The sequence below is a fragment of the Schistocerca serialis genome, chromosome 5 (genome assembly GCF_023864345.2).
Source record: "Schistocerca serialis cubense isolate TAMUIC-IGC-003099 chromosome 5, iqSchSeri2.2, whole genome shotgun sequence".
Taxonomy (NCBI): Eukaryota; Metazoa; Arthropoda; class Insecta; order Orthoptera; family Acrididae; genus Schistocerca; species Schistocerca serialis.
The window spans coordinates 716,046,322-716,161,026 of NC_064642.1; the positions used below are offsets into that span (position 1 = coordinate 716,046,322).

Below are 114,705 nucleotides of genomic sequence, written 5' to 3' on the forward strand. Positions count from 1 at the left end.
TTACTGATGAAAGGTCATTGATATACACAAGAAAAAGTAAGGGCCCCAAAATGGAACCTTGTGGGACCCCACATGTAATTAGTTCCCAGTTGGATGATGCCTGATAGCTTGATACATGTCTCTTTCCTAATAACACCCTTTGTTTCCTGCCAGAGATATAAGATTTGAACCATTTTGCAGCATTTCCTGTTACACTATAATATTCTAGTTTACTTAAAAGGATATTGTGATTTACACAGTCAAATGCCTTTGACAGATCACAAAATATACCAGTTGCCTGCAATTTTTTGTCTAATGAATTAAGTACATTTTCACTGTAAGTGTAGATAGCCTTCTCAATATCAGAACCTTTTAGAAATCCAAACTGTGACTTTGACAGTATGTTATTTGAGATAAGATGGTTATAAAGACGACTGTACATTACTTTTTCGAAAATTTTTGAGAATGCTGGCAACAGTGAAATTGGACGGAAATTTGATGCTATTTCTTTATCTCCCTTCTTAAACAGTGGCTTAACTTCAGCATATTTCAGCCATTCTGGAAATATTCCACTGATAAACGACTGGTTACACAGATAGCTTAATATGTTACTTAGCTCAGAATCACATTCTTTAATTAACTTTGTTGATATTTCATCATACCCACTAGATGTTTTTGATTTTAAAGATTTTATGATGGACATTATTTCTGTTGGGGTAGTGAGGGTCAAATTCATATTATGGAAGTTACTTGAAATGTCTGGTCTAAGGTAATCCATAGCAGCATCTACCGAACCTGACAACCCCATCTTTTCAGTAACAGTTATAAAATGTTTGTTAAAAAGTTCTGCAACACTATACACATCTGTCACCAATGCATCATTTACTCTTAATGCTATTTGTTCCTCTTCATGTCTGGTTCTACCGGTCTCCTCCTTCACTATATCCCATATTGTCTTTATTTTGTTATCTGATATGACTATCTTTTCCTTGTAATATATTTGCTTTGACATCCGTATTACAGTCTTTAATATTTTGCAGTATTTCTTATAATGTGCTATAGCATCAACATTGGAAATGTTTCGGATTGACAGATACAGTTTTCTTTTTGTTTTACAAGATACCCCTATTCCTCGAGTAATCCATGGCTTCTTTGTAGACTTTGCTCTAACCTTGGTAAGCAAAACAAAAACCCCAGATAATGTGTTAATACAACGGAATCAAACTGTACTAGCGACTACCACAAGAGATCAAAGAGAAAATCTTAGAAAAGTGTTTTTGTACCATAAAAGGTTATCTAAAATTATGTGTAAATTTTGTTGACAATTATGCTAATAATTAATTACTGCAATTAAGAGGCATTTTATAATATGTTCTATTGAACAGTGAAATAGAATGTCCAAATGGGTAACTCAGTAAAGCAAGAAATGTACGTATCTATGTATGTGTGTAATCGTATACGTTTATATATCTGTGTGTACGTATTTTATGTATTTGTGTGCTGACAACAACCACACAATTTACATTGTCTACAGATGGATAAATAAATAAACATAATTAAGTCAGACCAAATAATTTATAATCGATTGTGATACTGTACAGACAGCCACTAAAAATTCTACATGTTTTCATTAACACTTACTCAATGTTTATTTCTGGTTTCTCTGCTGGATGTGATCAAGATATTATAGAAAAATATAAACAGCTGTTTCTGACAATTTGAAATCTGGATTTCCATATTTCACCTGAATAAGTCATTCAACAAAATCTTTAGAAACTGCAATACATCATTATTATAATTTATTGTAGTCATATAATTGGCATGTGACAAGTTTCTGCATGTCACAATGTTCTAATATCAGTTTCATGGGGACCATTACATGAAGAAAACTTGTACATATTTCACCTACAGCACATGCAACACCTCACTGAAGACAGTGCTGAGCAGCAGGAACTTTCCCACTGGTGAAATACCAGTCATGCTGTGCTTCTGTCTGATGAAGTCTCATTTACAGGATGATAATAACTGATAGCTGCATGACAACCAACATAGTACAAATAAAAGTAAATTGTGAGAACATATTACAGAATATGATTGCCACAACATACTTTCAGCATGAGGGAACCTCTCCACATTCTACCACACGTGACACACAGTAAACATACTTCTTTTTTAATTGGTGGACTTGTCACAAAAGTACCTCAATCTGGCCACCAACTTGTTTTCTCCACTTGTCACACACACCTAAAGTCTCCATTAGGATGTCAGGAACGAACTATACATGATGTGAACAGTTAAGCTGCTTCATAAAACCTGCTGCCAACAAAAAGGAACAAAGAGGTGCACTGATAAGAAGGAACCATAAAAGAACACAGAGATTTACTGAGACCAACACACAACACACACCCCTGAGAGTATGAAAGTGCACGTAAATGGTGGACTTTATTGTGAACTGTCTGATTGTGATCAGTTGCAAATTTATTTTGGACTGCCAAAACATTATTGTGAACTGTTGTAAATGTATTATAAGCTGTTGTAAATTTGCAACCTGACAAACAAATAACAGCAGCTAAGACATTAAAAAAAATACCACAATAAAACCATTTCATTGTGATAACGATTTAAAAGTATTTATCATGGCAACCATTCAAAACTGAGCATATGTATTTTTACTGTAATCCTGAGCCATCATATTGTCAAAATCCAAGTTGTGCAGTGTAGTAACATATGTTCACCTTCATTTGTGAAAGTAACAGCCTAGGCATTATCACTATCTTCACTGCTGGAGTGTTCCCCAGTCCCACAAAAGGTTTCCGAATCTTTCAACATGAATCTATGTGATAAAGGTGTTGACTGCAACCCAAATGGAGAAGAAAGTCCAACCTTAAACACACCGATGTCATGCACATTATAATTTTCTGAGTATTTAATGTTACTGTCAGTTTTTCCGTTTTCTGAACCTACTATTTTTCTATGATTAAGATCCCTGTCGGCCCCTTCACTTGTGAATGAGGAATTGTCTTCATAACAAACTCCACCATTAGCTTGCTGACATTCTTCAAATACAGGGTCAGACACACACACATCCTTGACCCCTTCTTCAACTGGCCTGCTCTGGTCAACAGAAGTTTCAGTTTTTAAAGCCATTGTATCTGCTAACTCAGCCTCTTCCACTGGTCTGTTCTGACTATCAGAAATTTCAGTCTTTAAAGCCACTGTATCTGCTAACTCAGTCTCTTTAACAACAATTTCTGCTTCACATATGCCCTCTCTAGCTCTTTTATTTTTGAGAGCCTTTTCCTCTCGTTCTTTCCACTCTTTTGCTTTGTCAACAAGGATACTTTTTAGTTCATCTAACATCAGTTTTGAGCAATTCTTCTGTTGTTGTTTTTCAGTTCTGCTACATTCAGTACTGTCATATAAGTCCATTTCATCATCAAAATAGTCTGCAGTGCTTACGGCTTCAAACACTTCATCTTCTACATCAGGATCTAGGTCTGTTTTTCCAACATGTATTTGTTTAATATTTTCATTCCCACTGTGGCTTCTAGCAGGCCAATCCTCCTCTTCTTCCAAATTTTTTGGCAGTTCTGGATTGTTTAAAGTGTTCAGAAATGATATTCCTCGCTCACAACAACTCCTGCACATATCGAGCTCTTTTAGGATATCATTCAATGCAGTCTGCAAATCTGGTGTTGACAATTCACTGTTTAAGTCATCAAGATTTTCCCTAGTTTCCAGATATTCTTCAACAACATGAGTTCGATACAGAATGTTTTGTAGATGTAATGTGGTGCTGTGAACCGAAACAAATAAAGCATCATATTTTAGCTTTTTTGGTGGACTACTGGCAGGTGGTTCACTACTTGGTGATCTTCTGGGCACACCATATGTGCTGAAAATTCGATATTCTGTATTGAGTTGTTTGGTAAGTGTTGATATGTCTTCTAAGAGCTCATACAGAATCTTTGGGTTGACACGTGATGGTTCAGCTCTCAATTCAGGATGGAAAGTAAGAACGAGGCGGCGAAGGAACTCTGACTGCAGTAAAAGATAGCAATTCTGCAGAACCTGTGGAACAGATACCTCATTAATTTGATGTTTGAAATACATTTTCTCACACACAGCACAATAGCAAAAGCATAAGAGATACCAAACTATTATAGAGCCCTACACAATGCAACACTATTTAACAATTTAAGATAATTATGAAAAAAAAAAGCACAGGCAGGTAAAAGGGAGGACACAGTACAGAAGGATCTTACCTGCAGCCACATGTATAGTGCAAACATTAACAGATATGAGTGCTATCTGTAAAAACACATGGGCAAATTTGTGTCACTCTGTTCTCACATGAACACCTGCACAAAGCCAACAACTTCAGTAAACCCGATAAGTATTATCTGGCATTTAAGGAAACTGAAGACCTGGCCAGCATGGCTGAACCACTGTGCTTACAAGAAACATGGATGGGAGTTACTGGTAGCATACACTCCAGTGTTCTTACGAGTGGAGTGCTGCTACTTGCTACATGCCATGGTGTGTATAGCAAAAAACTGACTGACACTTCTGTTGAAAAATACTTCTTGCACATTTTGACAACACAATAGTTATTTTTTTTGAATAAACCACTGTCCACTTTAGCTCTGATGTTTCATTTTTTTGTAAAAATATAACGTAGTTTACAATTTGGTTTTTAAAACTATACTGACTCGTTCACATGTAATGGTTTGTTTATTCTGGCAACTTTTAAACCAAATCCTACATACAGAACACAACTAGTTTCAGAATTTCCTTGCCAGCCTTGAAGTCTAGTTGTGTGTGACAACAGCAACTTTTGCAAAGCTGATATTCTTTGTATTTTTCACAATCTGCAGAAATTGCTCCCTAAGAATGCCTTTATTCATATTGTCAACAAGATATTTACAGTGTGTACTTTTCTTCTTTTTCTTTAGACAGATATTTGAATCCTACCCCACTCAGCATTGTGTCCCTTTAACCATAATTTGCACACCATGTATGAGACTAATCTGGAAATTAAGGTTATAAGATTTTTTTGAAGTACAAAAAATGAATTTATTTTAATAAAAATTACATGCATTGTAGTATAGGTCTTGCATTATTTTTTTACATAATCACCATTTACCTCAATACATTTTGTCATCCGTGGGATGAGTTTCATGATTCCTGTGTCAAAGACGTCTCCTGCCACCTTTTTCAGCCAGTTCTTCACTTCGATTCTCACCTCATCGTCATCGGAAAAGTGTTTTCCATGAAGGAGTTCCTTCAATTTAGTGAACAGATGATAGTCACTGGGTGTGGGATTGGGGCTGCAGGGGGGTGGCTTAAAATATACCAACCGAACAGAGTCAACAACTCTTGTGTTGCATGAGCGGTGTGTGGATGTGCATTTTCATGAATCAGACAGACTCCCGTTGTCAGCATTCCACAACGTTTGTTTTGTATGGCTCTGTGAAGTTTCTTCATGGGCTCACAATATCTTCCACCATTTATTGTTTCACCTCTTTCAAAACAATCAATGAGCAGAACCCTTTTCTGACCCAAAAGAACTGACACCATGATTTTCCTCACTGTTTGCTGAGTTTTGAATTTTTTGGCTGAAGGAGAATGAGTATGTCACCAATGCACTTATTGTCTTTGCTCTGTGGAGTACGTGGTAAGCCCAAGTTTCATTTCCTGTCACTACAGAGTTGAGAAAATCCTCGCCTTCAGTCAACAAAATGGTCAAGAAATTTGCAAGCAGCACTGACTGCTCATTCCACCTACTTCAGTAAGCATCTTGACACCCATCACACAAACCTGCAATAATTTAGTCGATCAGTTATGATCTCATGAACAACAGTTCATGAAATGTTTGGACAAACTGCATGCTGGTCTTCAATTGTTGAACAGTGATCAGAGAGAAAATGTTCTTCAATTTTCTGCACCACATCATCAGTCACAACACAAGGCCTTCCACTTCTGCCTTCATCGTAAATTTCCGTCCTTTCAAAATTGAAATTCTGTACCCATTTCATCACATGCTGCCTTGACATTACATCCTCTCCATAAGTTGAAGCAATTTTGCAATGAATCACAGTGAAGTTCATGCCCTTAGCATTTAGGTAGCGAATTACAGTGCACACTTCGCACTTGGCAGGAGCTGAAATGAGAGCTCTCATCTCTAACCATCACCACAACAATAACTGATCAGCTACTGGTTGTTGGGAATGCTCATTCCTTCTGCTGGCTTCTTGCTACATGGCAGTGGTACCAACTTCCTCCACAGACATTCCATGCTAAATCTACTTGCCTTGTTAACTTGGTTAACTGCAATGTGACCAAGTTAGTTCCCCTAAGGCCAGGTCTACAATTTGCTTTGGTGAGTAATACTTATGAACATAGTTCACACATGTACAGCTGCTGTCCATTTTTCATTACCTTACTCAGCAGTTGTGTTGTTAAGGGTGTCAGATAGCCAGCCAATCCAAATTAATTTTCTACATTTAAATAAAACAGTAATTTGGGGAAAAATGCATTATCTCATTTACTCTTTCATAAAGAAATTAATTATTCCGTAACACATATCTGCTCATAATAGGTGTGCCTCACTTATGCTAAGAATGCCAGGATGGCAACCACCATCTGTAATTATAAATGCAAATGTTGCTACTGGTGCAGCTATCTGTAGTACAGCTGTGATATAGGCATTATAATTAAAATTAATTTAATGTTAGACTGTCTCTGTAGCTGAATGGTTAGTGTCACTGTCTTCAGTGCAGAAGGACTCTAGTTCAATCCCGGAACCACCTCAGATTTCTTCTGACATAGGAGGTCAGGTGCAGGGTCCACTCGCCCTTGTGACGTCAAATGAGGAGTTGCTTGAATAAAGAAGCAACAGCATCATCTGCTTTCATCTACTGGCAATAAAGGCTGGAGGTATTTCCAACAACCTGACTACATGCCCAGGATTATGGATCCCTCCTCATACTGCCATTTAGGTAGCAGTCAGCCAGTTGAAATAGGCTTAAGGCCTAATCTGTAGTGTTGACTTACTTTACCTCTAAATTTGAAGTTCCTCTTCAGTTGCCATATTTTATTGCAATGAAATATGCTATGCTGTGCGTTTTTCATATCATTAATCAGTCCAAAAACTACTGAAACATGTCTACGGATGTAAACTCCTGAAACATGAATGTTTTTATGGTATTTAAAAGCAGAACTTTGATCTTTTCTGAAAATTTTTATATCATTGCTCATTGTTTTAGCTCTAATTGCAATACACATTACCAACCATAGGCTTTGTAAGGCTTTATCAGATAGGAACAGTCCATTTAATATTTTCGATCAAATTCTGACAAGACGTTCAGTGTTGTCATCAAGATCATAATGTTGGTTCATCTCTGTTACATCTTATCAGCCAGCACATTTCCAGTTACCAGTTTAGCTTTAAACTATCATAACTGAATGATGATTAGCCGTGTGTGTGTGTGTGTGTTTATATATATATATATATATATATATATATATATATATATATATATATATATATATATATATATATATATATATATATATATTATTTCTATTATGTTTTGCTTACTTTTATTTGATATTTGTGTTTTCTATAAACCATTTTTTTCCTTCCTTACTGCTAAGTCATGCAGCATGATGTGTGCATTTTCCAAAATTTTCACTTGGGGAGTAATGAAACAGGTGAAAGCTGAACATCCTTTATACGAAGGCCTATTTAATGTTCCAGATTCTTCAGTTCCTTGCAGTGTTACACTATGAAAGCACTGCTACAAATCTTATGGTTATAAAGCACTGATTGAGAAGTCAGTGGGGCAATATACAGTGACAATTTCTCAAATAAAAAGTCTACATAAAATTATTTTTGTATGCACAATAGAACAAGCATTACAACAGATTTATCCATATGGTGCTCTTACCTTTAGCACATCAATTTTGACCTCTTGTGAGATGCTGCCGTCTTCTTCACAGGTAGCACCAATGGTGTTGAGAAAATCGGCCTCTTGAAATGCTAGGTAGAACTGCTGCCTGTCCAGCTGCCCTCTGCAACAGTCACCACATGCTCACTATGCCTCTCTCAATTAATGAAAAGTTGTTTATCTACTTCTCAGGCTCTGCAGTCAAATCTTCTAAGAATGACTCACAACATACAGATAACATAATATGACTAAATTGTTGGATTCCGAGGATGGTCTTCCCCCATATGAGGTATCTCAAACAGAATAACCACCTCCATGTGAAACAGGTTTCTGAAGATGTCATGTGAAACCCAACTCAATTTTCTCACATGACTTGCTGAAAGCTGTGGATTAAGCCAGTCAGGCAGATGCAGTATTTCTTGACTTATCAAAAAACAGTTTGACTCTGTATCCCACCTACACTTATTATTGAATGTATGATTGACTGCGGTATCAAGCAAAATGTGAGACACTAGAATTAGGAGGAAGGACACAGCGTGTCATCATGGATGGTGAGAAGTGTATTGGGAGCCTTGATGTTCATGTTGTATATAAATGATTTTTCAGGCAATATTAATCACAAGCTCAGAATTTCACAGATGATGCAGTTGCCTATAATGAAGGACAGTCTGAAAAAAGCTGCACAAATATTCTGTGTAATCTTGATATTGATAAAATTTGAAAGTGGTGCAAAGATTGGCAAAAATTTTTAAATCTTCAAAACGTAAAATGGAGCACTTAACAAAACAAAAAAGAAAAAAAAATCATAGTAACCTATGGCTACAATGTCAACAAATCACAACTGGAATTGGTCAACTCTCACAATACCCAGGTTTAACAGTTTGCAGAGATATGAAATGGAATAATCATTTAGTCTCAGTAATTTGTGAAGCAGATGGGAGACCAGTTCATTGACAGAATACTAGGGAAATGTAAACCGTTTATAAAGGAGACTGCTCACAAAACGCTTGTGCAATCCATTCTCGAATACACGTTTTCAGAAATAACTGCAGCCAGTTGCCATTTGGATGACTCAATTTTTATTGTGCCTTGACTAATACCAAGCAACTTAGTGACTCATCATGAGATGGTACACACATTTAATAACTGACTGTAGCATTATGGGGCTCATTGTGTAACTGTGGTAAGATGGAAAAACAAAACAAGTAAGTACTTAATGTGGCGAGGTCTCAAGAATTATTTACATAATAAGGTCAACTTGAAGTCTGTACTTACAATAATCAGCATTTACAAGTTTAATCCTTGTTACAAATCACTGTGGAAAACATAATGGTACAACCAGTTAATGTACCATCTGATGATAAGTCCCTAGGAGACTTCATCCCAGTCAAGTGTCCTTCATTCACATTGGATAAAAGATCTATTCTAGAATATTTTTCAAGTGTGTGGAACCCATAGCAAGGACTACCAAGAGATATTGAACTCATACAGAGAAGGGCAGTATGAATGGTCACAGGTCTGTCTGGCCCATGAGAGAGTGTCATGTAGATGCTGCAGAAATACAACTGGCTGATGTCCGAAGTTAGACATAAACTATCATGAGAAAGACTACTTACAAATTTTAAGAGCTGGATTTAAATAATGACTATACGACTATATTACAAGCTCCTACGTAGGAATTGTGAGGATAAGATCAGATTAGTTACAGTGCACGCGTAAGTCTTTAACAATCGTTCTTTCCATGCTTAAATGATATGTCTAGGAATGTGCTACAATCCCTCACAAATCACTCCTGTGAAGGTCATGAGGACAAGGTTATACTAAATACAGTGCAAATAAAGGTGTTTAAACAATCATTCTTCCTTCACTCCATATGTGAATGGAATGGGGAATGGTAAGGAATATCAACAAAAATGGTAATCGCTTTTATGTGTGTGAGGCACTTGCGTGGTTCAACGACATGTTACTGACAGAAGTACTTTCTTCGATTTAACAAAAGCATTTGATTGTGGGGATCATACAATATTTTTGCACAAGTTGTAAAATTATGGAAATTTTTCATGGTAAGTTCTGTGGGACCAAACTGCTGAGGCCATAGGTCCCTAGGTTTACACACTACTTATTCTAACTTAAACTAACCTACGCTAAGGACAACACACACACCCATGCTCGAGGGAGGACTAGAACCTTCGATGGGGAAAGCTGCGCGAACTGTGGGAAGACCCCACAGACTGAGCGCCGACTCCACACGGCACAAAATTATGGGATTAGAGGGAAATCTCAGCAATGGTTCACTTCATATCTGGGAACTAGGGAGCAGAGATTGACCTCCAGGATCAACACACTGGAAAGAGGCTTGAATCTGATTGGGATCATGTAATGTGTGAAGTTGCACAAGATTCTGTTCTGGGTCTACTGCTTTTCTTTGTGTTTATCAATGATTTGTCACCAGACATGACAGATGACATAAAAATTGTTCTCTTCACACATGACAAACATGTTGCTGTGAAAGATATGGAACGTTATATAAAGGATACCAGAGTAGTCAGTAAAAAGAGCACATAGCTCTCTGAGAACTGATTATGCTTTACTTGCACAAAAAATAATTTATACAGTTTCTGACATGGAACTATTGTAAAAGCAAAATTTTATTGTTCGAAGATGACCAAATGGTCAGTGAAGCCAATCATTTTAAATTTGCAGGACTGGGTGTAGCTGGATGGCCTTCTTGGAAGTATCATGTTGAAGAACTCGTGCAGAAACTGAATGCTGCTTTCTCACATTATAAGAATGATGTCCAATGTCTCTGAGACTGAAACACAAAAGTTTGTTTACTTTGCTTACTTCCACTCCATAATACCACATAATATTACATTTTGGGACAACTCTGTGCCCTCACCAAGAATACTCTTAGCCCAGAAACAAGTGGTCAGGCGGAACTGTGGCGTCAGTTTGTGAATTTTCTGTATGTCATTGTTCAGATATCTCGGAATTCTAACTCTGCCATCCCAGCACATACATTCGATCATGTGATTTGTTGCTGACAGTATGGACTCGTTTAGAAGAAACTGCAACATTCGTTCAGTGAACATTAGGTGGAGAAATGGTTGACACTTCCTTAAGCATGCATTTTTAATATGCTTCCAGTGGGTGGGGGGGTGGGGGGGGGAATCGATAAACCTCAAATATTCAGATCCAAAACGAAGGTTTCCTAGTAGCACCCTCCTCCTGTTCTTCACAGGAGTTCCTTGCAGTGCTTGAGAAATTCTCTCTGTTCTATTCATATACTTTTTCTTTCTTTATAAACTATCAAAGAAGAGCTCAAAAAATGAGGTGGATAGGAGTTTCAAGTACCTAGGGGAATGGATTAAATGTAACAACCTTGAAGGGAAAGCAATGGAAGCACAAAGGAGCAAAATGGAACTAGCTTTTCAGAAACAAAAAACATATACAATAATAAAGTCCTCTCTTGGAACACCAAAATAAGGCATTATAACACAGTAATTAAGCTAGAAGCACTCTATGCAGCAGAGACACTATAGTTCAATTCTTTTATCTTGGCAGTTCGCGTATGCCCGCCCAGACGCGGGAGATTGCTGCGTTGCCAGTTGCTCGCGCCAAGAGAAGCAAGGCCATAGTATAGTTTGCAAACTTACGTTTAGGGGGAAGTGCGCAGTTTATGAAGTAAAGCCACCACGGCCGCATTAACCCTGCTGCTACAGAGACGAGCTCCCCGCATTCCACACTGTGCCCGATTTTGTCGTCACTGCATTGCTCACCTGTGCAGACGCATGGTGTTTCGACTGCTTTGATACACTTGATCATTCGATTTCATAAAAACTATTTGGCCCAATAATTTGAGTTTTACACCTTCTTGACTGATACCTTCCCCCCATAAATGACTTAATTTAGTTTCGATGTTCAATGCAGTTATTGTGCAGCATTAGATGTAGTAAACCATAGCACGAAATTTTGAAGAGTTTGCAGAGGTAAAAGTCCATAGCGTATACTTTCCGCATGGTCGATTTTAGTTGTCACTAGAAATTTCAAAAAATTACTTTCAAACGAATAAAATTCATGAAGTAAGACACTTTGATATTGTTTTTAAATAAAGAAAATATTTAGCACTGAACAAGGTTTGAACTCAGAACCTTTCGCTTAGTAGCCAAACACTTTAACCATTACGCTAACTCAGCTCGTCATTCAAAAGATCTTCCAAAGGACTTTAAAATAGCATGCAAAATACTGACTAATACTGTTGGTATGACTATGAATTACTCACGTTTCGTCGACGTACAATACGAAAGAAACAATTACCGCTGTTCTTCATTGCGAAAAAGCGGTTAGTGAGAATGATACAAACACCTTTCCTTGCTATTGCCTGAATTACGAGGCTTATTGCTTGTTTGGTTTAATTAATTAATAGAATATGAAGCAATTGGTATAAAGAATGCTTTTTCCAAACTTTCTAAAAATAAAGTCTGCTATCAGGACATTGCTTTTGTTCAATTACTTTATTTATGACTGAACATTTCTAAAACTGAAGACACTTGTTCGTGCTCTGCACTGCAGTCAAGCTTTGGCAACGTCGTTCTCTGTTCATTGGCTGTGTTTTGTGACTTCAGATGCGCAGAACGAACCTAAACTCGGCCGCCGTCATAAATGACCCACACTTTAGTCATGGGTAGGAAAGGGCAAATGGAGAAATTGGAAATCAAGGAGAGGAAAATGTTGAGGTAGATCATGGGTCCCAAATTCCAAAATAACAAACAAGTTTTGTATAGAAATGAAGCCCTCTATGCAAAGTCGGAGAGACTCTCAGAAACCATGAGGAAAAGGAGGATTGATTTCTATGGGCACATACTCTGAATGAATCCCAACAGACTAACTAAACAAATCTTTGACTTCTTTTTTTTTTAAAAAAAAAAAAAAAAAAAGAAAAAAAAGAGAGAGAGAGAGAGAGAGAGAGAGAGAGAGAGAGAGAGAGAGAGAGAGACTAAACGCAATTGGTTTAAGGAAGTGGAAAAGGATTTGAGGGAACTCCATGTGGGGCGGCAGGTGGAATAATTGTTAATGTTCCTATTATTTATTTAATGCTGTTGTTTGCCGTTCTCAACACTGGGTCTCTAACTACAATATTGGCAACCAGAAAGTGAGTAGCAAAACGTGAAGCCTGTAATTAGAATTCCTAGTGCCCACTTCATCTGAGAAATACATTTATAGCTACAGCTTATAGCTCTGAGGAATTAGGGGATTGTCTGGGATTCATAATCAAAAACCATCCTCTCTAAAATGTTCACTATATTCTGAAAGTCACAGACCAAAAAGAATCCACACAATCCAACTACCAGAGCAGTTGAAAGTCTAATGCGCTGATGCAACTATAACTGTTCAAATTAAATGTTTAAGTGAATGCTCGCCATAATTTGATGACAATGTTCATCAAACGCCACGCTAAATAATGGTAGAATGTCTGTCCCGCGGCGGCACGTGAAAATACGACATACACAAACTGAAGATAGATCATTAAAGTCATCCCAAAATTAACACTTCACTCAAAAACAATTTCATGGTTATGCGTATCCCAAGTAACTTATTACGGCATCTGAGGCTGTTTATAGCAATGATACCGACGCGACGCGACTCCCGGCACAGGTGGTGCGCTAATCAGCATCTGGAGAGAACGGGGGCCTTTCTCTTCTCGCGCAGTGTTCTTACATATAAAACCGCGGTGCGGACGGCTAAGGGAACGCCTGAACAAATCTGCTCTCCCGACTAGCCGCTAGGCTAGTAATGCACCACTTTAAGTTATCGAGTAAATCATTGCTTCCTTTGCTGATGGCCGATGAAGCTCTAAATTTAAATGTGCAATCAGCACACAGGTAAGTAATCATAATAAAAGTCTGACGTGGCTAAGTCAAATATTTTGGGCAAGAGAATTAATTTAATTACACTACACGCAGTAGACGAGCTCTGAACTTGCTCTTTGGAGATACGCTATAGCTATAGTTTTATAGTTGTTCTGTTGAAACTTCTCACACCTTTATGATTATAGCGGATCTCCCTTCTACTTAAACTTAAACATCCTAGCCTTATTTATTCGCCTACTTAATCTCTCTTGCTTCCTTAATTTTTAAGACAAAAACCAGAAAATCATGAATTTCAACTAAAATTTTAATTTGTGAGATCCAGAATACTCTTTCTACTAAATTATTATGCAAAAGGAATCTAAATATAAATTTTTAAGTTTCTAGCTCATTTCTGTTGCGCCAATGATTTTTACAGAAAAACGTCCAAATTTCGAAAATGGTTAAAGTTATTGAACTGATATTCAACACACATTGATTTACTTGATTTTTAAAGTATTGCGCAACATTTATGACGTCAGAGCTAGTTACAGCGGACTGGCTGGCACACAATGGAAAGACTGATGTGAATTTTATAAGGCGTGAGTATGCTGCTTCCCTACATCCAGATTACCCAAGTCACGTTAAAGAATAGTATAGCCAAGACCGTGACCAAAGACAAAACTAAGAGGTTCCAAGTTAAGATCAACACCAGGAAACCGATTCAGATATCAGAGGAGGAAAGAAAAAAGGGATCAGATAGAATGAAGAACTATTGGGTGAAAAAGAGAGCACAAGCACCTAAGGAGGGATTGATCTGACATGCCCCAAAGATGGGTGATTCGAAGTGGGGGGGAGGGGGGGAGGGGGGAAAAAAAAAAAGAAAAAAAAAAAAAAAAAAAAAAAAAACTTTCTATTCTGGCTCATTCCATGACCAAGTAGCTTTGGTTCGCATGGTCTCATTCTGATAAATAAATAAATAACTTGGAGAAGCTCCAATAACTTGTATAATGGCAAGTACACTCTGCCATGCACTTCACAGTGGTTTACAGAGAATGGATGCAGATGTAGATAAATGACGTGTGATCAAAAAGCAATGGGAATTTTTGTTTTTCTTAAATAATCTTTATTTATTCAGCAACATCAACTTTGTCCCCTGCAAAACAATCCCCCTCAGATATAATAAACTAGTGCCAGCACTATTTCCAATCTTGGAAGCATTTCTGAAAATCACTTTTTGTAATGGGGTTCAGCTCCTTCAGTGATTTTATTTTTGTCACATCACTGATGGCAAAACAACTTCCTTTTATGGTTCTCTTCTATCTTGGGAATAAAAAGAAGTGGCAAGAGGCCATGTCTGGCGAATATAGTGGCTGATGCAATGTAACGGTTTTATTTCTTGCAAAAAAATCCACAAACAAGCTTTGAGGTGTGAGTGGAAACATTATCATGGTGCTATTTCTGTGAGGTTTTTTACCACAATTCTGGTTGTTTTCTTTGGATTGCTTCATGCAAATGCTACAATACTTCCAGGTAGTATTCCTTATTGACTGTAGTACCATAAGACAGAAACTCATGACGCACTATCGCACTGTAATTGAAGAAAACAGTGAGAAGAACCTTTACAACATGTGATCAAACATGTCAACCTTTTTGGTCTTTGCTTTTCAGGCTGTTTCCATTGGGATGATTGGGCCTTAGTTTCGATGTTATACCCATATCCCCATGTTTCCTTACCTTCTAAAAAAGTTCTGGACCATTACAGGATTCATTCAGCAATTACTGAGTGATATCTAGGCAATGTTTTGGGTCACAATTCAACAATTTCATAGAAAACTTTGCTGCTACATGTTTCATGCCCAAAACATCTAAAAAAAATGGTTTAGCATGGGCCAAAGGATATGCTGACGTAACCAGCAACCTCTCTGATAGTCCTTTGGCAATTTTCCCGAACAATTTTCTTTACTTCTTTCACACTGTAGCTGGTAATTGATGAGCTAAGGTGTCCAGGGATGTCTTCGTCTTCAACATCTTCTCGATCCTCTTTGAAACATTTATACCACGTGTAAACTCTTGTCTTACTCATAGTAGTTTCGCCAATACCCACAGTCAACATTTCAAACGCAGTGCTTCACTTTATTCCATTTTTCAAGCAAAATTTAATGCAAATCCTTCAACCCATATTTTTCAAAAGTAAAAAATTCGCTGAGCACTTGAAAACACACAGAACCAATTCAACAGTCAACAATAAAACAACTATTCAAAACAAATGAAAATGCAAACATACATCAAGAACATGTGTATGAAAACCATGAAAAAATGTTTGAAAATTGGATATATAAAGCCTACAAAATCAAAAAAAAATTAGATTACTTTTTGAACACACTTCTTGTACTGTTTTATTTTGTTAAAAAGGTGATAACTTGTGTCACATTCTAGTATATCACTGGACACTTCAAAATGGTGTGCCTGTGGATAACAGTAGGCCAATAGTAGGCTAGTGGAATGACTGGTAGGCAACAGCTTGAAGAGCTCATGGAAAATACAGTGCCACTTGCACAGAAATGTAACCTTTTCATGAGCACTGGGTGATTTCACCCTATTGTTCTGAAGGGGCAGCCACTTCACTTCACTGTCGCCCACCAGTCTGCAAACTTCAAGCATTCTCATTACTCTCTCTCTCTCTCTCTCTCTCTCTCTCTCTCTCTCTCTCTCTGTCACATAGCAAGGCTTTGCAGTCTTCATGTAGCACAGCTGCAGAGGAAGCCCTTTATAGCAGGTGCAATTATAAGCAATACCATTAAATTTTTGCTGAAACACACAGACAAGGAAGCAAGAACCTCATTAAAAGCGGTGTTTGTGTAGGTTGCAGGAAACACTGCACATTAAATTAGGAGGGGGAACATATCTTACGTACTTCCCACTGTATCAGAAAGATGTGGAAGGAGGGGAAAATTTTATTTTTTATGTAATATTCCTGAACAGCTTGTCAGGTGGCTGACATGTAATTTTCACATCACATGCATTCTTTATCATACATGATCATTATCAAAGTAAGTGATGTAGTCCACTACGCTATATTTTTTAGGTGTATTTTACTTTATGAGATTGCTTTTTAGAAGTCCTGGTCAATATCCTTTATTTGTGAGACTATTATTTTTCTGTACTTTAGTGAGGAACTATTTACTTTAACATCTATGAGTTTCATTCAAATGAAACCTGGTCTGTATGTCTACCTTTGCCTTACACGTAAGGTTGCACCATGTAACTGCGGGTATGGTGGCACCACCTATTGGTAGAGAGACTGTCGCATGCGCACTGTTTGATGTTGCGTAGCGCCAGTGTGGTTTCATACCGAAGAGAAGGTGGTCACACAAGTTATCATCCACTACAAAACATGCAGGCGAGTAAGTAGGAACAACGAGGAGTGAGTTGATTTTTGGCAGTGGAGGGAGTTGGGAGGACATGAAATGTATCGACGGATGAAGGCCATGTATGGTGGGTACAGTCTGAGTCGTTCAAGTGTTGTGGAATGGCACAAACAATTCGTTGAGGGGTGTGAGTCACTGGAAGATGATGCTCGTCCTGGACAGGCTCATCATGCCATCACACTGGAAATGGTTATGGAAGTGAATGCTTTAGTTTTGGACAACCGCAGAATCACTGTGGATGAGATCCATCAGTTACTGGGTATTAGTGTGATAGTCGCCATGATAATACATCAACACTGGAACTTCCAAAAAATCTGTACGCAGCGGGTTGCCCACCAACTGACCCCAAACAGCGCAATACTCGACTGGCACTGTCTTTGAATCATCTGCAATGTTATAATGAGGAGGCAACAAAACATGGTGTCACCATTTTGTACTGGAAAACAAGCATCAGAGCACGCAGTGGAAACATGCGACTTCACCACCTCCAAAGAATCAAAGGCTGTGCACACCAGTACTGGTAAGGTCATGATGTCCTCCTTTTTTTACCACAAGAGCCCACTGCTTGTCAAGTTCCTGGAACGGGGAACCACCATCAATGCCCAGCTTTATCAATCCACTTTACAGAACTTTAGTTGAGCCATCAAGCCGAAATGCCGAGGCATGTTGTCCAATGGCGTTATCCTCCTGCACGATAATGCCTGCCCAAACATGGCCAATGCAGTGAAGATGACATTGCAGCAGTTTTGATGGGAAATGCTGGAACATCCACCATGCAGTCCCAACCTTTCACCGCATGACTTTCATGTGTTTGGACCCCTAAAACAAAGCTACACGAGGACATTGATTCGCAACGGACGATGAAGTGTGTGACTGGGTCCAGGACTGGATCTGACAACAGCCTCCTAGCTACTTCAAGGATGGAATTGACCAGCTAGTGTCGCAATGGGATAAATGTGCCAATAGTTTTGGCGACTATTTTTGAGTATGTGTACTGGGTATAATACATTTTTGATTTAGTAAAATCGTTACCATTACTTTACATTAGTGACCAGGTTTCATTTGAATGCCCCCTTATATAACTGTCAAATTATTGGCTGTACTGACAGAATCTGTTAAAATGACCATTTTCAGACTAACAAGTTGTAGCTTACTACACAAGATGTGTGTTTATGCAAAGGCTTCAGCTGTCAGGCTGCTACTCCCATATCATGTGGTCATTCACAACAGAGCCTCCACCACAAGTGTTGTCCTCTTCCCCTTCTCTACTGCACCATCTTTGTGGATGTAGACCCAAGTTATATCGATTGCCTTCTACCCAGCGGCAGTACTTTCCTGTAGCCAGATATTCATGCCACATGAAAGTTCTCATGTGACCACTTTTTTATACAGCTGAAATCCAGGTCTTATGGACTGCTAACTGGTGAACACATACAATCCCCTCTCCCCCAAACCTGCTGGAATGGGACCACAATTAGTAGCCATCCTACCTGTTCGTGATATTGGGGCATATAATTGTTTCAATATGCCTCCCTTGTTTTCCACTGTTGCACTTACGGTCTTCAAGCAAGAAAACAGGCTTCTTGAAAACTGATATACTGATCACATTCCAGGTGATGTTTGACTGTTACTGATTTGTTAGGTTACCCCAATCATAAGTAATGTACATGCTCTGATATCTCGGTGTTAATTCATCTCCTGGTTTTGCCAATATGAATGTTGCCACATTCATATCAAAGTTCGTAAATGCCTGCAGAGCGAAGAGTGTCTAGGAAATCCTTCAACAGGCATCTCAACTCTGACAGTTCAATGACATATTTGAACGTAGCATAATTTGTCACTCAATAACTGAAATGAGACGGTATACATAGCGAAGATTATCTCCAGAAGCTACCAGTTTAGTTGTTCTAAAATGATCCACTGGAAGACAGTTAAAACTTTGGCTTTATAATTGTTTACTGTTTCATTACGATGTGGGCTAACATCCAATAAGATTTTATTCATACATGTCATATCATAAAAAATGGAAAAAACAGATGCTCAGTAGTATGTGTATCTAAGTAATGCAATACCACAAAAGTCTCTAATATACTGAGAAAAAATCTATACGAAACAAAATGATTGTGCCACAACAAAAGACTTTCAGCTTGGATATGAAAGTCTGGAAATTATCAGCCACATTTTCCACTTGTGTTGGAAGCTTGTTGAGAACAGAATCTACATAATAGCGTGCAAAAAGTACAATGGTTAAGTATTATCCAAGCACAAATCTTTTTCTGATCTTGCATTCACAGCATGAATCCTGTTGCCCATTTTGAGATTCTGCAGTAATGATGACAAATACCATAAGGGAATACTTGTATAGGGATGACTAGAACACCTAGGCAAGAGACCAAGGTGTCTTCTCAGGAAGATTCTGAATCAAATGACATTGCAATTAAAATGAATTGACATCTGTTTGAATTGCCGCATTACTAGATCTTGTCAGGGTTGCTTTGAATAGGTATATTTATTCTCTCTCACTCTGAGACATACTTCAGACAATATTAAGTTAGTTTAAACACTTCCACTGGGCAATTACCATCACCGAGCAGCAGATGTGGTGACTGTCTCCAGCAAGCATGCAATGGTGGAAGACTGGGGAAGACTCTGCCACATTCAGGAATATTAGGGATTGTAAAATGATAATGAATGTTCTCACTGCTCTTCTTGTCGTTCCCTACTGGAGTATTAATTATCTAATCATGAAGGTAATCACTGTTGCTTCCACCAAAGATCGACTCGTGAATCCTCACATGCATCTGCACAGATAAAAAAACTGAATAAAGGTAAGAAAAACCACTGGTTTTAGGGCCTTCTAATGCATGGTTCGATTTTAAATTGTTGGCTGTATCACCATGCAGGGATTAACCAATGCATCCGTCACATTAACCTTAAATAAAATCAGTCATGTTTAAAATATGAAGGCAAGTAAAATAATGTTCACTTCACACACTGTTTCAAATTTTTAAGAAACTGAGCTTATTGTAGAAAACTAAAATATCCCTTCACGCTGCTCACAACAGTTTCAGATTAGAATATACCTGTCTGCGTGATGGCCTCAATAAGCTGACTAGCACCATTGTTTACTCTTTATTCAAGAAGAAAGCACCTTTATACAGCGATGAATTCTTACATTGTACTTAAAACATGTTGGAACAGATGTAGTCTGTCTTGTTAAATATACCTGTTCTACCAAATCTATGTCAACATTTCTTGTCTGCCACATCAAGAGGACACAACAGATTGGTGCAGTTGGTGAAAGGTTTTGTGGCTCTTGTGCAACCTCTACAATCATTTCCCATGTCCTTTGATAATCAAGTATTTGTTAAACTACACTTCTACCCATTTCTTGCACCCACATTGGATGCTTTCTTGTGTGTTTCTTTCACCCTGCCATCCCCATCACTCCACCAAGTTCTGCCCTCACCGGCCTGCACTGTTGCGGTTTACTTCTCAACACACAGCACCTGCACCATTGTCCACATTGATCATTCCTTATCATTCTTCCTCTAACTGTTCCCAGAACACCTCTATCATTAAACCTCCTCTCCCCCACCTGGCTCAGCCCCTACCTACTCCACGTATGCACTTTTGGCTCTTTTCAGTGCTTCTCTTCCCATGCCTCATTCACACACTCAATATCCAAATGTAACCTACATGCTTTCACACAACCAAAATTTATGCCAAGTGCTTTTGCACAACAACAGTCTATTCTCAGCACTTCTGCATAACCTATTTCTCTCCCAGGTGGTTCCACACAACAAATTTTTATCCAAAGTGCTTCCACACGACACTATTTTGTCCAAAGTGTTTCCACACAACAAATCTAATCCCTCATGCTTTTGCACAATACTTTTGAATCTCAAGGGCTACTGCACAACCAATTATAATCTTGAGTGCTTTCACAAGAAGAATTTTCCTCACCAGTGCTTCCACACACTGATACTTCCATCTTCTTCTCTGCATTTCCTCCCCGAGTTTTCTACTCTCTATGTCCAGTCTGTCATGGCATATGGTCTCCTTACAAACTGGCTACAGGCAGCCTGTTCTTTGGTCCTGCCATTCTGGGTCCACCCACACCAACTTCATGGTCACAGCCAGTGGACATCCCAGATGCAGTTGGACGGTCGCTGTTCCCATCTGTGGCCAACCACATGGGCAAACTCTCAGCAGCTTTACACACCATCTGCTGGGATCCAGCCTTCTCCACAGTTGTCGAAGGACAGGCCTTGCACCTACACAGCCAGCAACCAACATTAAATCTGAGGGAAGTGGTCGTATAATTCATAAATTCAACCTTCCCACAGACAGACACAACCCTGCCACAACCTGCCTGACCACCACACAGCATCCCAGGCAGTGATGAGGTCGCTGGTCCCATGGACCTATTCTCTTCCACAGGACACTTGACTGAAAGTATCATGGTGCCCAGACTGTATTTAGGTTGGAACTCGGGGCATGGCAAACAGTTCACTCTGATTCCTCAGCCAGGTGCCAAATGTAGACACATTCCATCAATCAAGAACTCACTTTGGAGCTGCCCCAAAGAAGATGCCATGTTTTGTATCACTGATCAGTTAATGTACTTGCAAGAGTTCTTGTCTTTGTTTCTATCCCAGACTTGACTGAGTTTCATCATGTTAGAGACTTGAAACCGGACTGACACATACTGAGTCTAAGTGTACAATATTTTATCTGTGGAATGTACCACCAGGACTTGAACCTTTGCTAGTATAGTGTATTGCGTATTTACCAATCAGTGATATTGTCAACCAGTGTTGTTTTCTTCCTAAAGATCTTGAGCATTAGTCCATTTTTATTTTTATTTGTTCTTCCACATGAAATGACTTTTTTGTTCAGGCCTTCGACCTTCCCATAAGTACTGTTGTTATTTCAATACTTGATAAGAGACTTTCTTTTCAGTACTGTTTATTCTTTATTCAAGAAGAAATTGCCTTTCGAAACTGATTAGATTCTTACATTGTACATAATACACATTTGAATAGATGTACTCTTTTTCCTTTTGTTCTATTGAGTGAATGTGAACATTTTTTGTCTGGCAAACCAGGGGGACAAAGCACAGAGGATGAAAGAGGCATTGTAACTGGAAGAGGAAGGATAAAGGCTATAAAATATGTGGACAATGAAGCAGTACTGATGGACTCACAACAAGAGGAGCTACAGAAGATGTTGAAGAGTACTGCATATAGGGCAAGGAGTATGGAATGAAGATAAATGTAAGAAAGACAAAAGTGATCAGAATAAACAAGGAGGAAGCTCCAGTTATACTCCTAAATGGAAAAAAAGATAGAACAATCTTTAATTATGTGGAATGGAAGCTGTGCAGAAGAAATAAGGAGAAGGATATTTATGTGAAACAGAGCATTTGAAAAGATGAACCAGTTACTAACATCTAGAAGAACTACAATGGAACTACGGAAAAGATTTCCTAAATGTTATGTCTAGAACGTAGTGTTTTACAGTAGTGAACCATGGACACACAAAAAGAAGAAAGATATTTAGAAACTTTGGAAATGTGGCTATAGAGAAGAATGCTAAAGAGGCAGTACACTGACAGACTTAAGAAGTAATGAAGAAAATAGGGGAACAAGGAAGATTATTGGAAGTGATTAAAAAGAGGAAAGAATCTACACTGGGGCATATACTGTGCAGGGACTGCCTGCAACAAAGAATTATAGAGGGAATGGGGGAGGTATGAGGGGGAGAGGTAGGAAGAGAATTGGAATGATGAATGACATTAGAAGATGACAAACATAAAAACAGATGAAGGAAGATACTCAGAACATCCTCTGGTTAAAGCCTGTCATAATATATGTACACTGAAGAAAAAACAACAAAAATAGACACTGACAGTTGAGAGGATCTAGATGACTCAGTAACAGTGAAATGAAAATCAATATAGGTATTAGTTCAGCTTGTTGAAGGAGTGGTAATGAATCCAACAAGCAATTTGCTGAAAGAGTATTCAAAATGAAAAATACACAGGATTCACCCATTTCCCAACAATATAGAGTAGAAGCTATGTTCCATTCTTTGTATACACTGAAGGTATATCCAAAACACCACACAATTCCGAGCATAATGTTGCCACACAATTCCGAGAATAATGTTGCCCGATTGCACTCCTTAAGAGAAGGCAAAGTAATTCATGAGTTTACACCTGGAGTTAAGGATATTACTATCACTATACGCAAAAAGTGTGAAAGCTGCATGAAGACTGAGTTTGTATCAGGACAGGGGGTGACCAGTGTTGGCATTTGGAAGGCAATATCCCTCAATTATTTGTGGTTACTGAGCTCCTGATACAAAAAGAGATAATGAACTTGCAGAGGAAGTAATTCAGAGGTAGTGCTGTTCATGTACACGTTATTATCAAAAAGGATTCAAGAAATTAAAAGTTAAATATTTTCCAACTCTGTCAGTTAAAATTACTTTTGCTGGTCAGAAACTTGTGGTGGCTATATCTTCTCCTTCTTTTCCTTCAGCATTTGTCCCGCGTGTCTGTGGGGTCCGTTACATGAGTCTGTTGTCTCCATTTCGCTCTATCACAGGCTGCATCTGGATGGATGTTCATGCATTTAAGGTCTTTGTGAACTATATCAGCCCAATGTTACTTAGGTCGTCCTTTGGGTCTACTGACGATGACTACAAGTGTGTATCCTGCCTTGGCAATAGGGTCATCACCGCCCCGTAAAACATGCCCAAACCATCAAAGGCGACTCTCGCGCATCTTGTCTTGGATCGGTGCAACAACAAACTGTTTCCTAATGCTGTCATTAGAAACGTGATCTAACTTAGTGAGGCCCGCTGTCCACCTTAGCATCTTCATTTCCAATACACTTGTGGTGGCTGTACGCATTATGTGTATGAGGTGCACTGTAGATACCTCTGTTACAATGTCATACTATGCCAAAGCAGTGTCACAGCCATATATGATTTGCAAAATGTGTCAGCCTGCACAAAATACCCGAATTCACTTTTGAAAGAGTTAGTCACTGTAAAATTTCATCTGTAGCCTAAACTTTCTGTTACTAGAAAGGAGGTTAGTAATGTTTATGAACAGAGGTGTTATCACACTGAGGATGGCGAGTGTGGAACCAGAATAGGAACCGGCTCTCATCATCTTTGCTGTTTTAACATTTGTACCTTCGAAGCACCTTATCAGAAAGAACTAGAATACTGGAATATGCTAACGATTTATGTAATTATGGTGCTGATGAATCATTGAAGGAGGTTAAAAATAACTTGGATGAAACAATACATGACTTCCAGCACGGGCTAGAGCTGGAAGATTTTGTGACAATGGCTGTTAAGTCAGCAGTAAGCATCGATTGGTTGGTTGGTTGATTTGGGGAAGGAGACCAGACAGCGTGGTCATCGGTCTCATCGGATTAGGGAAGGATTGGGAAGGAAGTCGGCCGTGCCCTTTCAGAGGAACCATCCCGGCATTTGCCTGGAGTGATTTAGGGAAATCACGGAAAACCTAAATCAGGATGGCTGGACGCGGGATTGAACCGCCGTCCTCCCGAATGCGAGTCCAGTGTCTAACCACTGCGCCACCCCGCTCGGTAGTAAGCATCGACCTATGACGCAAAACCACATCGAGTGAATCTGTTAACACTTGGTTGCCTACTAAGTAACCTACAGAGGGTGAGTTAAATATCTAGGACCTTATACAGACAAGTTTAGATGGTCACAGCATGTAAATTATATTAAATCTAGGTGTGAAAGCACTCTGTACATATTCTGCGCTCCAACGGGAAACACACAGAAAGGAAGAAGGAAGATTAGAGCATAGTGATCCACTGACAGCAAGGTCATTAGAGACAGGCCACAAGCTCAAACTACAAAAGGATGGGGAAGGAAATCAGCTGTGCCCTTTACAAAGGAACCATGCTGGCACTTGCCTGCAGCAATTCAGGAATGTCATGGAAAACCTAAATTTGGATAGCCAGATGGGAATTCGTACCATTGTCCTCCTGAATGAGAGTCCAGCATGTCAACCAGTGCAACATCCTGCTCAGTGAAACTCAGAGGGCATGGACTCTGCCATAGCTTTTCTATGCATCACAAACTGCTGTGACCTCTACTACATTACAACTGCATGTGTTTCGAGGGTGATCTGGGTGAGGAAGAGGAAGAAAGTGCTACATACAAATATCTGCAGCCTTGAAAGAACACAGGGAAAGAGAAGCAGAGACAGAGTTATGTTTCACATTATGAGCTGGTGTATCCAAAAGAAGGTTGAGGTTGTTAATAATTAAAGGTATTAAGTGTGAGGGAAGAATATAGATCTGTAATCAGAAACTTCTGCAGTTCAGTAGAAACTAGCTCAAGTAATAAGGATCCAGTTCTCACAAGAAGGAGCAAGGAAGGTGACGAGCAGCCAGAAACTCCAAACGTGTCTTAGGCCTTAGTTGCACAATATTTTACTGTGACATAATATATGTTGCAGATCATGTAATAAAGAAACTACATTAACTGTAAGGTGCATGCACTGAGGAAGGAACAGTCAAAGTTAAGGGGAAAAAGGGGACAATGGGTGAAAATGCATAGAAGACAGAATTTAAGCCAATTAGTAGCCAATAGGTCAGCTAAATGAATGTCTTAAATAAAAAAAAGTGAGAGGGTACAGCTGTTTCACATTAACTAGTTCAAAGTGTATTTTATGACTCACTGTTGACCTTCCTCTTCTGTTCAACAACATTCACCTGATTCATGATGATCTCACCACCTCTACCCAACACAACACCTAGTTGTGTCACAGCACCATGATACTGTAAGCCATGTGTATAAGAGTTTAGCTGTGTTGCATGCTCTGAAGGAGACCATAAATCCATAACCTGTGATATTGGCTTCCTCACACACTCCACCAGAATGGTGGTTACACACAGTCCATCTAGGCTGCAGGCTAAAGGCGTGGACCAAAAAAATTTAAAATAATTTTGTTTTTTTGTTTCAAAGGTATGATGGAGGCCTCTTCTAATCACAGTAGACACAGGCATAATTTCGTTGTATGGAACTGCTTGGCAGAAATTTTCAGTGGACAGCTGATATGAATTAAGCCACCACATCTCTTGAACCTCACGCTCCCTCACAACAAATTCCTAGTAATGTTTCAGCTGCCAAAAGTCACTGACTTTAAAAAGAATGGTTAAGAGATTTTGGTAGTTTTAAATGAGCTAAATTTTAAGTATATTTTTTCTGTACCTCAATTCATCCATACTGTAGCCCATAAGAGATATGGATTCTTGAGCTCTTGAAACTGGTGAAAGCCATTTCAGAAAATTAGATATGTTAATGAGATACTGTGGGGGAACGTGGAAGATGTCATAAAATCAACAGCATCTCACAGACAGCTCTCTGACTGTTGATGTCATAACAACCATGCAATCATTGTGGGATTTTTCACCCGAAATTAAAAAGCCCAATAATAATAATAATAATAATAATAATAATAATAATATTGAGGAGACATTGAGTTGCAGATGGGCACAACATAAAGACTATTATACAAAGTACATTGAGGGGAAGGGATAGGGGAAGGTGCAATGCTGCTTGTGAGAGCAGGCAGGAATATGGTGGGGACAGATAGGGCTGCTAGGTGCAGTAAGGACATTGGGAGGAGGAGGGGGGGAGAGCAGGAAGGGACAGAAGTAGAGGAATGGAAAAAGTGTGGTGCGCGCACTGGTGGAACAAAGGCTGTGTTGTGCTGGAGTGGGAGGAGGGAAGCAGATAGCTGGGTGATGGACAGGGAGTACCAAAGGTGCTATGCTGCCTGTAAGAGCAGGCAGGGACGTGGTGGGGACAGGGTAGGTGCAGTCAGGACATTGGGTGGAGGAGGGGGGTGGGAGGGGGGAAGAGCAGGAAGGTACAGAAGTAGAGTAGAAAAAGAGTAGTGGGTGCACTGGTGGAACATAGGTTGTATAGTGCTGGAGTGGGAGCAGGGAAGGAGAACTTGGGTGATGGACAGGGTCTAGCAAAGGTGGTGGCCGAGGGAGAGGGAGAGGGGAAGGTAATGGGAATGTAGTATATATTGCAAGAAGAATTCCTACCTGTGCACTTAAGAAAAGCTGGTGTTGGTAAGACGGATCCAGGTAGCACACGTTGTGGAACAGGTCATGCTCACATAGAAAGCAGCACAGTGGTTGCAGCTTAGTTTGTGTATCACGACTGCTTTCACATGTAGCCTTACCTTTGATGGGATAGGCGATGCCTGTGACCGGACTGCATAGGTGATGGTGGAGGAATGTATCCTGCATCAAGGTGTGTTACAGGGATGTGAGCCATGATGCAAGCAGTTGGGAGCAGGGATGGAGTAATGATGCAGAAGAATATTGTGTAGATTCAGTGGACAGTGGAATAGCACTGTGGGAAGGGTGTGAAGGATGTTCTGCATTTCGGGGCATGATGAGAGTTAGTAGAAACCCTGGCAGTTGCTCCAGTCCTGGGTCAAACTGAGTCACAAGGGGAGTGCTCCTTTGTGGCTATGCAGTGAAAATGCGGGAGGTGGTAGGTGACTGGAGGGACAAGGCATGAGAGATCTGTTTCGGTAGTGTAATTTCAGCCTGTGAAGGCTACAGTGGGACCCTTGGCATATTAGGAAAGGGACTGCTCATCACTACAGATACGATGGCGATGGAAGGGACTTCTTGGTATGGAATAGGAGGCACAGCTGTCGAAATGGAGGTACTTATCATGTTTGGTAGGTTTGAGATGGACAGACATACTGATGTATCAGTTTTTGAGATGGAGGTCTACATCAAGGAAGTTAGCTTGTTGGGTTGAGGAGGACAAGGTGAAGCAAGTGAGGAGAAAGTGTGAGGTTCTAGAAGAATGAGAATGTGTGTGTCCCAACCAGTGGCATCTCATGAATGAATCGAGTGAGTGTGCCAAACTGAGGAGCAGGAGGGGGGACAAGCACACAGACTTTCACGGGAAATGCGGTGCTGAGGGGGAGAGTACTGAAAATGTGTTTTGTTTGTGACAGTCATCTGCTATGGTCAAAACTTTCACAGGGAAGAATACATTTTGCTCAGTGATCACCTACCATAGCGAGTACAGCAAACTGTAATAAACGTACTAGCTTAACAAACGACGTGCTGGACAATAAGTCTTTTTTTTGTATATTTTGCACTTTTTAACGACCATTTAAAGAACCACCACCTGATCTATATCAGCCTGTGTGGCTATTGTGAATGGACAGTAGCCACAGGTTCTACTGTAACCTATTGTTTTGTACATCAGAAACTCTGAAGATGTAGTATTCAGCTGTTCTTGCCACGATGCCCCTCACACTGTAGTTGACTCCTGTCACACTGCTGCAGACTCTGCAAAGATGTGGTGAATTCTTAGCAACAATACTGCTACTTCTCCTTGCTCCTGCAATGCCTGTTACTTCATTGCCTTGTTGTAAATGGTTTAGTAATTTCACTTCTGATCTGTTGTCGTTAACTAATACGTTCCTATTTTTTGTGTTAGAAGTAACATTGACAAAAATGATTTTACAAGAAAATCTAATATTAGCTTCTTTTCTGAAATTTATTACTCACACTCTGTGATTAAATTGTATAGCAAGCTTCCTTTTAAATATGTTTTCTGAACTGCAAAAGAATTTTCAGTTCATTTAGTCAATAAGAATACTGAAACAACACCATTTTGAAAAGAAGTTACAAAACACACACTTTGAGAACTGGCATCTACTTTTAAAAGTAGTGATTTATACATCCCAAGTAGCAATTTGTTGCAATAACATTTCCACAAAAGTGTTTAAACATTTGACAGTATTTTCCACATCTGTAAAAATATAAAGAGAAATGAAAATTGGGTAAAAACATGTTAGTGATTTATGTTGACAAAATCACATTTTTTAGAAGCAATTACAACCTTTTGAACACTGATGTAGTGGTTTGCAGAGTTTTTTTTTTTTTTTTTTTTTTTTTTGAATGTTTGAGAGCTAAAGAATGACTTTCCTGGAAATTACAAACACTGAAAACATTACAGTCTTAGACCCTTCTAATTTTGGCACCATTTAGGCAGCCTTGTTAGTACCTTTCAGACTTGTTGGAGGTAACAAGCTGGTCTCCAGAGCAGGGTCAGTTACACTTACATCTATATTACCGGGATGGTCACAGACAATGGCTGATTTTGAACAATATCATTACTGAGGAAGCCATACATAATGTAGAATGATACACAAGTTGTTAATCATAATGCAGATTTGCTCTTCAGACTGATACAGGTTTGCTTGTAAGTAGACTTAAGTCATTCAGTATTTCCTGTGACTGCAGGGTTCCCACAAATTTCCCCAAATGAAATTCCCTAATATTTCCCCAATTTCCAGTTTTAGCATTTTTTCCATGACAAATTTTGAGATCTCAAGAGTAAATTAAGACGATAGTTGACAACCTGCCTTTGCAGCTACAGTACAAGAAACAATAGTGCAAATGAGGACATACCTATAAACAAAAATAAAAAAACTTGCAAGCAGATGGCGTTTCCTGATGTGAGAAAAAATCTTAAGTGCTAACATCATCTTTTGTAAATGAACTGGTTTTAGATGGAGAAAGCAAGCCAAATGGTATATATGTTTCATTAAGACCATTAATGTTATTTTATTTCAACAAAACAAAAATTTCGTGACAAAAATTCGCATTTCTTTGGAGCTGCAAGACATATTTAACATACCTTCACTGATTTCAAAATAGATCGCTTGAAAGAAGTGTATAAGGTGGGGAAGAATTGTGTAAAGCAACACTGTAGGTGACTGCCAATAAAATGATGGTTCTAATATATTCGTTATTGTCAGTTATTACCCACTGAGTTATTACGACACATTTAAACAGACCCAGCCTGCGGGCAAATTGGTATGAGCAGATCGGACAGGCAGAGCCTGCACATTAGTGGAACCGAATGGCTTCAGATCAGCAGGCCTGATCCATTACAGATATCTGCAGAAATGATATGAGGAAGTCCACTCATGTGGCCAGCTATTCACAAGTCACAGATAGCATGTTGATGAAATGAGACCACAGTGATGAATTCAAGAAACAGATAACTTGTTCAAATACTCTGAGAATCAAGAGTAATCATGGCAGCTACCAGCTCAGTGTAAAGATGATTGCTGAGCCACAGACACGCATGTAGAAAAGACAATCACACTCTCACAACAAAATTTTCAGCCATAGCTTTTGTCAGAAAACAAGAGCACACACACATTCACAACTCATGCACCCATGACCACCATCTCCAGCTTCTGCGTCTACAGTCTCTGAGAATCAGATCCAAACAAACCACTCTTCATGCCTCCCTGCCTCTCATCGGCAGCTGCTAGGCTAGTGGCAAAAAGTGGTGACAGCACTAACTACAAACTGAGGGGATGGTGGGACGGGGAGAAGCAGTAGTAATGAGGGAGTAGGGAAGTGGCACATGTACTCAGCTGCACCCAGCCAGCAACGATGCATGGCACCTCAGTAAACAAACCATTTCCTCTACTGAGACAAAAATGAGATTTTACCAGTTTTTTCTTTTTTTTCCAAATTTCTCTGATATTTCTCTGATTTCCCTGACATTGAAATTCCCTGATTCCCAGAATCTGTGGCAACTCTGGACTGTGTGTTTCTTAGATTTATTGTTTTAAATGCTGAGGAAGGGTTTTCCACTGAAGACTTATATCATGGAATTGTCAAAATCAAATATGATAATTTACATACTTCACTGAACCCTGAAAAAGGGCTGTTTTTACTAATACTAATGGAAGTACCTCATACTCATTCTTTGAAAAGAACTTGGGTGAACAGTACAGTACAATAAGGTCCTCTTTCAAAGCAATATTATCTAAGAATGGTCCACAAATTGACAACAGTTCACATAAAAGTTGATCAAGAAATTTTAGCTTGTAAATTTCATAATTCTGAGAGTAAAGCAGGAGAAAAATCCCATATTATTGAAGAAAGAGAACCTTTGGTCTATCTCACAACTGTGATCAATTGTTTCAAAATATAGACAATGATAAATGCCCATTTCTGAGTCATTTGAATGCAATCTCTTCACTCTGTTTTTACAAATTGTATCAGGATTTTGAGTCACAGATTTCCAAAAAAATATCAAAAATGTGTTTCCTGCCAAATTGCAAATGTTCTAAAATCCTCTCAATCTTCTTGCTGCAATACACAACATCATAGTTTTTCATGTGTGGTATGTTATACAACACATATGTGTAACTGAACAGCTTTCAAAATATTTTCAGCAAGAAGACTGACTGGAAATTGTGCAGAAAAACCAAAATACACAAACACGTCACCACTGCATCACTGTCCCAGTTATCACTGTTATTCGGAACTCTGTCAAAGAATTGTAGGGATTTGACTTGTGTTCTTCAATAGTGTAGACCAATCGGGATGAGAAGTACCATCTAACAAGTGAGTGATGGAAACTTTCCCTGAACAAGTTCCTGTAATGTGCAACTTCTTTCACAACACAGAATAAATGAAGAAATACCATTCATAACTTGCAAAAATATTTTACATTCTTTAATGTTAAAGATGCTTTATTGCGAAACCAAATTCAATACAGGGGCATATATCTTGACAAAACCTTACTCTGCAGGCTCTTACTCAGTACTGAAGCTCCACTAAATGTCTGGTTAACCAACGTCTCTGCAATGGCAAATTCATCAACTGTGTGTTCATCTTGAGCAAACAAATCATTAGTGGCTCTGCCTGCTCTATCATCAGTAAAACTAAAGAATTTTTCATTCACACTATCTTTATGAACATAACGCAGAATTATTGACAACTGCAATTTACACAATATGTCAGAAGTTTCGCCAAGCATTATGGCTACAAAGACTGCCAATTTTATTTCTTGTTTCAGTGATTCCTTAACTACCTCAGAAATAGCTTCAATAATTTCATTTTGTATGGTTGTGAAAGTTCCTTGAAATACTGTAGATATACTCTAGTGTGCCTCTAACAAGGGTCATAGTTTTTCAAAATACTTAGTAATTCCATGTAATTTACTTTGTTAGTAGTAGCATCCAACTCATGTCCTCAAAATGGGAGCTCTTATTTTGTTATATAACACACTGCATCAATTAGTCTTTTCAAATTTTCCCTGTTCCTTTTAACTTGTTTGATGTGCTGCCTAATATCACTTCAGTGCTGCTCATTTAGCAAGATGTCAACTCTGTCCTTCCCAAACATTTTTAAATGCAAAAGTGACAGAGATTTTGGGATTTCGAATGCCTTTGTCGCCCAACTGACAGTTGATTTACATCTGAAAACCCATATTTATTCATCGCCAATATTGCTCTGGAAAACAGCAAACATGGCCAACAGAAAAGTTTATTTGAATCGGGATAACCCGTCAAACAATCAACACTTTCATACTGTGAAATAGAAAAATGTCTAGTGTAATGTTCTTGTTTGCCCTTATGCTCAGAAACTACTTTAGGTAATTGTGGCTTCAGCCTACCTTTTGTAACTCCTTCCAATTATTCTTAAACAGTTCTCATGTAAAATGGTTTCCTAGCAAGTGTTTCTTAGTTACATTTACCTCAATTGTCAGTTCTGAACTTGGAACAAAACCCCTAAAAAACATCACAAAGTTGGAAACAAAATCCTACACCATATTTTAGGTTATTACAAACATCTACAGTTAAAGAAATAAAAAATGAAAACAACATTGGGAACGTTTCTGAACACACAACACTGATGTGTGAAAGCATCATCACTAGTAGAGGTGAGCAGCGTGGTGCCTTCCCCACACATCAGTGACAAGTTGCAGCCCCCTCCTGAAAACTAAGTGGGCACACTCCCTCCCATCCCTCCCCTCCTGCCCACAATTCCTAAACAATGTGTGCAGCCATACCACAGAATGCTTCCCCCTCCACAAAGCTCAGCTTAGCTGCTGGTGGACAACATTCCCTCAGTTCCCCAAGTCAGATCAGAAGAGGGCTGTCACCCAGCAGCACACAGAGCACGTGTCTGAGCTCATTTTCTGTCACAGACTGGGGCAGTCAAACTCATGTTCAGTAACAGCAGAATGCATTGCTGTTTGTTCCATCTTCCTCTTCTAAATACTTTCCACGGATTTCAAGAATAGAAGTATTCGTAATATGGGAAAACTTTGAAAAGGCTTGCAGTGCACAGCTAGCGCATATTGAATAAACACCCGTGGTCCTCACCCTCAATCCATGTATGAACGTGTCATCAATGAATCTGAATCAGGTAAGGGCTGTGGGATTCTGAGTGGTTATGAAGGATACCTCTAGACGGGCCAAGAATAGGTTAGCACAGGATGGTGCCATTTGGTTGCCCATCACTGAACCGCTGATCTGTTTCTAAATTATGCATTCAAATCTGAAGTAATTGACGGTTGGTCATGGTGACAAGGATGGAGGTTGTGGTTCTGGAGGTAGTCGAGTGTTGGGAAAGGTACTGTTCAATAGCAGCATGACCATCGGCATTAGGGATGTTAGTGAAGAGGGAGGTTGGCATCAATAGTGATGAGCAGGGCACTCTGTGGTAAAGGAATTGGAACTGGAACTGTGTACAGTCAGTAAAAGAATTGGTTGATACCTTTTATATAGGAGGGTACATTATGGGTATTCATTCCGAGGCTTGTCTTTGTTTTGAAAGCAATATGGAAGAACTAAAGGTGGATGGAAAAAGACCTAGTGGGCATCCAAGAACATGGTGGAACACGAGAGTGAGAATATCTGTGCAAAGGAGAGGTGTGACCTGGCAGCAAATGGAGGAAGAAAAGTGATGGGCGGACCGAGCCAAATGGAGAAGACTCGTCAGCATCCAGACCCGGCAGTAGCTGGAGCAGGATCCAGATACAACAACAACATTATGGGTAATAGGCTTAAGGTGTTAGCCCAGAAGGGCAGAGATTCTTAAGTGTAGGAGGGAGAGGGGGCTGCATAGTTACCAACCACAATGAGGCTTCCTGGGAGGTTGGGTATATGGACTTCAGGAAACATACAGAAGGTAGGAGTGGAGGGTGTGGTATGTGTGAGGATAGAGAGATACTCTGAGGAGAGGTTCTGAGATGGCTCTATGGATTTGATGAGTGAGACTGGAGGTCCTGTTGGATATCTGAAATGGGGTCACTGTGGCAGGGTTTGTAGGTGGACAAATCTGACAGCTGGTGGAGTCCCTCCACCTGGCAATACCTATGGTTCAAACCCACAGTTGTGGAGCCCTTGTTGGCAGGTAGAATTATAAAGTCACAGGCATCACTCATCCCATCAAAGGCACAGCTACTGGTGAAAGCAGTCATATGACCTACAAACTAAGCTGCAGCCACTGTGCTGCTTTCTATTTGATCATGACAATCAACAAGTTGTCTGTCCACATGATTGCTCACCAACAAACAGTGGCCAAGAGGCAGTTGGACCACCCGTTGCTGAAAAAGCTGCCAAACATAACACACTTTGCTTCAATGGCTGCTTCACAGACTTTACTGCTTGGAACCTTCCTATCAACACCAGCTTTGCCAAATTGCACAGGTGGGAATCCTCCATGCAATATTTCCTACATTCCTGTAATCCCCCTGACCTCAACCTTTGCTAGTTCCTGTCCTTTGCCCACCTATCCCCTTCCCTGCTCCCACTCCTGCACAATACAGCCTTCTGTTCCACCAACACATCTACTATTCTTTTTCTCCTCCTATACTTCTCTCCTTTACCACTCTCCTCCCCCCCCCCCCTTTCCATCCGACCCCTCAAACATCACGACAGCACCTAGCAGCCCTACCCTGTTCCCCCTATGCCCCTGCCTGATCTTGCAAGCAGCACTATGCTTTCCTCCACCCCTACCCTGCTATCTCTTCCCCTCCCCATCCCAGCTTTCACATAACTCCCACCATCTGCAGTTGCTGTACAAGGCCCGGCCACAGTGGCCAGAGACAACGGTCTTGGGTGTGTGATTTGTGCTTGTGTGAATGTGCGAGTGTTTGTCAAAATAGTTCACAGATGAACAAACCGTTTCTGGGATAATGCAATAAAAGAAGCAATATAGATAAAAATATGTGACACCACTCTTAATAAGTATGGCAGCTAACGGATTAACAAGTCTAGGACCCAGCCATCAGATATAGCAGGTGCGCATTGAAAATATTACCTCTCATGGAAATGGACTAAGCATGATTGACAACACAGGCAATGGCTTGGCTGTAATGGAATCAGCAACTATATGACAGTCACCAGTTGACAATGGCCAAGGAGTACTCCTCAGAATGCTCATGGATATTTAACCACATGACGTGGCTGGAAGCTCAAGAAAATTTTGTGTTTGCTTATAGTTACAATAGTTTATTTTTGTAATTGAAATACTGATTTATCCATGGACATGTTCTCAACTTCTGCACTTTGTTTAAAAAAAAGTGTAGTTAACCATAGAGATGTTAATAAGTTGTCCTGAATACTTTGATGATTTAGTGTTTCAATTTTTTTTTAATTTTATCAACTACTTGAATCATAAATTTTGTTCAGTTTAATAATAAAGCTTAAATGCTGTGTTGCAGGTTAGTTTAAAATATGTATGCTTAAAGGGTCACATTAATAACAGACAATAACTATACAAAATCTACAATCAACTACTGGCAAATGCGCCATGATGAGTAAAATTATTTATTTTATTTAGGAGATTGTTTTGCTTGAGGCCACAAAGAAGCATCCTGGACAGTCTCTTCAAATTGTGCAACATATTACTAATCACCATTCATTCTGTTTTCAAGACAATATACTCTACTAACCTCAAAGGGTATCGCTCTACAAGAACTCGTGTCGCTTCAGTAAGGCTCTGCACAGCTGCAGTTAAGGCAGACAACAGGCCTTCACGAAGACCAGGTAGTGTGTGCCATCGTCGTGTCAGGCTTGGTAGAGATGAATTTTCTAGTCGTTCAACAGAACTACCTGTTACAGAGCTGCAACAAAATAAAAACTGAGAATTTCAAAGTAATTTTCTTCTTACTGCTACTGAAAGAAAGATAAACACTAAAAATTGTTTTCTAAGAGGAAACAAATGTGTGAGTTGCTTTTAAAATATTCTCTTTGAAAAATGATTTGTAGCCTGCCAGTATTAGATTGAGGAATGAGGTAGTAAGTCATTTGATTCTTCAACACAGCAGTTGTGCAACTCAAAATTGTGTTGCTCAACCTCTCTGACAAATTATTTATGCATGCTGAAAATATTAATGGTACTATTACACTCCCTCGGGGCACACTCACTATTACATTTGATTCTATGGAACATTTGTCGTCCTGTATGACAAACTGGATTCTATTAGTCGAATATTCCTTGAGCCATTCACGTACTTGTGATGATATTCTGTATGATTTGATCTTGGTTAGCAGTCAACAATGTGGCACAGGATCAACCATATTACGGAAATAAAGGAAGTCACAATTTACCTGGTCACCTGTATCTGTTTTTTGCAAGATCTTGTGTGTGAATACTGTGTTTCACGCAAATGTTTTTCTACTTAATTTATATTGATTCTTTGAGAAGAGCTTGTTTCTTCCATAAATGTCTTAATGTTTGACCTTAGAATATGCTCTAAGAGCCTGATACATACAAATAATGTAATTTGTTGGGGTGTAACATGTTTATGCTATGAAATAACACATTCTACTTTCATCTACTTAGGTTGACAAAAATGTTTATGGAAACTGAAAATGTAGTTTAGGTAGTTATTAAGTCTGGAACATCCCACGGTGCACGTCCTTGTGTCATATATGTGCAGATGGATGCAAAAGGAAGTCACCTCAACAAGGGCTGATGGCGAATGTGTGCTTATGCTTTGGCAGGTATGGCTTGTGGTTTCCGTACTAGGGAATGCTGCAATTAACCTAGACCTAGGGCTACACTAAAGATTAGTCTGTCGCCACAACCAAGCATGCAGGAGTGGACGAGGGGGGGGGGGGGGGTGTTCGGGGGGGGCAATATCGCGCACTAGCCAAACGTTTAGATAATACTGCATCTTGTTTCCATTTCATAATCAACTACGAACTAACATCAAGATAAAGTCCCTATGCCTAGGATACATGGAGCTTATTCATCCTCCTCCGTCACATTTCCCAACAGTTTACCACCACAAATAGTATTAAAAGATGTGTTCTGAAGAGATCTTTAATACAGCGTATGTTAGCTTTGTTGCAAGCTTAATATTTTTGGTATTTTTATTTCTAAACTTCACAGATTTTATGATTTGTACACTCGAACCATAGTGTTTGAGTTTGCATGACAAATCATTGACTTTTCCATGATGTCACAGGCCTTATGCTGTGATTGACTGACATGAGAAACCGAGCAACTGCCATGGTAATTTACACGCCATATCTACACTTATGTATTACTAAAACTAAACTCCAGCCAAACAGGTCTTGCAAGGCCCAACGGTACTGACCAGCCGCCATGTCATTCTCAGCCCACAGGTGTCACTGGATGCGGATATGGAGGGGCATGTGGTCAGGACATCACTCTCCAGGCCATATGTCTGTTTACAAGACCGAAGCTGCTACTTCTCAATCAAGTAGATCCTCAGTTTGCCTCACAAGGGCTGAGTGCACCCTGCTTGCCAACAGCTCTTGGCAGACAGGATGGTCACACACCCAAGTGCTAGCCCAGCTCGACAGCGTTTAACTTCGGTGATCTGACGGGAACTGGTGTTACCATAGCGGCCAGGTCGTTGGCTATGTATTACACAAATATGAATCTTAAGTGATACAATGCACACAACCACCCATCTGCATCATACATTGCTCTGTTAAAATTGTGTGTACACCCTGTCTGGATTTACACGTTTCTGTTCTTGATTCAAGTTTACATCGGGTCTGGGTAGACCAAATTCCTTCACTTTCATACTAACCATATGTTCCATAATTTTACCTAATAAACTGCATTCTGAATTCATACTGTGTTGTGTTTGAACTTGTGACATGTTGCTGTTATTTCCAAGAACATAAAACTCACTAAATTCATGTGTAACACACTCACAAAAAGAAAATTGCTAGTAATGCATGTTACTGCAGTCAGCAAGCTAGGAAACTAAAGTAAAACAGGGAATTTTCACATACGGGGTATATTTCATGTAAAATTTTTGAAAACATTATCAGCAATCTTTCAAATTAAAATTTCAAGATTAAAAACAGTCTTGATCACAACTTTTTATTTTTATTGGAGTGACTGGTTTCAATTCTATTTAAAAACCATCTTCAGACTCCAGAATGGTGGGTGGACTTCATGGGGCAAGTTGCGCCAACCCTTGATGGGTGGAATAAGTTATTCCACCCACCGTTCTGGAGTCTGAAGATGGTTCTTAAATAGAATTGAAACTGGTCACCCCAATAAAAGTAAAAAGTTGCAATCAAGACTGTTTTTAATCTTTAAATTATAATTCATGAGCTTCTCCTCAAATCATTCATGAGGGTGGGTGGGTGGGTGGGGGTGGGGGGTCTAAAACTGTGCACGTTGGAAGGACACCCTTAGGCTGAATCACCAGTCTTCAGGATGCCCATAAGAGCTGTACTCTGAGGAAGCCATGCCCCAAACCTGTCTCCTGTAGAGAGCTAGCGGCAATTCCAGGTGCAGCTTTAAGACTGGCTACTACCTGTTCGAAAAACATTGCTTGATTTCACATATCAACAGTTCCAAAAACATATTATTTAAGCCTGTCTGCAAATTATGGGAAACGCGTTCTAAAACTTTAAATTCTGTAATAAGTTATTTATTTTTATACATATTTAGGGGTGACTCCACCTCAGAACCTCTAATTATGAGCCGCACCAGTGCTTTGGTGTAACGACTTGGCGATGCCTTACAATTCGAGGAGAAAAGTGGTGCTGGCAAGAAAGTGAATGATGGAAGAAGTGAAGACTCGTGATGAGAACTGTCATTCATGCTCTAATCCCAAAGTATTACATACATACTATGATCTACTGTGAATTACAAGTTATGAACCATCTCCATTGCCTGAAATTGTAAAGTAAATATACAGCAGAAACTTTGCCGTTATAATACAGAAGAGTTACTGCAAACTGAATTATGTCAGTTCAGTAACTGAAATAGATCAGAGCTCTCTTTCAACATCTGCCCCAACTTCAAAAGGAGAAGTCACAAGGCACAGTTTAATGGCACTGTGTAGCAGGTCCTCTCAAGCAATTAAGTCCAAGAAAGGCAACCACAAATTACTTGTAAGGTAAAGTTGGCACACTCATGCCATCAGGTGAGAGATCAAACATGGAGTACACCCAAAAATGCATGGAACATTCTATGATCTATAATTCTGTGCAACCAATACATTACCTTTTTGCAAACTGGACCGATCTGTGCTGCTTTGCCAGTCATAAGAGAGTATTTGCTGTGGGACTGGATCTTAGTAAATATGAGCTAAGAAAGAAGCTAGGTCCGTGGCGTTGTTGCTGCTGTTGTTTTTGTTTTTGTTGTTGTTGTTGTTGTTGTCATCGTCTTAGTCATCTTCAGTTTGAAGAATGGTTTGATGCACATCTCCACACTAGCCCATCCTGTGAAAGTTTTCTCATCTCTGCATAACTAATGCAACCTGCAACCATTTGAACCTGCTTACTACATTCAAGCCTTGGTCTCCCTCCACAATTTTTAGCTGCTTCATTTCCTTCAATCATTAAGTTGAGGTTTCCTTGATGCCTCATAATGCATTTTATCAAGCAAACCCTTTTTTAATGAAGTTTTGCCAAAAATTTCTTTTTTGCTTTATCCAATACAGTTATTATTTGAGCTAGTCATCTAATCTTCAACATTAACACTGTAAAGAAAAGATAGATTACTACTTACCATAAAAAGGATCTGTTAAGTTGCAGACAGGGACAATTAAAAGACAGTTACACGTCAGCTTTCAGACACAGCCTTTGTCAGAAAGAGACACATGTGCACATTCATTCACACAAGCAAGTACACCTCACACACACACGGCTGCCAGCCTGGACCAGAATGACAAGGTGTGGAGATGGCGATCATTGCTTGTGTGAATGAATGTGTGTGTGTTTCTTTTTCTGGTAAAGGCTGTGGCCCAAAGGTAATGTGTAAGTGTCTTAACTGTACCTGTTAGCAACCTCACATGTCATCTTCATGGTATAAAGCAATCTATCTTTTCCTTACATTGTTAATATTCCAACCTGGAGTTTCCACTGTTTAATCTTCAACAGCTCTCTGTAGCACCACATTTCAAAAGTATCTATTCACTTCTTGTCTGTACTGCTTATTGTCCATGTTCACTTTTGTATAAGACTACACTTCACAGAAATATCTCCAGCAAAAACTTCCTAAAACTTAAATTTACATTCAGTTTTACTAACTTTCTCTTTTTCATAAAAACTATTCTTGCAATTGTCAATCAGCATTTTATATCCTCTCTACTTTGGCATTGTCAGTTATTTTGCTGCCCAAATAACAAGACTCATCTACTATTTTCATGGTGTGTTCAATGTAAAATCCAACTGCAATTCCATCAGGCCCTGGTAGATTTAGTTGTTTTTCAATACCGGAGGGGTTAACATTGAAATCACTCATCTGTACGTCTGTGCAGTGATCAAACATTGGTGAAGTACCATCATCTTGAATGAAGACATATTCAAATGCAGAATTTAAAATTTCTGCTTTCTGTCCACTCTCTTCAGTTTAGATACCAGAGGGATCCACGAGAGTGAGTGAAAGGTTTGAATCCATTCACTGACTTTATGTATGATCAGAACTTCCTAGGATTTTCTGATAAATCATCATTATCAACTTTTCTGCTTCTTCATCCTTGCAATCTCTCTTATTATGAGACTGTAATACAATCTGATTTTCTAATATTCTATAAAGAATACAATTAAACCAGGATGGATCTTTGCTTTCTTTTGTTACTTTTCTTGCAAAGTACTTATGCATACCATGATTTATAGCATCTTTCAACTTAAACCCCAATTTTACTGCATTTCCCAGATCTGACTCAAATATTTTTAGTTCTTAGTTGACAGTGTCTTTCTATCAGTTCAATCAAACATTAGTACTATCTGAGCTTTCTTGATGATCTTTTTGCAATTGGTGACAACTGTTCCTGTAACAGGATCATGGTCACTTTACTGCTACCACTCTCAAAAAGTTTGGATAGGTTCATAATTAGGTGGTCTAGAATATATGTTTTGCATGCCCATATTATATGCTGGTCGGCAATTTTATAACAAAGCCCCAATGTGATTCTCTGTGAGCCAGAATTTTCATCTCTTGGAATCTTATTCAATGATCATTTTACAATCTACTCTCCACCGTCACAGGCTGGCTAATTCATTCTGCATTAAATAGCATTTTTGCTCTGCGTGGCATTCAGCTAAAACTGATTGATCTGGTCAATACAGTTATCATCATATTTGGTGGGATGTGGCATACAGTAAATGTCCTGAAACCAAGGTCACCCTGCAGTGGTGACTGTGTATGTCTGATCTCTGTTGGCAGTCAGTACATCAGCTTCAGACTATGACTTTGCAACCAGCACCTGATTCTACTGGTTTTGGTGCTACAGTACTGCAGGATTGCAGAAGGTTTTCTGGTCTCCCCATGCATATCACTGATCCTCATTTGTTTCACGTACAAAATGTGGATCAAAAATCAATCTTACTAAAGCTGTGTTTTCTAAACTTGTACTTAAGCGGTTCTTATTTTGATTGCAAATGATTATTATTGAAAATCCACCGCTGGGAAAAAAATTGGTACACCTGGAAAGATGACGTAAATTTTGATTCTATTATGGCATATGCCACCTAGGGTATAGTAGATGTACTGATAATAGTTTCAGCATTGTCCATCAACAGACAGCATGGTGGCATAGCTACCAGAGTGCCACCTGTATTTACTCTTTAAGAAGGAATGCTCACAGCTAGAAGACTCAGTGTGGTGCAAACATGTGAAGCAAACTGGAAAACATGCCACAGAGATGCACATGTTTCCTAAAGCCAGCTGAGCAAGTTTAAAAGGGTCACATTGTGGTCTTACAAGTGACACAACAGTCCTTTTACAGAGTTAGTACACAAGTTAGAGATGATGTATCAGTTGTGCAATGACGCTGGTATCAGTGGTCAACGAACATTCTCACACCCATAGACGAGGATCTGGACCTCTATGCAGCACAGACACCTGCCAAGATCTTTATACTGTAAGGGCAGCAGTGGTAGATTGCGCAGCTACCACACACATAAGAAGGCTTGCGAGCCCAGAAGTGTCAACACGAATTGTTACAAACCAGTTATTAGCAGTTGGACTATGGGCACGCATGTGTCTAGCCAGCTTTCCACTCAAACCAGGGCAGCGACTTCCATGGTTTGACTGGTGCCATCAGAGGATCACTTGGAAGATGGTCTGATGCATCACTGTCTTCAGTGATGAGAGAAGATTCTGCCAGCACGCAAGTGATGGTCATCTGCGCTTATGATGTAGACCTGGTGAGCTTTGTCTCACAGAGTGCGTCCGTGCCATACCAGGCCTTATGGTCTGGACTGCCATAAACTACAACCCTTATTCACCTTTGGTGTTTCTGGAGGGGATACTAACCAGTGCTTGGTATGTGCAGAATGTTTTTAAACCCGTTCTTTTGCCATTTTTGCAACAGGAAGGTGATGGGTTGTTGCAACAGGGTAATGATCACCCACGCACAGCCTGTAAAACCCAAATGCTCTGCATGACACGCAGCAATTTCCCTGGCCAGCACAATCTCTGGACTTGTCTCCAATCGTGCAGGTGTGGGATATGATGGGACGAGATGTGACTTGTGCAACTCATTAACCAACAACTCTTACAGAACTATGTGAACAGGTCGAGCAGGCATGGCAAAATGTATCCCAGGACAGTATTTGCCATCTGTACAATCAACTGTATGCCAGAGTCAGCACTTGTCCTAATATTGGTGTTTCCATATGAGTCGATACCAAGTACTTCAGAACCAATTGTACTATTGATCTGTAAATGTAATCATTTCATGTACTCCATATCCATTGTTGCAACAATAAATCTCGAGTGAAGTGAAAACCTCCAAAAGAGTGTACAATTTTTTTCCATCATTGTAGCTCCTACTTTGTAAGATATCATGTTAAGATAGCTTTCTTCATGCTACATGAACAAAACGTCTCATTTAGCACATGTCCACACGCACAGGTTTCCAAGACTAAGTCTGCTGCCTGCTCTTTGTGTCATGTCCTAAAAGTGTAGTTTACTGTCTCTCTCTACCTCCGCAGTAAATTTGATGTTTACAAGATTGCCAAAAATTCATACGGACATGATAGCCACTGACAGCATGAGCCCTCTGCTCACAACCTATTGGCTGACAAAAAACTGGAGGTAACTTTGGGTTTGAAAGTTGGACTCTGTGCAAACCAAGTTCTTAACTCCACTGACAATACTGATGGCAGGAAAAAGGTTGTACCATAACTACCTTGCTTGTACAAAATTGTTATTTAGGATGCCAGCACATGTTGTTTCCACCACACATATCTGGAATATACACCCACGAGACAGAAGTCATGGGATACCTCCTAATATCGTTTTGGACCTCCTTTTGCCTAGAGTAGCCCAACAATTTCACGTGGCATGGACTCAACAAGTTGTTGGAAGTCACCTGCACAAATACTGAGCCATGTTGCCTCTATAGCTGAGCATAATTGCAAAAGTGTTGCCAGTGCAGGATTTTGGGCACGAACTGACCTCTCCATTATGTCCCATAAATGTTCGATGTGATTCATGTGGGGTGATTTGGGTGGCCAAATCATTCACTCAAATTGTCTAGAACATTCTTCAAATTACTCGAGAACTGTGACTCAATGACATGGTGCAACCATAAAAATTTCATCACTGAATGGCTACAAATGGTATCCAAGGAGTCAAACATAACCATTTCCTGTCAATGATTGGTTCAGTTGGATCCCAGAACCCAGTCCATTCCATGTAAGTACAGCTCACACCATTCTGGAGTCACCAGCAACTTCCATGGTACGCTGTTGACAATCTGGGACCATGGCTTTGTGGGGTCTGCATGACACTTGAACTCTACCACATCAGCTCTTACCAACTGAAATTGGGATTCATCTAACCAGGCCATGATTTTCCAGTTATCTAAGAGTCCCACATACATGGTCACGAGCCCAGGAGAGGCACTGTAGATGATAACGTACTATTAGCAAAGGTACTCGTGTTGATCGTCTGCTGCCATAGTCCATTAACGCCACACTGTCCTCACAGATATGTTCGACGTTCATTCTACATTGATTTCCGTAATTATTTCACGCAGTGTCAGTTGTCTGTTAGCACCAGCAGCAAACACCACTGCTCTCGGTCATAAAGAGCAGGCTGTTGACACTGTGTTGTCTGTGGTGAGAGGTAATGCCGGAAATACGGTATTCTCAGCAATTTCTTGACATTGTGGATATTGGAATACTGAATTCCCTAACAATTTTCAAAACAGAATGTCTCATGTGTCTATCCCCACTTATCATTCTGCATTCAAAGTCTCTGTTAATTCCAGTCGTGCAGCCACAGTCACATTGGAAACCTTTTCACATGAATCACTGGAGTATAGGTGACAGCTGCACTAATGCACTGGCCTTTTATACCTTGCACAGATGATACTACTACCATCTGTATATGTGCATGTCATTATCCCTCAAATTGTGTCATCTCAGTGCATGAGGGTACATGTTTACAATGTTTTGCAGTGATGCAAGTAACATAAGTGCATATATTTTCATGTGTGTATATTTCTGATTTTATTTCTTACTTGTTCTTGAAGCTGTTGTAAATGTTGGTATTGTTTTTATCACCAGGTACCTTAATAATGCTCAAGCAGGTGAAATTAGCTAACAGTTAAATCATGAAATACAGTGATTATTTCAAAAATAATACAGCCTATGCAGGAAAATGACTTCCCTCAAGAAAACAGATGATAGGCTCCAATGATGTAGCTGTTAATCCAAGTAGAGCCATTGGAATTCTGCCACTATATAACATCATGTACTTCTTACAAAGCATTGTCAGATGACAAACAGTACTCCAATGAGTTTTCCGCTGTCACTTGCAGGGGCAAATATATTTATGGGACATTTCAAAGATTTGGCACTAATGTTGACAGAATGCTTTCACTGGTGCATCAACATTTTATTAACGTGGCCTCATGGTGCTTATAACTGACTTGACTTGTACCCAAATGTGTGAAGTTATCTTCAGGTAATGCAAAAAAGGGCTGCCTAAACAGAACAGGACTGCCTAAACACATGCACTTACATAGAAAGAGTTATTTATGACACTAACCATTTGGAACCGTGATTAGAATGCCTAAAGCATGTGTTTAGAAAAAACAGCCATGGTAAGTGAGACACCTAGATCTGCATTCAAGTATAAATAAAGGAATAGCTCTGACATGCCCGGGATAGCCAAAAAACTGTCTGCAATTCTGGCTATTGTGATAACATGTCCAGCAAATTAAGGTGCACACTGCAACAGCAGTGGCTGGAACCATTACTCTTGGTGCCAAAGGAGACTGAACATACATGACTACTGGTAAAAGACAACCACTGACTCATAACACTCGGAGTACACCAAACCTCATGTAAGAAGTAACTGAATGCTGTGTGCAACACAAGTGCCACTTAAAACAGAGAGATTTAGATAGTTGGGTGTCGTGCAGATTGGTGGTGGCATGGAGGCTAGTGGCCATATCTCTGTTATTCCTGTTCTGACTGGTCAGACAGTGTGTGTGGTTGTGTGTGGTGCTATCTTCAGACTGCCAAGTCAACCCTTAAAACACCCGAGAAGTTTCTCATGTTGTCCTTATATACAGGGAATGCCAAAACATCCTTGCAATCATTTTTTGTTTCCCTGACAACCAGGGATTAATTTCAGCTGGAACATACCGGAATGGTGTTGCAGCAGCTTCCAGGGAACTTTCTTTTTTTTAACTAAATGTAACAAGGCAGCACTGGAGATTTAAAATAGTACACGTGTATTAAATTGCAACATAACTACAATTTGTTGCTGAGCCAGCACCAGTGAGCGTGACAAAGTGTGACCAATGTGATGTGATAGGCAGAGGCATGGGGTGAGGTTGTGTGTGTGTGTGTGTGTGTGTGTGTGTGTGTGTGTGTGTGTGTGTGTAATATACCCAAAATAAGTTGAGCTGTGTAACTTGGCAGTCTCAGAATTATGTACAAGCTAATGACATAGTGTTACCACACACGCAGAGCCTGTTATGACACAAGCTGTGACCGTCATTGGTGCCTCTTCTGCTAGCACCATCTCGCGACGCGGCCTGTAGTGTAAGAGCAGAGCCGGAATTGCGGTAGTACCTAGCTTGCCCTTCTGTGTGATGGAGACACTTAACGTTTATAATGTCATCTCTCTTGGGTGCCTATGTGCTTCCTATGACAATTTTGTAAGGCCTGCATGTTATAGGCAACTATTAATATCACCATTGTCTGCCTTGATGTTGTAACCTGTATGTGTCCTTAGGTATGTACCTAAATTTATATGTATGCGTGTTATATAAGTGGAATCCAAGCCCACTTTTATACTGTTTTCTGTCCTCCCTAGATCTGATGATAGCGGTTTTAGTTTCACCGAAACCGGTAATCATGGAATAAAAAGAATTCCTGCGATCTTGGCTACCAGTTTATTGTTTTCAAACTCGTGTGTTTTCCACCAGCAACAAGCAGGACAGCTGTAGTCCCTGGGACTCTTTTCCCATGATGTAATCATGGCGGAAGGATCCAGAATGAAATTTCACTCTGCAGCAGAGTGTGCACTGACATGAAACTTTCTGGCAGGCAAATGCTCTACTGACTGAGCAAAGGCAAAGATCCCATGTTTGAGTCCCAGTCGAGACTTCAGGGTTAACCCTTTAACTGCTCTGGACGTGTTATCGCTCGCACCTTTGTACCTGTCTCTGTGTGCTCTGAACATATTTACGCGCTCCACCTGGTACTCTGAATGTGTCTATACATAGACATGTTCAGAGTACCAGGTAGAAGCCAGCCTGGAAGTTTCAAGAAGCATGTGCATTTCACTCTCACAGAGTCTGTCTTGTCCTGTCTTTTCAAGTGAGCGGCTCATGTGCAGTGGTCTTTTCTTAAAAAGTTTGCATTTTATTATTTCTGTATTTTCCCTTCACAGACAGATGAAGTACACATTGTAAGTGTTACTGAGTATTTTTTGTGGTCAGGTACAGGTACTCAGATTTTAGAGCCTAATAGCATCTGCAGTAGGTATTCTGTGAATTTTGTGCCTAATAATAACTGATGGATTATTGCTACATTTTAATTTTTGAGTTCCTGATCTCTGATGCAGTTTGTAAAGTTTTCATACTGTGTGCTGTGTAAACAGGTGATGGAATAATAAACAAAAATATATAAATTGAATGCTTACATTTTCTTTCAGTTTATGCTGCTTTATTGTATTGTTGGCCTCAAATTCTCTAAGCTGAAAAGTGAGACCTCTTATTGTGAGGTATGTTTTTCTTACCTCAGCCTTTTAAACATATGCCATAAAACTAAATAATCCATTTAATGGAGCTGTTACTTACAACATGAAACCTCGTGCAATCAGCTCATTCTCCTGCAAACGTCTTAGTGCCTTCTTGGAAGTGGTCTGCAGTTCCTGCAATGCTCCAACAAGAGCCGCCACGGACCGCAAGCAGCGTCTGTGATACCGTTCGCCTGCCAAGCGCACTGCAGCATACAGTAGTAGTGTAGGGATGCCTATTATAAGCAGTGGGCTCTTCAGTGTCCATGTAACTGCACCTACAAGCCCACCTAAAGGCAGCACATGCCAACTGCAACAATGCATATAGTTAAAAATTTAATTTTATCAGCAGAAAAAATAAACAGAACTTATCTGTGGAGGATGTTTTTTGCTGCTCATTTTTATCTGTGACCTATATTCCCAAGACATAAGCAAAGTAAATCAACCAATTTCATTTATAATTTATTTTATGAAGTTGGTACCGTCCAGATGTACACATACAGTACACATACAAAACACAATTGAATTACCTGAAATTCCATTTTTTCAACATACTAGTTACAAAACATCATACTCCTAAGCTAAAAGTGTTGCTGAGCAGGGGAAGAGGCTGTGGGATATGTATGGGGCAATAAAGTGCAAAAACAGGAACAGAGACTTATCAACACACATGTCCTGCACTCATATGCCACACAAAGTAATTAAAAAAAGGAACATAGCATCTTTAATGCATTGTTCCTTTTAATAAAGATGAAATATGCAGGAATGCACCAAAGTTTCCCAAACGTCTTTGCCCAAAAGTAGATATTTTATTGGTGCTTTGAACATTAGTACTCTTCTCACGGCTGTAAAACTGAAGCAAATAACATAGCAATGCAGAAACTAAGCATCCAAGATACAGAAATATTTGAAAAGAGATACATCAGCGAAAATCACTTTGAATAAGGGAACTATAGAATATCCAAAGAAAAACCAGTGATTTCTGACCTTAAGAAACAACTACAGTTTGGTGTCAGATTTCCAGTCAGGAGAAATATCGTAACTTCAATAAGGAACTTGACATCTCCTCCTGAAATAATTTCTTTGTTGGCTGTCAAACACAGAAACAAAGTCTCAGTGTAAAAATAGGCACAGAAAAGAAACACAGAAATACTGCTGGATTATACCCTCCTCACAAATGAACCAACAGAGATAGTTATACATTAACTGGTTTCTATTATACCTTTTATTTAAAATTGATGTCAACCTATTTTCTGGCGTGTTCCCACAAGAGAAAAACAGGAAATGCCCAAGTATTCATTTAGGACAGTTTAAATTACAACATGTGGGGAAAAAATAATGAGGAGAATATTAGATTTTGATCATCAAGCATCGTTAGTTTGTTACTAAAAGTGACATTACAATCAAACAGATCCAAACCACAAATGAACTAAATCCCACCAACTTCTCCAACATTTCTGGCACTTTCTTTGTAATTGTCCACAGTCAAAATCCTTCCAACTGGCTGTAACTAAACACATATTCTTGAAAGCAGCTTAGTAGCAAAGTAGCAGACAAAATGAACTAACGCCAGGACAACGAAAATGGCTACATTTCCATACCGCAAACACTACAATGAAGAGATAGGCACTTGGTGCAGGGAGTGGCAACTGACCCTTAACATAGACAAATGTAATGTATTGTGAATACATAGAAAGAAGGATCCTTTATTGTATCATTATATGATAGCGGAACAAACACTGGTAGCAGTTACTTCTGTAAAATATCGGGGAGTATGCGTACGGAACAATTTGACGTGGACTGATCATATAAAATCAATTGTTGGTAAGGCGGGTGCCAGGCTGAGATTCATTGGGAGAGTCCTTAGAAAATGTAGTCCATCAACAAAGGAGGTGGCTTACAAAACGCTCGTTCGACCTATACTTGAGTATTGCTTCCTCCTACTTATACCTCCCGAGGAGATCACGAATGTAAAATTAGAGAGATTCGGCACACACGGAGGCTTTCCAGCAGTCGTTCTTCCCGCAAACCATACGCGACTGGAACAGGAAAGGGAGGTAATGACAGTGGCACGTCAAGTGCCCTCCGCCACACACCACTGGGTGGCTTGCGGAGTATAAATGTAGATGTAGATTCAGCAGAGCTTCAAGATGTTACAAAAACTGCTGATCAAGAAAGCAAGGCTGCTCAGGAGCCTCACCTTCTTGCAACAAAATTAAGTCTACAGTGTGCCATTTTGAGCTTGATACGGGAGCCCATCTGTGTTAGCAGACTAGAACTTCCAAAACTGCACCTTGCCTCAAGTATCTCAGCCTACACTCAGAAGTAAGTGGATGGAAGCACCTTCACAGACCTCTGCAAGTGGAGATCTACAGCAAAACAGTACAAGTTTCATCAGCGACCAGTTGCTAGCTGCAGAACACCAGCAATAGTAATTTGAGACCCATCATCAATCTGAGCAGGAAGCCATTGCATGAGGCAACAATGTCTGTGTTGCCAAAAGATCTGAATTTAGCACCAGTTGCAAGAACGTTAAACACGTGATCAGCAGCAGCACCGAGCAAACCATCTGTGGGCTCCCCTCTGATACTGCTGAAGAAGTGAGAAGGAAGACCTGCACAGTCCTCGACAAGGCCAAAACGCCGAAGATCGACATCTCGGTGGCAGAATGCTGGGTAATACAGGCCCTCTGAGAGGACGACAATGTAATGGCCCTACCAGCAGACAAAGGCAATGTGACAATGTTGTTAATGTCAAATGATCAGTGCCAGAACATTGACACATTGCCAAAGGATCACATATAACCAAATCGAGTAGAATCCACAACATGTGATGCAGAAGACTACCTCACTCTTCAAGAGCTCAGGTCCAGACAACAATACTGTCAGAATGCTTTACCCCTAGCACCTGCATCACAGTGGCTGTATGACCTTCCAAAAACACACAACAAGGGAATCCCACTAGATATGAAAGCAAACACAATAAATCTGCCAATGTATGGCATAGCCAAACATCTGCCACAACTGTTGAAACTTGTGGGTCATTGTTCATATTGAGTCAAGAACTAGACAGCAATCAAACAACAGAAAATCCAGGATGGAAGGAATGTAACAATATTATGAAAAAGAAAGTTACTACTCACCATATAGTGGAGATGGTGAGTCACAGATAGGCACAACAAAAATACTCTCACAATTATAGCTTTTGACCATTAGGGCCTTCGTCAACAATTAAAAATAAAATAAAATAAAAAAAAGACGACCCCCCCCCCCCCCCACACACACACACAATACACACCTGCAGTCCCAGGCAACTGAAACCACACTACGAGCAGCAGCACCAGTGCATGATGGGAGTGGCGACTGGGTGGGGGTAAGGAGGAGGCTGGAGCGGGAAGGGGGAGGGATAGTATGGTGGGGGTGGCAGACAAATTTGCTTGACAAAACAGCGATCTTGCTGTGACATCATGGATCCTGTGCTGTGATTGGCTGACATGCACAACCAGAGCAGACCACCATGGTAGTTTACACACCATATTTGTCGTATTTATACTTGTGTATTACAAAAATATGCCTTTTAAGTGATAAACTACACTCATCCACTCAGCTGCATTTTGTGCATTTTTCTGTTAAAATTGCTTGTATACCCTTGACTGTTTTTGTTCTTGAGTCATGTTTACACTGGTCTGTGAGCACCAACTTCCTTCACTTTCATCTTAACCACATGTTTCAAAATTTTACCCAATAAATTGCACAATGAAATCACAATGTGTTGGTTTCAAATTCGTGTATGCTGCTGTTATTCACAAGAAAGCAAAACTAACTGAAGTCACGCATAGCACACTCAGAAAAAGAAACGTGCTAATAATGCATGTTACCTGCAGTCTGCAAGCAAGGAAACTAAAGTAATAGAATACATTTCGCACAGAGCTTATATTTCTTGCTGTTTTTCCTCAAATCATTAGTGACATTCTCACTAGGTGATGATACTTATGTTACTCATGTTACCGTGCAGTCTGGCGGGACATTTGCAAACTTATTCCAAAGGTAGATAGACCAGCCAACAGGAAAAAAAAAAAAACCTGGAATGAGATTTTCACTCTGCAGCGGAGTGTGCGCTGATATGAAACTTCCTCCGCAGATTAAAACTGTGTGCCCGACTGAGATTCGATCTCGGGACCTTCGCCTTCCGCGGGCAAGTGCTCTACCATCTGAGCTACCGAAGCACGACTCACACCCAGTCCCCACAGCTTTACTTCTGACAGTATCTCATCTCCTACCTTCCAAACTTTACAGAAGCTCTCCCGCGAACCTGCAGAACTAGCACTCCTAAAAGAAAGGATATTGCGGAGGTCCCGAGTTCGAGTCATGGTTGGGCACACAGTTTTAATCTGCCAGGAAGTTTCATATCAGCGCACACTCCGCTGCAGAGTGAAAATCTCATTCTGGAAACATCCCCCAGGCTGTGGCTAAGCCATGTCTCCGCAATATCCTTTCTTTCAGGAGTGCTAGTTCTGCGGGTTCGCAGGAGAGCTTCTGCAAAGTTTGGAAGGTAGGAGACGAGATACTGGCAGAAGTAAAGCTGTGAGGACCGGGCGTAAGTCGTGCTTCGGTAGCTCAGATGGTAGAGCACTTGCCCGCGAAAGGCAAAGGTCCCGAGTTCGAGTCTCGGTCGGGCACACAGTTTTAATCTGCCAGGAAGTTTAAAAAAAAACCTGTCTAAAACAGTATCGAAACATTAACACTAAACATCGATTAATGACACATCAAAGCATAACAGATAGATACAGAGACAGCGATTTGATAGGGAATTTTCAGCAACTCTGTTCATTCCCTTTTGACGTAAGCAGTGGAACATGAAAATTGTGTGCAGGTTGGCAGGACGCCCTTAGGCTGAAACACCAGAGCATTTGGGACACCTATAAGATCCATATTCCAAGGAAGCCATGCCCCTAAACCACTGCTACACAGAGCTAAGTGGCTTTCAAGGCATAGCCTTAAGACTAGCTACTACCCGTTTGACAATCATCATTTGGTATCACATATCAACAGTTCCAAAATGATAACCAGCATTATTTAAATTTGCGTGGGAATATGCGAAATGCAGTCTGATAATTTAAATTTGGTACAACATTCTACATCTACATCCATACTCCGCAAGCCACCTGACAGTGTGTGGCGGAGGGTACTTTCAGTACCTCTATCGGTTCTCCCTTCTATTCCAGTCTCGTATTGTTCATGGAAAGAAAGATTGTCGGTATGCCTCTTTGTGGGCTCTAAACTCTCTGATTTTATCCTCATGGTCTCTTCGCGAGATATACGTAGGAGGGAGCAATATACTGCTTGACCCCTCGGTGAAGCTACGTTCTCGAAACTTCAACAAAAGCCCGTACCGAGCCTCTCTCCTGCAGACTCTTCCACTGGAGTTTATCTACCACCTCCGTAACGCTTTTGTGATTACTAAATGATCCTGTAACGGAGCGCGGTGCACTCCGTTGGGTCTTCTCTATCTCTTCTATCAAACCTATCTGGTACAGATCCCACACTGGTGAGCAGTATTCAAGCAGTGGGCAAAAAAGTGTACTGTAACCTACTTACTTTTTTTTTCGGATTGCATTTCCTTATGATTCTTCCAATGAATCTCAGTCTGGCATCTGCTTTACCGACGATCAACTTTATATGATAATTCCATTTTAAATCACTCCTAATGCCTACTCCCAGATAATTTATGGAATTAACTGCTACCAGTTGCTGACCTGCTATATTGTAGCTAAATGATAAAGGATCTTTCTTTCTATGTATTCACAGCACATTACACTTGGCTACATTGAGATTCAATTGCCATTCCTTGCACCATGCGTCAATTCATTGCAGATCATCCTGCATTTCAGTACAATTTTCCATTGTTACAACCTCTCGATATACTACAGTATCATCTGCAAAAAGCCTCGGTGAACTTCCGATGTTATCCACAAGGTCATTTATGTATATTGTGAACAGCAACGGACCTACGACACTCCCCTGTGGCACACCTGAAATCACACTTACTTCGGAAGACTTCTCTCCATTGAGAATGACATGCTGCGTTCTGTTATCTAGGAACTCTTCAATCCAATCACACAATTGGTCTGATAGTCCATAAGCTCTTACTTTGTTCACTAAACGACTGTGGGGAACTGTATCGAATGCCCTGCGGAAGTCAAGAAACATTATTTAGGAATTTATTTTAATATGTATTTTGGGGCAGCTCTGTCTCAGAGCCTTTAATTACAAATCATGTCTGGTCCTTACTGACAGCCTCCTTGGCCAAATGATCTAATAGTTTGTTTACAGGGTTATGCCCATAGTTGTGGGTATGGTGGACTCAAAGACTTTGATGGTCAGAAATAAGGTCTTGAATGTCTCAGGGATGGCAGTGAGTTATGGTGTGCTCAGAGTCACTTCTGTAAGTATCACGTGAGCATGTGTGATTATATAAAAAAGCTCATCTTCAGAATAAAAGCCCAGATAAATATTCTCAGCTATTCTTTTATGGAGGTGGAAGGTGGGAGGGTAACTTTCAGATGCTGTGGTTTAGGCAAAGTGTGTTGCTAGTTTTTGCAACAATGATGAGTCAGGCTAAGTGACATTATCCTAACAGATGCCTAGGTTACTAGAGGAAGCTGTTGTCCACAAATATTGCATACTTTGTCCATATTTGAGAGGAGGTGGTGACAGTCCCTACAGTGGTTACAAATATTACCCAATATTCTTTCTTGTGGATTAAAAATAGAGTGTTGGTATGGACTCAAAGACTTTTCAAGGTGATAAGTGTATCTCTCAAATGTTGCTCATGTTGCTGGAGAGCCTGTCTATGATTTTTAATGCTGATGGCTATTTCATGGTTTCATTAGAGTATAGGTTTCTTGCAGTGAAATCCTGAAGAAAGAGAGGTTTCTGCTTTTGTCAGCTGTGATATCACAGTATTTGTCTGTCAGAGGATATCTTCACTTCACCCTTGGGAGGCAAGACCAGGATTTAAGGAAAAGTCATTGGCATTCTTTAAATTCAAGATTGGTGAGCATTTTTGATGGGTTTCAGTATGGCAGAGAGAGAACCATAGAACCATCAGAAACTGGCCACTGTTGCATACATCGGCAAGCACCTTCCAAAAGGTTGGTGGGAGAAAGCCAATCTTACAGATAAATATTGATAGCCGAGACAGAGCCATATGCAAAGTTAAAGTGGAAGACCTAGAGTTTGAGATACAGAGATTATAATTTTAAAAACACTTTTTCTAGTAGACCACACCACTGGGAAATTTTGAAACTGTCCTATAAACTCTTGTGGGCATTAACATCACCCACAATGAGGAGCGGTGGAGATAGCAGAAAGATCAAATCTATAATCATCCAATACATGATCTCCCGACCTGGACGTATGTAAATATTACAAAATGTAAAATCTATGTTTGTTTATATATGTTCAGCTATCACTCTCATAGAAGTACTTAGTATAATCTGTTAACTAAAACTAGTTTTCTGGCCTCAAATCATTTCCCTTCTGGAGTCAGCTTGGGTTCTGTAATAGGCTTTGTAATGTCAGAGAGTATAAGACTACTGTAAAATTTAAACTTTCACAGCCAGAAAGGTTAAAATTACTGAAATTCTCCAGGCTGTTAGGTGTTTTCTTCCAGGGCACATTAATTAACATGTGCTGGCGTAAGCTGGCACCAGCACACTGTGTGGCACAGTGGTCACAAGAAGATCGATTGAGGCCAACGACAGACAGACGTGCTACCAACACCCTCTCGGCTGCCAGTATTTAGGATCGCCGCAGTGGACTGGTGAGCCAGTTAGTTAGTTTGTCCCAGTTAGTTCAATTAAGTTTGAGCCTGTTGCACCTAGTGCGTTCCACAGTGTCACCAAGTCGGAGCTGCAGACTTAACCTCTAGCACAGAGACAGGCAGCATATAGCAACCTTATAGTAAACATTGCAGACTTCTACTTCACTAGCAGTGAGGCTAAGGTGAACTACACAGAGAGCTTGTACCACAGCACATGTCAGCTTAAGTTAAGTAGCTCTTTGTTTATGTTAATAAAGAACCTAGTTAATAATTGCATGCAGTTCGTGTTAGAGAATGAGGATACCAGCCACCAACCAACATACTGCCTTGCTTCCCATGGTACAGCTCTACAGAGAGAATTAAATGACATAAAAGCGGCTAACGAGGATCCAACATAACAGATCTGAGACGACCACAGCATAACAGACTGGAGGATTTTAGTAATGTTACTAGCAGAGTAGTCTGTTGGGAATCGGATTTCCTCCACAGCTACACCAACTTTCTTCAGGTGAAGGAAATATCTGTTGCTCTTCCATGGGATAATTTTCTATTTTTATTAGGGGGGATACAGAGTGAAAGAGGTGAACATTTCTACCACAGTCTATCTACATCTACATCTACATCCATACTCCGCAAGCCACCTGACGGTGTGTGGTGGAGGGTACCGTGAGTACCTCTATGGGTTCTCCCTTCTATTCCAGTCTCGTATTGTTCGTGGAAAGAAGGCTTGTCAGTATGCTTCTGTGTGGGCTCTAATCTCTCTGATTTTATCCTCATGGTCTCTTTGCGAGATATACGTAGGAGGGAGCAATATACTGCTTGACTCCTCGGTGAAGGTATGTTCTCGAAACTTTAACAAAAGCCCGTACCGAGCTACTGAGCGTCTCTCCTGCAGAGTCTTCCAATGGAGTTTATCTATCATCTCCGTAACACTTTCGCGATTACTAAATGATCCTGTACTGAAGCACGTTGCTCTCCGTTGGATCTTCTCTATCTCTTCTATCAATCCTATCTGGTACGGATCCCACACTGCTGGGCAGTATTCAAGCAGTGGGCGAACAAGCGCACTGTAACCTACTTCCTTTGTTTTTGGATTGCATTTCCTTGGGATTCTTCCAATGAATCTGTCTGGCATCTGCTTTACCGACGATTAATTTTATATGATCATTCCATTTTAAATCACTCCTAATGCGTACTCCCAGATAATTTATGGAATTAACTGCTTCCAGTTGCTGACCTGCTATTTTGTAGCTAAATGATAAGGGATCTATCTTTCTATGTATTCGCAGCACATTACACTTGTCTACATTGAGATTCAATTGCCATTCCCTGCACCATGCGTCAATTCGCTGCAGATCCTCTTGCATTTCAGTACAATTTTCCATTGTTACAACCTCTCGATACACCACAGCATCATCTGCAAAAAGCCTCAGTGAACTTCCGATGTCATCCACAAGGTCATTTATGTATATTGTGAATAGCAACGGTCCTATGACACTCCCCTGCGGCACACCTGAAATCACTCTTACTTCGGAAGACTTCTCTCCATTGAGAATGACATACTGCGTTGTGTTATCTAGGAACTCTTCAATCCAATCACACAACTGGTCTGATAGTCCATATGCTCTTACTTTGTTCATTAAAAGACTGTGGGGAACTGTACTGAACGCTTTGCTGAAGTCAAGAAACACGGCATCTACCTATGAACCCGTGTCTATGGCCCTCTGAGTCTCATGGACGAATAGCGTGAGCTGGGTTTCACACGACCTTCCTTTTCGAAACCCATGCTGATTCCCACAGAGTAGATTTCTAGACTCCAGAAAAGTCATTATACTCTAACATAATATGTGTTCCAAAATTCTACAACTGATCGACGTTAGAGATATAGGTCTATAGTTCTGCACATCTGTTCGACGTCCCTTCTTGAAAACGGGGATGACCTGTGCCCTTTTCCAATCCTTTGGACTGCTATGCTCTTCTAGAGACCTACGGTACACCGCTGTAAGAAGGGGGCAAGTTCCTTCGCGTACTCTGTGTAAAATCGAACTGGTACCCATCAGGTGTATGCTGCTGTTATTCACAAGAAAGTAAAACTAACTGAAGTCACGCATAGCACACTCAGAAAAAGAAACTTGCTAATAATGCATGTTACCTGCAGTCTGCAAGCAAGGAAACTAAAGTAATAGAATACATTTCGCACAGAGCTTATATTTCTTGCTGTTTTTCCTCAAATCATTAGTGACATTCTCACTAGGTGATGATACTTATGTTACTCATGTTACCGTGCAGTCTGGCGGGAAATTTGCAAACTTATTCCAAAGGCAGATAGACCAGCCAACCAGGAGGGGGGGGGGGGGGGGGTACTATCTAAAACAGTATCGAAACATTAACACTAAACATTGATTAATGACACATCAAAGCATAACAGGTAGATACAGAGACAGGGATTTGATAGGGAATTTTCAGCAACTCTGTTCATTCCCTTTTGACGTAAGCAGTGGAACATGAAAATTGTGTGCAGGTTGGTAGGACACCATTAGGCTGAAACACCAGAGCATTCAGGACACCTATTAAGATCCGTATTCCAAGGAAGCCATGCCCCTAAACCACTGCTACACAGAGCTAAGTGGCTTTCAAGGCACAGCCTTAAGACTAGCTACTACCTGTTTGAGAATCATCATTTGGTATCACATATCAACAGTTCCAAAATGATGACCTGCATTATTGAAATTTGAGTGGGAATATGCGAAATGCAATCTGATAATTTAAATTTGGTACAACATTCTACATCTACATCCATACTCCGCAAGCCACCTGATGGTGTGTGGCGGAGGGTACTTTGAGTACCTCTATCGGCCTTTCCTCTTTTGAGCGATTTTAATTGTTTCTCTATCCCTCTGTTGTCTATTTCAATATCTACCATTTTGTCATCTGTGCGACAATCTAGAGAAGGAACTACAGTGCAGTCTTCCTCTGCGAAACAGCTTTGGAAAAAGACATTTCAGTTAGTTCGAGTAAGTTTGAGCCTGTTGCACCTTTCCCTTTGATTTCTTCTTTTTCTTCTGGTTATAGTTCCAGTTGGGTAATTTCTCAGTGGGTTTCTGAAACTGGAGATGAACCACCCACTGCCATTGCCGGGGTCTATCACACACACATATACCACGTGAATGGGATGACTTGCATCTTTGTTGCAACATGTGCAGGTGGAGGGTAAAACCTGCGAATGTGGGATGTCCTTGATTAGCCAGTAATAGCAATAAGATGTAAGTGCAAGAGATGGAAGAAGGACCAAAATCGAAAACCCTGGGCAAGCACACTCTACATCAAAGATGTAAACACCGTGTATGGGCTGGAGGGTAAGACTGCGTTCACAGTGTGCCTCAGGCGGGGATGGCATGTACCGGACCAGCCCGTGCCTACCCAGCTCAAGTTGCCATCCTGGAGGTTCACACTGCATGTCGGGCTGTAAAGACAAGAAATGGGGAAATCCATTTCCTGATTTTTCTTATTGTAAAAGCTCTTGGCACTGTATAAGACTATGCCACATCATTTTATGAACTTACTTTTTACTTAAAAGCTTTACTTTCCTCACAAAACAAGAAAGCACCTACTTTTCATTTCGCGTGATTTTTTTTCGTTCCATAATGTTTCTCAATTGATTTGGAAAAAAATATGCAGTTAAAAAAATTCTGATTTTTGTACACATGGTAGTGTAGCATCTCAACTTTTTAAGAACACATTTACCTTTTCATAATTCGTAACAGTCATTGTAAAATGACACTATTTGTCTTGCAGTGAAAAAGTTTGATAGGACGAAGCTTATACATTAGTGTGAGTGAAATGTAGCTAAGAGTACAAAAAATTTTTTAAATGGTAGTGACACTGATGTCTCTTCATTCACAAGACAACGCTAATTACTGATTGGTGTCAATGCTGCAATCGCAAGCCTACAGAGTTCACATGAGTTTAGTATGGTTTAGTGTAGTGTCAAACACTGCAGGGTAGAAGAAACGAACAATCAGTGCAGGCCTAGTGTCAACCCTATGTGTTATTTTAATACTCGATGTCTAGAAAAATCCAAATGTATATGAATTTTTATCTCGGCGGCATCTGATTTTACAGGACTATCATCTGCTATGGTTCTACAATGCACCACATTTTAAACTGCAAAAGGCAAACAGTTATTTACTGTGTCTCATCCTACAATGAGTAGAACGTACATTTCATCTTTGGAAGCAGAAGAGAAGAATAAATTAATTTAACTGTAGGTGGACTGTAATAACAGCTTGCAACATTCTACTTAATTTCTTTCTAGCTGGAGATGAAAAACAGCAGATGTTAAAAACATAATTACATTTACAGGTGTTTCTATGTCTAAGGTTGACTTATATGCAAGATGTTCAGTTTTGATACTTTTGCTTTTGTAGTTTTTGGAAATTGTAAATAATTACGTGCTTTAGATTGACCCTGTCTCCATTTTCAGGCCTCTTGAAAGAAGTGTATAAGGCAGGGAAGAGTTGTGTAAACCAACACTATAGGTGACCACCAATAAAATGTTGGTTCTACTATGTTCATTATTAATCAGTTATTAGCCACTGTGTTATGTCTATTATTTTACACGTATTGTGTGATTTTTCTTTCGAAAAATATATGAGTATATAGTGTATAAACCGCCAGCAACTGTCACAATTTTCTTCTTTTCATTGGCCATATTTTCTAACACACAAATTATTTTTGAAGTGCCAAAATGTACTAGAATAGGTAAAATGTCTATAAAACGATGCACTGTACAATGTACTTGCAGTGAGATAGTTGTAATTCCTGAAATCCATCGTCCGTGGCCACTGGCCTGCCAAGGAGCATCACTGTCCTGTATCCTCCTCAGATAAACCATGAAAATCCACCACATTATACCACATACAAACAGATCCAGCCTGCAGGCAGGTCGGTGAGACTAGATCTGATGGGCAGAGCCTGCACATTAGAGGGAAACAATGGGCTTGAGATCGGCAGGCCCAGTCTGTTAGAGATATCTGCAGAAATGGCCTGCGGATTTGGCTCCTTGTGGATGTCCATTCATGTGGCCAGCTAATCAAGTGTCCCAGACACAATGTTGATGAAATGAGACCGCAGTGATCAATCCATGCAACAGATAACTTGCACAAATACTCTGAGAATCAATACTAATGAGTATAGGTAGCAATGCACCATAAAGATGATCTCTGAGCTGCAGACAGGCACGTAGAAAAGACGATAACACTCTCACAACTAAATTTTCGGCCATAGCCTTTGTCAGAAAACAACAGCACGCACGCACGCATGCACGCACGCGCACACACACACACACACACACACACACACACACACACACACACACACACACAGTGTCTCTCAGTCAGCTCTCACACATGACCACTATCTCCGGCCGCTGCATTAGCAATCTCTGTGAATGAGATCGAAACACTCCTCACGCCTCCCTGCTTCTCCTCGGCAGCTGCCAGGTTAGGGGCAAGAAATGGTGGCAGCATTTACTACAAGCTGAGAGGAATGGTAGGAAGAGGAGAAGCAGTAAAAATGAGGGAGAAGGGGAGCAGTGCACATACTCAGTTGCGCCCAGATAGCGATGATGCATGACATCTCAGTAAATAAACCATTTCATCTACCGAAACAAAAATGAGATTTTTCCATTTTTTTTTTTAATTTCCCTAATTCCTCTGACACATTTGAAATTCACTGATTTCCAGAACTTGTAGCAACCCTGGAATAGTATTCATTTTAGAAGATTAAAGTAATGAAACCAAGGTTAAATTGATCTGTGTTTCAATAAACATTTTTCTGGCTCAATCAATGACAAAATTATTGAGGTTTCCTTGTCTCTAAGGTGCTTCCATTTCAATACTTCTACTTTAACTGAATAAAAATATGTGGATTTAGCACAGCCCCATAACATGGCAGGACAGGTTAATGTGAACTGCTACTGATTGATGCATTGGATCCTCATGGAGTTCAAACCAGTTTAAAGGACGAGACGTGTGTGTCACTGTCTGTTTCTTTTACTGTTTAGTTTTCCCCTCCTTGGTGGGCTTATCTCCTGTAGCAAGGGATCCTCACTCTTTAGCAGCTGAAGGTCAAAGATGACAAAGGTGTAGCCAAAAGTGTTTCACCACTATCAATTTAGTGCCATCTTATGTAATAATGCTTTCAATGCTCTGCTGGTTTTGTTTTCACATTATCGTGACTTGTCAAATTTTGAAGCACATAAGAAATATGGTGTTAATGGACTCACCCCATGAATATCAAGTGACATTCAGAAGACATTTTCCTTACATCATTGTGCTTAACAAGTGCTATAGCACACAAAGGGAGAAGTAATTTTGTTTATACGTCGGTTGGAACTTAAATAGAGACACTATGAAATGGAATCTACTAGTGTCACTGATAACATACGTTGTTGACATACCTACCTTACCTCCGAGCAAATGTACTCGCCCACCCCCATGTGCACAGTCAAGGGAAACACAGTCACTTGTGAGCGAGTGGTCTAATGTAACGGTGTCATTATGTTTTTGAAACAGGAACAATGGAGTTGGATCAAGATTGAATGTGCCAGAGGTCATACAGCACAACAGTGTCATCAAGGTCTTCAAGAGGAATGCAGAGAATCAGCATGGCCGTACAGAACAGTGGCATGTTGGGTAAAAGCCTTCAACAAAGGTCGGCAAACTGTGGCAGACATGCATCGGGCAGGTCGTCCTAGCATCTCTGAAGAAGAAGTGCATGCTATTGCCATGTTAGTGGGCAGTAAGCGACACCATACGATTTGTGGGCTCGCTCAAGAAACTGGATTAGCGCATACGACTGTGCTTCACATCCTGAAGGAACGCCTGGACATGCGAAAAATTGCATCACAATGGGTTCTGCATGACTTGACGGAAATGAAAAAGTGGATGCATTACGACACTGGTCAGACGCACTTGGAGCACTATGAGCGTGAAGGAGAGGCTTTCTTACACCGTATCGTAACACTGGATGACACAAGAGCCACATCGTACGAGCTAAAACCAAAACGTCAATCCAACGAATGGCGTCATTATGGGTCGCCGCGAAAGTCAAAAGTGCATCAGAGCCCCAGTATGGTGAAAGGTATGGTGATTCTCATGTACGACTGTGATGGTCTTATCCTAACACATTACGTTCCTCCATGGAAGACCGTCAATGCACAGTATTACTGTTCGTTTTTGGAGCATCACCTGCGACCAGCTTTGTGAAAGAAGCAGCGACGCTTTTTGTGCAAGCCACTCATCATTTTGCATGACAATCTGCAGGCGCATACAGCCCAAGCTGTGGCTGCTCTGTTTGGTTGATGGGACTGGGAAGTACTATACCATCCACGGAAGTCCTTGTGACTTTGATTTGATTCCAAAGATGAAGGAACCACTTCGTGGCAATCGCTTCAGAACTGTTCCAGAGATTCGACAGGCAGCAGACCACACCATTTGCACCATCAACAGAACAGGGTCTGCTAACGGTATACTACGCCTTCCACTTCGCTGGCAACAGGTTGTACAAAATGCTGGTGACTACTTTGAAGGACAACAACAGGTGCAAACATGCAACTCTTTTGTATCAGTTGTGAATAAATAGTTGCCAGTATTTAACTCAGCCCTCGTAAATTATACTTGCAATTGTTCTGCCACTGAGATGTTAAGGAATTTGTCCTTTAATTAAAAGAAAATGACAAAAAGAATATAAAAGTGTTTTTCATTCCAAATAAGAGTACTGTCCAACGGGGTGATTTTGGACACTGGGGCGAATTCGGACAGTATGGCTTATTTGCTCTTTGCAACCGCATAGAAACAAGGAGTTACTTATTTTAACGTCCGTGCACCAGTTATTTTAAGCGCAAGATTGCATTTATCAATTTCCACAACTTTTGTTTTGCATCAATTGTTTCCCTAGGTGAATAATTGACGAACAGTGTCAGTGTTAAAAATCCATGCATTATCGTAATGTGGAAACTTTCTATTGTTGCTCCGAGCGGGAAGTTATTGTAGCTGTAATTGTCGATGCGCTCAGTAGCTAACAGCATTGAGACAATTTCTGTAAAAGTTTGTCGAGTTTCTTGTGCAAGATTATAAAATAACGACAGTTTTTGTAAAACTGTGTACTGTGTGGGGTGATTTCGGACAATGCCAAGAACATACAAGTGCAGGAGAGGTGCTACAGTACGGTGTAATTATGAGCTAGAACTTTTAGATAAAGCTGTTCGTAATATTCAGAGTGGTAAATTATCATAGAGAAAAGAGTGAGATTTCTTTGGTATACCTAAATCAATCCTACAAAATAAAGTGCAGAAAGCACATTTGGGAAAAAAGAAAAAATTGGGAGGACAGCCAGTGCTAAATAAATAATAATAAGAAGAAGAAGAAATGTTGAAGCAAGGTATCTTGAGGGCTGCACTTTGGGGATTTCCCTTCATTAAATTGGATACTGGATATTTAGTTAAAAGCCGAAAGGAGAAGACATTTCATAATAATTTGCCAGGAGAAGAATGGGTGCATTTAATCCTCGAACGACAGTCAGAAGATCTTTCTGTTCGCTTAGGCGAAAATATTAAACGAGCTTGTGCAGAACTTATCTGTAACAAATAAAATTCATTATATCTTTACGTATCACTTATTCGTAACAAAGAGCTACCTTAAAATGTGTAAATTGTCACCAAAACCAAATAAAAAGCATGTAGAATTTTTAAAAAGGCAGTAACTGTCCGAATTCGCCCTCTATACACTGTAACTTCGGACAGAGATTTAAAAAACACATATGTCCGAAATCACCCCAATCCATTGGGTGACTTCGGGGACTTTATTTAACTGTCTCAGATAAATACACCTACACACACACTTTCTGGTTCTGGGATATTTTATTCACTACACATATACCCTACCACTTCCATAACAATCAATTTAATCTAACAATATATACGAAAGTTACAATCAAAATAAAGACAAAACCGTCCAAAATCACCCCGTTTGATGGTAATTGACAGAAGCAGTACAGTGACACAAGCAGTGGTTGCCAGCAAGCACCAGGAATATTGAACATTCTGGACATTGCCAGCATGGCATGAGCCAGCTCTCACTGTGCCAGAGCATGGTCCGGCTGCCAGTATGAACACCACACTGCAAAACAATGGGTTCGATGTCCGGGTGCAGCACGGCCCAGCACAGCTTGGCTCAGTCCAGTGCAGCGCACAGGGTGAACACACTCTAGCCCAAGAAGAGGAACTCCAGTATGGGGTAAGAACTACCACAATAGCATTGTGCTCATCACACGTGTGTTCACGAAAGATCCATATGCCCCTTGAAGAGAGGAATGCATTATTGCTAGATGATTGCAAGTAAATGGTGATAAGCACTCTGAACTTGTTTATCGAAAAACAGCTCTCTTTAAACATTAGAAAATGCAAGAGAATGTCCACAAAAAAAGACACAGAAAGAATCTGATATAACAATGAAAATGAACAGTTTTTGACAATATAACATAAGTAGATAGATAAAAAAATCTACTCACCAAACAGCGGCAGGAGAACACACATATAAAAAAAGGTTTTATGTATGCAAGCTTTTAGAGTCATTGACTCCTTGTTCTGGCTGAAGCGGAAGGAAGAGGGGTGAAGTAAAAGGACTGGAGAGGTTTAGGGAAAGAGGTAAAGCTCAGAAAAGTCACCCAGAACCTGGGACCCTTCTCCTCATCCCGTCCAGTAAGCCTCCTCTGACCTGGGGTTCTGGGTGACTTTTCCAAACTCTACCCTTTTTTCTAAAAATCTCAAGTCCTTTGCCTTCAACCCTCTTCCTTCCTCTTCAACCCTTCTACCACTAGATGGAGCTCCTGGTTCCGAAAGCTTGCATATGTCAAACTTTTTATATGTGTGTTCTCCTGCCGCCACTTGGTGAGTAGATTTTTTATCTATTCAGTTATATTGTCAATACAACAATGAAACAAACAATTTTTGACACAAAAATGTAATTGGATAGATGACCAAAAGGAGTACGTTAGTGGAGGCCTATGCCAGCTGTCTGACACCTACATACAGCGTCTACCATCAAGATCCCATCCCTATAATCCAAACTGACCTGCAGTCGCTCCTTAAAACCTCAGGCTCTCACAAGGAGTAATCCCTCAATCCATAGGGATGAGATCTTTATGGCAGACACTGTATGTAGAGGTGTCAGACAGCTGGTGCAGGCCTTCACTAACATACTTCTTTTGGTTAAGTACCACAGTGGTAGATCCTTTGTCTGCTGGAAGAATAATGGTGGGGACATCAGCTATATGGACTCTTGTCTATGAGAGTCCGCCAAAAGTGCTGACATCAACATCAAATGTAATCGTGTTCTGCATATTGAAATGCAGTCACTTGAAGTTAGAGTAAATGATAAGGTGTGGAAAGAGTCCACCAGTAGCACTGCAAACAAACAGCCGCCGTATTCAAGTGCAGCTAAACAATAGGAGAGCGAATGTCTCAGAACTTCAACAGCAGTCAGCACCACGTGGGGCATGGGAGAACTGAACTGCTGTGGCAGTCAGCCGCACCCAGGGTGAGGCTGACCTGTTAAAATTCCTGTAATCTCTAAATATCTTCTCCCAATTAAATTTCACATGGTCCTATTCCAAATACCATGCCACTTTCCTTGATGTTGATCCTGTCCTCACCAAAGTCCAGCTACACACTTCTGTTCACATGAAACCTACTAAAAAACAACAGTACTTACATTCTGACAGTTGCTATCTTTTCAGTGTCAAACGTTTCCTCCCATACAGTCTTGGCATTTAAGGCAAACATATTTGTTCAGATGCACATTCTTTTCATCAATACATCACAATTCCCGCCTCAGCCTTCGCCGGCTGTAATTACCCCACCAGCCTAGTTCAAAAGCAAATTTCCCAGGCCATCATATCCAATCCTGGTACTGCTGATCCCTCCAAAAAACAACTTCAGAGCACGGCCCTGGTCACTCAGTATTATACTGGTGTGGAATGTACTAACCAGCTAATTTGACAAGGCCATTACTTCCTAAAATCATGCCCTGAAATGAGATCGATTCTGTATGAGATTTTGCCCACCACACCAAGAATAGCTTCTTGTCGCCCTTCCAATCTCCCCAATATTCTTGTCAGACTCTATACTCCTTCTGCATCCATTTCCTTACCCTATGGCTGCTACCCCTGTGACCGTCCCCGCTGCAAGACTTGCCCTATGTACCCTCCTACCACCACCTATACCAGCCCTGTAACTGGCAAAACACACACTATCAAAGGGAGAGCCACTTGTAAAACAACACGTCATATATCAGCTGTTGCGTAAACACTGTTCGGCCTTTTACATCGGCATGACTACCATCAAATTATCAGCTAGGATGAATGGGCATAGGCAGAGGGTGTATGCTGGCTACACGCAATATCCTGTTGCAGAGCATGCTCTACAACATGACAACTGTGACCTCGGTGCCAGTTTCACCGCACACGCCATCTGCATTCTTCCCCCAGACACCAGTTTCTCGGAACTCTGGAGGTGGGAATTAGCGCTTCAACATGACCTTGGTTCTCACCAACCACCTGGCCTTAATTTACATAAATTTATTTTGTCTCAACATTCCTTCACAGCAACTACTCTTTTCTTCACTCTGTTTTAGTTTTGTTCACTTTTCATTTGCTTACCTCATTATTTTTCACTGCCCACCTCTGTTACGAAAAATACACTTAGCTTTTCACTATTATTAACTCATGTGCGATGTTTAAGCAATACTCTACGTCTTGCATATTATCCTGTCTTCCACCTTTAAGCTACCAGGTTTTCAAATCTCATCTGGTGCAGTCCCCAACAATCAGTTTTTCCTTCTCATCCCGTCCAGTATGTCTCCCAAGACCCAAGGTTCTGGGTGACTTTCCTGATATCTACACCTTTTCCTAGACCTCTCCAGTCCTTTTCATTCGACCATCTTCCTTCCCCTTCAACCCTTCTGCCAGAAGAAGGAGCCACTGGCTCCAAAACCTCAACTAATTATAACCTCCTTTTATGTGCGTGTTCTGCCACTGCTTGGTTTATGTATCCAATTACATTATTTTGTCAATTACATTGTCAGAAAGAATCTAATGGTTTACAACTGAGAGATTATACATAAGCTCCTGAAACCTGCCACAGTGTTTAAATACCTAGGAGTTCTCACTTCGAAGCTACATAGCATGGCAGAAACATGTGACATCAGTAGCAGGAACGGCAAATAAACGACTTAAATTTGTTGGGAGAGGTCTGGTTAAGTGTGGGGCATTTGTAAAGAAAGTGGCACAAAAGATGCTGGTGAGACCTATTCTACAATGCCGCTCTAGTGCTTAAAATCTTATCAAGTGGACTTTGGATAAATTCAGTGAAATGCTGATACCTTTATAACAGATCAGCACAACGCATACACACGTGTTATGGGGATGCTCAGGAAAGTTTAATAACAATTCCAGGATTAAAGTAACAAGGTTCATATGAAAACCTGCTGATAAAATTTAGAGACATAATATTACATAAAGGTTGGGAAATAATTCTGCTGTCTTTGTCATAAATTGCACAGAGAGTGTAATCATATTCCTATTTATCATCTTTCTATCTTCTCCAATGAACAGCCTGAAGATAGTAGTGCAGGGCTGATAAGTAGTAGTGATAGGAATGTTGAAGACTTTTTACATCATCACAGAAGCAATGTACACCAACACTGGGGCCAAAAAGGTAAGTGACAAATGTCAGTTATGGTGTCTGCAGTTGTCGCTGTTACAGCTAAGGCAAACACGACATAGTACATATGACAATGCAGTTGAATGACCTTAACATAAACACACAGTACTTCAATCAATGACGACTAAGCTAGCTACAGCCTTTGTGAACACAAGTGGTTCTTTGTTGTCAAAAGTGATCAACATGTGTCTCAGCAACAAACACACATAATAAGATTTTCGAAATAATGCAGCTGGAAAAATGTGAAGATTTTATTCCACAAACAGTTAAAGACCAACCAGCCAAGGACAGTTAGGCTTGAAGAGAGCTTGTAAAAAAATTGACACTGAAACTTGGGGAAGGCCACCCAGTCTATCTCGTATATGCTCCTACTTTTTTTTTGCTCTGTCATTACCTTACCTTCATCTGTCTACTGCTGTTTTGCCTGCTTCTCATATCCAGATACTAATAAATACAAAACATACTGTAATACATGACACAACGCACACGATACACACCTTAGTGTACGCTGATGTTCTTTATCAATGTCCAAACTGGAAATTAAATTAAAATCTTCCTCAGAGAGTAGTCTGCTTTGTGTGATGATGTCTATGACTTCATGAATTGTGGTAAAATCCTAAAAACAACAGAAATGACAGTAACAATACTAACATTTATCATAACAACAACATAACTTGAACGCTGATAAATGTGCAACAGATAACATACTTAAAGCTAACTGGCATAGGCTCAGCACAAAGCTTCACTATCACACTGGAAGCCTTGGACCTTCGAGTACCTTAACACATATGAAATTGGAAGGACGACTGAGTAAATCTCCCATCAATGAGTGTCAATAATGATGGACAGTGCTGGTCACAGCAAAAGTTCCACAGGCAGAAGTTTCATATTATTTCAGCCTGGTTGGAAAGAATGTGTGGGAAGTTCAAGGATGTGGAACAAGCTGACTACCTCCTGTTTCCATCAAGTTTCTAATACGTTTAGATACAAAAGTCAGTAGACATACAAAAATCTGTAGACAATGTCAAGTTTGTGAGTGTGTTCAGTGGGATTATAAATGTGGAGAAGAAGAAAACTGTCTAAAATCTGCTGGCATCTTTTAAATGCATGGGAATAAAATATCCAAATTCATTTTAGGGAATTGTGTTAGAGAATTGTGCCTGAATTTTAAATGAGTAATGTCAGTTTTGATGCGGAAAGCAGGAAAAAATACATTGAGAACAATGAAACATGTTTTTCTATGGAGGAGAGGGGAAGGGGGGAGGGGGAGGGGGAGGGGGAGGGGAGAGAGAGAGAGAGAGAGAGAGAGAGAGAGAGAGAGAGAGAGGTAATAACTAGTGACTCTGGCCAATAGTATGAAAAGAAAACTTTTTACTGTCATTAAACTTACAGTGACTCATAAATATCCCAAAATTATAGTTTGACTATTTCTGTTGTCCTGGTGTGGCTAACACAGAAGAGACACAAGTTTGATTTGCCTGAATATGGCTACACAAGTAAAATTGCACAATAGTGACGGCCATAAGATAAAAAGATAAATATAGAAGTCGAGCAGTCAGCAACTTGAAATCACTGCTGAACATGAAGGTTGTGATAATTAACAGAAAAATGCTAGGAAGAACTGTGGATCAATACCCAGACTTCAGATTTGCAGTTGGCACTAACCCACTGAGCTATCTGGGGACACCATTCTATACAATGAAACATAATTTACTTCTGCATTAGAAATGTAATAGTATTCTCAGAGAAAATCATTATCTATATGGCACTGTACACCACACCATACTGCACCAAACAATATGAATGCACATCCTCTCTTTATTGTCAAATAAGTACATCCATTTTTTTCTTCACAGTTTTCTGTGTTTTCTCTGATTAGCCAGCCTCCGAGTTGCTCATTGCTTCTTACAGCAGTAACAGAGATCACCTGTGGGAGCACATTAGTTGGAAATTCCGAATTACTCACCAGTCCACCTGATCTACTGATCAGCTCTAGAGATGGTATATAGATTTGCATTGGACAAAGATGGGCTGAAAAATTTATATCTATTTCTATATACATATTCCCCTCAAGCCAATATCCAGTGCACAGCTAAGAGTATCTTATACTAATACTACAATATTAGCAACTTTCAGTCTTCGCATATGGAGAGGGGGAAAAAGGAAGTCTATATGCCTCAATTCAGCTCCTAATCTCTCATTATTTTCATGGTCCCTACACATTATATGCAATAGAAGCACCAGTCCTCACCAAATATTAGTTCTCTAAATTTACTCAACAGTGTTTCATGAGAACGACATTGCCTTTCTTTAAAAGATTCCCATTAAGTTCTGCTAGCATCTTTACTACACTTTCTCATTAACTATACTGACTTCTTATGGGCTTAGCAATGTGTTACCAAATTCACTGGATATCTGCACTAGCATACTGTGTTTTTATCTAACCTAAGAGCCTCTCAACAAATCTATCGCTTTCATTCACCTTCCCTACTACTTATTAATTTCATATACTGGCATATTTCATACTTCTCTGTACTATTCCCCTGTGACCATATGTTAGAAAAATGTACACAGGTTCTGCAAGTTAACCACTAATCTTTTAACTACATACTAACAGTGTTTCCAAAGTAATTGTCTCAACAGTTACCTGACATTTTTTAAGGAAACCTCAGAAAACTTAAGTCTAAGTAGGACATATGTGTAACAGGTTATATGAATTACTCTGAGGTATCTCTGTGTGCAATTGAATAAATGAAATTGTTGGTGGGAAAAGTATGTGTATAAAGATTGTGTGCTGTGCTGATGATGTCTTATACTGTCTCAAGCAGAAGTACAGCTTCAACAAAAACGAAGCACACATGCTGTATAAGATCAACACACTGCCAATGAAGATACTATGTAACAAATTGAGGAGAAATTTGTACAGAAAAACAAATTGCATTTATTCAGTTGACTAACGTAATTTCAAAATCATTAACACAATATGACTAGCCAGTGGGAATGCTGAGAATTGTATGAAGTAGTTGTACTCACATTTCTACATTTTTACACATTGAATTACACCTGCTGCTGGTGCAGTATATTTCTTATTTCTGATACAAAACAAATCAGACTGATGCTGCAAATCTATATACTTGCCAAATAAGTTCAGTTAGTAGTGCTTGCCTTCAAAGTCAGACACATTTGCCTACAGGACAGTCTTGTCCATCCCTCCTACTGCAGAAAACATTTCTGCATGTGATTTTCCTTCAGGCTGTACAGGGGCTGAGTAGTTTTTGTCTTCTGATGGAGTGCAGGCTCATCTGTAGTACACTACATATCTACTACCACTGAATCACAGCATAAAAATGCAGTTAAAGCTCAAAAACAGTAATGCACTTGTATGTCATAACAGACACTTCCTTAGCAATCCAAGCAGTCTTACTCTGTTTGTGTTGAGATAATCATCATCAGTCACTACAGGCAACAGTTTGTGGAGGAAGCATGTGACTTTTTTTAAATAAATTCATCACTGGATGAACATATGTTTTGACTTCACATTTTGCAAATTATAAGTAATGACTCACTGGATATTTTTCTGAATTTCGATTAATACTCATAACATTGACAGTTATGCCTAACCTAAAATGTTCAAATTCAAACACTTCACAGATTTTATGCTAAAGCAATGAAACTGCATCTACCATACATTTTCCACTTCTACATGATTAATTACAATTGCAAGAAATATTACTGCACATAAAGCAATGTTAGTTACCAATGAAAGTGCAGAAAAACTTACCAGTCTGTTTATTCCCCACCAGTTTGAAGTAATATACTTCCTCACATCAATTTTATGCCACAGGGACTGAAACAGAAAAAAATCTCTAAGAGACTCAAGGAACAAGCATAAGTATATTGTTTATCAACAGGAACATATACTAACTATTCATGAGGTTACAACAAGCACATTTGGTACAAAATTTAAGTATTTTTGAGTCAAACATTCTTTTCTTGTAATATCTTTAAAAAATTGAGAGTCGAAAGGAGGGAAGAAAATTTAATATAGACAACTTTGATAAATGAAAAAGTAAACCATGAAATGGAGAAGGGCTGGATTTCATTTTATAACATGTGTCTTATCAAGCCTAAACAGGTAATGTTTTCTGAATGTCAAACAGTGTATCGTGAACCCTTTGACTGTGGCTGACTGCTAAAGCAGTCCGACCACACCGTGCCCTGGGTGCGGCTGACTGCCACAGCGATTCAGTGCTGCCATGCCCCAGGTGCTGCTGACTGCTGTTGAAGTACTGAGATGTTCCCTCCTCTCCTATTGTTTAGCTGCACTTGAATACGGCATATGTTTGTTTGCAGTGCTACTGGTGGACTCTCCCCACACCTTATCATTTGCTCTAACTGAAAAAGACTGAATTTCAATATGTAGAACACGACTACATTTGACGTCAATGTCAGTGCTTCTGGCGGACTCTCATAGCACCTGTATGAGTGATTTGCTTTAAACACAACAGATGACGCTACTGTGATTTCTGTCTAACTGTAATTTCGCGCCTTTCTGCGAGAGATTACTCTTGGTTCAGATATCAGTCGGCTATCATTCGTTTATGTTTGCATAGTGAATTTACGTATTGTGATGGCATGTAAAAAGCTGCTCACCTCCGAAGAGATAATACAGATGTTGATGGAGAGTGACTCTGAAGAATCGCTGTGCTCATCAATAGACAGCGATTCAGATGAAGAAGATTCTCTTACAAATAGTTTACAAAATACAGATGTTGTTGATTCTCATTCATCTCCATCTGTAATTGCTAGTGCAAAGCCTACAACATAGAGAGGAAGTCCGCAGCTGGGTACTTCTATTCAACATTCATCATCTTCAAATGAAGACGCACAGCGACCCACAAGAATGACAGAAAACAAATAGAGTAATAAAAAAACTCTTAATTCTTCTTTTGAGAGACTGTAGAAGTATATCACTATTGTAAATGTCTTTATTTTTATATACATTATAATAAAAATGCACTTCACACGAAAATGAAGTGTAAATATTGTAAATAAATACCCCCCAATTCTTCCAAAGCCAGTCCACAGACCAGAACAAAACAGAAAGCCAAAAAACAGTGAGCGTGTTGGAAGCATTGCGCATGGCGAGTGTGCCAGAAGCACTCTGCAACCGAAGAAAGGTGAGTGTCGTGAAAATGCAGCACACGAGGCGCGACAATGCAGCACACGAGGTGCGACCGCCAGTGTTCTGCACAGCAGTCAAAGTGTTAACATGTGACGTGTATCATTGTAGCAAATATGTGCAGATGAATATCAACAAGTTAACAATGTGCATCAAACTTTAGGAGTTAGGTGTGTAAAATCATTTCCAACTAAAGACTATGATGAGGGTCCTTCTGATAGTACTGAAGAAATTACACAAATTAATTATGTACACTGCCAGTTGCACTTCAATAGAAATTGCTAGAAATCCAAAAGACAATGCCAATGTAATAAAATCACTTTTGGGACAATTGAACCCACTGGGTAATCCGCCAGGAGATGAGGCAGGCAAGATAAGATGCAGGGCTGGTAAGTAGTAGCAATAGGAATGTTGTAGACTTTTTACATGATCACAAAAGACATCTTCAAATCATATCAATGACCTCTAATTTACATTGTGTGGGCCAGTGTGTCTTGTCATATCGCTTGTCAAAATTCAATTCCACGGATTCAGAATAATGAAAAAATCACCAACTAGGTATTTTTTGTGATCCACTTCATGCATTTGGTTAAGCAGGGGATGAAGTTCTCCAACACAAAAGATTTAGTTTTATAGGAAAATGGTTTGAATCATACTTAACAACAGGAAGATAATACTGAAATAAGGAATATTTTAGTAACCAAGGGATGAATCATCAATGGAGGGTCACACAGATTAACTTTGGATCCATTCTTATTCCTCACATATGTGAATGGCTAGCCACATATTTTATATCGCGTAGAGTAGTACTTTTATATATAGTAAGGAAATTTCAGGCAGAATGCAAATCTCAGGAGCAAAGGACATCATTCACTGAGTAACAGAAGAATTCCCCCCCTTCCCCCCTCCCCCCCTCCGACACACACACACACACACACACACACACACACACACACACACACACACATACATTGTGCCAGCTGGACACACAATACTGGGATTGCAATTCGGCACGTGGACAGAGATGAAGGGTTGTATCAGCTGGGGTTGGTAGGCACAGAAAGAAGCAGGAAGTAGGAAGAGGGGTTGGGGACAGATAGCTAACAGTTCAATGGGAGGCAGCAGGTGTGCAGAATAGGAATGTGGGAGAGAGCGGTAACAGCTGCATGGGCTACACACACGGCACTAAAGTATCGAAGCTGGTGAGTTTGTGTGTGGCATGATGCAGATGATGTGGTGGCATGGACTGGGAGGGGGCGATGGGACAGAGGAAAGAGAAACTGTTTGTGGGGAGTGGAGACAGTGGTTAGTGGAGACTGAAGGCAGGAGAATGACGAAAGCAAAGGATGTATTGCAATGATAGCTACAACCTACATAGTTAAGAAAAGTTGGTGCTGGAGGGAATGATCCAGACGGCATGGGTTATGAACCAGCCCCTGAACAGAAGCATCTTGTGCTCAGTAGTGTGGTGCACCAATGGGTGGAAACACTCTTCTTGGCCACAGTATAGTGATGAATGTTCACTCTGGTAGACAGCTGGTTGGTGACAATGCCCTGTGCACAAAACGCAGCAGAGCTGGCATATTACAATTCTGCTTTCACATGTGGCCCTGCCTCTGATGAGATAGAATAAGCCTTTGAAACGACTGGAGTAGGATGTGCTGTGTGGGTAAATCAGGCATATCTTGCACCTGGGTCTTCCATAGGGATATGACCTTTGTGGCAAGGGACTGGGAGTGGCAAGGGACTGGGAGTGGGTGTGGCATAAGGAGGGGCCAGGATGTTATGTAGGTTGGATGGGTGATGGAATACCACTTTAGGAGGGCTGGGAAGGATCAAGGGTAGCATGTCCCTCATTTCTGGGCATGACAATAGTTAAAGTCATAGTGAAGAACATGGCTCAGCTGCTCCAGTCCAGGCTGGTATTTGGTGATGAAGGGGCACTCCTTTGCAACTGATTCTTGGGGTTCGTGGGAGGACAAGGAATGTGCAAGAATATGGTGTACACAATCTGTTTGCGTAGCAGGTTTGGAGGGTAGTGCCTGATTCTGAAGGCTTTTGCAAGCCCTTCAGTATACTGGGCAAGGGCATTCCTGTCACTGTTGATACCCCATACACAGGTGGCAACACTGTATGGGAGCAATTTCTTGGTGTGGAAGGAGTAACAGCTATCAAAATGCAAGTACTGTTGGTAGCTGGTGGGTTTTTTACAGACGGAGGTATGGATGGAGCCATCAAACAAGTGAAGGTCAAAGTGCAGGATAGTGGCACAATTGGTTGCAGAGGACAGTGTGAAGCAGATGGGGGAGAAGGTGTTGAAGTTGTGGAGGTATGAGGATTGGTTGTCTTGAGCCTGGGTCCAGATCAAAGATATCCTCAATGAATCAGAACAAGGTAAGGGGTTTGGGAGGCTAGGAAGGCATCCTCTAAAAGGCCCATGAACAGGTTGGTATAGGAGGGTGCCATGTGGGTGCCATTGGCCGTGTCATGGATTTATTTAAATACCTTCCTTTCATGGGAGAAGCTGTGAGTGTGAGGGATGTTGGAGTATAGGGAGGTGGCAGCAACAGTGGCAAGTAGGGATCCTGGTGATAGTAGGGTGAGAATCATGAGAGTCAGGGAAGGAAGTTGTTTGTATCTTTGAAATGAGAGGCAGGACTGCCAACATTTGGTTGGAGGTGTTGATCGACAGGATCAGAGATTCTTTCAGTGATAGCAGAGAACAAGCTGCAACGAAGCATCCAGGTTTATTGAGTTTGGGAAGCATGTAGAAGGGGACGTGCGGAAAGGTCATAGGAGAGAGGTTGGCAATAGACTCAGGGAAAATATTCTGTGATGGGTCTATGAATTTGAGCAAGGACTGGAGGTTATGCTGGACTTGTGTGATGGGGTCACAATGTCATAGCTTGTAGTCGGATGAGCCAGTTGGTTGGCAGAAGCTTTCCATCTGTAGTCATTGTAATTCGTAACAATAATGGTGAAGCAGTTGTCTCCAGGCAGCATCATTAAATCATGGCCTGTTTTGAGGTTGTGAATGGCTATCCTTTCTTATGATGAGAGGTTTGTGTTGCTGGCAAGGGGCCTGGGGGAGGATGGTGAGACCAAGCTGGAAGTAAGGAATTCTTGGTGGATGGAGGGGGGGAGGGTACTATGAGCTGGTATACAGAAGGTTCAATGTTGCACTCAGGTTGGCTTTGGTCAGTGGGATTTGTAGCAAAGAAAGGGATCAAGAGAAAGAGAATAGGTCTGACTAGTCCAACAGTGTTCAACTTGGGTGTTGAATTCGATGTGCTGCTCCTGGACAGGACTGACTCTTTTGTAAGACTGAGGATTTTGATGGAAAGGTTGACAATGGTGTTTTGGGTTTCTATGGATTCTGGATTTTGTGGAGTATTAAGAGGGAGTTTTGGAGGATGCAGCAAATTAAAAAGGTCAGCAAAACACGATATGGGGCTACGAGTGGTTTAAGGTGGTGCTCACTGTGAATAGGATAGGTATTGATGGGTAGTGGAGCTTCAAGACAGAAGAAGGATGTCAACAAGTCTGGTAACTCATCTATAGCTACACATATACTCCACAATCCACCACAAGTTTCATGGCGGAGGGCACCTTGTACCATTACTATCCAATTCCTTTCCTGTTCCACTTACAAATGGGGTGGGGTAACGACGACTGTCTACGCACCTCTATCGGAGCCCTAACTACTCTTATCTTGTCTTTGTGGCCTTTAAACTAAATGTACATTGGTGGCAGTACAATCATTCTGCAGTCAGTTGCAAATACTGGTACTCTAAATTTTCTCAATAGCCTTTCATAAAAATAACGCTTTCTTCCCTCCATGAATTCCCATTTGAGTTCATGAAGCTTCTTCGTAACACTCTAGCACTGATCACATCTACCGGTAACAAATCTAGCAGAATGTCCCTGAATTTCACTGATGTCTGATATGGTTGGGATCCTGTCAGTTGGACGTATTTCCAATTTTGACTTTTAGCACAATCAGTTTCATATCACAAAACACAGTCTTCTTTGGCTGCCGACAACAAGTATTTGACATTACAGAAAATGAAGCCCCCGAGTTATCTAATGCCCAAACAGGTTTGCCGTCAAAGATATTTCCTGATATCTTGGTAAGTGATGCCAACAGAGGATTTTCATCTGTGGTGGCCTCACCTCCATCGGTGGTCACCTCACTCGATTTTATTGAATTTGAGGGCTAGGCAAGTGGTAAGCACTCCTGTACGGCAACAGGAAACAGCTACAGCATGCTGGAAAATGAATTCATCCTGGGTACAGTTATGTGCCTTGTCCCACAAGTTTCGTCAGCAGTTGACTTGTCTATAGGTCTGTTGTGATGGTCGATGTCTTCAGTGCAATAGTTGTCCAACACTCATCTTGTTTCTCTGCAGTAGTGCAAAACATGTCTAGGTCATCCACAGTGAAAATATACTGGTGTTTTCTAATCTGTCCTACAAATGACCGTTGTTCTGCAGGGCATTATGCTTGGTGGATGAATTGGTTGTACCTGTGTTAGTCAGATACCTGGCTGGCATTTGAGGGCTACAGCATGAGTCGGAGTTGACCAAGTCATTTGCCCAAGACTGGTGCTAAAGACAGACAGATCTCTTCTTCAACATTTTCCATTGCCTCCTGAAATATGAGGGTCTACATTCACGTCTGGTACCCACTGCATATTCAGTCCAACATTTCTAGCTGCAATAAACTGATGTTTGTCTTCTCTTAGTATCGTGTGTGTGTGTGTGTGTGTGTGTGTGTGTGTGTGTGTGTGTGTGTGTGTGTGTGTTTTTTGACTTCACAAGTGCTCAATGGCAAGGTTATCAGGAATCTGAGGCGTTTCAAAAGGACTGAATAAAGATATAATCGTTAAAATTGTTGCACACAGTGAGGATGAAACATACAAAATGACACTTGTGCACTCAATCCCACATCACTTGCATTCACTCACACAATAGCTATATCTCACGTCTTAAGACAATGGAGAAAATGCTTAAGTTGTTATACTAGCAATTGAAACACAAGCAAAACAGCAGAGGAGCTAAAACAACAGCACTGGCAAATGTGACTGACTATTCACTTAACAAAAAACATGGGTGAGCCAGATACCCTGTTAACACATTAAGACCATCTCCCTAAGATCTTGGGAAATCTGTTGGACAATTAACAAAACTTTAAAAACTCTAACTACATTTACTGTGCAGTCGCTTAAAATAGAGGGCATGTCTGTCAGCAAATCTCCTGCTACCTTCTAGCCTGAAAATAAAACACAGTCTGATAACATGTGGTGCACAGTTATCTGTACACCACAAGCACCAAACACTGCAGGATCTCCTCCCTGGAGCAAGAAGCCATGCATCATATGGCTGAGGCCTATGCAAAGATAAGTAAGGAGGACCTTGTTCCATCAGTGTGACCAGAAGAAGGTATGCCACAGCAGTGTTGTGGGCTTTACTAAATGGAGCTTATCGTCTGTCATTTCCAACCACAAATTCTTCCATCAACGCAAGACTGTGTCTCAACAGCAAGGGAATAGCACGAAGGGGTATGAAACACCACAATAACTGAGGATCACTACTTGCCTCCTTGGGTACTACATCCACCCTGCAATACCCTAGTGCCCTGGTAACCAGCAGAAGACACCTCATTCCCTAGCCTTTGTAGACAGAAGAGGGCATCCTGGATATTCTGGACTACTTTATTTGCTGGGTTTAAGCTTTTTAGAGAGCATAGGGCACTCGGAGAACTAGAATAGACAAGGAATTTAGTACTCTAATCACACCTCATCTGCTCCAGTGATAATTCCGTGTTGAAGACAGTAATGTCTTGAGGCAGTCGGACATTGAGGATAAAATCAGCGAAAACAACAGAGCAATCAATGAAGTCCCCATGTTTCGCTCCATCTGTAAACACAGCTGTAGAACTGTGTTGCTCAGCTAAAATGTCCTTAACTAATGTGGAGAAAAAGCATTCCACACATGGATGAGCAGCTGCATAGTATGCACATGAATTCAGAGCTGCAAGGAACTTACATGCCTGGCACATCATGAGGAGTTGCTATCAGACTGTAAGTGGTAGTTCACTAGCCTCAGCACAGAGACTGGGCAGGGCATGGGCTAGTTGTACAAGAATCCATGGCCAGCTTAATCCCCTCATAGTGGACAGCATCAATAATCTGTACATAAGAAGGCCTGACCAATCTATACACTGTGCAGCCCTAGTGACAGATGCACAAAAGCCATATAAAACTGTAGGAGACATGCTCTGCCCGCTCCCCAAGGTCTGTGGCTAAGTCACTTCATGATATCCAGTGTCTTCAGAGGGCTTTCAGGTCTTTTAGGTGTGGCAACCACAACACTTTGGAGTCAAAACACACACACACACACACACACACACACACACACACACACACACACACACACACAATTTATCTGCAGAAAATTGAAGACCTGTCTTAGCAGCCCACATGCCACTTGTCTAACCTAAGTTGCAACTGACAAGTCACTGTTGCAACACTGGAGGAGGAATAGGAACAGCAAAAGTGTCCATAAATAAGGAGTGTTGTATAGAGCTCCTTACTTTAGATGTGATACTGTTTATGGCTAGGGCAAAGAGCACAACACTTAAAACACTGCCCGGAAAAATACCATTCTCCTGCTCAAAACGATCCAACAGTATGTCACCAACACGGGACTTAAAAATCTGCTTGGACAGGAAAGACGGTATGAAGATGGGGAGGTGGCCATGAAAGCCCCATTGGTGAAGTTGCTCTAGAGTACTATGCCTCCAACTAGTTTTGAACGCCGTACCGATTTCAAAGACTACATTGAGACAGTGATGTTTATGTAACAAAGGCTGCTGAATAGCCACCTCTAGAAAGGTCAGGTTGTCAACAGTTGACTGAAATCTCTGGAACACACATTGAGAATGGCTAAAGAGCTGCTTGGTCTCCAACAACCAGACCAGATGACAGTTAAGCATACATTCCAGGGCCTTTCCAATACAGCTCATTAAGATAATACTCCGATAACTACTGGGACATATGGAGTCCTTTCCTGGTTTGAGGAGAGGGATCAAAACTGCCTCTCGCCAAGAGTTGGGGAAAGTGACTTGTCTGCCATATCAAATTAAAACATTTGAGGAAAATGTCCTTGGATGCTGTAGGCAAATGTTGAAGCATCAGTACCAGGTTTTGTTGCGACCGGGCGCAGTATAACAAGTATGAAACACTGCCGTTTCCAGCTCCCACATGGAAAAAGGGTAGTTGCAAGACTCAGAACTGGTGCATCTGAAGTTCAACTTACCCCTCTCTACAGTTGCACGGTAGCAGCAAAACACCAAATCCTGGGTGGCATTGGCAGTATTCTGAGCAAAATCTCTGCCACGTCTGAGCAATGTCTCTGGGCATAGTTTGGAGACACCCCTGTTTCAGCACTGCTGCTACAGGTAAACTAATGACTGTGTTTACCAGCCTGATGGCTCCCATACTTTTGTAGAACAAGTGTAACGGTTGACGGAGTCCAAGAATGTCTGCCACAGTTGTTGACCCAAAAGGCTGTGACGTTGTCTGCTGTTGAGTGGTACTTAAATCACCAAAGAACAGGATGCCTGTCCCATTGCTGAGCGGCACTCACCAATCCACCAAGGAAAAGGTTGCCTCCTAAGATGACTTGAGGACTTTATGAGATTGATAAGTCAATGGCATGACAGATCACTCGTGTAATGTGGTCCACTCATTACCGAACACTGCCATGGTATTCAAACACAGCCATCTGGCTGAACAATATCCAGTTAGCCCTGCTGTCCATTCATTTTGATGGTGTCTGTTCAGGTAGTGCTCCATCCAGTAGGTGGATCACAGTGAGAAGTGTTCACTGGAATGAAGGTCATCAGCTGCTTCCCAATGAGTGGAGTCACCAAGCGTGGGAGACCAGACAAGAGAGGTCGATGGCTGATGACAATCCAGTAGCAGCCGAGAATTTAGTGGAACTGCCCATAATGAGGATGTACAGCACCTGTGACATCATGACGTTCTCCAAGATTCAACCCCTAGGGCAAGTATAGTGCAAGCCCCATAATACATTATGGGCCTTGAAATCACCCAATAGGAGAATTGGGCAGGGTAGTTGTTCAATAAAGTCTGTGAAGGCCTCAGAGTCAACTGCGTCCTGTGGTGGTAAATACAGGGAGCATGTAGTGATCTTCTGACCCACATGAACTGTAACGACTATAGCTTGCAAGTCTGTAAGCAAGGAGAGAGCAGAGGAAAGGTGTGTGTTACTGACAAATACACCAACTCCTTCCTCGGCTCTGCCCCAGTGAGGTCATCATTTCAGTGGAGGGTATAGCCCCTAGGGCCGGGGTGTCAGTGGCTTTAAAAATCTTTCTTGTAAACAAAGGCACAAGAAGTGTGCCTATGTCAGTAGATTCACCTCCTCCATGTGTCCCGAACCCACTAATGTTCCACTGAAGCCATCTCTCATGAGGGTAGGATTTTTATCCTGTCTTTCCATCACAAGGGAAGCTTGCAATGTGTGGAGGCTCAGTCTTGGGTTGAGATGATTGCTCAATCCAACATCATGGTCCATTAGCTATACAAAAGAATCATGAGAGATGCCAGAGAGGAAGATGACGACATCGTCAGATTGTTTACTTTCCAACCTCGTCATTGGTGGGTGCCTGGGCTTTGATTTTTTTCCCTGGGATTCAGAGATACTACCATGGCTGTGGTAGTGGCAGCACTGGATGGTGTACCAGGCTGAATATTTGGAGGGGTCTGCAATGTCTGGAACCACTGCCATTTCCAAAGTTCTATGGGGAGGAACAAACATCAAAATAACTACAGTTTAACAAGTGCACTGACAAATGCAGGTACTAGTGCTGACACTAGTAACCTCCGTTTGGGTAACAACATCGGCTTTCTGCACTGGCTGTTTAAGAACTGAAGCAACGGAGATAGCAACATTGGGGGCAGCATGGCTTTATACATCTTTCTGGCCTCACCATCTGGGGGGCACTTTGTAGTCTTCAACTCGTGTATCTTCCATTCTTCGTGATATACATTGCAGTCCCAAGCCCACATAAGGTGAGTCCCAGAGCAATTAACACACACTTCAAAGGAGATGCACAGGCAACTCCTTGGTGGGCGACCTAACCATACTTGCCACAAATGGCTTCTCTTGTGGACACGAGTACTATGCCCAAAATACTGGCATCTGCAGCAGCACATTGGGTTGGGGACATAAGGTCGCACTCTTAGGCAAAGAAAGCATGCCTTAGTGTGCTCAGGAAGTTTCGTGCTCTTGAACATCAGGGTAGAGGAGTTGGATCTTACTAGATCCCTGTTCAGCCTTTTCATTACGTTTTGTACATCAACTTTACTTTCTGGAGCCCACTCACCTTTCATTTCCTCCTTCGGAATGTCTACCAGATCCCTGCATGTCCCAACACCTCTGCTGTAATTCAAGATGGTGTGTAGTCCAGTTTCGATGGTATACTGTATACCAGCATGTGTTCTGTTGCTAGAGATGATACTTTTAGAATGAACTCCTGAGTCAGGAGGACTGTCTACATGAACGATCTTGTTTGATTGGGTGTTGGCACCTACCAGCAGCCCACTCTTTCCACTAAGAGTAGGAGAGAATTTCAAGGGTTCCATTTCTGTTCCACTACCAGCTAGGGAAATAAAAGCCCACCTAGACAGAGACCCACATGCCTAAGCAAGCCTGGGTCCCCCAGAGGTTGTCTGCTAATAACTGTTCCACTTAAACAGCCACTCATCTCATCAGCATGCAACACCTTTTTAAATAAAAGTTTTTTGATAGGGGTTTCTGCTATCCTCACAATATGGACAGTGAAGCCAAGCTTGACTGCCAAGATCCTTGTTCCCTGCCATGCGGTGGCAGATAATGATCAAATGGTCATTACTTCATTATGTCATTATGAAATGAAAAACTGTCTGTGCGTGGTTTCCACCGACATTTGCTGCCTACAAGAGCCTGAAAACTAATTTTGCAGTCAGCCAGAAAGTGATGGAGAACATACTGACCCTAATATTCAGTCTGCAAGTTCACATTACTCTTTATGCTCACTGAAAGAAAATTTTCCTACGTGCTATTTACTCGGCAGGATCAGGAACTATGAATGAGTTTTAACTAACTGAAATATTCTGTAAAAGTTCACAAACACAAAATGTAAGTCTTAGTATTGTAACTAATATCCCTATCAGAAACAGTACTATTAACAGTTCAAAGGTGACCTCTAAGGGAAGTTCCAAGTAAAATGGTCTATCACCCTGATTTCTAATCACCAAAAGTTAATTGCTCACCTTGAAAGTGGAAAATAATCTCACCACTTGCCATGCAATTTTGTCAACATTAAGGGTAGCACACAAGCAGTTACTTCCATGAAATCTAAATGACTCAGGACAGTGTACAGTCCTCACGAGTTCACTACCTAATTTTACCGAAAATGCATGCACATCTGCCCAGCTCTGACATCATCTGAGGCACAACACACATTGGCATTTGACTGATGCAGACAGTTTGCTATCTCGGTGTAAATTGTGTCCTACCACTGCCTCTCTGGGGGTATTTTCATAGGAGCACAGTGGATCACCAAAAGGAACATCTGTCATCAACCACCCTAGGCACAGGTAACAGTATCTAAATGGCCCCTCTTTCTCAGACACGTTTTGAAAAATAGTTATTTTAATTTTCAATTTCACTCTTAAATTATGGTGCAATCCTTTCTATGTTAAGCACAAATGGGTTACGATGATGTGTCACTGGCAGTAGTGAACTGGGGTATGTCCAGGCACGCGTGTTTTCCTCTGTACCTCTTACAATGATACAGTGTTTGTTTAGCCCCACTGAGACACACAACACTCCACCTCTGTGTTACATCGTGGTTGCTGAAGCATGCCCAGGGCTTATGGTGATAGAGGACTGATAGTGATTATCAGCCCCCAGCTCAGGAACCCAAGGGTAACCAAGCCCGTACCCACAAATGAATTCTGGGTCCCAGAGGGGCTTTCCTTGCACTAAGCACACTTGCTGCTGATTATCACCAAATGTTTTCTTCAGTTCATACTGAAATTTCACCTACTGTTGAGCTGCATCATCCAGGTAAAAGTACACATCTGCTAAACACATCAAGTCACCCCACCTCTTGTATTTGGCGACTCAGTTGGATCATTTCAGACATTTTGTCTGGGCGTCTCCGAAAAACTCTGATGGATACCCTGATGTTCAGTTGACTTACTTTTTCTGCAATCCTTTGGTCTCCTGAATACAAGGACCTTGAGGATGATGTACTGCTTGTATTCCAGTCCCTATCTGTGTAGGGAATGGCTTTTCCATTGCCTAATTGGAGCTGCAGTGGTGTAGGTGTTTTGAAGTACCAGCATGTCCATCAATCATCATGTCTAACCCACAATACAGTCCAAATCCAAAAGCACAGTTGTCAATGAAGTACAACACTACGCACTGAGCACATTTATTATGAACACCCGTGTACAGACAGAACAGCACTTAACTCTTGGATGAGGAATGCTGCTATTCATACAGATACTGAATATTCCCAAATATACAAACAAGAAATTTTGAGATCCTTCCAGAAATGGTAAATACTAAATAACAAATAATTACTGGTGGTCAGGTTTGAACTAGTGAACTGTAGCACTCCAGCCAGCAACACTAACCACGAAGCCATGTTGCACACAGCACTTGCTCACTCATATCAGGGCATAATGGTTGATAAGTACTTTGATTATCCATCATCACGCCCTGATATAAGGGACATCCTACCTAAGATTTTTCCTACTTCTCCTTCAGTGGTGTTCAGTCACTCAGCCAACCTCCACAATATCCTTCTCCATCTGGCCACTCCCAAACACAACCCCTTTCCACATGTACCATATCCCTGTGGATAGCCCAGGTGTAAGATCTGCCCGATCCATCCACCCAATTCTTCCCATTCCAGTACTGTCACAGGCTTATCCCACCCCATCAGAGGCTGGGCCACTGTGAAAGCACCTATGTCGTGTACCAGCTCTGCTGCACTCATTGCTCAGCTGTTTCTATTAATATGACTACCAACCAGCTATCTGCCACGATTAATTGCCACTACCAAACTGTGACCAAGAGCACAATGGGCCACCGTGTTGCACAACATGCAGCTGAACATAACAAGCTGTGTCTCAATGGCTGCTTCACAACACAGGCTGTCTGTATCCCCCTTTCCACCATCAGTTTTTCTGAACTGCACAGATGGGAGTTATCCTTACAACACATTCTCCACTCCTGAAATCATCCAGGCCTCAAATTATGGTAACTCATTGCCTGCCCCCCCCCCCCCCCCTCCCAAAAAAAATTTCTGCACCTCTGTCCTATCACCTCCTCCCAACTCATGTCCACTCACCTTCACTGTGTGCTATTGTCTGCCAATACAGCCACCAATCTTTCCTCCTTTTCTGCTCCTCTCCTTTGCACTCCCTTTTCTTTCCTTCCCTTTCCTCCCCCCCCCCCCCCCTCCCCATCCCCCATAGATTGTTGTTACTGTTCGATGCATTACAGCTTCAGTTTGGCGTGAGCAACCAGAGATAGTGGTTATGTGTACAAGAGATGTACTTGCTTTTGTGAAAGCACATGTATTTTTCTTTTCTGATGAAGGCTCTGGCTGAAAGTTTAAAGTGTAATAGTCTTTTCAGTGTGTATGTCTGCATCTCAATGTGTCAGCTCTACAGTGAGTAGCAACCTACCTTGCCAATAACTTATTATTCCATCCTGGACTTTCCACTGTTTGATAAAAGTATTAACTTTGTGATACGTGTAATATATTAAGTTCGTTACAAGTGCAAGTTCTGTAATGTCAGATGTACGCAAATAAACAAAATTCATTGCACAGATAACCCTTCAATGTAATAACTAAATATAATAAAAAAATAATCAAAATGTTAAACACATAGAATAAAAATACAGTCAAAACTTATGTTTTGATGAGCACTAAAATTATATTTGTCCCTTGGTGACCACCTTGACAAACGTATTATGTTGTTGTTGTGGTCTTCAGTCCTGAGACTGGTTTGATGCAGCTCCCCATGCTACTCTATCCTGTGCAAGCTTCTTCATCTCCCAGTACCTACTGCAACCTACATCCTTCTGAATCTGCTTAGTGTATTCATCTCTTGGTCTCCCCCTACGATTTTTACCCTCCACGCTGCCCTCCAATACTAAATTGGTGATCCCTCGATGCCTCAGACCATGTCCTACCAACCGATCCCTTCTTCTGGTCAAGTTGTGCCACAAACTTCTTTTCTCCCCAATCCTATTCAATACTTCATAATTAGTTATGTGATCTACCCATCTAATCTTCAGCATTCTTCTGTAGCACCACATTTTGAAAGCTTCTATTCTCTTCTTGTCCAAACTATTTACCGTCCCTATTTCACTTCCATACATGGCTACACTCCATACAAATACTTTCAGAAATGACTTCCTGTCACTTAAATCTATACTCGATGTTAACAAATTTCTCTTCTTCAGAAACGCTTTCCTTGCCATTGCCAGTCTACATTTTATATCCTCTCTACTTCGACCATCATCAGTTATTTTGCTCCCCAAATAGCTAAACTCCTTTACTACTTTAAGTGTCTCATTTCCTAATCTAATACCCTCAACATCACCCGACTTAATTAGACTACATTCTATTATCCTCGTTTTGCTTTTGTTGATGTTCATCTTATATTCTCCCTTCAAGACACCATCCATTCCGTTCAACTGCTCTTCCAAGTCCTTTGCTGTCTCTGACAGAATTACAATGTCATCGGCGAACCTCAAAGTTTTTATTTCTTCTCCATGGATTGTAATACCTACTTCGAATTTTTCTTTTGTTTTCTATACTGCTTGCTCAATATACAGATTGAATAACATCGGGGAGAGGCTACAACCCTGTCTTACTCCCTTCCCAACCACTGCTTCCCTTTCATGTCCCTCGGCTCTTATAACTGCCATCTGGTTTCTGTACAAATTGTAAATAGCCTTTCGCACCACCGTATTTTACCCCTGCCACCTTTAGAAGTTGAAAGAGAGTATTCCAGTCAACATTGTCAAAAGCTTTCTCTAAGTCTACAAATGCTAGAAACGTAGGTTTGCCTTTCCTTAATCTTTCTTCTAAGATAAGTCGTAAGGTCAGTATTGCCTCACGTGTTCCAGTATTTCTACGGAATCTAAACTGATCTTCCCCGAGGTTGGCTTCTACCAGTTTTTCCATTCGTCTGTAAAGAATTCGTATTATTATTTTGCAGCTGTGGCTTATTAAACTGATTGTTCGGTAATTTTCACACCTGTCAATACCTGCTTTCTTTGGGATTGGAATTATTATATTCTTCTTGAAGTCTGAGGGTATTTCACCTGTTTCATACATCTTGCTTCTCAGATGGTAGAGTTTTGTCAGGACTGGCTCTCCCAAGGTTGTCAGTAGTTCCAATGGAATGTTGTCTACTCCCGGGGCCTTGTTTCGACTCAGGTCTTTCAGTGCTCTGTCAAACCCTTCACGCAGTATCATATCTCCCATTTCATCTTCATCTACATCCTCTTCCATTTCCATAATATTGTCCTCAAGTACATCGCCCTTGTATAGACCCTCTATATACTCCTTCCACCTTTCTGCTTACCCTTTTTTGCTTAGAACTGGGTTTCCATCTGAGCTCTTGATGTCCATACAAGTGGTTCTCTTATCTCCAAAGGCCATTTTAATTTTCATGTAGGCAGTATCTATCTTACCCCTAGTGAGACAAGCCTCTACATCCTTACATTTGTCCTCTAGCCATCCCTGCTTAGCCATTTTGCACTTCCTGTCGATCTCATTTTTGAGACGTTTGTATTCCTTTTTGCCTGCTTCATTTACTGCATTTTTATATTTTCTCCTTTCATCAATTAAATTCAATGTTTCTTCTGTTACCCAAGGATTTCTACTAGCCCTCGTCTTTTTACCTACGTGATCCTCTGCTGCCTTCACTACTTCATCCTTCACAGCTACCCATTCTTCTTCTACTGTATTCTTTCCCCCATTCCTGTCAATTGTTCCCTTATGCTCTCCCTGAAACTCTGTACAACCTCTGGTTCTTTCAGTTTATCCAGGTCCCATCTCCTCAAATTCCCACCTTTTTGCAGTTTCTTCAGTTTTAATCTACAGGTCATAACCAATAGATTGTGGGTAGAGTCCACATCTGCCCCTGGAAATGTCTTACAATTTAAAACCTGGTTCCTAAATCTCTGTCTTACCATTATATAATCTATCTGAAACCTTTTAGAATCTCCAGGGTTCTTCCATGTATACAACCTTCTTTCATGATTCTTGAACCAGGTGTTAGAGCATATCTGTGCAAAATTCTACTAGACGGCTTCCTCTTTGATTTCTTCCCCCCAATCCATAATCACGCGCTACGTTTCCTTCTCTTCCTTTTCCTACTACCTAATTCGTCACCCATGACTATTAAATTTTTGTCTCCCTTCACTACCTGAATACTTTCTTTTATTTCATCATACATTTCTTCAATTTCTTCGTCATCTGCAGAGCTAGTTGGCATATAAACTTGTACTACTGTAGTAGGTGTGGGCTTTGTATCTATCTTGGCCACTATAATGCGTTCGCTATGCTGTTTGTAGTAGCTTACCCCCATTCCTATTTTCCTATTCATTATTAAACCTACTCCTGCATTACCCCTATTTGACTTTGTGTTTATAACCCTGTAGTCACCTGAGCAGAAGTCTTGTTCCTCCTGCCACCGAACTTCACTAATTCCCACTATATCTAACTTTAACCTATCCATTTCCCTTTTTAAATTTTCTAACCTACCTGCCCGATTAAGGGATCTGACATTCCACGCTCCGATCCGTAGAATGCCAGTTATGTAATCCATTATTAATTCAAGGTGTTTCCCCAGAAAGATTAAATATTTGCCAACGTTGGGCCCCTCTATAAGAAGGATGACCCCACAGATGCCAGTAACTACTGCCAAGTTTCATAGCTTACATCATTTTCTCAAAATTCTTGTGAAGGTATTGCATTCCAGGATTGCTGTCCACCCGTAAAGTAATGGGATACTTAGCCAACCACAGTTTGGATTTCAAAACTGTAGACCTACTGATCTCCTCTGTATAACTGATCCAACTTACATTAGTATACTGAAGAATACACACGTCAGTACTACAGCTTTTATTGGAATTTATTAAAAGATTGATAAATTCATAACTGAAAGAGGAGATAGGCAAGACCATACCATTTCAAACTACCATTCTCACTTGTGCTATAGGCAGCTTTCAGATTGTTAATCTGTGAAAATGAAGAAGAAATGTGGGTTAATGGACATACCTGAACTACTTTCAATTTCTTGCTGACACTGTACTGTTCAGTTCTAATGCAGATAAGCTACAAAATAAATAGAAACAATTAAAAGAGTACTTTTGGAAGTAGGCCAGAAAATCAATTCCAATATGTCATTAAGACGTATAAAAACAAATTAAAAAAGAAAATAGTAGGAAATAAAAATGAAGTTATAGAACCAATAAAAACAAGTTCTTGTATTTACAGCAGCTGATGGAAACAACTGGATGGACAGGCTCTCTCTCTCTCTCTCTCTCTCTCTCTCTCTCTCTCTCTCTCTCTCTCTCTCTCTCACACACACACACACACACACACACACACACACACACACCAATTAAGTAGGTCTTAGAACTAAGCTCTCAGTGTGCGTGTGAAGTGAACTTATTACCAGTTGCAATGAGACACGAAATGTTAAAGTGAACCTATTCAAAAGCTGAGGTTTTCATAGCAAGCTGTGGATGCTGTGGGTGGATGTGTATCACAAACTGCTAGGAGATACAGGAAGCTAAACAATTTAACCAGGAAACGGACTGGGGTGGAAGATGTAAATATGACTATAGAAAATGTAATGGTGATGGGTGGGACACACAGCCAAGTGAATAGATGGCAGATACAGCAAGGAATCTTTTACTGGATTCAATGAGGGGAAAAAAGGACTGAACTGACAACCTAACAGAAGGTGGGTACATGACATTAGGAAACATGCTTGAGCAGTATGAATTTGCGTAGCTAAAGACCATATTTCATGGGAAAGTCTACAAAAGGCCTTTAAACAGCAGTGGATGTCACAATTTATCTATTTGTGCCACCAAACCATTCTTGTATAAGACAAACACATGGTGATACACAAAACATACATTATGATATTGGGCAAGTCATACTATAATGTCATGGTTGAAGACATGAGGTGATATGATGATAAATTACAAACACAATTATACAGAGATATTAATTATTACTATGTTGTTTTAGTTCCATGTCCCACTCAAACATACACAAAATAAGCACCTAATTGGTGCAGTCACAGATTACAACTTATTACATGGCTATTACAATTTTCACATTTCCCTTGTCCACACTCTTAAAGTAGAAAACTGGCACAGCTGAAGATGGTACAAACACAAAACGTTTATCTCCCACACATTTTTACATTAGTGTTTATTTCATTTACAACAAAACCATTCCTGCAATTGATTTCATAATTTTTGTTCATATATGGAGCAAAAATTCAGATACAGTGCAAAAGCAATGATCATGCAAGAAGGTTTTCAGACTCCTATTACACAAAGACAGAGGCTTCATGTTTTCTTTATTTTTTATTTCTGATGGCATACTGATGTAAAGTTGAATGACTTGTTTAAATGCTGAATTTTTTAAAGGCAGAGATATCTTTGAACACTGACTTTCATTTTCTGCCTCTCACCATAATCATGGACATACATATTTTTTGATGAATTTTACACTGCTACTTATTACAAAGTTATACATTTCTGGTATGTAGAGACTGCTAACAAGTGAAATGACCGATTTTTGAAAGTGAAGTCCACAACTGTCCGTTGGCTTTGCACACTTCACTGCTCTCACAGGTCTCTTCGGAACGAGGAGAATGAGACATATGGATTATCTCCCCAGAATATGATTCCATACTGCATTACACTATGAAATTGAGCACAACAAACAGTAAATGGTCTCTCAGATTTTGCAGCATGCAAGGATGCATAAGGCATAGCACACTTTACTCAGCTTACTATAAGTTTCACTGATGTGCATTTACCATTTTAAGATGTTCTGGATCTACAGGTCTAAATATCTTGTTGCTGATGTAGAAAATGGAAGATATTTCAGAGCTATTTATTTTCATATTGGGCATAAATTTCTTGGTTCTCAGGTGAAAGTTCAGGTAGGTTGTTTTCCTTCTGTCGACCACCACATTATTTCTGGCAAACAAATTACTCAATTCACCTGCAACTCCTATTACGGAACAGAATTGGTCCAAGCATTGAACCTTGGGCACACCTTGTGCAACATCTCCATAATCAGAATAGTAAATTTTTGATATGCCCTGTATCTTTGTCTAGTCAAATTTTGCAGTCTATAGCATGAATCACACTTGACACATCTTGGAAGACCCCTCATGATGAAAATTCGGATTTATAAATCTATCAATGCAGTTGTGAAGCAAGATTAATTTTTAACATGCTGTCAACAATGAGGTCACTGTAGATCAAGGATACGCTCAAATATTACAAGGTTGGGCACTTGACTGGTTGTGCCCCTTTTAGAGGAAAAATCTCATTTGTTTTTAATAAATTTGGGGACATCATGAAAACTTTAAATCTGGATATAATCAGCAATAAATAAATCAACAGCCATATTTTCATCTCTGATTTATTCCAGAGGCAACTGATTTTGGCATTCCATTATGCCATCATCATGCCCTCTATAGTGACGCAGTGTCCGAGCTTATATTGGCAGAAAAAATATCATGCAAAAGCAAATCAGTATCCACACCAAAATATGTAATATGACTACAAACTTGTAAACAATCTGTGCTCAGATTGTTTATGAGTGTAGAACCATTTTACATATGCTGGTATGGCTATTGGTTCGCTTTTGCATTATATTTTGTCTAGCAATATAAGCTTGGCCACTATGGCACCATAGAAGGCCTGATGATGGCATAATGGAATGCCAAAACCAGATCCTGCTGGAATAAACCAGAGATGAAAATACAGCTGTTAGTTTATTTATTGCTGGTTAATGTCATCCTAACATCCCTCCTAGCAAGGATGGATGAAATGAATCTAAAACTGGATGTTCATAAGGGATTTCAACACATCTCCAAAATATGGGTCCAGTGTCTTCAGCACAGTGTTACTTTGCTCAATTTAGTAATTAGAGAACAATGAGAGGCATTTTTCTGAATGACTCATATATCCAGTAATAACACCCGCCCAGATAAAGAGAGATACATAAATACACTTTCTGTCAAACATTTATAGAAGTCACTGAGGAACAGACACAAACTTACCAATATCCTTGTAGAAATGCTACATTTCTCAGCTACCTTCTCACATCTCTTCTGAATGTTTGGGGTTTCACTTTCATAATCTCTGAATCCTATATCTTTCAGGTATTGGTCCAGAGGATGGCCCTGTAATAAACAAAATATCTTAAATTAATACTCATCACTTCATTGTATAGCACACAACTAAGCAGCAATTACATATAAGTCAGACTGGAGGGGGGGAAAAGTCTACTTCCAATATGAGATCCATCAATGTGTATAAAAAAAATGTGTCACTTAATCCACCCTACTCAATTATTTTTGACAGGCGTTTGATAAGTAATGCAGTAGCCACCAGAAAGACAGCAGGAGGCGCACATCGCCACGGCGCGTCACGGACAGTAGTTGCCGCAAGTAAAGTCCCGTCCACCAGAGGGCACGTGAGAATTCGGCCGCGACCTCTACTGGCGGAACAACAACAACCCAGCCAGCACAGGTCATGCCCAGTCAGTTCACATCGGGCATGCCTATCAGACGGTTCCCGGTCTACAGTATGTGAAGTGCGACGGAAACGTGAATCGTGTTACTACACAACTGGCGATGAGGATGGGATCTTCTTTCGCGTGTTGCGTCGTTGTTCCGGTTTCGCAGCTTATCCACAGCATGGAGGATTTAGTGTGGGTTTTGGTTGAGCAGCAGACGGAGCTCATGGCCACCATGAAACAAGTGCTTCCAGCGTTGCTCTCCACGCAGTCTGCTCCAGCGCCGTTCCCTCCTCCCTTTCCCCCGTATGAAGAGACGGCGGAGGATTGGGACGCATATGAACATCGCCTTCGGCAGCATTTCCAGGCGTTTCATGTTGCCGATGCGGAGGTATGTCGTGCTCTTTTCTTGTCTTGGATATCTCCCTAACTGTATCAAGTTTTGCGGCAGCTGGTGCCGTTGCAGGAGCCCTCGTCCTTGTCTTTTGACGCATTGTGTTCATTGCTGTCTTCATATTATCGCCGCCGCGCGCATGTTGTGGCGGCTAGGGTCGAGTTCTATCAATGCAAGAAACAGCCCCATCAGTCTTACCGGACATGGGCCGCTACCCTGCACGGTCTTAGTCACAAGTGTCATTTTGTCACGGAGCAGTCGCGAGAGTCGTACGCCCACGTTATGGTACGCGACGTCATTGTTCGTTCGGCCCCAGATAGGGAGGTCTGGCAATGGGCCCTGCTGTTGGAAAACCCTTCCCTTGAGGAAGTGCTGTCCATTGCTCAATCGTATGAAGTCTCTCACGCCACAGGTCAACAGTTGGAAGCGTGGTGCGATGTCGCGGCAGTTCAGGGCGGCGCAGCCGCGTCCACTGTGTCTGGGGTGGACAACGTGCGAGCGGTACAATTCAGCCATTACGGTCGCTCCCGCACGGCGTGTAAACAGAGTTCCGACCGCCGGCCCCTGTTACCATCCTGTGCGTCATGCTATATACATCATGATCGGTCAGAGTGGCCCCAGCATTGGGCAGTTTGTCACAAATGTAATAAAAAAGGACACATTGCTAAAGTTTGCCGCTCAGGCTCAAAAGAATCGAAGGAAGCAGGTACAGAGGGCATGGACACTGACATTCAGAAAGTTTCATCGGGCCAGGTTCTAGACGCATCGGCACACAAACTCTTTATCAAGGTGCCAGTTTGGTCACGCTGATTACAACTGCAAGTAGATATGGGCGCGGCAGTTTCCTTGTTGAATGCACAAACTTATTCCGACCTTGGGTCGCCCCCATTGGCGCCAGTTTACCGGCGTGTACATGGTAAACCGCTACTGGGTCAATTCACTACCGACCGTACTTACAAATCAGTCACTCGGCCTCTGACTTTTATTGTTGTCAGTGATGCAAGCTCCGCTAACCTTTTTGGATTGGATGCCTTTCAAGCTTTCAGTTTTTCTATCACAGACACCATACAGTTGGTCTCCGACGATGTTCCCTATCAATCATTGGAATCTTTGATCTCTGACTTTAAGGATATCTTTGAGGAGGGCCTGGGGCGTGTTTCAGACTTTGAAGCTCATTTCATGTTGAAGGCGTCAGCTTGCCCGCGTTTTCTACACGCGAGGCAGATCCCCTTGGCTCTCCAGGTAAAAGCAGAGCTCGACCGGCTGACAGTCCTCGGGGTCGTGCTTCCCATTTCTTCAAGTGAGTGGGCTTTGCCCCTCGTTATTGTCAGGAAACCCTCAGGAAAATTACGTCTTTGTGGCGATTTCAAGGCCACCATTAATTCCCAATTGGTGGTGGACACCTATCCCTTGCCTCGTTCTGATGAATTGTTCTCCGGCGTGGCGGGAGGCCAATATTTTTCGAAAATCGATCTTTCGGAGGCTTATCATCAGATACCACTTGATGAGGACTCCAAACGGCTGGCAGTCGTCAACACCCCATTTGGCCTTTACCAATACCGGCGGTTGGCCTTCGGAATATCCATTGCCCTGGCAATATTTCAGCATTATCTTGAGCACGTCACGTTGACAATCCCTCATTGCATTAATTACCTGGACGACATAACTGTCACGGGCCACAGCACGAAGGAAGACTTGCACAACCTTCAAACCCTCTTTCTCAAATTCAGGTCCGTGGGCCTGCGTTGCAACCTGCGTAAGTTGAACTTCTTCAAATCGTCCATTGACTATGTGGACTACACCATCTCTCGGCACGGCATCCAGCCGCTAGGAAGTTTGGTCCAAGGTATTGTCGACCTTCCGCGGCCCACTTCGCTGAAGGAGTCACAAGCATTTTTAGGCAAGATTGCCTATTACCATCGGTACATTCCCGGGGCTTCCACCATAGCCCACCCCCTGTACTGCCTTCTGCGCAAGGGTGTTCCTTTTGATTGGTCACCTGCATGCGAGCGAGCATTCACCTCGTTGAAGGGCCTCCTCACGTCAGCGCCTTGTTTGGCTACTTTTGACCCCAATAAGCCATTGGTCCTGGCTACAGATGCTTCGCAGTATGGGGTGGGGGCGGTCCTGGCCCATCGCAATGCAGATGGCTCTGAGCAGCCACTGATGTTTGCATATAAAACTCTTAGTCCTGCACAGGCCCATTACTCCCAGGTGGAAAAAGAGGCTTTGGCCATTGTCTACGCTGTTACTAAGTTTCACCCTTTCTTGTATGGCACGAAGTTTCAGTTAATCACTGACCATAAGCCATTAATATCGCTATTTGGCCCCGCCTCTCAGATTCTGGATAGGACGGCCCACAGACTGCAGTGCTGGGCGTTGTTCCTCTCTAAGTACCATTATGACATTCATTTTCACCCTACCGGGCAGCATGCCAATGCCGGCACTCTTTCCCGTCTTCCGGTGGGTCCGGATCCTAAGTTCGATCGGGAGGAGATTATGTGTTTTCATTTGGATGTGGCGTCCCACCAAGCAGTTGATGGCTTCCTGATCACTAGTTCTAGAGTTGCCAGGGAAACGGCAGCTGACCCAGTTCTCTGGCAAATAGTTCACTTTGTTCAGCAGGGGTGGTCGCCCCGACCTCCAGGCCGCGCCTCGGACCTTCTTCGTAATTATTTTGTTCTACGAGACCACCTCTCAGTCTTGGAAGGAGTTCTCCTTCTAGCTACCGATGATACAGCTCCTCGCGTGTTTGTTCCTGCAAGTTTGCGAAGGGAGGTCCTCACGTTATTACATGACGGGCACTGGGGTGTTTCCCGTACTAAAACCTTGGCTCGCAGACATGTGTACTAGCCCAGTATTGACAGAGAAATTGAGCACTTGGTAGCCGCCTGTTCCCAGTGTGCGAGACAACAGGCGTCTCCCAGGTCAGCATTCTCTTCAGGGCCGCCTGCAACCCGGCATGAGAACGTGTTCACATAGATTTTGTGGGCCCCTTTCTTAACGGCTTTTGGCTCATTGTCATTGATGCTTATTCCCGATTCCCATATGTGGTTCACTGCTTCTCAACCACTTCAGAAGTTACAATCCAGGCACTAGCAAAAATCTTTTCTGTGGAAGGTCTGCCAGTCACCCTGGTATCGGAAAATGGACCTCCGTTTATTTCGCAGACCTTCCAGGATTTTTGTAGGTGCTTCGATATTTGGCACGTTTGCTCTGCCCCCTTCATCCACAATCGAATGGGGAAGCCAAGCCCATGGTGCACACATTTAAGACGCAGATGAAAAAGTATGTGCACGAATTTCCTGTGGAGGAGGCGTTGATGTTTTTCCTGACGGCATACCGGACCACACCGATGGGAGAACGCAGCCCCGCAGAGCTCCTCCACGGGAGCCAACCTAGCACTCTGCTGCACCTCCTCCAGCCTGGTCCTCGCCAGTCTTTGTAAAACGGGGTACCCGGCTCTCCAACGGGTATGTAGGTCTGGGCACGTGGGTTTGGTCACAATCCACATTGGATACCGGCAGTGGACCTGCGCCGCAATGGCCGCCGGCTCTATACCTTGCAAGCGGGGCACCAGGAGGTACGTCATCACTAAAATCAGCTACGTCCAGGTTTGGACGCCCATCCTCCGACCCCTCGGGCGCCGATTTCCCCCATTGCTGGCACCCGTGTTTTCTCAGGGGACACTACCGCCCCTCCCATCTATAACTCCGCCACGCTGCGATGGTTCTCAGCCTTGGCGGCCTCCAGTAGCTCCAGCACCGGCATCGCCATCGTTAGAGATGCCCCGGCGAGAGCCGGCCCCCTCACAGGCCCGGTTTCTCAGGAGGCTGGTTCACCTGTGGTCGTCCCTTCCCCATCGTCCCCGCCACTGGGTCTTGCCCTTCCCGAGGTGGACCGAGATCCGGAGTTCAACGGCTTGTCGCCCGTTGTGTCCCGGGCTCCGGTGGTGGGCCAACGGGGGCCTCTTCATGTGGGTCACTTCCAGCCGTATTTGAAAGTTCCGGCTCGAGGGTTGGCAGATCCCCTCGACTCCAGCCTTCCAATGGACGTGGAGGTCATCGCTACTGCACGACACTCCACCTTCTGACACAGTGGATCGCAGTGGCTCCACCCCCCGAAGGAGGAGGAGGAGTGCAGTAGCCACCAGAAAGATAGCGGGAGGTGCACATCGGCATGGCGCGTCACGGACAGTAGTTGCCACAAGTAATGTCCCGTCCACCAGAGGGCACGTGAGAATTCGGCCGCGACCTCTGCTGGCGGAACAACAACAACCCAGGCAGCACGGGCCGTGCCCAGTCAGTTCACATCAGGCATGCCTATCAGACGGTTCCCAGTCTACACTATGTGAAGTGCGATGGAAACGTGAATCGTGTTACTACAAGCAATGCAACACTTTTTTTCTCAACCAATTTCAGCTGAGAAAACGCAGAATTTGTCTGGGACATTGTGCAATATTCCCACTTCAACCTCTATAGTTCCATGAAATTATGATAGTGGCAGGGCTATACGTAGCCTTCAAAATGGTATCTGTAATGGAGGTGTCCTAAAACCAAAGCATTAATTGGTGCTTGCAGAATGACTATGGAGATCTGGCTGTGAACAAAAGTACAGTGAGTCACTGGGCGAGGTGTCTGTCATCACTGCAACAAAGTCACGCAAATCTGTTCTATCTGCGTGCTGGCCGGCCACACACTATTGTGACTCCTACAGTGTTGGAAAGTGCAGGCAGTCTCATTTGAGCTGATTGACAGATCACAATCAAATACCTTGCTGCACAACTTGATGTGTCTGTTGGTAGTGCTGACACACTCGTCCACCAGTTGGGGCACTCCCAGGTGTGTGCCAACTGTGTTCCAAGCCGCCTAACATAGGGCCATAAAGAATGCCAAAGGACCATCTGTGCAGAACTGCTAGGGCATGACACTTTTTTGTCAAACATCATCACAGGCTATGAAACATGGGTTCATCACTTCAAAGAGGTGAAAAACTGCTGAACTTGGAGAGATGCTACACCACCTCTCCTTCAAAGAAAAAGTTCAAAGTCACACCCTTGGGAGGCAAAGCCACAGCCACAGTCTTCTGGAGCTCTGAAGGAGTTATACTGTTTGATATCCTCCCTCACGGTGCAACAACTAACTCCGAAGTGTACCATGCTACCCTCAGGAAATTGAAGAAATGATTTCAGTGTCTGTGTCGCTACAAAAATGCAAATGAACTTTTTCTCCATGACAATACAAAGCCTCATAAATATCTGCGCAACCGAGAGGATTTCATAAAACTTCAGTGGACTGTTCTTCCTCATCCACCCTACAGCCCAGATCCTGCAACTTCCATCTGTTTTGCACGATGAAGGCTGCACCCTGCGGGAAGCAGTACAGGGATAATGGGGAGGTTATCGATGCAGGAAGATACTAGCTTGATATCAATTGGCAATGTAATACTATGTGGGAATTCAGGCCCCCCTAAGTAAAGTGGCACAAGGTTGTCGCATTGAGCAGAGATTAGTTCAAAATTAGGGTTTTGTAGCTAAAAGAGTGGGGAATAATACGGTTTATTGTAATCCTGAGTAAAATCAACCTGCTTTCAGAAAAAAATGTGTTGCATCACAGTATAAAATGCACATGGCTAGTTATCATTCTCTCATTTTTATTTACTGGAGTTTGCATCTTAGTAACACAGTTCCTGGGCATCACAGTCATGTAGCTTATTCTCCTGTTATAATGGTCTCACTCTGGTCTTCAGTTAGACTCTAATTGTGCTGCTGCACAGTTGCGTGTAGTGGAAAATGGATAGGACTGTGTTTGTAGTGTGCAGACGAAGAGGGAAATGGTCATTACTCAAAAACAAGTAGAAGTTGCACTACCTAGATGACAGGCTTCTGGCTACTGCCCTTGGCTGTGGCAGCTTTGAAACACTTGGAAGTGGCTGCAACACCTCTAGCTGTGCCTTGTATTCAAAATTTCACTGTGCTTTTTGCTGGGTGGTTCTCTAATTATGCCTCAGAAACAGATACAAGGTGCAGCCCAGAGTGTATCGGAGACAGTGTAGACACTTCATGGATCAGAATTGTGGCTCATTTCTATCACACCACAAGCAAATCACTTAGATATTCTGGTTACAAGAACCTGCAAAATTAAGGTGGTTGTTGTTGTTGTCTTCAGTCCTAAGACTGGTTTGATGCAGCTCTTCATGCTACTCTATCCTATGCAAACAGCTTAATCTCCCAGTACGTACTGCAGCCTACATCCTTCTGAATCTGCTTAGTGTATTCATCTCTTGGTCTCCCTCTACAATTTTTACCCTCCACACTGCCCTCCAATACTAAATTGGTGATCCCTTGATGCCTCAAAACATGTCCTACCAACCAATCCCTTCTTCTAGTCAAGTTGTACCACAAACTCCTCCCCAATTCTATTCAATACCTCCTCATAAGTCACATGATCTACCCATCTAATCTTCAGCATTCTTCTGTAGCACCACATTTCAAAAGCTTCTATTCTCTTCTTGTCCAAACTATTTATCGTCCATGTTTCACTTCCATACATGACTACACTCCATACAAATACTTTCAGAAACGACTTCCTGACACTTAAATCTATACTCGATTTTAACAAATTTCTCTTCTTAAGAAACACTTTCCTTGCTATTGCCAGTCCACATTTTATATCCTCTCTACTTCAACCATCATCAGTTATTTTGCTCCCCAAATAGCAAAACTCCTTTACTACTTTAAGTGTCTCATTTCCTAATCTAATTCCCTCAGCATCACCCGACTTAATTTGACTACATTCCATTATCCTCATTTTGCTTTTGTTGATGTTTATCTTATATCCTCCTTTCAAGACACTGTCCATTCCGTTCAACTGCTCTTCCAAGTCCTTTGGTGTCTCTGACGGAATTACAATGTCATTGGCGAGCCTCAAAATTTTTCATTTCTTCTCCATGGATTTTAATACCTACTCCGAATTTTTCTTTTGTTTCCTTTACTGCTTGCTCATTATACAGATGGAATAACATCGGGGAGAGGCTACAACCCTGTCTCACTTCCTTCCCATCCACTGATTCCCTTTCATGCCCCTCGACTCATAACTGTCATCTGGTTTCTGTACAAATTGTAAATAGCCTTTCACTGTATTCTAGTCAACATTGTCAAAAGCTTGCTCTAAGTCTACAAATTCTAGAAACATAGGTTTGCCTTTTCTTAATCTAGCTCCTAAGATAAATCGTAGGGTCAGTACTGCCTCATGTGTTCCAATATTTCTACGGAATCCAAACTGATCTTCCCCGAGGTCGGCTTCTACCAGTTTTTCCATTTGTCTGAAAAGAATTCGTGTTAGTATTTTGCAGCTGTGACTTATTAAATTGATAGTTCGATAATTTTCACATCTGTCAACACCTGTGGGATTGGAATTATTATATTCTTCTTGCAGTCTGAGGATATTTCGCCTGCCTCATACATTTTGCTCACCAGATGGTAGAGTTTTGTCAGGATTGACTCTCCCAAGGGTGTCAGTAGTTCTAATGGAATGTTGTCTACTCCCGGGGTTCATACAAGTCGTTCTCTTCTCTCCAAAGGTCTCTCTAATTTTCCTGTAGGCAGTATCTATCCTACCCCTAGTGAGATAAGCCCCTACATCCTTACATTTGTCCTCTAGCCATCCCTGCTTAGCCATTCTGCACTTCCTGTCGATCTCATTTTTGAGATGTTTGTATTTCTTTCTGCCTGCTTCATTCACTGCATTTTTATATTTTCTCCATTCATCAATTAAATTCAATATTTCTTCTGTTACCCAAGGATTTCTACTAGCCCTCATCTTCTTACCTCCTTTATCCTCTGCTGCCTTCATTACTTCATCCCTCAAACCTACCCATTCTTCTTCTACTGTATTTCTTTCCCCCATTCATGTCAATTGCTCCCTTATGCTCTCCCTGAAACTCTGTACAACCTCTGGTTTAGTCAGTTTATCGACGTCCCATCTCCTTAAATTCCCACGTTTCTACAGTTTCTTCAGTTTTAATCTACAGCTCATAACCAATAGATTGTGGTCAGTGTCCACGTCTGCCCCTTGGAAATGTCTTACAATTTAAAACCTGGTTCCTAAATCTCTGGGCAATGGCCTTGCCGCAGCGGATACACCGATTCCCGTGAGATCACCGAAGTAAAGCGCTGTCGGGTATGGTCGGCACTTTGATGGGTGACCATCCAGGCCGCCATGCACTGTTGCCATTTTTTGGGGTGCACTCAGACTCGTGATGCCAACTGAGGAGCTACTCGACTGAATAGTAGTGGCTTCGGTCAAGAATACCATCTTACGACCGGGAGAGCGGTATGCTGACCCCATGCCCCTATATCCGCATCCTCCACCGAGGATGACACGGTGGTCGGATGGTCCCAGTAGGCCACTCGTGGCCTGAAGACAGAGTGCTTTTTCTAAATCTCTGTCGTACCATTATACAATCTATCTGAAACCTTCCAGTATCTCAAGCCTTCTTCCATGTATACAATCTTTCATGATTCTTGAACCAAGTGTTAGCTATGATTGAGTTATGCTCTGTGCAAAATTCTACCAGACGTCTTGCTCTTTCATTTCTTACCCCCAATCCATATTCACCTACTACGTTTTCTTCTCTTCTGTTTCCTACTATCGAATTCCAGTCACCCATGACTATTAAATTTTCGTCTCCCTTCACTATCTGAATAATTTCCTTTATTTCATCACACATTTCTTCAATTTCTTCGTCATCTGCAGAGCTAGCTGGCATATAAACTTGTACTAGTGTAGCAGGAGCGGGCTTCGTGTCTATCTTGGGCACAATAAGGCGTTCTCTATGCTGTTTGTAATAGCTTACCTGTACTCCTATTTTTTTATTCATTATTAAACCTACTCCTGCATTACCCCTATTTGATTTTGTATTTATAACCCTGTATTCACCTGACCAAATGTCTTGTTCCTCCTGCCACCGAACTTCGCTAATTCCCACTAAATTTAACTTTAACCTATCCATTTCCTTTTTTAAATTTTCTAACCTACCTTTCCGATTAAGGGATCTGACATTCCACGCTTCGATCTATAGGACGCCAGTTTTCTTTCTCCTGATAACGATGTCCTTTTGAGTAGTCCCCACCTGGAGATCTGAATGGGGGACTATTTTACCTCTGGAATATTTTACCCAAGAGGACGCCATCATCATTTAACCATACAGTAAAGCTGCATGCCCTCGGGAAAAATTATGGCTGTAGTTTCCCCTTGCTTTCAGCCGTTCCCAGTACCAGCACAGCAAGGCTGTTTTGGTTAGTGTTACAAGGCCAGATCAGTCTATCATCCAGACTGTTGCCCCTGCAACTACTGAAAAGGCTGCTGCCCCTCTTCATGAACCACACGTTTGTCTGGCCTCTCAACAGATACCCCTCCGTTGCGGTTGCACCTACGGTACAGCTATCTGTATCGCTGAGGCACGCAAGCCTCCCCACCTACGCCAAGGTCCATTGTTCAGGGGTGGGGGGGGGGGGGGGGGGTGGGGGGGGGGGGGGGTGGAGGGTTATGTAATCAAATCTCTCCTAGCAAGTTGGAGAAGATGGCACTATGCACTTCATACATTCCAAGATGGCGAGAAAGTTGTATTTACGGCTACTGAGTACAGCTGACAACATGTAATAGGCCATTCAGCACAACTGGATGCTGCCACTCAGAGGCCACCACTGATTCCTTTACATGGCCAGTTTAGTCATCTGTGACAGTAAGCCAAGGGGTAAAAGCACAGCCTGCAATTTGCAGCATCTACGCAAGAATTGATCACAAACTCTGGTTTGAAGCTCAGTGGAGGGCTTAAACCAGGGGTTCGGACAATAGTGCAACAATCATATGAAGATTTTTTTATCTCTGTTATTGAGTGGAGAATAGTAAGACTCCTCTTGCTAGGTAGGTGTGATCTACACGCATGGTAACTAGTCTGTAAGTGGAGTACATCTGATCTTTAAAAAAGGTTAGACAAACTCCTCCATAGGCCTGTTAATCATATACACTCTGTGATTCTAGAGAGAAGTACAGCAGCCAAACTGAGTGCACATGATAACACTCGTCCTTTCAAATCAGAAAGAGCAAAATTTTAATATGGCAGTGGTTAAAAGGAAAATTTTTCATTGTAATGCGCAAAATTAGTCTCTCTCAATAATGGTAATAATTCAAACATAGTACGAAGAACAGAAAGATAGCTGGAATCAGAAGTGAATAGCTGTCAGTGGTTGACTGAAAATATGATAATATTAAATAGGGAAAACACTTCCTAATGTTCAGCAAAATTATATTCATTTGGTCATGAACTGGCTTTCGGCTTCTTTTTCCCAAAAACCATCTGTATGATGTAGAATGTGAAATTTTACTTTGTCAAAAAAAGCAGAGGGACAATCTTACAAGAAATCCTGGGAATAAACAAATACATGACACAGAATGCCAGCCTAGTATTAAATGATCAGACTCAATTTCTTTTTCCTCCTCGTTAAAGTAAGATTTTGTTACAAATATAGATTCAAACTGTAAAGTCATTTTACTCATTATTTGTTGTATGCACCTCCACATAAAAACTTTCTTTGCCACCTTTTTTGTTAATGTAATTATTGTAATATTTTCCTTTGTAAACAATACGTCATTTTTGTATCTCCTCTACAAATGATATCTATGTAAGTTGCATATCATGTTTATCCGTATTTGTGACATTCAGTTGTCACCTGAAGATGGCCTAAGAAGACGAAAGTTGGTTCATAACCAAATAAATATAATTTTGCAGAACATTAGAAAGAGGTGGTGGTAAATGAGTTTAAACAGGTCAACTGGATGCATTTGGTGTTCCAGAGAAAACTTGAGATTATCATATAGAAATTTCACTGTCATATTGCGGTAGTATGGTGAGATTTCACATTGCAAGCATGAGAATGGGATGCTCAAGTGATTAAAAACTGTTCCGGGGGTGGGGTTTGAATGAGATGATTCTGAATATATTTTCAGAAAATTTCTAGCAGTAGCTAGTTAGATACCAGACTTTTCATGACAAAATGTTAGACCTTCTGATAACTAAGAGATCTGAGAATTTTGATTCAATTAAAAAAGGGAAACATGACAGAAAGACATTATATCATCAATAACTCAAGTTGTTAAAAACCATGGTTAAAAAGAAACAACTTTTTCCTGTTTAGCAAATGAAATATGACATGTAGCAGATTGTTAAGAAGTCAATTTCACACAGTCACATTTGGATAAAAACATTTGGAGTAACAATGAGTAACACTCAAGAGCATTGTACAATATGCATTAGATATATAAGTGGTCATCAACACTATCAGGATGGGAAAGACTTCCCTCTATGAAACAGTAATGGTGTCAGAAAGCTGCTAAAAAAGCGAACAGATCTTCATCAGAGATTTAAACTATGTAAAACTACTAGTTAAAAACACTATTGTTGAATGAAGTTCAAATGAGTGTAAGGTTGGCGATGGGGGACACAATCAATGAATTCGACAGTACTGATAGGCCACAAAAAAGAAAGGAAAAAACCTATGAAGTTTAGGTATTATATAAAGTACATAAATGGTTTAAAGTCATCTACACAGTTTTGGATGAACCGAAAATTGCAATTCCACCAATTTGCTTTGATCTCCGATGTAACTGTGTCGTGTGACCTCACAGTGGCACAGCAGTTTTGAGTCAAGTCAAGTTTGTAAATGGCTTATTGTAGTATTTAGTGGCTTACTCACATTGGATGTTTATATTTCAGAACTGTTGGTTAGATATGGTAGTGATTCATTTGACATTGTCAGTTGAGTCCGTGAAGTTTTCATTGGAAGAAACTGTGGTGGTTCACTAGTGAGCTACTTTGATTTTGCATACTGTGGGTGACAAATCAGTACTTGTTGTGTTTGGTATTATTAGTGCCATAGGTTTCTTACGGTCTGAAGTTCAGCAGTGGTTTTCCTTTTTCATCAGTAATGGACATGACAGAGAAATTTACGGACAGATTATAACTTGCTGCAATGAGCAAAGATGTGGTATCTATGACCATGTTCCTACAATAATTTGTTGAACTGATTATGACTGATTTTGGTTTTCAGGTTTATTTGTGTCTGTGTGTGTATGTGCGTGTGTGCGTGTGTGTTTTGACCAGCCTAGATTTATGCGACTGTGGCTTTGGTTGGTAAGCCTTCACAATGTGGGAACTGGATTCGGCGTTGTCTGTGGCTCATGATACTGCGCCCGGTCATGATCAAATCCGGTACAGCATGCTGCAGCACTTGTTGCTGCCATCCAAGGAAGTTCTCCTGAATTGTTTTAATATGATATGGTTATCCGGCACATTCCCTGACTCGTGGAGGGAGGCGATTTTGATTCCCCTCCTCAAACCGGGGAAGGACCGAACGCATCCCAGTAGTTATCGGAGTATTGCTTTGATGAGCTGTGTCGGGAAGACGTTGGAACGCATGGTCAACCATTGCCTGGTTTGGCTGCTCGAGAACAGGCAGCTCCTTAGCCACTCTCAGTGTGGCTTTCGGAGATGTCGTTCAACTATAGACAACTTGACCCTGCTTGAGGTGGCCATCCAGCAGGCCTTCCTACGTAACCAGCATTGTCTAGGTGTATTCTTTGACATTAATAAGGCGTACGACACTACTTGGTGCCGCCTTATCCTCAATCAAATCCATCAGTGGGGCTTTCGTGGCCATCTTCCCATCTTCATTCAGTCCTTTCTTTCCCACCGCCTCTTTCGATATCGGGTTGGTAATGTGCTATCTGATTTGTACGTGCAGGAGAATGGTGTTCCTCAGGGAAGCGTTTTAAGTCTCACCCTCTTTGCCATCACCATTAACAGTATCACGTCCACTATCCGGAGTCCTGCCCAGTGCTCCTTGTTTGTGGACGATTTTGTTGTTTTTTGTTCTTCCTCCGGTCTTGTCACTGCTAGGCGGCAGTTGCAGCTTACGATAAAGCGATTAGAGGCATGGACTGCGAAGGCGGGTTTTACCTTTTCTGCAGACAAATGTGTGTGTGTTCATTTTAATCGTTCCCGACGTCTTTTTACCTCCCCTGAATTGTGTCTGAGGGACACCATTCTTCCTTTTAGCAACACTGTGAGGTTCCTGGGCCTCACTTTTGATTCCAAGTTGTCGTGGTTGCCACACTTTAAAAACCTCAAGCTGCGGGCCCTGAAGGCACCGAATATTTTGAAGTGTCTGAGTCATCGGTCCTGGGGAGCAGATCGGGCGCGTCTGCTGCAGTTTTATAGGGCTTTCGTCCGGTCGCGTCTTGACTATGGATACACAGTGTATGGGTCAGCAAGGCCTTCGTATCTGAAGATTCTTGACGCAGTACACCATGAGGGTATCAGGCTGGCCACTGGTGCCTTCCGTACCAGTCCCATCCCCAGCCTGTGTGCTGAGGCAGGGGAACTGCCACTCGCTATCTGGCAGAATCTCCTCATGGTGCGACGGGTGTGTCAATTCCTTGCCTGTCCTACCTCCCCTGCATACCCTACCATTGCCCGACCGCTTATGGAACGTCTCTTTTCCAGTTGTCCCAGGGCAACGAGACCATTTGGGATTCGTGCCAAGCATTTGCTAGAATCCCTTGGTGTGGAGCGTGTGGCACCCCAACTCCAGGGTTTTACCCGCCTGCCTCCCTGGTTGCTCCAGAGGCCCAGCGTCCTTTTAGACTTGTCAGAGTGCCAGAGGAGCTGCACTCCTGCATTTGTTTTTACTTCCTCATTTTATGATATTTTAAACCAGCATCCCGACCGTGTACCAGTATTTACAGATGGGGACTCTGTTGGTTGTGCTGTTGTTTTCCCTGATCGAGTCATCAAGTTACAGCTTCCTGCGGCGTTTACCATCTTTGATGCCAAATTGTTTGCCATATTGCGGGCATTGGAGCAGATGAGATGTGTTCCCAGTCTTAAGTTTCTCATCTGTTCTGACTCCCTGAGTGCCCTTCAGACCATGCAACACTTGTACCCAGTGGATACAGTCGTCCAGAACATCCATGATGCCCTACTCCACCTGCAACAGCAGGGGAAGGAGGTTTCTTTCTGCTGGGTGCCAGGGCACGTGGGTATTAGGGGAAACGAACTGTCGGATGTGGCTGCCAAAGATGCATGTTCCCTCCCTCACATTGTTGACTGTGCCATCCCCCTCCGTGCTGTTACCTCCCTTTTGCGTTTTCGTGTTTTGCATCAATGGGAAGAGGAGTGGCTGGCAGTCAGTGAAAATAAGCTGCGTCCGGTCAAGGCCACGACGCGGCCATGGCAAATGTCCTACCAGTCATGCAGTCGGGATGAGGTTCTCCTCACTCGCCTCCGCATCGGGCACAGTCCCTTACTGCATGGTTTTTTACTCCGGCAGGAGGACCCCCCCAATCTGCAGTGCTTGTGGCGTCCAGATTACTGTCCGTCACATTTTACTTGACTGTCTTTTATTCTCTGACCAGAGGGCGGTGATTTCCTTGCCACCGTATTTGGCCTCTATTTGCAAGACAACGCAACGACTGTGGTTAAGGTCTTACGGTTTTGTGTCCTGTCCAATTTGTTGCCTCGGATTTTAGGGAGAGGATTTTAATGTGCTGCTGGGTGACTGGCCCAGGTTTTAGGTAAGAGGTCCACCAGTCACGATTACCTACTTGTTTCACTTCGATTTCTGTTCTCTTTTCCTCGTGTTTCCTTTCCTTTTTTAGTGCGTTTCTTCTCCTCTTGTTTTGCCTCTGTATGTGAGGATTTGGAACTGCATCAGATCTGTGTCTTTTAGCCATTCTCCTTGTTCGCTGTCCATCTTTGTCCCTTCACCACATGTGTTCCTGTTTCTATGTGCTTGGGTGCTGATGACCGTGCTGTTTAGCGCCCAAAAACATCAAACCACACACACACACATTTATGCGACTGTGGCTTTGGTTGGTAAGTATTTTTATGTGGTTTTTATTTTTTATTTTGTGTATGGTAAATGTTTATAGTCGTTAGTTTATATCAAAACTGGTGATGATACAAGTTTATACAAATTTCAGGCGTTTTCTTGTTAATTTTTAGTGATTATGCTAGATTCTGGTTGGTATAATGGATACTAGTTTACTGTCATTGCTTAGATCACATTTTTGATATTATTGTGTGAGTTTTGGTTTGCTGTACTATGGACTTCTGTTTTAGACAGACAAGAAATGTAAAGGTTTGGATAACAGATTTTGTATGTTGGTTTTTGCTAGTGTGGACTTCATTTTCGATGCCATCTACATCAAGTGAAATTTGCAATATCTGATTTTGGAGCTGTGTGTAGTTCGTGTTATTGAGGGGTTCGTATGTCAAGTGAAATTTGTGGTACCAGATTTTTGAGTTGTACCTCGGTTCCTGGTCTCAAGAGCTCGTTTGAGCTACATATAACTCAAGTGAAATTTGTGATACGGGGAATCCTGATTTTGAGAGCTTTGTTTGAGCTCTATGAGACATGAGAAATTTACCATTCCAATGGTTTTCAATTTCTGATTGTGTTGAATGTTGACAAATTTGGTGTGGTTCATTTGGGTTAATATTTGCTTTGGAATGGCAGTGTTATTTTTGTCGTCGTATGTTTAGTTTGTCCATGACCAAAACCCCCAACTTACCACAGTTGTCCTGTTAGATTTTATTGCTGGAGTTAAATATTTCGCATGTTATCTAGATTTGTTTACAGATGTAATGAGTGGCAGCATGGTTGCTTTATTGCATATGCTCATATGCTGGCAACTAGGGTATCCACTATTATGGGTCAAAGCAGCTGGGTGGAATCACAACTTTCAATACTTCCACATTTTTCAGTAACCATTTGGAGGATGAAACATAGAAGACTTAATTAGCCTACTGAATTCTATCTTTCACAGCTGTGTAGACCTACAACATATGTTTGCCTACTTCTATTCATCCTACCAATCACAACACAAATGCAGAAATGACATATACTGAGATGTGCCCATGGAACGGAAAAAAAAGAATAAAATAAAATCACTTAGCTGAGGAAATGTTCCATTTCTGACACCAGTTTACCACAGGTCACTGGAGTAATGAAGAGTTCCAAGTGATATGAAAACAATTAAGGAAAGCTCACTTTGAAGGAGGATCATCAGGCATATGTACATACTGTAACTACAGAACAACTTTGTTACTCCATTGTAGAATTACGAAACAAGCTTTCTAACCATTGTGACGACTGCAAATGTCTGTATAAAACAACTTGGATTCTCAATCAATACAGGAAATCTAATTTGTTCTGTTCATCCACAAGATACAAAAAGCAGCAAAATAGTGGCACTTGTGTGGATGACATATTTCTTAACTTCAGGAAAGCATTCAATACATAGGGTGTCCCAGAAAGAATGGCAAATATTCAAGGCTATAACAGAGATGATTATTCCAAGCAAAAAAGTCTCATAAACATGGGATCTAAAATGTATTCTTAAGAGCTATGAGCACCTGTTCATGTCCAGTACTGTGAAGCACATCTCTTCCAAAGGACAAGTGCTCACTGCTCTTAAGAAACACATTTCAGAGCCCATCTTTCCCAGACTTTTTTGCTTCAAATGATCTTTTCTGTCATGTACCCGGGTACTGACACTGCATCCTGGAACACCCTATATAGTTACCTAGTGAACAAAATATAGGCTTACTGAATATTTGATCTGGTTTGTGACCGGGCTGATGACTCCATAGACTGTCTTTAATAAAGGGGAGAAACAGTCAATCTGAAAGTAATTTCAGGCCTGCTGCAAGGATGCATTATATGACTTTTATTGCTCACAATTAACAAACAAATGACCTGGTGGGAAGAAAGTATCAGTTTAAAATTAAACATAAAGACTGACCTATTTCATGACAATCAGTCAACCCTATGTATCAACTTGTTCATATTCTGATGATAAATGAGAATATCAGAGTTACAGAAAGTGACAAAAACAGCAACTCCCTCTACAAGATCATAAAGGGGAACTCAGTGCAAAAACCAAAAACTTACACTTCAGCGGGAAACTGCGGAGTTTACAACAGACGAAACACAGGTCATAAATGAACAGAATTTGTGAAGAAAAGCAATGTGCTTTTCTCCAACATATTCTTCCAAAATAATGGACTTGGCATGGATCAACAAAATGAAAATGCACTATGTTTTATTCCTTAAAGAATTTGTTGAAAATAATATATCTATCTTTTACACCAATAGCTCAGTTCACAAAAACAATGCAAGGAATACAAACAATCTAGGCCTATATGAAACTTCTTACAAGGATGTGGCTCAGGCAGTGCTCCACAATAATCTTTCTTCCAGGACTATCACTGATTACGCAGGAGGTGACTTTCTAGGAAGTTTGTAACATAGGAGAACGGTACTTATGGAAGTAAAGCTATGAGGGCAGGTTCCTTTTTCCCATGAATTTCAAACACCCACAAAGAATAAGAACAAACAATGGAGATGACAAGAGACGACACAGGAGAAGAAAGACAAAAATATAGACCAGAAAAAAGGAATTAAAATCACACCGAGTGTGACAGTGGTTGGCTGACCATAGAAACAAAAAAGGAAAAGCCAACCACCAAGAGACACATTAAAAACCCCAGTCTAAAATCGTAGGCCAAAGGCCAGACTCAACACAAAAAAAGGACAAACACTTAGATCAAGCGATAAAAACCCCCTGCACGAATAAAACTCAAAACTAAATCTGCCATCGAAATGTCATCTGATAAAAGTGTAGGAAGCGTATCAGGCAGTTCAAACGTCAGCCTGAGCAAAGTTAAAAGCGGGCAGTCCAACAAAATGCTGACCACTGTCAAAGCTGACCCACAGCGAGGTGGTTCCTCGTGGCTCAATAAACAGCTGTGTGTTATCCAGGTGTGGCCAATGCGCAGCCGCTCCTTGATGGCCCAAAGTTTGTTGGGTGAAGGAAGGGTGCGCCATTCTTCACCCCAGGTGCGAAGTACCTTCTGCTGCAAAACTGACCTGAGGTCACTCTACGAAAGGCCAATCTCCAAGGCTGGTGCACCAACAGCCTGTTTGGCTGGTGTGAACACACTCATTTCCCGGGATGCCAACATGACCCAGGGGCCACACAAAGACCACAGAGCAGCCACAATGGGCAAGAGTATGGAGGGACTCCTGGATAGACATCACCAGACGAGAGTGAGGGAAATACTGGTTGATAGCTCGTAAACTGCTCAGCGAGTCACTACCGATAACAAAGCACTCACCTGAGCAGGGAAAGTCTTGAGTCATGTCTGAATAGCTCAGTCAGTAAAGCAATTTCCTGGGAAGGTCCAGCACACACTTTTAATCTACCAGCAAGTTTCAAATCAGTGGGTAAAATTAGTGGAGGAGACAAAGAAGATCCAAAACACGCAATGGGTTTCAGGCTGTGTTCACGAAATAGCGAGAGCAAGAAGGGCACTGAGATGCTAGTTCAACTCCTGCTGCACACGTCCCAAGTTAGGTGCAGTGTGAGAAATCACATTGCAGTAAGAATCGAGAAACCTACTTCGTGTAGGAAACGTACAGTTAAAGGAATGAACCGAAAAATCAGTGTTCATACTGAGGTTTGCTTAGAGTCGTTCTCCCTGCATACCATTCCCGAGTCCAGCACAAAAGGAGAAAGAATGACTGTGATACATATGTAACTTTTACCAACGTAACCCACAATAAATTGTTTCTAGAACAGAATTGTAAATTTGACTGGTCCCAAAATTTTTATGATTCCTATCGCCTCATAATGGCAATGCTGCAAATCAACTTGAAAAATAAAGCTGCTAACTAACTTTCGTCCTTGGTGTGATTGAGAGCAGAGCCTGAGTTATTGGACGAATTGTTGTCCTTACTAAAAGTATTTATATTCCTCCACGGCTTTTTCATTACCACACTTACTAAAATGTTTTATTTTATTTTACGACGCCGCAACAAACTGATGAAATACACACTACATAGGAAGGCGAGGCACCATGCCAGTCTAATCATAACACTCTGATGATGACACGTCTTATACCGGTGTGATGAATGGTCAAGGAATGAATAAATAAGTGTACTTCTTCGACACTTGGTAAATATAAATTTATATGTAAAGATATTCGTATCAATTTGTAAATATATGCACAACTACAAGAGTAAACAGCAGTAAATAATTCCCGAGTACGTGACACTACATAACAAATGTCATACTGCGTTAACACATCATAAATACATCTTCGGCGTTACATATACGCGGCACTGCTCCGTAACAATACCTCAAATATCACCTCCTCGTCTTCATCGTCCATCGTTTCCGTGACATTTGCACGACAACCATGCCGTAAACAATGTATACAAATACACAGGCAAAGATCCTACATAGCAAAGATTCTAAACTCATCTTTCAAACCACAGTCTCAAAGATCATGTCTACGGACGAAGTTTCGCTGAAGGTTTGAAACAAGCCTCTAGCAACAGCGAAACACGGGAAGTGACGTAGTTCTCATAAGTTTCGCTGAGGAGCGATTCTTGCTATAAACGCCAATGGAACGGAAAACGAAATTACTTGCAGATGGCGGTGTATTAACGCTAGACGTCATTCACGTTTTCAAGAAGTGTTGTAGGAAAGATACACATAATTATTGGCCTCTATCATTGCCATCAATCTATTGTAGAATTTTGGTACATGTTTTATGATCAAGAATTATGACGTTTTCGGAGAACGAAAATGTGCGCTATAAATACCAACATGGATTCCGCAAACAGAGGTCTTGTGAAACTTAACTAGCTCTGTTCTTCCAGAAAATTTATAGCACTGTAGAAAATAGTGTTCAGACTCATGCCGTCTTCATTGATTTCAGGAAACTTTGACACCGTCCCAAATTGGCGTTTAGTGAAAAAAACACACGCATACTGAGTATTGGAACAGATTTGCGATTGGATTCAAGACTTATTTGCTGACAGGACTTAACACGTCGCTCTTAATGGAACAAAATCGACAGATGTGGAGGTAATTTTCAGAACGCCCCAAGGAAAAGTGATATGACCGTTACTGTTAACAATATATATACATGTGTTTGTGTGTGTGTGTGTGTGTGTGTGTGTGTGTGTAGCAGTGAGATTACATCCTACAAATACAGATGGAACATCAAGTATAGCACCCGACACCACTGATTTTACAGGTATTTTGTTCTTCTTATCATCAAATAAATTAATCAGCTCAGTATTTTCTATTGACTAATACACTGTTTGTCTTGAATGACGAAGATACCTTCTCTGTGAAAAGACTACACATTGATCTTGTCAAAAGCCGAGTAGGATTTTTCTTGGTGTTGTAGCTCCTTGGGGCTATTTTTAGTATGTAGCCTTGTCAGCTTGTTACCCTTACGCCCGACTGCGCACATACTAGAGATCCTACCCGCACGTCCGGTATAAGCGCTGTGCTCTTTAACGAGGACAATATCTTCTCTGTGGAGGCGTATTGGAGAAGTAGCCAACAGGGATTTTGGAAAGTCCTGTTATTTTTCACCATCTGCTTTAATTTGTCTACTCGCAATAAACATAAACTCTGATGAAAGTGTTTATACTTCAGTTACAGGTAAAGGTGTATTATGTGATCAAAAGTATCCGGACACCTAGATGAAAACGATTTACAAGTTCCTGGCGCCATCCATCGGTAATGCTGGAATTCAATATGGTGTTGGCTCATCCTTAGCCCTGACGACAGTTTCCACTCTCGCAGGCGTATATTCAATCAGGTACTGGAAGGTTTCTTGAGGAATGGCAGCTCATTCTTCACGAAGTGCTGCACTGAGGAGAGGTATCGATGTTGGTCGGTGAGGCCTGCCACGAAGT

General features: G+C 41.3%; 1 protein-coding gene across 2 annotated transcripts; it reads right to left on the reverse strand.

Moving 5' to 3' along the window:
* Positions 1 to 1,563: 1,563 nt before the first annotated feature.
* Positions 1,564 to 113,218, reverse strand: LOC126482319 (vezatin-like). 2 transcript variants are annotated; one of them, XM_050106361.1, is made up of 9 exons: positions 113,127 to 113,218; positions 93,012 to 93,134; positions 89,969 to 90,025; positions 72,179 to 72,244; positions 68,895 to 69,013; positions 47,854 to 48,102; positions 36,034 to 36,204; positions 7,932 to 8,055; positions 1,564 to 4,050 (listed from the first exon to the last, which is right to left on the reverse strand). In XM_050106361.1, the coding sequence occupies exons 1-9, from the start codon at positions 113,157 to 113,159 to the stop codon at positions 2,737 to 2,739; spliced, it is 2,256 nt and encodes a 751-aa protein (XP_049962318.1). In that variant the 5' UTR covers positions 113,160 to 113,218; the 3' UTR covers positions 1,564 to 2,736. The 2 variants fall into 2 exon arrangements, with proteins under 2 accessions (XP_049962318.1, XP_049962319.1); XM_050106362.1 differs by lacking the exon at positions 89,969 to 90,025 and having other exon boundaries at positions 1,565 to 4,050.
* Between the last annotated feature and the right edge of the window lie 1,487 nt (positions 113,219 to 114,705).

What these genes read in the sequence shown, in the direction of transcription:
- LOC126482319 (XM_050106361.1), bottom strand. Translation starts at nt 113,159, where the DNA reads ATGGACGATGAAGACGAGGAGGTGATATTTGAG. An exon ending in ACGAGGAGGTGATATTTGAG is followed by an intron (nt 93,135 to 113,126) that starts GTATTGTTACGG and finishes TGTTTATTACAG; the next exon opens with GGCCATCCTCTGGACCAATA. An exon ending in GAACATCAGCGTACACTAAG is followed by an intron (nt 48,103 to 68,894) that starts GTGTGTATCGTG and finishes GCATTGTTGCAG; the next exon opens with TTGGCATGTGCTGCCTTTAG.